Source organism: Gopherus evgoodei, unplaced genomic scaffold (genome assembly GCF_007399415.2).
Source record: "Gopherus evgoodei ecotype Sinaloan lineage unplaced genomic scaffold, rGopEvg1_v1.p scaffold_104_arrow_ctg1, whole genome shotgun sequence".
NCBI lineage: Eukaryota > Metazoa > Chordata > Testudines > Testudinidae > Gopherus > Gopherus evgoodei.
The window spans coordinates 61,878-169,436 of record NW_022059767.1 but is presented as its reverse complement, the minus strand read 5'-3'; the positions used below and the strand labels follow the sequence as shown (position 1 = coordinate 169,436).

General features: G+C 43.4%; 2 protein-coding genes and 2 pseudogenes across 2 annotated transcripts; 2 read left to right on the top strand and 2 right to left on the bottom strand.

Moving 5' to 3' along the window:
- Positions 1-13,845: 13,845 nt before the first annotated feature.
- On the top strand, positions 13,846-14,882 carry LOC115639697 (olfactory receptor 1009-like). Its single transcript, XM_030542646.1, has one exon. It carries the CDS (start codon positions 13,846-13,848, stop codon positions 14,776-14,778), a length of 933 nt encoding a protein of 310 aa, XP_030398506.1. The 3' UTR covers positions 14,779-14,882.
- Positions 14,883-36,301: 21,419 nt separating this feature from the next.
- On the top strand, positions 36,302-37,240 carry LOC115639696 (annotated as a pseudogene).
- Positions 37,241-59,409: 22,169 nt separating this feature from the next.
- On the bottom strand, positions 59,410-60,369 carry LOC115639695 (annotated as a pseudogene).
- A 36,535-nt stretch (positions 60,370-96,904) lies between these two features.
- Positions 96,905-97,861, bottom strand: LOC115639694 (olfactory receptor 6F1-like). The gene has a single exon (XM_030542645.1). The coding sequence runs from the start codon at positions 97,859-97,861 to the stop codon at positions 96,905-96,907; it is 957 nt and encodes a 318-aa protein (XP_030398505.1).
- Positions 97,862-107,559: the final 9,698 nt, after the last annotated feature.

The window sequence follows — 107,559 nt, the reverse complement described above, 5'->3', positions numbered from 1 at the left end:
AGCACCATAGTAGTGACAGACCCTGAAACAATCTTTACAATTACTAAAGAGAAAACCCAGGTGTCACACTTGATAGAATGTTACTGAAAAGTTCTGAGAGTGACCAAAGGATGTTACCATCATGTTTATAGACTTTGTCGCCGGTTTTGACTCACTGTATCAATCAGTGCTGTGGATACAGCTTCACCATTGTGGGATGTATGAGGGTTTAGTGTGCCACATAGAGGAACAGTACTATCAGGACCAGTGCAACCCTTTAGGCCACCTAGGTGGTCACCAAGGGGGATGAAATTTGGGGGGCGGCAACCACAGCAGCCGGATGTTCTGCCGCCGCGGTTGTCGGTGGTATTTCTGGGGTGGGAGCTTTTGCTGCCTCTGTCAGGGGCACCATTTTGGGAGCAGGGACTTTCCACCTCCGAGGGAGCCAAAAAGGCTGCTGGCACACCTGAGTACTATGGTACACTGACTTGTGCGAGGGTCAATGGTTGTATTACAGACTGGTTTTCTGTAGAATCAGGGGTGCATCAAGTATGTTTCTCCAAACCTCGCTATTTAATGTTATAATAGACTATCAGATGACAAGATTGATTGTGGCCCAGATAGAGGTGTACTATTTAAAGATTCATCTTGAGTGGATCTTAAATATGAGGATGATATTGCCTTACTTGGAGAGACTACTGACCATGCGCTGAGAAAAAGTGCTTTATCTACGATGATAAAATGAAAACCATCCATGCCTCCGATAAAACGGAAATGAATGACCTGGTGATGTGCATGTAGATGGCAATGACACTGAATGGGTTAATAGTTTTATCTATCTGAGTAGCTGATTGACATCAGAAGGGACTATGTCTGAAGAGGTCACATGTATGATCAGTCTTGCGTCAGTGGCATTTAAGCATCTTCAGATGCCTCTGTTTGGGCAGCACAATGTCTATGTGACAACTAAGACGAATGTACAATGCGGTAGCAATGGCAACTCTGTTAATATCCATTAGATAGCTGAGGAGATGACACTAGACAGTTTTCAGTGTCAAAGTTACAGAGGATTCTTAACATCTGCTGGTTTGATTTTGTCACAAATGAGGACATGCTTAGATGATCCCAGCTAGTTGCAGTTTTGCATCAGTTGAGATGATGACTGCAATGGTGGGGCCATGTCCAATGTGCCGAAGAAGGTACACTTTTCTGAAGGTTTAGAAAGCTGAGGTTATAAGGGTGACCATGAATAAGACTGGAAGATGCAATTCTGAGACATTTAGGAAATCTAATCCTCCCATACTGACTCTTTTGGAAACAAGCAGTCTCGCACGGAACGCCTCAGGATGGTAATCCATTCTACATGCCACCATGGCTGCATTATCGTGATGTATATCTCCTGCTGCTGATTTATACAATGTGAACAGCTTCATCTGGAGAGCCTGAGAAAGCCCTGCCCTAAACTGCATTATAGCCCAAAGAGAAAGCACTTTCCTTAGAGATGGGAGACCTAGTTTCAAATCTCTGCTCCACAGCAAACAGAAGTGGAAAGTGAATGAGTTTCTCCCACATCCAAATACCCCAACCAATAGACACAAGATATTAATGTGAGTGCTAGGGGTCCATATGCTGGGCTGTCAATTTAGACTTTGTTTCTCCCCTTACATGAAAATAATTGGTGAATAGATGTCAAATTTCCAAATACTATAAGGTCAACCAAAAGCTAGTTTGTTCACACAAAAAAATGTTCTGAAAAATTTTGTCCAGTTCTACACACTATAACTCCTCCTTTCTCTCATCACCTATTTTTTCCTGCCACCTCATGCAATCTATTTACTCCATTCTCATTATGGCTAGCATCTTCAAAGGAGCATATGGAAGATGAAATGGTCTGCTGTTTGGGTATCTAGCTCCTAGGACACTTTGAAAATCTGAGTCTGTGTCATAAACATACAGCTAAGGATAGCATAAAATCTCTCTTTACCCTGTAAGGGGTTAACTCAATTTTTACCTGTAAAGGGTTAAGAAGCTCAGGTAACCTAACTGACACCTGACCAAAAGGACCAATAAGGGGACAAGATACTTTCAAATCTGGAGGGGGAGGGGCTTTGTCTGTCTATTGTGTGTGCTTGCCGGAGACAGATCAAGAAAGCAAGCAATCCAACTCCATTAGTTTTAGTAAGTACCAGCAAAGGAATGCATAAGCTTACTTTTATTTTGGCTTGTGATTTCCTTTGTAGAAGGAGGGAGGTTTATCCCTGGTTTTGTAACGCTGAAGTTTTCCCTAGAAGGGCGATCCCCTGTGAGCTTGAGTCTTTTGTTATTCTGTAAAGTACTTACCATCCCAACGTTATGGAGGAAATTCCTTTACCTTTTCTTTAATTAAAATTCTTCTTTTAAGAACCTGATTGATTTTTCATTGTTTTAAGATCCAAGGGTTTGGGTCTGTGTTCACCTACCCCAACTGGTAAGAGTACATTCTCAAGCCTCCCCAGGAAAGGGGGTGTAGGGCTTGGGAGATTATTCTCAAGCCTGCCCAGAAAAAGGGGTGCAGGGACTTGGGGAGATATTCGGGGAAGGTAGGGCTCCAAGTGACCCTCCCTAAACATTTGTTTAAATCACTTGGTGGTGGCAGCATTACTTAATCCATGGCATGCAAAAGAATTTGTGCCTTAGTTTTTAACCTAAGATGGTAGAAATAAGCTTAGGGGGTCTTCATGAAGGTCCCCACATTTGTACCCTAAAGTTCAGAGCGAGGAGGGGACCTTGACAGCCTGTCACTGAGATTGGATACCTAAATCCATTAGGCTCATTTGGTAATCCATGCATCAATGTTCTCATTTTTATGCATGGAAAATTGCTGCTTAAGGACTGACCCAGCTCAATGTTACAGGTAGTTTGTTACAGAGAGTGAACTGCAGGGATTTTGTCCTGGGGGAATAAGACAGCATTTAAATAGCTCTCAAAAATCAGTTCTTAGTCTTGGAGTCAGATGAGGAAAGGCTCTTTGTTCCACTCCCAGGGACAACCCTACCTACCTTGTCAGATTTAAGTGTTTGTAGTAAAAAAGAGTTAATATCCTGATATGGTGTATTGCAGAGACAGATAGAGAGACTATCTACCTATTTGTTGATTTGTCTGCCTGTACAGACCAGGAAAACAGAAAGACAAAACCACAGGTCAGAATGATCTCATCATATTTATGATCCACATTTAAAAGTCAGCTGAGTTGATTCTTATTGTTCTTCCTTTTTAATCTTATTTTATCCTTTCCATTACAAATGACCAGATTCTGCCCCCCTTATCAAGGGGTGGGTCTCTCAGTAGGGTCCCATTGACTTCTGCCTGGATGCAGCAGTCTGCTCACACAGAGGCAAGGTGGGTGAGGTAATAACTTTTATTGGATCAACTGCTTTTAATGAGAAAGAAGAGTTCTGTGTGGCTCAAAAACAGAAGTTGGTCCAATAAAAGTTATTACCTCATCCACCTTGTCTCTTGAATATCCTGAGACCAAGAAAGGTACAACTCCACTCTATGCTCACACAGAGTAAGTTGCAGCACAGGGGCCACGGATGAGAGCATAGCTACTACTTGAATCATTCATCTCTCTCTCTCTCTCTCTCTCTCTTTCTCAAGGCAGCACTGAGAAAATTGAGTTCATTTGGTGCATGTTAGCTGTAGTTTCTTTTTTTGGAGAGTGAGTGTGTATGTGTGTGTGTGTTTGTTTTAAGGGAATGAGTATGTTAGGGGTAAGGCATTATCTGGAGAAGACTCTTAACTTTATTAAGAACATAAGAATGGCCATACTGGTCCATCTAGCCCAATATCCTGTCTTTCAACAGTGGCAGGTGTCAGATGCTTCAGAAGAAGTGAACAGAACAGACCAATGTATCAAGTGATTCATTCACTTTTATCCAGTCTCAGCTTCTAGCAGTCAGGTGTTCAGGGACATTCAGAGAATGGTGATGAGTCCTTGGACATCTTGGCTAATAGCCAATTACTGTAATTAACTCAATTAATTCTTTTTTTAACCTAATTTTTATTTTGGCCTTCACACAGCCTGTGGCAATGAGTTCCACAGGTTGACTGTGTTGTGTGAAGAAGTGCTTCCTTATGTTTGGTTAAAACCTGCTGCCTATTAATTTCATCGGGGGACCCCTTATTTGTATATTATGTGAAGGGGTAAATAACACTTCCTTATTCACTTCCTCCACACCATTCTTGATTTTGCAGGCCTCTGTCACATTCCCCTTAATCATCTCTTTTCCAGGACAAACTTTCCCAGTCTTTTTAGTGCCTTCTCATATAGAAGCTGTTCCATACCCATGATCATTTTTTGTTGCCCTTCACTGTACTTTGCCAAATTCTAATATATCTTTTTGTGAGATGAGGCAATGAGCACTGCACATAGTGTTCATTGTGTAGGCTGGATAATCTGAATTTTGAAGTAAAATATTTCATTTTTTCATACGGAAAATCTAAACAAAAATTTCATTTCAATTTGACCTCTCAAAATGAAATCAGATTTTCTATCAAAATGTCAAGCTGAAATAAAAAAAAACTGAGTTAACATTTCGATTTAAAATGACAAAATTACTCATCTCAATGTAATTTAGATCAAAATATTGATTGAGAATGAAATTAACACTTCAAAAGACTGCCTTGTTTCAATAAAAAAGGACAAAATGAAATGTTTAGATATTTCTGCATTCCAATATTTTATGATTTTTTCCTTCACAAAAACATTGACATTTCAACTTTCTGTCCTATTTTGGGTTTAAAACAAATGATGAAATGTGGAATTGACTGGGTGATGAAAAATTCTTTTTCTGACCATCTCTAACATTTGTACAGAACGAAGCATGACAAGACCTTAATCTCACCTAATTGTAATAAAAAATAAATAATAATAAAAGAAGAAGCGGTATTTCCAGGTTGTTTATTTGTTATATTTAAGTCCTTTGGGTCATGGACTTTCTTTAATTATATCTGAAACACAAAGACTAGAAGTTGGTTGGTGTTTAACAGATACTTGACAGTAATAATCTTCTGTAATTTGAGGAAAATAAATGGGCAGATGTATTGCAGAGGTTAATATATTAATGCACATAAACTATTTTGAGATCTCTGGGGCAAGGATGCTACTGAAGAACACTGCACTCTTGTAATGCCATTGTCTGTGTCACAGAGCCATAAAAATAGCCATGCTGAGACAGACCTGCCATCTAAATCCACTATCCCATTTCTGACAGTGACCAGGAACAGATGTTCCAAGGAAGATTCAAGAATCTTACAATAGACATGATATTTAATATCCCTTTTGGTAATATTATCATAATTAATCACAATAACTCTGGATGTTTTTTCATACCCTCTCTCTTTTTGAATTTTGCTACATTTATGGTCACAGTGTATCCCTGTGGCAAGGAGTCCCACAATCTAATCGTGTGTCTTCTTCATACCATCTGCACATGCATGGAAAACCATCCCAACATTACTGCACCAAATCACCCCCATCATCTTATGTGGATTCCATAGAAAGAAAGAAAGAAAGAAAGAAAGAAAGAAAGAAAGAAAGAAAGAAAGAAAGAAAGAAAGGATGACCTGACTGAATGGGCTTTTTCCATTCAGCTCTTCTGGTTTTTGAGCATTTCTTCTTCTCTGCAGACATGATACTGCATGCACTGGAGTGTTTAGACTAAACGGACAGATCCCCATAGCCTTTCTGCATGTAGATATCCAGCTGAGGAGAGCAGGACTCTCACTTTTAGACCACTTGCAGGCTTGAGCCCAAACAACACTGTGCATCATCCCAATCCTGCAGACAGATTCACAGTGATGGCAGTGGTCCATACTCACACTTAATTTGTTCTACCTGTTAACTGGAGTAAGCCTTTTGCAAGACTGGGCACTATGTGAATATTTATATGAACATCTGAGGTTTCATGAAGCCTATGGAAGTGAAGAGTGAGATCTACAAGTCGATAATTAGGCCTGCACTTTGGTAGGGCTCTGAATGCTGGGTACTGAGCAAGAGACAGGAGCAGATCTTGAATACATTGTGGGAAGAAAAAACATTAAGATGGGTGCTTGAAGTTACAAGGATTGACCATGTTTGGAATGAACAAAGTAGGGGAAGTGTGAAGGTGGTACCAGTTATAGAAAAGCTGAGGGAGGCCAGGCTTAGAGCGTGAAAAGAAGATCAGATAACAAGGGGCAAAATTTAGAACAGCAGGGTAGGTAGACCCAGAACTAGGTGGATGGATGTCATAGTAAAGGATTTGATTAGCTACAGAGTTTCTGAGGAATAGCATTCAAGACAGACTGGAATGGATTAGAAGGACACAAAGAGCCAATCCCATATAGATGGGAATAAGGCTGGAGGAAGGATTGAGTCCAGTAAGTGCAGTAAAAGGTTGAGATACTATATTTCAAGATTGTCACTGTGACAAATATGAAAGTGTCCTGTAACATCCTGCACAAACTTTAATGAATTAAATTAAACCTTATTGAATTAAGGTAAATATCTTTGAAGTTGGTTGTATTAAAAATGTGAATATTTATGTACTATTACAGTATTTTATGGAGCTCATTTAGGAGGAAGTTCTGATTAGTGCAATCTCTGGGAGACATTAGGAACTTCAAAGGACATTTGGGGACAAGGCATGTGAAGCAGATTTTCAAGGAAATTCTAGGGGAAGCAGGAAGGTTTGACTCCTCTGGAATCCTGCATTTTGAAGCTTCATTTTGAGCAGACACCTATTGTCTGGCTGATTACATTTTCAAGGTCTCATCAAAGAGCTAAAGTGGATAAATGAGTCACTCACAGAGTCCGGAGTTGTTCTTGTTCTGAGCTGAGGGTGTGATGTACTTGAAACAGCAGGAAAAATTATAGGTGGAGACTGAAGGAGAGCTTCTGCCAGAGCCCAGGCTGCAGTTGGGGGTGATCACTGATAATCTTATTAGCACATGTATAGATTCTTTTATTATTTTTAATATGTTTTCTTGGCAGTGCTTTTACCTTATGAATAAAACATGCTTGCTTAGAAAGAGCCATGTGGTAACTTACAAACATAGCAATTTGGATGGGCAATTTCTTTTGACATGGGCTTACTCATGACCTGTTGATGGTGCATATAGATGGCAACCACATAGAAAAATCTATTCATCCATTCTATCTGGGTAGTTGTTTGATGGAATGATTTCTGTATCTGAAGAAGTCACACATCTGATGGGTCTTGTGCCAATGAGGCAGAATGTCTATGTGAAAACTAAGAGACAAGTATTCAGTATGGTAATGATGACAACTCTGTTATATGGAGCAGAAATATATTTATTAACAACAGCTCAGGAAAGGAAATTAAACAATTTTCACTGTCAAAAGTTAAGACGTATCCTTGACATCCACTGATTGATTTTGTCACAAGCAGGAAGATACTTAAATGATCCCAGCAAGTTGCAGTCTTGCATTAGTTGAGAAGAAGACGACTGCAATGGTGGGGGTATGTGCAATGTTCAAGAGACAGTATGGTTTTACAGAAGGTTTAAAGAGTTGAGGTAGAAGGAAGTAGAGCACCAGTGCAACCATGAATGAGATTGAAAGATGCAATTTGTGGGATATAAGAAACCTAAATCATCCCATCCTGACTCTTGTGAAAGGAAGAAGACTTGGAATGGACCATTCAAGATGGAAACACATTCTACATGCCGCCATGGCTGCTTTAGAGCCATGTGTTTCTGCTGCTATGATGTGCTGATGACTTTACAAAGCAAAACAGCTTCAGAGATACTGAGAAAGCCCTGCCCCAAAATACCTTATAGACCAAGTTGTTGGTGCTGTGGAGAGTTGTTAAAGCTGCTCAGTGCTTGGAGCTCCGGTGTCAGCTGCATGAGCAGGGAATGCAGCTTACAGATGCAGCAGACCTCGATGTTATTCCTAAAGAAAGACCACAGGCTCGGTTTGGTGGCTAAGGCTCTCAACCAGGTTTATTGTCAGCAAAGCACGGTACTAGCTCCCTGTCCAATGGGTCATAGGGAGACTAAGACATGTATTTCTGTTACAATATGGGACATCAGTGTCCTGTCCCCTTGATCAATACAAAGATGCCCCTCATTGGACTTCTGCTTTTATACACTGATACAAAAAAGGTACATATTACATTCCACATGCTGTTAGTTACAACCCTTATCCTGGTACCTGCTAGTTAGAACAAAATATCCTCACCCATTATCCTGTGATCCCAATCTTATCTTATGAGGGGTCAGTGTGCTCTTGCACCATCTCTTAAGAATGTATTTACAAAGTTACTTGAAAGATCTGCGTGGTTTTGCACCATCCTTTCTGGTCAGGAATGGGCCTACCTGATGCATTGCTATTCTGTCAAAGCCCGGCCTACCCTGGTTCCCAGCCTTTTGTTAATATAGTTACTTAGGCTTAGGTTTCCAGCAAGGCTTACAGAAAAGAGATTAAAGCACTTTCCTGAGAGATAAGAGACCTCACCTCAAATCTCTGCTCTACATCCGACCGAGAAGGAATTGCATGAGGATCTCCCACGACCCAGGTGAGTTCCCTAACCAGTAGGTTAAAGGTACTGTGGAGGCACTAAGGTGCCCTGTGCTGCATTGTGACTTTACTTAGTTTTCTTGTTTGTTTTTTTGCCCTGGATGAAACATTTTGGCTTTTTTTTCTAATTCACAAATAGTATTGGGTCAACCAAACTGAATTTTTCAGTGAATAAACTACTTGTCTGAAAAATTTTATCCAGATGTATTCAGAAAATCTCCTCCTTTGTCTCATCTCCTGTTCTTTCCTGCCACCTTATACAGTCTATTTGCTCCTTTCTCATTCCTTAGCCTGTGTATCCAGCTATTGGTGATTTTTTAAGGATGGCTGGCCAGTCCCCATTCATTTTCCTCCACTACGCTCTTGTGGTAATTATACATTAAGACTAGGACCTTCAAAGGAGTCTAAGGGAGAGGAAATGTGCTGCTATTTGTGCATCTCACTCCTTCAGCTGCTTTATGAATCTGAGCCTAAATTGACTGTCACTTGGATGCATATGATAACCCAAGCCTCAGTGCTCTCATTCTAAGGTACAATATATCATTGCTCAAGGGCTGACACAGCACAATGTTACTGGGAACTTGTTACAGAGTGTGAACTCCAGGGATTGTCCCAGGGGGAACAAGACAGTATTTAAACAACTCTCGAGAATCAGCTACTAACCTTGGAGTCAGCTAAGGAAAAGTTCTTTGCTTCACTCCCACTGATAACCCAACACACCTTGAGGGGTTTCACTGTTCCAGGTAAAAAATATTGGATCTCCTTGGATGCTGTATTCCAGAGACAGACAGACAAGACAGACAAATCGATAAGGAGGTAGATAGACTAAGAAAAGAGAAAATCACAGATCAGAATGATCTCACCATATTTATGATCTGTGCTTAAAAGCAGGTGAGTTGATTCATATTTTTATTCCTTTTAAATTTTTGTATTCTTTCCATTTCAAAGGACCAGAGTCTGTCCCCCTTATCTAGGGGTGAGTCTCATCAGTTCCATTGACTTCTGCCTGGCTGCAGCAGTCTGCTCACACAAACTCAGTTACAGCACAGGGACCATTCTTGGCAAAACTGATTTACTTGAATCGCCCAGCTCTCTTTTTCTCTCTCTTTCTCAAGGCAGCACTGAAATAGCTGAGAGCAGGTGTGTGTGTCTGTGAGGGGAAGGTCAGGGGAAGCTCACTCTCTGGAAAATGCCCTTGGAATTGAATTTGCCTGTGCACAGAATCTGCCTGTGTTGACATTCAGGTTCTAGTACAAGGTCCATCTCTTTGCTTAGGCATTTATCTCATGAGCTGATAATGGAGGAAAGGATCATTTTCTCTCTAGGGTTGTATGGGGACAAACATACTTTTGACATTGGACAGAACATTGATTTCATTGCCTTTTCCATTAATAACTGATATCAGAATTAGCCATTCACTTCCAGGAAGGCAGGATAACTTCTCTACTGTATGTACAGCCTGATATTCAGACAAGCGGAAAATTGAGTAAAAAATCCCATTAGGTTGGAATTTAAATGACTTAGGAGCAAAATTTCCATTGATTTTCTATAAGGTCCCTCTTTTCAAAATTATGTCACTATATCGAGATAATGTTTGATGGTCACATTCATTTCTTCTTGATAATGTCTCTCATAACCTTCTCACAAACAAACTAGAGAAATACAACCTAGATGGAGCTAGCATAAAGTGTGTAAATAGCTGGCTGAGAAACAGTTCCCAGAGAATAGTTATCAGTGGTTCACAGCCATGGTGGAAGGTGGGGTCCTGCCGGGATCGGTTCTTGGTCCGGTTTGGATAATGCATAGAGAGTACACCTATAAAACTTGAGCATAATTAGGGATAATTCCAAGATGGGAGTGGTTGCAAGTGCATTGGAGGATAGGATTATAATTCAAAATAATTTGGACAAACTGGAGAAATGGTCTGAAGTAAACAAGATGAAATCATTAAGGGACCAAATGCAATGTACTCCCAATTCAGATGAACAGTCAGTGGCAACACTACAAAATGGGAAAGACTGCCTAGGAAGAGAACTGCAGAAAGGGATCTCGAGGTCAAAGTGGACCACAAGATAATAGTGAGTCACGGTATAACATTGTTGCAAAAAAAGCAACATTGTTCTGGGATGTATTAGTCAGGGTTGTTTGTAAGCCAGATAACACATACGTAATTCTTCCACTGTACTCTGTGCTGATTAGGCGTCAACTGACTGCTTGTGTACAATTTCTGGGTGCCGCATTTCAGTAAAGAGGTGAAGAATTGGAAACATGCAGAGAAAGAGCAACAAAAATTATTAAGGTCTAGACAACATGATCTATGAGGGAAGATTGAAAAAATGGCTGTTTAGTCTGGTAAGAAAAGACTAAGCGGGGAGATGAACAGTTTTCAAGTACATAAAAGGTTGTTACTAGGAGGAGGGAGAAAAAATTTTTTTTTTAACCTCTGAGCATAGGACAGTGTTGGAGAAAAACTCAGTTCTCGGTTTTTGTTTGGGTACAGCAAAATCAAATACTTTATTCTAACTCCAGCAATTGCAATAGAGGGAGGGAGTGCCCTAGGACACTAGGTCACCCCAGTCCCAGACAGGTCTCTCAACACGTAAACAATTACAACTAGCATTTATACCTTTGTTACAGACAATAACAAGCAATAATACAGACAATAATGAGCAACAGCTGCATTTTGTTTAATACATAGGCTATCCTGCTATCTTATTTTTCTCACTTCTGGGCGCCAGTCTATGTATTTGATTATCAGTGCAAAGTCGTGATAACTTCTCACTTAGTTCTTTCCTACTCGCCTCACACTATCCTCCCTTCGACAAATCTCATGTCATTAGGATTACAGCTGGCCTAACTCTTGCTAACAGACTAACATGCATTAAGATCCCCTACAAATCCTTATCAATTCTTTCCCTACTCCCACACTCCCCCCTTTTGTACTTCTAGTACAACAGATATTTTCAAATCTCTATTTGCATTAAGCCATGGATTTCTGATTCTACATCAGATGTTTCAACCTTAGGGATTTTCATTGGATGTAATGACAATGCATAATTAGCATGGACACGAAAGGTATGACTATTATTATGTCCTTTACAACAACAATAACATAATCCCAACTAACTAACAACAATGCAAGCAATAGTATCCCCATAGCAATAATATGATGAGGTTGTTGTACAGTTTTGGTTACAAAGCATAATATATCATACTTAGTACACAAAATAGACACTCTATAAGCTGTATGAAAGGCATTCTTTTCAGCTTGATATATATTCTGAAGCATGTGAATTTGCCCGTGCAATTCAGAGATTCCTTGAACCTCTGGTAACAATGAAAGCAAATTTTGAAATCGATCAGGTACTAAACTGGTCCATTTAAACTAAGGGCTACTTGCAAAATTCTATCAGCAGGTCAATAAACAATATGATTGCCTGCAGTGGTGATGAAATTAAAATGTATATCTTGCAATGTGGTGGTTTTAACATACATACAGCTATCGTTTTAACATACATACAGCTATCATTAGCTTGAAAAGTAAGTGTCCTGTCAGGATAGTTCCTTGTCCTCTACCCTCCCAGCAAATGTTATCATAAACAGTGACAACTTCCTCTGGCTTCAGTTTATGGATACACTGAAGCTGCAGGAGTTCTAACAGCCAAATGTCCATTGACTCTCTATTCCTATACAAAATATCAGGTGTTATTCTAGGGGCACTGACTATAAATCAGTTAGGTATACCAGGTGGTCTAATTTCCCAGATGTCTCGGTGAATAATCCAGTCCCATATGCATCCTTCCCATGGACCCGTCAGGATTTGGTATGTGGGAGCCCACACCTCCCCAACCGGTCCAAATGCTTGGAAGGAGCACTGTGAATGTCCACACTTCCACTCAGAAAGTGTCCAGATATGTCTCCATGACCACAGATCAGATGGTACTCCTGATGTGTCTGTAAGGGCAGTGGGCCAAGTCTGGTGCTCAAGATCACTCCGAATGGCCATCAGCTGGTCATTCAGGAAATCCTGAATTTCTGAAAGTGCTAGGTCCCACTGCAATGCCTTCCCAGCCTCAGTGGTATTCAATACCATCTCTGTTAGTAACTTCTGGGTCATAGAACTAAGGGTGGAAATAACATGTAACTCACCAACTCCAGCCTGTACTTGGGTTAGCTGAGCTCCAGAAATAAGGCTAGTGGCCTTTTCTAGTTGGCCTGATTTCTCATATGTTCTTGGCTTTTAAAAATATTCCAAATGGCTGCTGCGCTATTGGCCCCATCCCATAGGGATCCGGTCAAGTCCCTCTTCTTCCAGAACAGGAAACAATGGGCTAAAATTGAGGCAAGGGTGGTTTAAGTTGAACATTAGGAAAAACTTCCTAATTGTCAGAGTGGTTAAGCACTGGAATCAATTGCCTAGGGAGGCTGTGGAATCTCCATCTTTGGAGATTTTTAAGAGCAGGTTGGACAAACACCTGTCAGAGATGGTCTCTATAATACTATAATACTTAGTCCTGCCTTGAGTGGAGGGGACTGGACTAGATGACCTCTCAAAGTCCCATCCAGTTCTGTGATTCTTCTTCTTCTTGAAAAATCCTAATGATTGTAATAGGTAAGAATCCAATTATATACTACAGATATTAATTTGTGTTTTCAACAAAGTAGTCTAGAACAACTGAGAGAGTGTAATTATTTTTATAGATTTGGCCAGATGTCCAGCTATTTTCAATTGGCCATAGTTTCATTGCAACCAGTCTGCCCAATTTCATGCTTGTGTGACACAGCTGTAACACTACTGAAGTCATAAGACCAGATTGCAGAGAAAGAATAAATTCCTCTATAGCCTAGTGGCTTGAATGCTCACCCCACATGCAGAAGACCAAGTATCCAGTAACCCTGCACTGCCTCTTTTATGATGTATCTACAGAGGTACAGCTTCAAGAGGAGAGACTGATGGAGCCCCACATCAGACAAACCCTTAGTCAGAGCTGAGCAGGGTATTTGTGAATACCTGTAGGACCCGATTCTAGGACTTAGGCATGAAAAGTGGTGGTTCAGTGCCCAAGTCCTTTTGTGTATCCAGCCTAATTTGTCTATTATAACACACAAATACCATCTCTCTTTCTCTCTCTCTCTAAATTTAATATAGTTAAAACACACATTTTACAGAATGGAATAGGACTCTCTTTACATTCAGCCTGTGGAACAGATAATCTCCACATACCATTTCAATTTATTTTTATAAGTGTTAATTTCATTTTTTTTCTCGTCTTCCAGGTCACAGATTTCCTGAATAACTGACAATGAAAAATCAAACCACAGTGACCGAATTTATCCTCCTGGCACTTTCCAGTGACCCACAGATGCAGATTTTCCTCTTTCTCTTTTTTTTAGTTATTTACCTAATCACTCTGAGTGCTAATATAGTGATCATGGTGGTGATAAGAGCTGATTCTAACCTTCACACACCTATGTATTTCTTTCTCTTCCATTTATCCTTTGTTGATATGTGCTATTCCTCAGTCACGGTGCCTAAAATGCTGATGAACTTCCTAGCAGAGCACAAAACTATTTCTGTCAATGGCTGCATAGCCCAGATGTTCCTTTTTTACCTCTCGGTTGGTGCTGAAATTTTCATTCTCTCAGCCATGGCTTATGACCGCTATGCTGCCATCTGTGATCCATTACATTACGTGCAGACAATGAGCAAAGGAATCTGCGTTCAGCTGGTAAGTGGTGCATGGACCATGGGCTTCTTCTATGCCCTTCTTAACACAGTTTTTGCCCTCAAGTTGCATTTCTGTGGGCCCAATCAAATCAGTCATTTCAGCTGTGAGCTCCCTCCTCTGTTACAACTGGCCTGCACTGACACCCTCACCAATCAAGTGGTGCTTCTTACTTCTTTTGTGATATTTGGGTCAAGTTCCTTCTTCCTTGTGCTGATCTCCTACATTTACATCATCTCCACCATCCTGAGGATACGCTCTGCAGAGGGCAGACGTAAAGCCTTCTCCACCTGCAGCTCCCACCTGATTGTAGTTGGTTTGTTGTACTTCACAGCTTTTTTCCAGTACACAAAACCCAGCACAGTCTCCTCTGTGGTTCTGGATGAAATGTTCTCCATCCAGTACAGCATCTTGACCCCCATGTTAAACCCCATCATCTACAGCCTGAAAAACAAAGAGATGAAAACAGCTCTAAGGAATATATTGGGGAAATTCAGGTTTCTCAGTTAGTGTTGATTCTCTCATTTTTTGAAAGTCAGAAAGCATAGATTTGTGGGTAACTAGTGTTTGAGACATTCTCAGCTCAGATAATTGAATGACACTTTGGGCGAAATCCTCCACAGATCCAGTGCAGATTCCTTGAAGTCAATTGTCCAGATCCTTAGATCGTGTAAATCAGCATATCTCCATTGGAACCAATGGGTGCTGGAGTTAGACCCACAAAGGGTCCTGAACAGGAGAAATTGAGAGATATCCCATGACACAGTAGCCAAGGCATGCGTCTGGGAGGGGACAGATCTCTATTTCGATCATTTCTCCTCATCAGACAGTTGAAGCTAGGGTCTCCCACATTTGAGATGAGTACCATAGCCACTGGGATAAAAGTTATGCTGGAGCTCCTCTTCCTAATTCTGTCTTGTTTCCACAAAATCAGATGGATATAACTGGCCATGAACAAATTCAGTCTGGAAATTAGAGAAAAGTTTCTCACCCTCAGAAGGGTGAGGTTCTGGAACAAACAATAGGAGCTGTAGGGATGCACAACTTAATTAGTTGTAAGAAAGTGTTGGATAAAATTATGACGGTGTGATGGTGTGGGGGGCAGGGCTCAGCAACTCTGGTGCTTACTTCTGGCTTATGTCTTATGTTCCTAAGGGACATGCTTCAGGGTTTCAGCCAGATACCACGGTTCATGAAGGAATCCTTCCTCCTCCCATCAATGTATTCTGGGAGGGAGGTTTTTTTTTTCTCCTTCCTCTGAAGCATCAGGGATGACCACGGTTGGAGACAGGATCTTGGATGGGATGGGCCAGGGCTCTGAGGTGTTACTAAGTTTTCTCTCTCTCAGATGTTTGCCTACACTGTTGTTGTTCACATAGCCAAGGACTAACTGTTTGAAAATTAGCTAAGGACACAAAAACTAACTGCATTTTTTAAGTACATTGGAAGCAGGAAGCCAGACAAAGAATCAGTGGGGAACTGGACGATCGAGTTGCTAAAGGAGCACTCAGGAAAGACATTGCTCTTGTGGAGAAGCTAAATGAATTCTTTGCATTAATCTTCACTTCAGAGGATGGGAGGGAGATCCTTTCAGCTTAGGTGATAAATTAGAGGAACTGTCCCATACCGAGCTGTCGATAGAGGAGGTTTTGGAAGAAATTGATAGATTAAACAGTAATTAGTCATGAGGACCAGATGGTATTCATCCAAGAGTCCTGAAGAAACTCAGATATGAAACTGCATAACTCCTTCTTTTCTTATTGTCATGAAATCTGTCATTTCATAAGCATTTTCTCCCAAAATTGCCTTCCACCTTCAGATTTGCAACCACTTCCTCCCTGTTGGTTAGAATCAAGTGAAAAATGGCCCTGCAGCCACACTTTTCACCCCCACTCTGACCCCCCCGCCCCACAGCTAAGCCCCTTACTCCCACTCTGGCCCAACCTGCCTAGCTAGGTTTTGCAGTCCTGAGGTCCCAAATGGGGCCATTGCAGAGTAATAGGTCACATCCATAGACTGTTAGTATATACGTGTGTGTGGGGGGGGTTGTTTTGTTTTGTGTTTTCAGAAAACCTAAGAAGCCATTGGCACTGAAAACACTCAGTTCAGCCTACATGAGCAATGAAGATTTACTCTGGTTGTTAGAGATTGTTGGGATTTTAAAGCATTGTAAGAGAGGTGCTCAAATCCTATTAATTCTCCCAGTGACTTTAAAACCCTAAACCAGACCAAGACTCTTGTTTCTATTTATTTGAAGGAAAGACCCCATGGGTCCAGAACCCAGGTCTGCAGAGGTATTAGTCACTTAACCACTCCAAAATGCTACACAGCAGTACAGTAGGTGCAATCAGCCTCCATGCAATGTCCCATGACTGTGGTGGAGACAGACCATGGGAAGTTCCACATCAAGGGTTTGATAAGCAGCAGCCCCATGGCTCCTAACTGGCTCCCTGCCCTATATGAACCCAAGCGGTGCTCTAGGCAATAGTATGGATCTTCTGTAGTTGCTCTGACTATTCTTGCTCTATGTTTTTGAACTCCTGGCTTGACTGTGCCTTGTTTTGGACTTTGCCTCCTGATTCAGACCCTGAAAAATGACTTGGGCTCTGATATTCAGTATTGACCCTGGCCTGGAACTGACTATGAACTCCTTGGCTACCTTTAGACTCAGGTTTGCCCCTTGTCCCTGACTGCCCTTTTTGAGTTCCTGAAATTGACAGTTTTCCAAATATCTCATGGAACTGGGGAGTGGTGTAGCTCATAGGGCTAGCTTGCCTTTAGTATATTCAGTGCCTTACCTTCCTTATATTTAGCTATTTTCATTATATTCAGCTGTAATGCAAGAAACTTACAGGCCTATATCTTGTAAGATATTAACTGAAGCATTAGTTAGCAGAAGTGAGGTTAAGTAGGCTGTAACCCTTGGCACAGAGCAACCATTACCTTTAGGTTTTGGGAACTAAGAAGAGTTTGCTCAATGGCAGGAGTTAGAATGGTCCAGTAAATCTTGCTATGAAGAGATAACTCAGTTGTTTGAGCATTAGCCTTCTGAAGTCTAGAGTTGTGAGTTCAATCATTGAGAGGGCCCCGTAGGGATCTAACCACAAAAATTAGTTCTCGGTCATGCTAGTGAAGGCAGGGGGCTGGACTTGGTTAACTTTTGAGGTCCCTTCCAGTTGTAGGAGATAGGTATATCTCCAGTTATTATTATTAACTGCAAATATGCTTAAGCAAGCGGTGATGGGTTTGATCATGAGTTGAAATGGTTGTTACATGTATTAATATACTAACCCATAGAAGAAAGACACCTCAATATTAGCAGGATGAAGAAATAAAAATAACACTGCTCTACAGCCAAAATGCTTCTGAAATAAATGTAGTCGAACTTTACTAATTCTGGATCACTGAGAATGAAAATGATGCTTAAAATTGTTGATTGGCTCTAGTTTTCAAGATATGCTATTGGGTCAGTATATACGACCCTTGACTTGGGAATGGCGGAGGATAAGTGAGTTATAAAGGGAAGGGATCTCAGTTTAAACCAGAAATGACTACAAGACATCTTTGACTGGATCTATGAATAAATCTATGACTGAGTTTGGACAGTACTTGCTTTTTAGACAAAACAATGAATGATGCAATCTGAAGCTGGTATTGCATCATACATGATATGAATTGCATCATGTTATTCCTAGAAGTCATGGGTGATGCAATCATAACGAAGCTTACATCACTCTGCTGAACAAATTGCCCTATGTTAGCTCTAGAAATCATACAGTATCGTGCTCTCTTATTTGTCAGTGTTTGATTTTGCAAAGGGACACATTTCTGTTTAGCCAAAGTGAGCAGAGATGCCTCGTACTTGTGTGAAGAGTGCAGATAACTTCTGCTATGTTTGTGGTGAAGTGACTTTTGCATCACAAAATCGCAGTATAACCACTATGGTTAAGAAAGCCTATCACCTTTCATTTGGCTGCAAAATTGGAGATCAGGACAAGAAGTGGGCCCCACACATATGCTGCAACACTTATGCAACAAATCTTCACCAGTGGTTGAACAGGAAAAGGAAATCTATGCCTTTTGCAGTGCCAATGATTTGGAGAGAGCCAACAGATCATATCAGCAATTGTTACTTCTGCATGGTGCCTCCAGTTGGGAAAGGTGTGTCAAAGAAGAAAAAGTGAACTGTGCATTATCCAAACATTCCATCAGCTATACGTCCAGTACCCCACGGAGAAGGACTGCCGGTTCCTGATGCACCAGAATCATTCTCGAGTCAGATAAGGAAGAGGAAGAGGTTGAAACTTCTCGTCCTGAATCATCAATGTCACAGGACCCACATTTTCTCCCATCCTCCTCCTCTGAACCACACCTCATAACACAAGGTGAACTGAATGACCTTGTCAGGGATTTGGAACTACCCAAGAGTAAGGCAAAGCTGTTGGGCTCCAGACTACAGTAGTGGAATCTCCTGGCAGGATATCAGGGCAAATGGAGCCCATCAATGCTTGCAGACTATTGCTGGACAGTGACAAGAGATGCTCCATTTAATGAATACAAGAGACAAGCCAAGAAGCGCCGAGTAGACACTGAATAGGACTAAACTATGTACAGAATAGTTTTTTGCCTTTTGTTTCATAATAAATTTTATTTATATAACCCTTTTGCTGATTTTTAAAGTGTTATATGAACTATTTGTAAAGATAGAAGAGTTCCTATAGTGTGACTGTTGCAACTGTGCACATCGGGGTTCCCAACCATACAGTAATTTTAATAATACAGGTTTTGGAATAAAAACCTATCAATCCTCAAAGAGAGAACTTGGAATTCTCAAGTGACCAATATAATTAATATATAACCTGGAAAGGTTGTGTAGAGTGATTTGGGTGTATTCTATAGGTCCCAGTCAGTGTTTGTGTGATGAAGTGGAAATTTTCTGTAATAATGTAATGAATGATATGCAAGACAGTGATTTATGTGACTAGGGATTGCTAGCCAGTGCATGCAAATGTTTAAATTGTCTAGGGGCTGAGCAGGAGACATAGTGTATGTGTGTGTGTGTGACGTCACTGTTTGGTGGGGTAGGAATGGGTCATTAAGGACCATCTGGAACTGACCGAATTCAATGGAGGATCCAGGAAGACAATGGGAGCCTCAGGGATTGAACAACTGACACCTGCCCACTGACAACTCTGGCAGACAGAATATGTGAACTCAGCATGGGCCTGTAGGAGGAGGAGGAGGGGTCAAGAGGTGTCAGGTGGATGGTTTAAGGGCAGCTCAGCAGCCCTCACCTAGGACTAACAGAAGGAGAAACACAAAAATGGATTACGCAGCAGCTTGGCTGGGTGGCAAGCTGGCTGGACCAGGATGGACTGCAGGCTGTGTTTCTCTATACCAACACAAGGACTCACTGTGCAGAGCTCAAGGCATGAAAGGCCACAAGAACTTAAAGAAAAATGGGACCCTGTGGGGGTCTGGCATACTGAAGGGGTTTCTCCAAGGGACTGTTTAAAAGTTGGGACATAGCATAGATCCTACGAGCCATAAAAGGTGAACAATAAATTAGGTAGCAGCCTACTTTAACTTACACCATTTTATACCCTCCTGGTAGGCCAGCCTACCAATCCACTCATCCTCTTGATATCTAACCACCTACCTATATATACACAGGCTGAGATTTTTCAAGGAGCCCAAAGGAGTTAGTTGTCAGTCAATGGGATTTTGAAGCCTAACTCCCTTAATCTCCATTGAAAATGTAAGATCACATCCAACTTGTCTCCCTTAGACTCAGACTTTAAATAATCTCCTTAAGTTCTTTGCTTTGCTCCTTGTAAAGTTTTCTCAAATATAATCATGCCTTCCTCCCTCTGAGCCAGTGGTCTTCCAATTAATTTCATTTCTGTACTGCTTCTTCCAATACTTCAGTCTCCCCAGTTCTTGGTTTTGAAAGTATTCCTCTCTCCAGGCCAGAAGGAAGATTACCATATCACCAGATTTCCAAAGATAGATGCCTACTGGGATTTTCAAAAGCATCCAGGTACATAACTCCCTTTGAAGTCAATGGGAGCTAGGTACTCCTAGGTACTTAGCTGTGTCTTCAGTCACTTAAAGACCTTTAAAAATATGGCCTTCAGACCTTTGGAAGACAATGAATCACTGTTTGAGATCAGCTGTGCTTAGCAATAGATGTTGGTTTCTTCCTTGACTGACAAGTCTGCATGAGCAAGATTCCTATCCAATATACTTTTTTAATACTCAGATATTTAGGTTTGATCTCACCTTTTACTCAGGCCTTACTCCCTGTAAAACTCCCTCTGACTGAGTGAAAATTGCATTTCAATGCATGTTGGGTGCTTTAACTCCCTTAGGCTCCTTTGAAAATCCCAGCCTCCATTGCTTTACACAGATAAATCATAATTTCACTCAAGCAGACCTTAAGGTGAACAACAAAACAAGGAAGAACAAAGTCAAGTTTCCTGAGAGAGCACCATGGGCGTTTCTCCTTTATAACAAACTACAGCACTTTTCCTAATGAAATGGAAACTGCAGGTGGCATTTCTAGAAGTGCCTAAATGATTTAGAGCACAAGTCAATGGGACTTGGTTGACCAAGTTACCTGAAAGAGGAGGTGGTGTCCCTTCTTCCAACCATTAGCCCAGTGTTCCTTACTGGTGTTCTGGAAGACCTGGGTTCAATTCTGCATTCTACTTCCTGTAGAGCAGGGACTGAAACTTTGACTTCCCAGCTGAAGGCCCTAAGCACCAGTATATAGGTACACAGGGGTGGAGTTTTCTCAAGCTTTCCCATTGAAGCTATTCCACTTATATAAAATACTTGGCTAGTCATGAGGCAAAAATTTCACTGTAGCTCAGTGTTAGGGGACTCCTTCGGTAGGTTCAACTCATTGGTCCATTGAGTGTATAAATAACTTTTATTTATACACTGTAGAACAACTTCAATACCCCAGAACACCTTATAGCCCAGATATTAAGGCACTTTACTCAGAGAGGAGAGTTCTCACTTCAAATCTTTGCTCCCACCCCCACATCGAGATGGGAAGAAAACCATGTGATAATCCAAGTCTCATTGCTCTTATTTTCAGGCACTACAGAGCACTGCTTGAGTGTTGATCCAGCCCAGTGTTAGTGGTAGCTTGTTACAGAGAGTGAACTTCAGGGATCTTGTCCCAAGAGGAACAAAGCAGAATTTAAACCATTCTCAAGAAATCAGCTTTTAATCTTGGAGGCAGTTCAGGAAAAGCTTTTTATTCCACTCTTACAGATAACCCTAGACACCTTGAGTGGTTTCATTGCTCTGGGTAAAGGGTCCAAGGATCATATCCATAGATCTATTGGATGTCTTGAGATGCTGTATTAAAGATGCAGATAGACTAGGTAGTCTACCTACTTATTGATTTGGCTAAGAATACAGAGAAAATCACAGGTAAGAATGATCTCACCATATTTATGATCCACATTTAAAAGGCAGGTGAGTTGATTCATAGTCCTATTTATTTTAATTTTCAATTTCAAAGGACCAGATTCTGCTCCACTTATCTAGGGGTGGGTCTCTCTGCAGAGTCCCATTGACTTCTGCCAGGATTCAACACTCTGCTCACACTGTTAGTTACAGCACAGGAGCCGTGGCTGGCAACCTAGATACAATATGAATCACACATCTCGCTCTCTCTATCTCTCCCTCCAGCACTGAGACTTTAGTTCAGTTGGTGCGTGTTAGCAGTAGTGTTTGTGTTTGAGGGTGGTGAGGTTGAGGGCAGGAAATTCTCTGGAGATGGCACTTAGCTTTTGTCATAAACAGATAGCTAAGGGTTAATGTCTCTTTCACCTGTAAAGGGGTAACACCAGTAACCTGAAACACTGACCAGAGGACCAATCAGGAAACAAGACTTTTTCAAATCTGGGTGGAGGGAAGTTTTGGGTGTGAGTTCTTTGTCTTGTGTCTGTGCCCTCTCGGCTATGAGAGTGATTTTTCTATCTCCTGGCTTTCTAATCTTCTGTTTCCAAGTTGTAAGTACAAAGATAGTAAGACAATAGGTTTATATTGGTTTTTTTTGTATTTACATGTGTGTAGTTGCTGGAGTGTTTTAAATTGTATTCTTTTTGGATAAGGCTGGTTCATTTTTTTCTTTTAAGCAAATGACCCTGTTTTTGTCACCTTAATACAGAGAGACCATTTTTATGTCCTTTTTTTCCTCTTTATATAAAGCTTTCTTTTTAAGACCTGTTGGAGTTTTTCTTTAGTGGGGACTTCAGGGAATTGAGTCTGCAGCTCACCAGGGAATTGGTGGGAGGAACAAGTCAGGGGAAAAATCTCTGTGTGTTAGATTTACTAAGTCTGACTTTGCATACCCTCTGGGTGAGGGGGGAAGAGAGATTAGCTCTCTCGGTGCTTGTGTTTCCAGGACTGGAAACAGGGAGGGTGGAGTCCCTCTGTTTAGATTCACGGAGCTTGCTTCTGTATATCTCTCCAGCAACCCAGGGAGGGAACACCTGGAGGGGAGGAGGGGGAAGGGAAATGGTTTATTCCCCTTTGTTGTGAGACTCAAAATATCTGAGTCTTGGGGTCCCCCAGGGAAGGTTTTGGGGAGACCACAGTGAGCTAGGTACTGTATAAATCCCTGGCTGGTGGCAGCTTTACCAGGTCCAAGCTGGTAACTAAGCTTGGTGGTTTTCATGCTAACACCCATATTTTGGACGCTAAGGTCCAGACCTGGGAAAAAATGTTATGACATGGTGGCACAGCGGTGTGGATAGATAGAAGAATCCAGTAGTCAGTAGAAATATTATTTTCTTTTTCTCTGCTAGGGCTTTTAAGCAGAGAGAAACAGTTTGGTTTTAAAAGGAACCAGAGAGAATTTTTTTTTTGATCTCTCTTGCAGTTTTTGGCTTGCATATTAAGCAAGGAACCATTAAGAAACTATTAAGGGTCTTTTGTGAGACAATAGCACTCCCATTAAGAGTCAAGTATCCAGCACAATACACATGCAAATAAAGTGGTTTTTCTGGTTTACTTTACATTTAAAAGATTAGCTAGAGGAAGAAAGGGAAAAGGGCACTGTTGCTAGGCAGACCCCAGGAGACAACAGAGCCAGCAGTTCAGACAAAGAACACCGGAGGGCACCCCAACACAAGAAAACAGGAACCATGCGTTCCAAGACAAAAATGGAGGCCGAGGCACAAATCAAAGACGCTGAGCACAAGCGAGATATGGAAAAAAAATTCAGAAACTAGAAATAAAACAAAAAGAGATGGAGCTAAGGGAAAGAAAAAAAAAGGCTACCCACAGGAGAGAGTTGGAACTCCTGAGGGAAACCCACCGGCAGGCCCTGGAATTAGAAAAGGCTAAGCAACATGCTCCAGCCAATCCTAACAACCCTTCGCCAATTATGGTTCCACATCCCAAGAAATTTCCCACCTACAAGGCAGGTGATGACACCGAGGCCTTCTTGGAAAATTTTGAAAGAGCCTGTCTTGGGTACAGCATCTCTGAAGACCAGTACATGGTAGAATTGAGGCCACAGCTCAGTGGACCTTTAGCAAAGGTGGCAGCTGAAATGCCTAAGGAGAAAATGAACGACTATAAAATTTTTCAAACCAAGGCCAGATACAGAATGGGGATAACCCCAGATCATGCCCGTCGGCGTTTCAGAACCCAAAATTGAAATCCAGATGTGTCATTTCCCAAACACGCCTACTACGTTGGAAAAAATTATGAGGCCTGATTATCAGGAAACAATGTTAAATCCATAGACGAACTGCACCTCCTCATACAAATGGAGCAGTTCTTGGATGATGTTCCTGAGGAAATAACACGGTACATACAAGATGGAAAACCCAAAAATCTCACCGAGGGGGGGAGATTGGAGCCAGATGGATGGAAGTGGCAAAAAGCAAAAAAGTTACTGTCAAGGGGAACGAATACCCCAGAGGGCACACCGACAATAAACCCTACAATCGAGGGCAACCAAAGACCCCACCTACAACCCAAGGAAAGCCACAGATACCCTATTCTTCCACCTCACCAATATCCAGTAACCTACCTCGACCCACTGACCAGCCAGCTGGAAGATGCTTTAAGTGTAATGAACTGGGACATCTCAAGGCCAACTGCCCAAAGAACGCCAACCGAGTGCAGTTCATTACACCACCATCACACCAAAGATCCCCAGGCCCAGATGCCTCTCAAATACCCTTGGAGTGAAGGGAAAATTTGAGAGTGGGCGGAAAGAAGGTTACTGCGTGGAGAGACACGGGGGCACAAGTGTCAGCTATCCACCAATCCTTCGTCGACCCCAAATTCATCAACCCAAAGGCCCAAGTGACAATTTACCCCTTCATGTCACAAGCTGTAGACTTGCCTACAGCTGACGAGCCTGTCCAGTACAAAGGCTGGTCAGAAATGTGGACTTTTGCAATCTATGACAATTATTCCATCCTCATGCTACTGGGGGAAGACTTGGCCAACAGGTGAAGCGGGCCAAGAGGGTAGGAATGGTTACATATAGCCAAACCAGGCAAGCTTCCAGACCCATTCGTGTTCCTGAGCTGTCCACAGGCACCCCGTCTGTGTTACCAGAGACACAGACAGAGGTAGTGGACCTGAATTCCATGCCAACCACTGAAACTGCCACAGCACCTCCAGTCCCAGGACCGGAACTGGAACAGCAACCAGCACCAGCAATTGCAACCCCATCTTCAAACTCAACACCAGAGGGCACCAGCGAGCCAGAACTGGCAGAAGCAACAGACAGCCATACCCAAAAGGCTCAGCCAGAGCCTGAAATACCCTCTGGTGCACCAGCGGAGAGCGGTACACCAGCAACGGAAACAACCCCATCACCTACATCGCTTCCAGAGGGACCAAGCCCAAGTCCACGGTCTGAGGAAGAACTGGTGACCCCAGCCTCAAGGCAACAGTTCCAGACTGAGCAGGAAGCAGATGACAGCCTTCATCAAGCTTGGGCGGCGGCACGGAGCACCCCACCACCTCTCAGCTCTTCTAATCGATCCCGGTTTGTTATAGACCAAGGACTTTTATACAAGGAGATTCTTTCTGGTGGACACCGGGAAGAATGGCAGCCGCAAAAACAGTTGGTGGTTCCAACTAAGTACGGGGGGAAGCTCTTAAGCTTAGCCCATGATCATCCCAGTGGCCATGCTGGGGGGAACAGGACCAAGGACCGGTTGGGGAAGTCCTTCCACTGGGAGGGGATGGGCAAGGACGTTGCCAAGTATGTCCGGTCTTGTGAGGTATGCCAAAGAGTGGGAAAGCCCCAAGACCAGGTCAAGGCCCCTCTCCAGCCACTTCCCATAATTGAGGTCCCATTTCAGCGAGTAGCTGTGGATATTCTGGGTCCTTTCCCAAAAAAGACGCCCAGAGGAAAGCAGTACATACTGACTTTCGTGGACTTTGCTACCCGATGGCAGGAAGCAGTAGCTCTAGGAAACACCAGGGCTAACGCTGTGTGTCAGGCCCTAACAGACATTTTTGCCAGGGTAGGTTGGCCCTCCAACATCCTTACAGATTCAGGATCTAATTTCCTGGCAGGGACCATGCATACACTGTGGGAAACCCATGGGGTGAACCACTTGGTTGCCACCCCGTACCACCATCAAACCAATGGCCTGGTGGAAAGGTTTAATGGAACTTTGGGGGCCATGATACGTAAATTTGTCAACGAACACTCCAATAATTGGGACCTAGTGTTGCAGCTGTTGCTGTTTGCCTACAGGGCTGTACCACATCCCAGTTTAGGGTTTTCACCATTTGAACTTGTGTATGGCCACGAGGTTAAGGGGCCATTACAGTTGGTGAAGCAGCAATGGGAGGGGTTTACGCCTTCTCCAGGAACTAACATTCTGGACTTTGTAAGCAACCTACAAAGTACCCTCTGACACTCCTTAGCCCTTGCTAAAGAAAACCTAAAGGATGCTCAGGAAGAGCAAAAGGCATGGTATGGCAAACATACCAGAGAGCGTTCCTTCAAGGTAGGAGACCAGGTTATGGTCTTGAAGGCGCAACAGGCCCATAAGATGGAAGCATCATGGGAAGGGCCATTCACGGTCCAAGAGCGCCTGGGAACTGTGAATTACCTCATAGCATTTCCCAATTCCTCACTAAAGCCCAGAGTGTACCATGTTAATTCTCTCAAGCCTTTCTATTCCAGAGACTTACAGGTTTGTCAGTTTACAGTCCAGGGAGATGATGCTGACTAGCCTGAAGGTGTCTACTACGATGGAGAAAAAGACGGTGGTGTGGAAGAGGTGAACCTCTCAACCACCCTGGAACGTCTGCAGCGGCAACAAATCAAGGAACTGTGCACCAGCTTCGCCCCATTGTTCTCAGCCATCCCAGGAGGGACTGAACGGGCATACCACTCCATTGACACAGGTATTGCTCACCCAATTGGAACCCCACCCTACCAGGTGTCTCCTCATGCCCAAGCTGCTATAGAATGGGAGATCCAGAACATGCTACAGACAGGTATAATCCGCTCATCTACCAGTGCATGGGCATCTCCAGTGGTTCTGGTACCCAAACCAGATGGGGAAATACGCTTTTGCGTGGACTACCGTAAGCTAAATGCGGTAACTCGTCCAGACAACTATCCAATGCCACGCACAGATGAGCTATTGGAGAAGTTGGGATGTGCCCAGTTCATCTCTACAATAGACTTAACCAAGGGGTACTGGCAAGTACCGCTAGATGAACCTGCCAAGGAGAGGTCAGCATTCGTCACCCATGCGGGGGTGTATGAATTCAATGTCCTTCCTTTCGGCCTTCGAAATGCACCCGCCACCTTCCAGAGGCTGGTAGATGGTCTACTAGCTGGAATGGGAGAATTTGCAGTTGCCTACCTCAATGATGTGGCCATTTTTTCAGACTCCTGGCCTGAACACCTACTACACCTGAAAAAGGTCTTAGTGCAGCCTGCCTGATGCGCTCAAACTGTTAAGGCCAAAAAGTGTCAAATAGGCCAAAACAGAGTGACTTACCTGGGGCACCAGGTGGGTCGAGGAACCATAAACCCCCTACAGGCCAAGGTGGATGCTATCCAAAAGTGGCCTGTCCCACGGTCCAAGAAGCAGGTCCAATCCTTCTTAGGCTTGGCCGGATACTACAGGCGATTTGTACCACACTACAGCCAAATCACTGCCCCATTGACCGACCTGACCAAAAAGACCCAGCCAAATGCCATTAAGTGGACTGATGAGTGTCAAAAGGCCTTTACCCAGCTTAAGGCAATGCTCATGTCGGACCCTGTGCTCAGGGCCCCGGACTTTGACAAGCCATTCCTAGTAACCACAGATGCATCTGAGCGTGGTATAGGAGCAGTGCTCATGCAGGAAGCAACAGATCACAACTTCCATCCTGTCGTGTTTCTCAGCAAGAAACTGTCTGAGAGGGAAAGTCACTGGTCAGTCAGTGAAAAGGAATGCTATACCATTGTGTACGCCCTGGAAAAGCTACGCCCATATGTTTGGGGACGGCGGTTCCAACTACAAACTGACCATGCTGCACTAAAGTGGCTTCATACTGCCAAGGGGAACAACAAAAAACTTCTTCGTTGGAGTTTAGCTCTCCAAAATTTTGATTTTGAAATTCAACACATCACAGGAGCTTCTAACAAAGTTGCTGATGCTCTCTCCCGTGAGAGTTTCCCAGAATTCAGTAGTTAAAAAGTGTTCTTAAAATGTAGAAGTCTGTTAGTTGTATACTTAGTAGTATTTGTAAAGGTGCATGTGTTGTAGTAATCTGTTTATTTTAAAGTTCTAGGAGGAAATCGCCGCCAGTGAGCTTCCCCACTGTCTGCAATTTGGGGGGCGTGTCATAAACAGATAGCTAAGGGTTAATGTCTCTTTCACCTGAAGCACCTGACCAGAGGACCAATCAGGAAACCGGATTTTTTCAACTTTGGGTGGAGGGAATTTTGTGTCTAAGGTCTTTGTTTTCTGTCTGCCTGCTTTCTCTGAGCTTTGGAGAAGTAGTTCTGTTTTCTAATCTTCTGTTTCTAAGTGTAAGGACAAAGAGATCAGATAGTAAGTTATATGGTTTCTTTTCTTTGGTATTTGCATGAATATAAGTGCTGGAGTGCTTTGATTTGTATTCTTTTTGAATAAGGCTGTTTATTCAATATTCTTTTAAGCAATTGACCCTGTATTTTGTCACCTTAATACAGAGAGACCATTTGTATGTATTTTTTCTTGCTTTTTTATATAAAGCTTTCTTTTCAGACCTGTTGGAGTTTTCTTTTCTGGGAAATTTCAGGGAAATTGAGTCTGTACTCACCAGGGAATTGGTGGGAGGAAGAAATCAGGGGGAGATCTGTGTGTGTTGGATTTGCTAGCCTGATTTTGCATTCCCTCTGGGTGAAGAGGAAAGTGCTTTTGTTTCCAGGACTGGGAACGGAGAGGGGGAGTCACTCTGTTTGGATTCATAGAGCTTGTGTCTGTGTATCTCTCCAGGAGCACCTGGAGGGGGGAAGGGAAAAAGGATTATTTCCCTTTGTTGTGAGACTCAAGGGATTTGGGTCTTGGGGTCCCCAGGGAAGGTTTTTCAGGGGGACCAGAGTGCCCCAAAACACTCTAATTTTTTGGGTGGTGGCAGCAAGTACCAGGTCCAAGCTGGTAACTAAGCTTGGAGGTTTTCATGCTAACCCCCATATTTTGGACGCTAAGGTCCAAATCTGGGACTAAGGTTATGATACTATGATGAGTGGCTGATACTGCAGTCTGCCCCAGGGTGTGGGGGGCTAGACAATGACTGGGCAGTAGCCAATACTGAGGGATAGTGGGGTGGGTTTCCCCTGGGAGGGGGGAGACCCGGTTAAAGGGGCACTGAGGTCCAGAGAGGGGCCTGGGGCCAGCAGAGAACAGGTGGATCACTGGCCTGCAGAGGGTGCTCCGTAGCTGGAATCGAGCTAATTCCCTGAAGCAACCAGCAGGAGGCACCGTGGGGGTGAGTCCACCCATTTACAGTGCTGTAATTGTCTCACTAGATCAGAGGTGGCAGTGATAGGCGGTCAGTCATGGATAACCTGTCTCCTTCCTGATGTTCTGTTCATAATTCAGGGGTTCTGAATCCCTGCACATATCTGCAGTTCTCTGGGGTGAAGGGAGGGTTCAGGACAATTCCCTTCCCCTCTCCAATAATCTGTGCCCATGGGAGAGAAGGGTCAATTCCCCAAGGGCCCTCCTCCACTGGGAGGAGTCAATGGCTCTTCTCAGGGCCATCTCCTTGGTCTCACAGGAGTTAGAGGTTCTTGATCTGCAAGGCAGCCTGGTGCCCTGTGGTTGGTGCTTAACAGAACATGAGGGGCCTGGGTTGAAGCCTCACTGGTGGCCATGATCCAGATTAACATGGCTACCCCTCTGATAGTGGCCAGGCCTTGTGTGTGTTACAGGGATCCATCACTACATGGCACAAAGGGAATCCCTTGGGTGGGTGAGTCAATGCAGGATTGTCTCAAGAGATCTGACTTTTATCTCCCTGACTGATCCTTGAGTGTCTGAGAGGGGAGCCACTGGATCAGTGAGCTGGGAAGCACTCACTCAGCTATTGTCTGATCAGGTTCCAGATGGATTCCTGGTTCCCTTTGGGAGCACAGAGTGGGTGTGAGGGTTTCCCAGCACCATCGTGAGTCAGGAAGCAGAACAGCCTTGCCTTGGGCATTGGGTCAGAGACATGGTGAGCTCCTGCCCTGGGCTTCATCACTGCACCCTATGAAAGGCTGGGGGCAACATCAGTGGGGTGGGGAGTGGTACCTGAGTCCTTCCCTGGGGCCACTAGGGTTATACCATCCCACCCCCAGGATTTGGAGCTTGGCTCTGTGCAATCTTTCAAAGGTTTGTGTCTTGTTGCTTTTTAGGTCTTTGGAGAGAGAGTCTCTGAGGAGCAGAGAAGATCCTTCCTGCAGGTGGTGCTGCTGGCCATCTACGGCCCTCTGCTGTACCTCAGCCCAGGTGGGCTGGTCCTAGCCTTATCCATCCTGGGGGAAGCTGCCCAACTGATGGGGACAAGGTGAAGAGGCTGGATTAGGCTCAGGTGATTGGAGGTGGAACCCAGGGCCTGTGACCTCTAGGCCCTGGAAAGTCATTCCCATCCCATTCCATCGCCATTTGATGTGTGGGAAGCAGCAAGGTGAATGAGTCAGAGCAGGTGGCGGGTCTAGAAGTGAATTCAATTTCATGAGCAGGTTGGACTAAGGGTCTGAATTGCAGAGATGCCACGGTCACCAAAACTCTAGTTCCAGTCAGTGCAGTTTGCACACCCTCAGCACCTCTGCAAACCAGGCCTTCAGTGAAGAGCCAGGACCTCAGCCAACTAAGAAAAAGAAAGGAGAACACCCATATCCATGTACATCACCATCACACTCCTCAGGGCCAGGAGCAGGAGTGGCCCCTGGCCCAGCTCCCTTGGCTTGATGGAGCTGCTAAGATTGGGGTGGGATGAGAAGAGATAAGAATGAGCTGGGGACATAGTAAATAGCAGTGAGGGCCCCTTCCCTCCAGCAGAGAGTCCATGGACCCTCTCGGGGGGAGCCCTTCCTTTCCTCCACACTGTGTGCTTTGGTGCCTGGACGCTGCAGGGAACTGTTTAAGGGGAAGGACTGAAGAGTCAGCTGTCATCCTGCCATGAGGTCTAGCACTCCTTTGGTCTTAGGGGAAGCCTGTGATTAACTTTCCCTAGTCATGTTAACTGAAGGGTGAATTCAGAGGCATCAGTTACAACGAGGTCTGTGAATCATCCACTCAATAGTACCTCTGTTTAATACTTATAAGGCAGGAAACTTTTTTGGGGGTGCTATAACCAGGAGTGCAAGTAGGGTGGTACTCACCAGTACGCAGTACTGGCAAGAGAATTTTAGCGGGTATGGGATACGGGAAAGACTTGGGGCTAGCCCCTGACTCTGGGGGGCTGGGAGGGACTACACTCTGCTCCTTAAAGGAGCAGAATGCGGCTAGGCAGCACATTCATTATTTAAACGGCTTTAGCAGCACAATACATATGCTAACAAACAAAGGCTTTGTTTAAGTTTGTTATCATATGTTTTGTGCTATTACATTGGTCAGGAGTCCTCAGCTGGGAAGGGTGAGGGGTATGGAAAGTGTTTAAATAGTGTTTTTTATTCTGTTTCTCCCCCTGGGTCTGAATTATCCATGCCATACATACTGCATTACATCAAGTCCAAATCATCTGAGGAATGTCTCTGCTTGCACTGACCAGAGGATGTTTGGATTTTGTTGTCAGCCCAGTTCTGCCACCTGATGGGAATCAGGTGTTGTCCCCAAAATACTTAGAATTCTTCTTAGCAGCCAAACTAGTCTAACATGCATTTTGTGAACTGGAGCAGCAAAACAAAGGCCTCAATTTCCAGCTTTGTTGGTGAGAGAACTATAAGTGAAGATTATAATGCTGGATACTGATGGCCTTAAGCCAGCTGGCTCAGGAATCTGCCAAGAAACTTTCTGAAAATACGTTCCTCATCTTAGCAACAGAGCTAAGACTTATCACACATCTGCCCACCTTTATTCAAATGAAGCTCCTTCTGATCTGACAGCTCAGGCATTGTCAGTTTCATCCAGAACAATTTACAAATCTGGAACCTAATCCTATAATGCCTTAATCATTTTATCAATCCCATTGAAGACAGTCGAACTATTTGCATGATTGTGGACCACTTTTGTGGACTGGTAAGTGTTTCAAGAGTCTGTTCTGTTCCTATAAAGGAAGTTGAATCCCCCATTGAAATGCAATTTTTGAGTACAATATTATAAAGCAGTTTAGGATAGAGTTCTACTTAAAATGTGTCTTTTATTAAGTCCCTGAAATTGCTCCTCACCCTACTCCCATATTCCATATAAACAGACTGAATACTACATATGTGGGGGGAATGTGAGTAGTTAAGCATGTTGATGTTTGTATATACAAAGGGGGGTTTCAAAGGGGATGGGAAAAGTGTCAGGGCCCTGGGCTGGGGGGGGAGGAGTCACATGAGGAGGTCACATGCCCCCCCTTTGTCCCTCCCATGAGTGCAGTACTGGCAAGAAATGATTTCTACTTGCACCACTGGCTATAACTCAGGAAACACCAGGGAAGGCGATTCCATTTAGGCTATCTATGCGGTCGCCTAGGGCACCAGGATTTGGGAGGGTGGCATTTTGCCACTCTTGGTGGCAATTCGGCAGCAGGGGGTCCGTCCTTCCACACTCCGGGTCTTCGGCGGCAATTCTGCGGTGGGTCCTTCACTCGCTCCGGGACCCGCCGCTGAAGTGCCCCAAAGACCGGGAGCACGGAAGGAACCCCCCCGCCGCAGATTTGCCACTGACCAGGAGCATAGAAGGACCGCCGGCTAGGGTGCCAAAAACCCTGGCGCCGATCCTGGGATACACCTTGGTCAAATTACTCCAGATTTGGATCACTAACACTACCCTGCGACCCTGTGAGTCACACCAAACTTCAAAGCTATCTGAGTGACTGTTTGGATTTTAAAGCACTTAAAAAGTTTAAGGTTCAAAGCATATAAAATGGTTGGAATAAAAACCCTCTGGCTGCTTTTCTGTATTGGTGCGTGCACACTGTAAAAAGTGAACATTTTCTTTATCTTCAGGGGACCCAAACTGAATTTGAGTGAATAAAGTTGACAAACTGAGACCTTTTTGACCCTCATCACATAAATAGTTTGAGCTCTAGCATTGCACAAAAAAACTCACCTAGAAAAACCCTTTTTATCTCTGCAACCCCTAGCTCAAATGACTTTTTGAAAAAAAAATCTATTTTTTCATGGTTTCTCTCTCTCCATAACCCCTTGATCAAATGACCGATAATTCAATTTACTAACTTTACCCTGCACCCTCCAGAAGCACACCAATTTTCAAAGGAATCTGACTAAGCATATCAATATTAGAGGCCTTAGAAAAATGACTTTTAAATGGTAGTCACAACACAACTGTAGCTATACTAGCACTGCTGCGTCACTATAATATATAATGGCTGAGTACCCATCTTTCAGATGTCTGTCTATAAACCATGATCTTGGAATATTCCATGAGCATTAAAACGGGATTGTGCTGTTAAATAGAGGAAAAAGCATCAAACTAGGCCCAAAGTATAGACATTCATCTCATGTAAACTGGCACAGCTCCACAGCACTATGCCAATTTACACCAGCTGACATCAATCTCCCTGACATACCTACAACCAAAGTGAATTAAACATTTTTAAATGTCATGCAGCTTTGCACCTGCAGCCTAATGAGCCTTTTATTATAGTGTTGAATGCAGTAAGAAAAAAAATGTAATTGCTAAGAAAGAAAAAAGAAAGACAGTTGGGTGATTCATCCCAATAGGAGTGAAAGCTCAGATACAGAAATTCTTAGCAACAGTGAATTCTGCCAAAGTTCTGTCCCTAGTGGGAATGAATCGCACCTTAATATTAAAAGTTGCACACTTGCAATTAAACCCATGGAACAAAGAACTAAGAAAGTGCAGATGGGTTCATAATTTTTTCTTGTCTTTGGTTTAAAAGCTCACAGGCAAAGAATATGAATTTGAAACTGTGTAACAGGCTAGATCCCCAGCTGGTGTAAATCAGCTATTGCTCCATTGAAATCAAAGGGCCAGATCTCCAGTTGGCAAAAATAGCCCTAACTACACCAGTGGTTCTTAGTTTGTAGTGTTTGCTTTGGGTACCTCTTAATGACCTAATTTAATCAACCCAGTAAACCTGAGCTGTGGGTTCCCCTGGTGGCTGTACTCCAAGAGCTGCTGATGCAATGCAGGAGAAAAGGGAATGGGGAAAATCTCCGCTCACCCAGAGGTAATTATGTGGAGTTAATGAAGGAACAGGCTATTTTAGGCCAGCTGAGCTTCTGGTGCCACTAGGCTCTCAGCAATTGTAGGTCACATGTCTGTACTATAAATATATATATTATTCTGCAACCCCTTTGGAACAGCCTTTGAACCTCAGCTCGCCCTTATTTTTAGCCAATGGGTCTTTTCGGGGATGCTGCCATTGTGTGAGATCCAGGGAGGGTGCTGATTACCTGAGGTTAGGTTCATCTAGGGCAGGTTGTCAGGGTGGTTTGCTCCAGAGGTGAGATCAGAGCTGGGCTCACAGCCCTGGAGACCAGATTCAGCTATTTAGCCCCAGAACATCCTACATTGTGACCATATCTGGTGCCTGCACAAACCAGGATCAGCTACAGAGCTGAGTGGGGCTTTCAGTCTCTGATCCCATTTAGTCCATCACCTCTTAGCCAAACCTGTCCAAGGAGGGAAGCAGGCAGCATGCATCTGTGGAGTCTGCTGTCTGCCAGGAACTGCAAAGAGACTGGCAACTCAGGAAACAGCTTCTGGATAATATGGTGATAGGGGCATGATAGACATAGGATTATTTGAACATTATCTCTCTAACAGAGGAGGATCAAATGCATCACAAGTTGAGGAAAAGTCCACAACAACCAGCACAGTAAGATTCCTATTTCAATTAAATATGTTAGGGCATTGATATACAGGGCACATGTGAGAACATAAATGTGCATGACAATTGGCACTCATGAAGAGTTTTACTATTTATTTAATCAAATACCTAGAACCAGTCAGAGATTTTTATTTGTTTATTTTTCAGCAGCAAAAATGGACTGTTCATAAAAATTGTGAGAACTCAAACCTTTGTTTCATTGTGGCAACTGAGAAGAAAACAATTTTAACTATAAGTTGTTGAAAACTGAAAAAAATTAGCCTCTGCTGTCCTTGGAAAAACAAAATATATATCGAAGATAGCAGAGACTTTGCATGAAAATCTGTTCAGTTGAAAACCCAATTTGCCTTTGCAATAATTAAAGTAGAAAATGTCTGTCTACCTGGAAAGGGAACAGCTTTGCACCAAGGGGGAAAACATTTAGATTTTCTATTAATATCACAATTTCAAATCCATTCCCTCTATTGCAGCTGTTCCAAAGGGATAACTCCAGGATGGTTAAACTTAATAAAGCAAAGTTGACAGCCCACAGAATATATTTTAAGCAGCAGGAGAGTTGAAGCCCCCAGAAAAAAACCTTTCTATCTTGACCCTGCCCAAGGACAGACAGAAGGTCAATGAGATTAGAACCCAAATCTTCTGCTCTAGCACCATATCTGCTGTCCTATATTGCTGCCACCTAAATGGCAGTGCTGTTGAGAGATGCACAGAACATACACATAGTAAGACACGGTCCACCACCCTAAAAGCTTCCAGTCCTAATGGACAAGGCAGAGAAAAAGAGGCAGGGAAAACAGAGGCACAGGGAGGGGAAGTGACTGGCCCAAGGTCACTGGCAGAAACAAGAACAGAATCCAAGTCTCCTGACTGCCATTGACCTGCCCAGCACAGACACAAAGTCACAAAGGGAAACAATACAACCTAGCAGAAACTGAGCGACACTCCTAGCCCATGCTCACACAGAGATGGAAGTGCAGCTAGAACTGGTGCCATGGATCAATCTGTTAATAGGTAGCAGGCCGTCTATGTGGAGGAATCATCACAGATGAGCTGCCACGTAGGAAGCTGGGTGAATCGATGTCATATTTCTCTAGGAAGTGGGAATCAGGCTGTGTTGTCATTTTAGTATGTTAGTTTCATGCCCAAGTTGTGGGCTTGCTGTTTGTCACAATAGGGAACCACCTTGTCTACAATTCTTAGATTTGGATTGCACTTTGTCCCATCCTTCACACTGCATTTTATCTAAGGACAGACCCTCAGATGGTGTAAACTGACCCAGCTCCATTGACTAAGTGAAATAATCCAGTTTTCTCTAATGTGATAATGCACCTGATTAGTGCTCTTACTGATGAGTGAGGAGCACTCATGACTCCTCGTCAACAGAAGTGACGAGTGCTGTGCACCTTTGAAATTCACATTATAAGATATTACACAAAGAGAATCAGGATCAATTCCTCTGTCACTCTAATCCTGACCATTGCCCTTCTCCTTCCCTCCACAGCCATCACATGATGTACCGAGGAAGAAAATGTCCAGCCAAACCACCATGACTGAGTTCCTTCTCCTGGGATTCTCCAATGTTCAGGAGCTGCAGATTTTACACTTCATCGTGTTTCTAATGATTTACCTGGCAGCCCTGATGAGGAATCTTCTCATCATCACAGTTATTGTCCTCAACTACCATCTTCACACCCCCATGTACTTCTTCCTGATGAATTTGTCCATCCTAGACATCAGCTCCATCTCTGTCACTGTCCCCAAATCCATGGCCAATTCCCTCATGAACATCAGGTCAATTGCTTAGTCTGGATGTGTTGCCCAAGTCTTTCTCTTTGTCTTTTTTGTTTCAGCTGATCTTGTTTTATTGACTGTTATGGTGTATGACCGATACATCGCCATCTGCCAACCATTGCACTATGAGACAATGATGAACAGGAGAGCTTGTGTTCAAATGGCAGCTGGTGTCTCGATCAATGTTTTTCTCTACTCCGTACTGCACACTGGGATCACAATATCCTTCTGTGGAGGCAACGTGGTAGATCAGTTCTTCTGTGAAATCCCCCAGCTCCTCAAGCTCGCCTGCTCTGACTTGTACCTCAGTGAAACTGTGGCTATTGCCTTTAGTGTGTGCTTAGGCTTAAGCTGCTTTGTTTTGATAATTGTGTCTTATGTTCAGAACTTCAAAACAGTGCTGAGAATCCCCACTGAGCGGGGCCAGCATAAAGCCTTCTTCACCTGCCTCCCTCATCTCACCGTGGTGTCCTTGTTCTTTTGCACTGCCACCTTTGCCTATAGTAATCCCACCTCCAGCTCAACATCAGGTCTGGATCTCGTGGTGGCTGTTCTCTATTCTGTGCTGCCAGCAGTAATGAATCCGATCATCTACAGCATGAGGAACAAGGAGATCAAAGCTGCATTGAGGTTATTCACCAGAAATAAACTGTCCATTTTTTCCCTTTGGTTGTGATTTCATTCCATGTTTCTTTATAAATGTAATCCTCCAATGACATTATTGCCTCCATGAGAACATGCTTTGCAATCCGCTTATGCAGAAAGGTGTGTTTAGACTGATAAAAATGCAAACAAACACGACTCCAGTCAATGGAGTTGCTGTAGATTTACAGCAGTGTAAATAAGTTCAGACTCCACCTGTCATGGTTTTTGTACTGCCACTCAACACCACACTCTCTGAGCACCTTCCACCTCAAATGAGTAGCCATAATCATGTCCTTAGTGAACTTCATGAACTCTGTGTCTTCTCCTTTTGGGAGGCATAAACTCTGCTTGGGGTGCCATGGTTTTTGGTTAATTGTTTGCGTGTGTGACAGAGTGGGGTAGGTTGGTGTCAAACTGTGAACTCTTTTGTAGTATGTATAGAAATATTGGCACGTTGACAGCACAAGTCTGGCCTGGCTCAATGGCAGCCTGTTGTGCTGCGATCCAGATAGCTGCCCTGCCTGGGAAAGGTGCTTGACACCATCATGGAGATGTATCAAGACTAAAGTCTGGGGCCGTCGATTTTTGTTGTCTCTCTGCTACTTCCCTCCCCGGCAGGGAAAATGATTTTTCTATACAGGGGACCCATAGGCATGAATGTCAGAGATGGAACTTCACAGTTTGAACCCCTGGCTTAGAGACGGGGGCCTATTTAATAGTGCAGTTCCGCTCTGTGCAGAGAGGGGCCGACCATGCCCACACCTGGGAAGGACTTGCAGGAGCAAGAGGGCAGGAGGGATTCTTCTCAGCCTGCAACCTCGGACTTACAGAATGGATGAGATCAGATTAGGGTAGGGGGTGTCTCAGGACTGTCTTGTTTTTGAAGATCTGTATCTCTCGGGGGCTCAATGCATAAAGTTTCTGTGGTTAAGAAGTCCCTTTGCTAAACCCATGTTCCTTGCCTTCCTCTCAAAATGTTCTTGCAGGGGTTCAATTAGAATCCTAGCTTAGGTGAAGCTCTGGCAGAGTGTGTGTAGGTGTCTGGGAGCTTGGTGAAACTCAGGCCTGGTGTACACTAAGCGTTTAAATCGATTTTAGCAGCATTAAACTGATTTAATGCTGTACCCGTCCACACTACGAGACCCTTTATATCGATATAAAGGGCTCTTTAAATCGGTTTCTGTACTCCTCCCTGACGAGAGGAGTAGTGCTAAAATCGGTATTGCCATATTGGATTAGGGTTAGTGTGGCTGCAAATTGACAGTATGGGCCTCTGGGCGGTATCCCACAGTGCACCACTGTGACCGCTTTGGACAGCAATCTGAACTCAGATGCAGTGGCCAGGTAAACAGGAAAAGCCCCTTGAAATTTTGATTTTCATTTCCTGTTTGCCCAGCGTGGAGCTCTGATCAGCATGGGTGGCAATGCAATCCCAAATCCAAAAAGAGCTCCAGCATGGACTGTACGGGAGATACTGGATCTGATCTCTGTATGGGGAAACAAATCTGATCTATCAAAGCTCCATTACAGAAGACGAAATGCCAAAGAATTTGAAAAAAAAATATACAGGCTACTTAGTGCTGTGTGACAAGCGTAACGGGAAGCCAGAGATTCAAATGGACACTCATGGAGGGAGGGAGGGGGTACTGAGGACTCCAGCTATCCCACAGTCCGCAGCAGTCTCCGAAAAGTATTTGCATTCTTAGCTGAGCTCCCAGTGCCTGTAGGTTCAAACACATTGTCTGGCGTGGTTCAGGGAATAGCTTGTCAATTTACTCCACCCCACCACGTGAAAGAAAAGGGAAAGAAATCGTTTCTTGATTTCTTTCAATGTTACCCTATGTGTACTGAATGCTGCTGGTAGACGCGATGCTGCAGCAGTGAAGAGCAGTATCCACTCCTCTCCCCTGCCTGGTGGCAGATGGTGCAGTAGGACTGGTAGCCGTCCTTGTTATCAACCCGTGAGTGCTCCTGGCTGGCTTCAGGTGAGGCTGGCTGGGGGCACCTGGATGAAAATAGGAATGATTCTTGGTCATTCCCAGTAGATGGTACAGAATGGCTGGTAACCATCCTCACCATAGCAACTGGAGGCTGAGCTCCCCTCCCTTTCCTGTGTAAAGAAAATATTCTGGACTGTCATAGCAGCGGCATGCTGGGCTTCTCTTCCCTCACACGGCATAATGTCCTGCCTGGACTGTCATAGCACCGGGAGGCTGCCTCTCCCTCATTTTATCTCACTAACAAGTCACTGTTTGTTATTCCTGCATTCTTTATAACTTCATGACACAAATGTGGGGGGACACTGCCACGTTAGCCCAGGAAGGTTGGGGGAGGAGGGAAGCAACGGGTGGGGTTGTTGCAGAGGCACCCCCCTTGAATGGCATGTAGCTCATCATTTCTGCGGGATCTGACATGGGGCAGCTGTGCTTTCTGATTCACTGGTTCTCTAGTACACTTGCCCCATATTCTAGACAGGACTGACTCTATTTTTAGAAACCATAAAGGAGGGATTGACTCGGAGAGTCATTCCCAGTTTTGCCTTTGCGCCCCCAGCCGACCTCGGAGAGGGGTGCCCATGATAGCAGCAGAAAATACAGAAGGACAGATAACCGTCATCTCATTGCCAATTTACACCAGCAGCAGACAGTACAGAAAGACTGATAACCATCTCTGCTATCAAGTAAAAGTAAATGAATGCTGCTGTTTAGCGCTGGAGTATCACCTCTGTCCGCGGCATCCAGTACACGTACGGTGACTGTAAAAAAAAAAAAGCTGAACGAGCTCCATGGTTGCTGTGCTATGGTGTCTGTCAGGGCAATCCAGGGAAAAAGGGCGCAAAATGATTGTCTGCTGTTGCTTTCCCGGAGGAAGGAATGACTGACGACATTTACCCAGAACCATCCGCGACAATGATTTTTGCCCATCAGCCACTGGGCTCTCAACCCAGAATTCTAAAGGGCGGAGGAGACTGCGGGAACTATGGGATAGCTATGGAATAGCTACCCAAAGTGCAATGCTCAGGAAATCGACGCTAGCCTCAGACCATGGAAGCACACGGCTGAATTAATGTGCTTAGTGTGGCCGCATGCACTCGACTTTATACAATCTGTTTTATAAAACCGGTTTATGTAAAATCGAAATAATCCCATAGTGTAGATGTACCCTCAGACACTGGTTTTGAGCTCTAAGGAGCTGGACGGTGGCCTCCAATGGCCAAAGGAAGAGCATCAGACCAGAGGTCTGAAACTGGCAGTGTTTCCAAGAGCCCCAGAACTAGTGACGATGAGACTCTATCCAGGCGCAATTAGCTTGGAAGTACATGGCACACAGTAACTGGGTCTGCTTTCACGAGATGGGTGCATGTATAACTGGGTACCGGGCCAGACTGTAAAAGCTAGCTGGTCTGGCTTTTGTTTGGTTTTATCAGGTGGTCAATTTGGTTTTAGGGTGTTTTTTCCCCTTTTTGGGAGGAAGGGAAATGATTGGTTACATGGGCGTTTCAGTAATTTGTCATGTATTCGGGAGGTCAATGTGTTATCTCTTTGACTGGGTTTTCTGAGAGATCGGAAGGTTTGCTTTCCACAGTGATGAAGGGGTGGAAATGAGTTCTGTAGCTCTCTGGAGGACTGAATTCCTGCTAAAATGATTCTTTTAATGCAACTAAGATTGTATTGTATTAGTAATGATGTGTTAGGGCACCTTGGGCCTTGGATACGTGTCTTTTAATTATTTAAACCTAAAATAAAACTATAGCCACACTGGAGGTGACCAAACACCTGTCTCCCACCTCAGCCCCAGAGCAATTCACCAACCGGGGAAAGATAGGGGTTTGTCTGCCTAACTCATGTGTGGGATCTGATTCGGTAGGTGTGCTCACAGACCACCCATTGGATCTATTCCATTCAAAATCTGGGTTTGTGTCCTAACCACGGAATGTCTAACCCCTGAGCTGTGGCGTATTCTGGTGTGGAGTTTCCCCAATCTCTCCCATGGAACCTGTTACTCTTTAAATAAATACATAAGGAGTCATTGGGTGAGAGAGCGAGCCAGAGAGGAAAGAATAACTCTGCAGCCTAGTAGTTAGTATACGGTATATAGATAACTAGATGTGAATGGGAACTGATTGGTAGCTTCAGGATGTATCAAAACTCACATTCCTCTGCTTGTGATGGCACCTACCAGTTTTGTCTCCTTTATCTGACACTAGCACTGGTCCCAAACTGTCGTGTGTGTGTGTGTGTGTGTGTGTGTGTGTGTGTGTGTGTGTGTGTGTAATTTCCTCATGAAAAATTTAGACTTTTCATAGAAAACTTCATAAGAGTTTTGTTTGCTTGCTTGTTTGAAATACCAAACCCAATTTTTTTGGGTCAAATTTGCCAAAAACTTTAGAAAATCTCATTGTTTTTGCTCAAAATTTTTGATTATCGGCTTTCAGTTTTCCAGTGAAAACTCAATTCTCTTAAGAAAATTAGACACTTTCTAAAAAAAAAAAAATCATTTAGTTAAAAGTCCAATTTGCCGCCATAAATCTTTTGATGGAAAATGTTTAACCAGACGTAGGTACTACTGTTTTTCAAGTTCTGGCAGTTCTCTTTACTGAGCACGAAGTGTGAATGGTGTACAGAGTACAGTGCTATGATGTTGTGAAGATGTATCTCTTTTTATACACTAACCAACAGAGTCTGACACCATTATTCATGTTGAGAATTTCCTTTTCCCATGGGCAGTCCCATTAAAATCCAACATGATGAAAGGTGGTCAAATCTGTGGCAAAATCTGTCTCAAAGTGTATATCCAGTGTCATTCATACCTATTGAATTGTATTTCCCTTAGTCCTGTGGAGACGACACCACCTTGGAAAATCAGCTGCAGTTCTGCCAAGTATGATCTAGAGCCAGTTGTAAATTGCATCTTCAATTACACTTGAGCAATGGGGGTAGTTTGTATTGTGCTGTTTCCATTAAAGCATGACTTGCCAGGACCTCTTCCTCACACAGGGCACAACATTATAGACTCATAGACTCATAGGTCAGAAGGGACCAATATGATCATCTAGTCTGACCTCCTGCACAAGGCAGGCCACAGAACCCCACTCATCCAATTTTATAACAACCCCTAACCCAGGACTGAGTTATTGAAATCCTCAAAATTGGTTTGAAGACCTCAAGCTGCAGAGAATCCACCAGCAAGCGACCCGTGCCCCACGCTACAGGGGAAGGCGAAAAACCTCCAGGGCCCCTGCCAATCCGCCCTGGAGGAAAATTCCTTCCCGACCCCAAATATGGCGATCAGCTAAACCCTGAGCATGTGGGCAAGACTCACCAGCCAGCACCCAAGAAGGAATTCTCTGCAGTAACTCAGTTCCCATCCCATCCAACATCTCCCCGCAGACCATAGAGAAGACCTATCTGGTGGTAATCCAAGATCAATTGCCCAAATTAACGATCCTATCATAACATCCCCTCCATATACTTATCAAGCTTTGTCTTAAAGCCAGAAAAGTCTTTTGCCCCTACTACTTCCCTCGGAAGGCTGTTCCAGAACTTCACTCCCCTAATGGTTAGAAACCTTCGTCTAATTTCAAGTCTAAACTTGCTAATATCCAGTTTATACCCATTCGTCCTCATGCCTACATTAGTACTAACCTTAAATAATTCCTCTCCCTCCCTAACATTAACCCCCCTGATATATTTATATAGAGCAAGCATATCCCCCCGCAGCCTTCTTTTGGCCAGGCTAAACAAGCCAAGCTCTTTGAGTCTCCTTTCATAAGGCAGTTTTTCCATTCCTCGGATCATCCTAGTAGCCGGTCTCTGAACCTGTTCCAGTTTGAATTCATCCTTCTTGAACATGGGACACCAGAACTGCACACAGTATTCCAGATGAGGTCTCACCAACGCCTTATATAACGGTACTAACACCTCCTTATCCTTGCTGGAAATACCCCACCTGATGCATCCCAAAATCGCATTTGCTTTTTTAACAACCGTATCACATTGGCGACTCATAGTCATCCTGCTATCAATCAATACCCCAAGGTCCTTCTCCTCCTCTGCCACTTCCAACTGATGCGCCCCCAACGTACACCTAAAATTCTTATTATTAATTCCTAAGTGCATGACCTTGCACTTTTCACTATTGTATTTCATCCTATTTCTATTACTCCAGTTTACAAGGTGGTTCAGATCTTCCTGAATAGTATCCCTGTCCTTCTCCGTGTTAGCAATACTCCCCAGCTTTGTGTCATCCGCAAACTTTATTAGCACATTCCCGCTCTTTGTGCCAAGGTCAGTAATAAAAAGGTTAAATAAGATCGGTCCCAAAACCGATCCTTGAGTGACTCCACTAGTGATCTCCTTCCAGCCTGACAGTTCACCTTTCAATACGACCCGCTGGAGTCTCCCCTTTAACCAGTTCCTTATCCGCCTTACAACTTTCATATTCATCCCCATCTTTTCCAATTTAACTAACAGTTCCCCATGCGGAACCGTGTCAAATGCCTTACTGAAATCTAGGTAAATTATATCTACCACATTTCCTTTATCTAAGTAATCCGTCACCTTCTAAAAGAAGGAGATCAGATTGGTTTGACACGATCTACCTTTAGTAAATCCGTGTTGCAATTCGTCCCAATTACCATTGACCTCTATGTCCTTAACTACTTTCTCCCTTAAAATTTTTTCCAAGACCTTACATACTACAGACGTCAAGCTAACAGGCCTATAATTACCCAGATCACTTTTATTCCTTTTCTTAAAAATAGGAACTACATTAGCAATCCTCCAGTCATACGGCACAACCCCCGAGTTTATCGATTGCTTAAAAATTCTCGCTAACGGGCTCGCAATTTCACGTGCCAGTTCCTTTAATATCCTCGGATGGAGATTGTCCGGGCCCTCCGACTTCGTCCCATTGAGCTGTTCAAGTACGGCCTCTACCTCAGTTGCGGTAATATCCACTTCCATATCCACATTCCCGTTTATCATCCCTCCATCATCGCTAGACTCCTCACTAGTCTTATTAAAAACTGAGGCAAAGTACTTGTTTAGATGTTGGGCCATGCCTAGGTTATCCTTAACCTCCATTCCATCCTCAGTGTATAGCGGCCCCACTTCTTCTTTCTTTGTTTTCTTCTTATTTATGTGGCTGTAGAACCTTTTACTATTGGTTTTGATTCCCTTTGCAAGGTCCAATTCAATGCGGCTTTTAGCCTTCCTCACTTTATCCCTACATGTTCTGACCTCATCAAGGTAGCTTCCCTTACTGATCCTGCCTTTCTTCCACTCCCTGTAAGCTTTCTGCTTTTGTCTAATCCCCTCTCTGAGTTGCTTGCTCATCCAGTTTGGCCTACAACTCCTGCCCGTGGTTTTTTTCCCCTTTCTTGGGATGCAAGCTTCCGACAGTCTCCACAGCTGCGACTTAAAGTAATTCCAGGCCTCCTCCGCATTTAAATCCACTAGTTCCTCCGTCCAATCCACTTCCCTAATTAATTTCCTTAACTCTTTAAGATTAGCCCTCGAGAAGTCGAAAACCCTAATCCCAGATCTACATTTGTTTATCTTTCCATCTAGTTGAACTGAATCAGCTCATGATCACTCGAACCAAGGTTGTCCCCTACCACCATTTCTTCTACGAGGTCCTCACTGCTCACCAACACCAAATCTAAAATGGCATCCCCTCTCGTAGATACTTCAACTAATTGATGAAGAAATCCATCCGCTATCACATCCAGAAAAATCTGACTCCTATTATTCTTGCAAGCACTCGTCCTCCAGTCTATATCCGGGAAGTTGAAGTCCCCCATAATCACACATTTCCCCTTTGTGTTTACTTCATTAAAGACATTAAAGAGGTCTCTATCCATATCCAAATCAGATCCCAGTGGTCTATAGCACACCCCAAGCACTATCTCAGAGAAAGCTCTAGTTGCTTTTTTACCCAGTGTGATTTTTGCCCAGACAGACTCTGTCTTATCCATTCCATCGCTTCTTATTTCTCTACAGTTAATTTCATCATTGATATACAAGGCTACTCCACCACCTTTGCCTTTCTTCCTGTCTTTTCTAAACAGCATATAGCCTTCAATACCCGTGCTCCAGTCACGAGTACTATTCCACCAGGTTTCGGTTATCCCTATAATATCCGGTTTCACTTCCTGCACCAGTAGCTCCAGTTCCTCCATCTTGTTACCTAGGCTCCTCGCATTATTGTACAGACATTTTAATTTTTGGCGTTTGACGTCAGTGACATTCTTTCCCCCGTCATGCACAGACCTTCTACCACCAGCATCACCCGTTACTCTGGTTTCTACTCCACTATTCCTCCTTGGATTAATTCTTTGGACCGCAAGGGTATCCCCTCTCACTTTTTTTTCTTCCCTCTCCAGGTTATATTCCGGTGTGGAGATCTCCTGAACATCTCCCAACCATCTCCCCCAACTTCCTAGTTTAAAGCTCTCTTGATGAGGTCGGCGAGCCTACATGCTAGAATTCTATTTCCCTCCTTGCTTAGATGAAGTCCATCCTGAGCGAACAGTCGTCTATCCGTAAACGCTTCCCAGTGACCGTACATCCCAAAGCCCTCCTTATAACACCACTGCCTGAGCCATCTGTTGATAGCCATAATCTTGTCACTCCTTCGTCGCCCCGTTCTAGGAACGGGCAGAATCCCACTGAAGATCACCTGAGCCTCGATTTCTTTGAGCGTCTTCCCCAGTCTGGCATAGTCCTCCTTGATACAGTCCAGCGAGTAACTAGCCGTATCATTCGTTCCCACATGAAGGATAATCAACGGATTCTTTCCTGCTCCCGCTAAGATCGTATTCAGCCTCAGGCCCACATCCTGTATCTTAGCCCCTGGCAGACAGCACACCCTTCTGTTCTCCCGATCAGGTCTAGTTACAGGCCTGTCTACTCTTCTCAGTAAAGAGTCTCCAATCACGTAGACTTGCCTTTTCCTGGCGACAGTGCGATTCTGCAGTCTATCCCCCACAGCAGCTGGCCGTAATTCCTCTCGATTTGTATTCGCCCTTACAATCCTCCTTGGGCTCGTACTTGGTGTCGCCTCCATTGACTCCTCCCCTCCTTCTGCAGGACTAGCTGCTCGCCTCTTCTTCCTCGCCCTTTCTCCTTCAGCAGCCTGCTGTGCTCCATCTTCATTTTCCAACTCAGCAAACCTGTTCCTGAGTTCTATTTCTCCATCGCTTGCCCGTCTTTTCCTCTGCCTGGTTCTCCTAGTCACATGCTTCCACCGTCCACTTTCGTCACCCAGCAGCCCCTCCTCAGAGTCCTTTGGTCCTGCTTCTATCCGCTCGTCTGAGCTTGTCCCCTGTGCCTCATCATGTCTGTGTTCCATCATCTGCTCAAATCCCCTTCTAAACTCAGCCAGAGTTTCCACTTACATCTCCAGTCCCCTTACCTTTTCCTCGAGCAGCTCTATCAGGCAGCACTTCATGCAGATGAAACTCCTTTCAGGTGCCCCCTCTAGGACCATGTACATGCCGCAGCTACCGCATCCGGTCATCCTCAGTGTGTCTGCACCTGCTACCTCCGCCTCCATCATATCGTTCCAACTCTGTGCCTGGCAATCCACGCCTCACACCGCACCGCAGGCCACCAACAAGCGCTGGGCTGCTGGCAGACCCCTGCCTCTTCCCTAGTCTGCCTTCCTGGTTTCTTTGCCTCGGTCTCCCCTGCAACCTCCCCCTGGAAACTCCCACTGAAACTCCCCTGTTAGCCGCTCTGTTCGCCGCCTCCTGTGCCGCTGCATGGGGGGCTGTGTAGGCAACCACAAATTGGGCATATTCCAACTTTAACCATATATATATACAAGGTTATATATATATACCATATAACAGTGGTTTGGATACAATTTAAATATATTGTGAAAGCAATCAGTGGAAGATTACGGGCCAATTAGGAGCCCCTGGAAAAATCCCCTCCCTGCTGTGGCCCTGAGGAACTCTTGCTCCCCGTTGTGGCACTGGCACAGAGCTTCTCCAATCTTATGGCTGCAGCGGGGTGGGGGGGTGCTCCTGGAAAGGAGCGAGTAGGAGTCGGAGCCATGGGGAAAGAGGCGGAACAGGGTGGGGCCATGGGTGGAACGGATGGAAAGGGGCCATGGTTCCGGTGCTGGGGCCCCTCCACTTGCTCCGGCCCAGGGCCCCAGGTGACCCTAAGTCATCTCTGAAAGCAATGATCCAATGTTCACAGCTTCATAGGGTTTAAGTCCAGAATGGACCATTAGATAACCCACTTTGACCGCCTGTATGTTGTAGCCCACTAATCTTCACCCACATACCCCTGCATTGAGTCAAATGACTTAGTTAAACTCACTATTTCAGTCTTTGGGAGACTAAACCACAGGCAGAGAACAGGAGCGACCAAGGTGCCACCAATACCCCAGATTTCTGCAATAGCAGAGAATTGCCACACTACAGAGGAAGGTGAAAAACACCCAACATCCCTGCCAGTCCTACCTGAGAGAAAATTTCTTCCCAAACCCAAATCCAGCGAACAGTTAGACCCTGAGCATATGAGCAAACACACATGAGAACATAAGAAAGGCTATACTGGGGCAGACCAACAGTCCATCTACTGCAGTGTTCTGTCTTCCAACAGTGACCACTGTCGGATGCATCAGAGTGAATTAACACAACAGGGCATTTTCAAGTGATCTACCCCCTGTGGTCCAATCCCAGCTACTGGCAGTTGGAGGTTTATGGAGACCCAGAGCATGGGGTCACTTCTTTGACCATCATGGCTATACCCATTGATGGACGTATCCTCCAGGAACTTATCTAGTTCTTTTTTTAACCCATTTGTACTTTTGGCCTCCACAACATCCCCTGGCAATGAGTTCCACATGTTGACTGTGTGTTGTGTGAAGAAGTACTTCGTTTTGCTTGTTATAAATCTGCAGTATATTAATTTAATTGGGTGACCCCTGGTTTTTGTGTTATGTGCAGGGGTAAATAATACTTCTCTATTCAGTTTCTCCATACCGGCAATAATTTTATAGACATCTCTTACATCATATCCCCCTTTAATCACCTCTTTTCTAAGCTGAACAGTCCCAGTCTTTTTAATCCCTCCTCATATGGAAGCTGTTGCATATCCCTAATCATTTCTGTTGCTCTTCTTTGTACCTTTTCCAATTCTAATATATCTTTTTTGAGGAGGGTGAACAGAATTGCACACAGCATTGGAGGTGTGGGCATACCATGGATTCATACAGTGACATTCTGGTATTTGCTGTTTTTTTTATCTCTCTCTGTCAAAACGGTTCCTAAAATTCTGCTAGCTGTTTTGACTGCCGCTACACATTGAGCCAGGAGACTGAAAGCCCTGTGAGCTCTGTCTCTAACCGGGGCTCAGCTCCCGGCTCTGCAGCAGGGAGCCTGGGATCCCTGAGAGCCCTGGCTCGAGGCAGGGGTGTCAGGGTTTCCAAGCTCCCTACCTTGAAGCTGGGAGCCTGGGATTCATGGGATGAGCTCCCAGAGCCCATGGCTCTAGGGCAATTTCAGCTTGTGGCCTGCAGCTGGGATTCTGGGACCTGGTGTGTCAGATACTTTAGAACTCACAACTGATGAATGGGGCAGAGGGAAGGATCAGCATTGATAACATTGACTGAGAAAGGATGTAGTGCCAGCATCCATGTCATCAGGCAGCTCAGCACCTAAGTCCAGGCTGCAGGGACACCCTTATCTGTGTTGGAGACCCACAGCTGGGAGCCCCTCTCCTGGACTCAGCTGGCTTGGGCACCATAAGCCATTTCCTGCCAGAAGTAATCAGGCCAGGGGAAACCTCTCTTTTCGCCTACAGTCAGTGGTTAGGGCACTCTCTGGGATGTGGGAAACACTTAGTTGGGGGGATTAACCACGAGACAAGGGACTACTCTGACTAGGGTGACCAGATGTCCCAATTTTATAGGGACAGTCCCAATTTTCAGGTCTTTTTCTTATATAGGCTCCTATTACCCACACCCTGTCCCGATTTTTCACACTTGTTGACTGGTCACCCTAACTCTGACACACTGGTCTCTGCAGCTGAGCTGTGTGCAGCAGACTTTGCATTTCACTTCCAGGAAGAAGAAGATGTGACCACATCCATTTTCAAGGGGCTTCCAGGACTCACCCCAGGAGCCCTGCCCAGCTCAGATCCAGGCTTCCCTACCTGTGCCTTTCTGCAGTGTTGGCAAACTAAAGGAAGAGAAAAGATGAAGAAGCAGCAAGGCCGAGTCAGCTGATTTCAGTGGTTGGACGCAGGATCCCTCGGTGCTAACCTCAGGAATGCAGAGAAGACACACATTTTCCCTACATATTGAGCGAGGGCACCCTTCATTTTCTGTAGATCTCCCCTGTGCATGTGGCCTGTACTCCACATTCACGATCTCTGGTGTATCTACCATACAGCAAGCACCAGTCCCACAGCTGCTTCACTCATACGTGTGCAACATAACAGAGGGCGAAAGGCAGGGAACGGACGTGTCTGAGGAGACAGGGGCTTAAACCTGATCCTGGCTTGGACCATGCTCTAGAGACTTCTATCTCACTCGTGCTGCTGTGCAGGAGTAGCTATGGGGCTGAAGCCTCCTGTTACTATAGGATCAGGGCTCCTCGTTTTCCCTATGCTGCTCATCTCCTCTTGCCTAGTGCTGATTCACGTGACCGCTCACATCCGCCCACCACAGGGACTGGAACATCTGCAGCAGATCAGTTGCATCTACTGCACTGTAGCCTGTTCTTTATATGGCCCCACTGGCTCTCCTCACTCCCAAACAAACGGCCACGTGGCCATTGAATGGCACAAGCATACACTGCCCAGCTGCCTGGCTGGGCAGAGGCAGAGAACCAGGGAGCTCAGCCTCCAGCAGCCCACCTGGAAGGTTCTTGCTAATTTCACTTTTTGGCTACAGGGTAAACGTGAACATCAGCAAGCACCTTCCAGGCAGGCAGGGAGGGAACTGTCATTGCAATTTTCCTGATGGAAAATCAATTGTATTTTCCATTTTGAACTTTTTTGAGGGTATTGGGGACTGGGCCTCTAAGGGCTGAGCTTCCCACATGGAGAATTTGGGAAGAAGGGGCACATTGAGAAGCTCTTGTTGTTATGCTCAGACAGCTGGAACTGGACACAGAATGAAGCAGAGCTCTTGCAGGCTACTTCAGCACAGAGGAACACCTCAATATTCTCATGGAAAAGTTTGATTTTGTGAAGGGAATTTTAAATTAGAAAATCGTTCCAGTGGAGAATTCCCAACCAGCTGTACCCAGAACTCACGGAGAGCCGATGGACTCCAGTGGGAAGAAGATTAGGGTATAGCTGGCATATAGCATCTAGGTTTACTCGGGCTGAGAGACGAAACATTCCCCTTAGCAGGAATGTGTTCATATGACAGAAAAGCACAGATGGGCCCCAACCAAGACTCTAATCCATGCTGAGATCCCAAATTCCTCAACATTCTAGAGAGGAGTTCTGGATCTGGGGTCCTGGATCTGCTCCATCAGTACAAAACCCACCACTAGCTGGATGGGCAGATAATGTCCCCATTGCTGGTTGGCACAATCTCTGTGGAGATGCAAGTCATGAATGTGTTTGCTTCTTGTGGAGATGGATTACCAGGAGCGCTCCAGCTGCAGAGCCCAGGCGCTCTATGTGCCTTGCCAGTGTGGACACATAGTGAGTTAGAGTGCCCAGGGTTGCTTTAATGCACTGTAACTTGCAAGTGTAGTCAAGCCCTAAGAGTTCTAGTTCCCCAACAGGTCGTATTCTCCTAACCCAAGATACACAGTCTAATGAAAAACTCTGGCTCATCTCAACCCTGTTCAAAAGATAAAACAAAATAAAATATGTCCATTGCTGAGTCCTCCTTCCAGTCCTTTGCAACAGAGGTGCGGATTCTCATAATCTGGTTCCCAGCAGAAATCAATTAGTCAGGTCTGCCTCCTGGTTTGAGATCCTCCAGTGAAATGTGTAAATGAGCCAGCAGGTCTGTTGTAAACATACACAAAAATATTTTTTGACTGAAAATTAAAAATCCCAGATATCAATTTATTATTTTTGTTTTCAGTAAAAAAGTTTGGTTTTTATCCAAAACTATTTGGTTTTCAGATTAATATCTTTGGTTTGTGCATGTTTAAAACTGAAAGAAAACAAAAAGTCCTACCTGACACCTGCAGGCAACCAGCTCAAGTCGTTTGATTAGATGTGTGTAGGTTGTTTGTTGCTTTGAAATCTATTTTTAAATGTTTGTTCCAATTGCTAAAAAAATACATTTTGTTTTAAGGTGGGTGTTGGTCAATGTCCTGGTCACTGGTGCCTGAAGTCCAGCTGGAGCTGCAGGGTGATAAGTGGTTGGTATGTGAGATATATGCGGGTTAGAGTAACTAGATCCTGGTCTGAGAGTGGAAGGAGTGTGAGATTCTTCTCTGAGTCAGATGAGGGCACGAGGCTCAGCAGCTTGCAGATCCAGGAATTAAACATAGAACTCACAATCCACATGGTCTAGCCAGCATGTCTTCTAATAAATCAGAGGAGCCCAAGTGATTGCAATGGACATAGGGACTTTCGCTAGGGCATTTGGGACTCCACCATCTGAGCCAAGCAAGTGTACCTCTGGGAAGGAGCTGAATCCTTAATAATATGAACACAGGTTAAAGGGGACCTACCAGAAACTTTCAACCCTATCATCTGCAGTCTGAGGAACAAAAAGGTGAAGGGGACCTTCAGAAAAATTGTGCTGCAGAATTTAGGCATGATCTAAACTGTCATTTTCACAACCTATGGATGTTTGGCACCCAACTCCTATTGGCAGATCAGTGCCTAATTTCTTTAGGCCACTTTGAATATCTTAGACCAGATCTCAACAGAATTATGAAGATTGCCTACAATCTTAACTGGATTTATTAACAATCTCTTTGCCTGGGCCTTTCCACTTTCCCAGCATCACTCAGGATTTCACAACACTGGACCTGAAAAAATTCTTGTGAAGCTGGAGGTAGGAAGTTTGAGAAGGGACTTTTATCATTGGGGCCCTTATGGTCCAACTGTGTTTGAAGATTTTTGGCATGTTTTCAAAATGAAATGCTCCTCTCTCATAGTTCCCCCGTCTTTATCTGCAGAGAGCCCCTCCCAAAATGCAGACCACTCAGAAAATACTTTGTGCACAACCAAGTATTCAAGGTTGGAGGCAGGGTAAAGCAGCTGTGAAGACATTGTTTGAACTGAGACTCTCTTCTCAGTCTGAAATATCATTACACTGCATAGCTGAGGCTCTAATGTTGGAACTAATCCTTGACCAAATATGCAGTCTGGCTGAGATTTTCAAAGAGATTAAGGGAGTTAGGCACCCTCATCCAACTGTGATTTGGGTGCTTATTTCCCTTCGCTTCCTTCCCTAGCCTTCCTTGTTGCCAGATGACAACACTATTGTGGCTTTGGAAGTATTGGCCATCACTTGAGGTGAAGAAAACTTGTTCTACAAAGTGTGAAAAGGAGCAAATTTCAGAACCTCTGAAATCAGGCAGAAGAGAAGAGAGGTTTGTGCACAAGGATACACATGCACATTTGTGTGTATACACACATCAATTAACATAAACATCCTGGCATAGTCTATATAACGATTGCAATTATGCATCACTATATTGTCCACATCTGGTTCCACAGGGAAGCATTTACGTCAGTAAGTTTTCTGAGGAAAGCTGTCCCACATTGACCTGAATTATATGGTGTTTTCAGGAAAGAATAAGTCGAATCACAACTTTTTTATTGTGGGAGATTGTTATTCCCTGCCCAGTTCAAAGATTTTCATAAATATAAATGAGTCCCAAACTTTTAAACCCAACCCATTATTATTATGGACAATTTTGTGTCTCCAGAGCTCTGCTCTTAGCAATGCCCAGTGTGACTTGAGTTGTTTTTACCCAAATGTAATTGCATTTAGTGAAACAGCCTCATGAGTCTCTGGGGGGAAATGAATCCCATCGTGATGAAGCATAGTTTACCTTTCTGAGGGATAATGGTTGGTTATAATGCACAGCCCTTGCCAATAGTCACCCTTTTCTTAAAGAACTAGCTGTCCGACTCCGTCTTGACACAATCTAGTGGTTGCTTCAAATCTCTCACATTAGGTATCATCTGCTGATATCTACTGGCCAATATGCTCAGCCCGGGTGGTCACTTTCCAATATAACCGCTCATTTAGCAACCTTTCCTTTTGCCCCCCAATCAAATATTATGGGCTAAGTTCGCCATTGGTGTAAAATAGGGTTGCTCCATTGAAGATAACAGACCGGATTACCATCTGGTTTAAATTGACCTAGCTCCAGTGGAGTCAGTGGGCCACATTCTCCTCTGGTGTAAATTGATGTAGCTCCATTGGATCAGTGGGGCAGACCCAGCTGCTGGGAATCAGCCATAGCTCCACTTGAGTCAATGGCCCAGATCCCCAGCTGCAGGAAACGGGTGTAGTAGCCCCACTGAAATTAACGGAGCTACATCAGCTTACTAGAACTGAGAATCTACCCCTGCAGCTGCTCCTTTTGTATCCCTTGTTTTCTGCAGCAATCTAGAGGTCTTTATACAGTATGGCTGCCCCTTTGCAGCCCCAGAAGTTCTGCTGACTTCTTTCCCCTTTATACAATGTAGCTGCTTCTTTCTCACTGCATATTAATCATCCAGTACAATATACATGCTAAGTTCTCCTCAGGGACCCAGTTCAGCCATGCACCTGCCTTTAGATAGTATAGCTGCTCTGTTCTCCTTCCTTCCCAGCCTGAGGCAGCAAGCTCTGGTGGATCAGGCACTGGAGATGTAGATTTGTGACTTCACTCTGCCATGTATCTACTGTGTGGCCTAGGGAAATTACCTCACTTCTCTGTGCCTTGGTTTCTCTTCTCATTTTTTGTTTCCTTTCTGTCTTTAGACTGTAAAGCCATTGAGTCAGGATCATCTCATCCTGTGTGTACAAGCCTGGCGAGCACAATATGGCTGTGATCTTGAATAGGGCATGAAATCACAGCCGTGATATACATAAATACTACTATTAATTGTCCCTTCAGGCCCTCCGGAACTTTTCATCCGGCCCCTCCACCAGGGACCCACCCAGCCATTCCACCACTTTACCATGAGCCGGCTGCACAAATTGCAGCCGGCTCATTTCCAGATCATGCCAAGGAAACATCTGTACACGCTCATGCTCCACATCTTTAACACCCTTATCCTCACCTCCAGCCCCATCAGGAAGTGCTGGGACCTTCTACCACCTCTAGAGGTTGAGGAACCATGGTGGGCCAGCCTATACTCCACTCTAGTCCCGAAGTCCACTGGGGATATCTCTTATTGGCTCCTTCATGGAGCCCTGAGCACAGGCATGTTCTTGGCGCAGTTCACTCGCATCTCGGACACCTGCCCCTTCTGAGGCGTGAAGGAGACCCTGGCGCACGTGCATCTGGATTGCACCAGGTTGCAGCCCCTATTCTGGCTCCTTCAGGACCTCCTGCTGAGGTTCTGGCTGCATTTCTCCCCACACTTGTTTATATTTGCACACCCTATCCATGGCCCGACTAAGTCCTGAGACCTCCTTGTCAGCCTCCTTCTGGCCCTAGCCAAAGTAGCCATCTACAACACCAGGAGGAAGATGCTGGACAAGGGGGTGCTCTGCGACTGTGGGGCCTATTTCCACTCCTCCCTGGCCTCATGCATCTGGGCAGAGTTCCTCTGGGCAGTGTCCACTGGCTCCCGTGATGACTTTGAGGAGCACAGGCGCTGTCTGGGGTTCTCTCCTGGGTGTCCTTGTCAGATTCCCTTTGTTTAGCCCTGTGACCTCACTCCTGTGCCTGTTATATCTTCTGTTGTTCCCCATAATTAATTGAGATCCAAGACCTTGTGGATCCTCCCCTTAGGCTGGGGAAGGTCTTTTAGAGCCCGCCCACTTCCAGGATCCGAATACCTTCCTTCCTGCACTCTTCTGTAGCCATCTGGTCTGACCCTGTCACAATATTAAAATGCAAAAACAGGTCTGTAAAACCCTTAGAGATGTTTTAGAAAGCCCCAAAGATCACAAGGGCTACCAGCTCTCATTTTTCATATCATTGCGTCTGATCTTTTTATACTTAATTCACTCTAATAATTCTTTTGAAATCAAATGAACACAGTGCATGATTAAAGGGTACTTGCATGAGAAACAGGCTGAATGCTAACATCAACAGAAGTAACAAATAGATTTGGTTGAATAATGGATTTTTCAGTTATTGGCAATTTTGAAAAATAATATAAAAATCATTTCAGGTGGAACGAGAAACAACATTTTAAAAAAAATTGGTGAATAGGAAAAAAAAAGAATTGAAACAAAATAAAACATTTTGTTTTATTTTCACCCTCCCGTTCCCCCCACCCCCACAAATGTTTTGAATTTCAGGAATTTTGACAAGAGCAAGGAGAAGGAGGGCTAAATTCACAAAATGGCTAAAGAAGGCACCACATCCCTTGAAAGTTTAGCTCTGTGCTTAGGACGCTCACCTGGACTGTGGGAGACACACATAAAATTCCCCCCTCTGCCTGATGAAGAAACAACGTTTGCACAGTGGTCTCCCACATTGTAGAAATGTGCCCTGAGAGCCAAGCTAAATCTTATAAGGGAGGCAACTCCACTATGAACAGCTGCTCCTCCTCCACCTTTTTATGAATCCTTTGGCATTTGTCAAAATGCCTGAAAGTTTAAACAAATTTTCTTGGGACAAAACAAAATTCTTCATTTTGACACTACTATATGTTTTTCAAAATTCCACGAGCTACCTAAATATCTTTAAAACTTTAGCTCTGGACACCTAAATAGATTTTAAAAACTGGTCCTAAATGATTTAAGAGTCCCACCAACTTTCAATAGGACCTAGGCTCCTACATCACCTACACACTTTTGAAACTTTTCACGTTAAATCCCACGGAATTCACTAAGGTCCCTACTCTAGTGACCTCCTTCCATGACTGGCAGATAACTGTAAAATGCAACTGCAGCCCTAAGGAACAGCTTCTCATGTCCCCCCATGTTGGTGTTAGGTGCGAAATTCTAAATGAAAGAGTCATTGATTTTACATATATACAAACACAGATCTGAAAGCACTTTTCAAAGCAGGTTAATATTAAAACTTTTTGAAAACTTTTCAGTGAAACTGTGTACAGCTGGAAAGTGCAAGTTCAATGAAATAAACCCTTTTCCTGGGAACATATTGATTTTTTTAAGGGAAATTAGCAAAACAATTTGTTTCAATTTGGTCAAAATGTTTCATTTTAAATTTATCATTTGTCTTGTATGTTATATTATAATGTATGTATATTGCATATATTATACTATAATGTATAACATAATGTAATATAGTGATCAAGGGAACAGGAGACATTTGAATCTTATAAAAATGTTTTGTTTCAAAAAGGTAATTCTGATGATTCTGAAATGAAATATTTTAGAAAAAAATCAGTTAATTTTAGTGTTTGGTTATGATTAGGGATAAAAGTCCATTTCTGGAGTTTGCATGGATTGGAAATTCCATTTCCCAACAAATTTCAGCTAGTGTCATTGTCTCCATTTCAAGATGGAGAAAGTGAGGCATGGGAAGGGGAAGGCTTGTTCAAGGTCCGACAATTAACAAGTGTATTGATGGCACTAGAACCTAGTAGAAATGTCACTTGAAACTGAACTGTTTTCATCTTGAATTGACATTTTGAAATGAAATATTTCATTTTCAAACATTGGAACTAGAACGGATTGAAAATTTTCTAATAGAACAGTTCCATAGGAACATGTTGATTCTGTTAAAACTTTTAAAGGAAACAAGGCAGGCTGGCTGGCTGTCTTTTCTATTTTTTCTATGAAATTTCAGAATTTTTCTCTGGAAGATGTTCTGAAATCTTTATTTATTTTTTGTTCTGATTCAGAGTAATAATAATAATGAGGAAACTTAGGAAATTACTATGCAACAGAAATTCTTGGTTCTGACTAACATTGGTTTTGATAAGAATTAAATGTTTTGCCATTTCTGAGTTCTCCAGCAGCTCACTTGGAAGGCTCTCGTTAATTTCACATTCTGGCTACAGGGTAAAAGTGAACATCAACAGGGGCCTTCCAGGCAGGGAGGCTGGCAGGGAGCAGTTATTGCAATGTTTCTGATGGAAAATCAATTGCATTTTCCCATTTTGAAATTTTTGAAGGTATTGCAGACTGCGCCCGTAAGGGCTGAGCCTCCCACATGGAGAATATGGGGAGAAGAGGAGCATTGAGAAGCTCTTGTTGTTATGCTCAACCAGCTGGAACTGTACACAGAATGAAGCAGAGCTCTTGCAGAGGGATCACTAAACACCTCAATATTCTCATGGAAAATTTTGATTTTGTGAAGGGAATTTTACATTAGAAAATTGTTCCAGTGGACAATTCCCAACCAGCTGTACCCAGAACTCATGGAGAGCCAATGGACTCCAGTGGGAAGAAGATTGGGGTGTAGCTGGGGTCTAGCATCTGTCTCTCTGTGCTGCTGTCACAAGTAAAACTGTTTGAATTGTTTTTTGTCAAATCTGTTTTTTGATAGAAAATTCAGTTTTCAACCACGCGGATCTGTTTGTAACAAATGCCTGCTATCTCTGGAAAACCAACACCCCAACCCGCCACACTATTTGTCTGAAAATTTGAAACTTTCAGGTGAAAAGTGAATCTGTCTACTTGGAAAGGCCATCTCAGTGTCCCATGGGAGATGTAGTTTGCTTATCTTGTGGTCATATTCTTCTTTATGGGCTGGAATCTCTAACCAGACTACCTCCCCCCATGATACATTGCAGCTGTGGGACTCCCAAGATGCACCACAGTGGCTTAGGAAGAAGGAATCCTGTGGTGCAGATATTATCCAGCCATGGAACCTGTCCCATAGATAACGGGAGTTTGAGGCACACGAACTGCAACTCCCATGAGACACGGCAGTGCTATCTCCAAATAGAAACTTACATATTCAGTTGAAATTTGTGGGGAGGGGTTGTTTGTCATGAAGTCAAAATTTTCCAAAGAAATAAAAGAAATTTTCTGCCCAGCCCTAGTCAAAAGAGTCTCAATGCTCAATGGATAGACTGGGGCGATCTGTAGACAAGCAACTACCTCCCATGTGAGGGGTGAGGAGAGGCTGGAGCTGCAGGCCTCAGCCACTTTGTCCCCACTGGCCCCTTTTCCCTCCTCAGACCTTTCTCCTGAGGTGTGGAGAGGTCAGCAGCCCGTTCCTTGTAATGTCATAGTGAAAATGTTGTTAGTGTAAAGCCTGGGGTTTACAGCTCATTGTAAAACAGAAATTTATGTGAGAAATTCTGGTATTTTGATGTTTGTTTTCATGTTAGATGGGGTGAAAATAGAAACATCAAAAATTTTCACTGAATGAAAAGTTCTTAAAAATCTGATTGGGAAATGTCAAAACCAAAAATTCTAATTTATTTCCTTTTTGTCAGCTGAAAATGAAAATTATCATTATAAATTAGACCAACTTCTGTTGGTGGAAGAGACAAGCTTTCGAGCTGCACAGTTCTTCTTCACATAGCCCGGAAACTTGTCTCTTCCACCAATATAAGTTGATCTAATAAAAGATATTACCCTCACCCGCCTTGTCTCTTTAATATCCTGGGACAACATGGCTACAAAACAGCAATGAAAATAATCATTATGAATTGTCTATGTGACTTAACATTAAAATGACATTTTAAGTTAAAATGACCATGCAAAATATTTCATTTTTTTAAAATATTGGAATTAGCACTATGAAATGAAAAAAAACACTTTTTTTTTAAATTGGAAATGACATTTTGAAATAAAAAAGTTCATTTTAAGTGGATATTTCAAACTAGAAAATGGAAAAATTGCAATTAGCTCTTCCTGGGATTTTCAAAGGGACCAAAAGATAATTAGATTCCCACATTCTATTGAAAACTCATTGGGATTTGAGCAACTAAGAGTAAAATTTTCAGAAGTGCCTGAGTCTTGTTTCAAAATAAGACTTTGGCTTCTGAGGATGTTTTAGACCATATTTTTTTTAGATTTTAAAAAATGTCAGCCAAAATCAGAAAATCAAAAATGTCAGGTTCTGATCCTAACATGAACATAGGCTGGTCCTCAGACAAAGTCTGTCAGAGATATTATATAAGGTGCAACATGGGAATACTTAATTCCAGGTGGACACTAAAACTTCAGTGTGAGGAGTTCATTTCTCTTGAGAAAAAATATCCTACCTATCATTTTCCATAGAGACCCTTTTATCTCTTTGTTTCTTAGACTGTAAATGATTGGATTCATTAGTGGTGGCACCACACAATACAACACAGCAGCCATCAGGTCTAGAGATGTTGAGGACATTGACCTGGGCCTCATGTAAGTAAATGATGCTGTACTGATAAATAAACAAAAAACAACCAGGTGAGGGATGCAAGTGGAGAAGGCTTTATACCTGCCCTGCTCAGAGGAGATTCTCATCACCGTGGAGAAGATGTGAATGTAGGACACAATTATGAATACAAAGCAGACCATACCTAGAACTGATCCAAGGGCAATCATGACTATTACATTAGCGTGTGTATCAGAGCAAGAGATCTTTAGCAACTGTGGCATATCACAGAAAAATTGAGCGATAACATTGGACCCACTGAAATGTAACCTAAAGGTATTAGCTGTGTGTAGTACAGAGCAGATCACGCTGCTGATCCATGAACTCACTGCCAACTGGGCACATGCACCTCTGTTCATAGTCACCTTGTAATGCAGAGGGTGGCAGATTGCAATGTAGCGATCATACGCCATCACCGTGAGAAAGGCCAGTTCTACTCCTGCAAAAGTTATAACTAAAAAGACTTGGGTGACACATCCAGAGAAAGAGATGAGTCTGTTGTTGGTTAGAGAGTCAGCCATGGACTTGGGGACCGTGACTGAGATGTAGCAGAGGTCTAGGAAGGATAAGTTGCCCAGGAAAAAGTACATGGGGGTGTGAAGGTGCTGATTGAGGGCTATGACGGTGATGATGAGAAGATTTCCCACCAGGGCTGCCAAGTATATCACTAGAAACACCAGGAAGTGTAAAATCTGCTCTTCTCACATGTCAGAGAATCCCAGGAGAAGGAACTCAGTCACGATGGTTTGGTTGGACATTTGTTCTGTAGATGTACACTGCAGAGGGAAGACCAATGGGTTATGGTTATGGAAGGAGAAACAGAAGATAGATGGAAACTGGTTTTATTTATTACTCTGCAGGACACATAAGGCAGCTCAGGAAAATAACAAGATCCTTCCCTTTCTTTGCCATCACCATGTAATTACAATGTTTACAATGCAGGTTCATGGGGTTCTACTTTACTGGCAGCTTCTTATTCAACGGACCTATTGCTTGTGTTTATTTTAAGGCCCGTCTGGTTATTTTACTGACTAAAAAGCTGGGAGTGGATGACAGGGGATGGATCATCTGATGATGCCTGTTCTGTTCACTCCCTTTGAAGCACCTAGCACAGGCCACAGTCAGAAGACAGGAGACTGAGCTAGATGGACCATTGGTCTGACCCAATATGGCCAGTCTTATGTTATTAAGGCCTTGGCTCAGAAAAGGTCTTAGGCCCCTAAATGCCATTTTAGGCAGTTCAGTCCAGTATCTGTGCCCTACTGGAAATCACAAAACCCCCACTCAGCTGCTCCCTTACCCCACAGATGGCTAAAGTCTTTCGGGGCCAGGGGCCAGATTGTTAAGTATATTTAGGCACTGGATGGGATTTTCAAAAATTTCTAGGTGTGTAAAATTCATTGCAAGTGTATTTGAAAATTCCATTAGGCACCTACATACTTTTAAACATCTGGGCCTAGGTACCTAACTTTCCACTGGCAATGTTCTCTGGGCATCTAAAAACCCAGTGGTGAGCAGGCCGAGGAGTTGCCTCAGTCTAGGCATCCAGGTTTACATCTCAGACCCAGTAGGACCTCAAACTAGGTGTTTCTCTGCTTATCTCACCTGCAGGGCCCAATCCAGTAGGTGGTGTCAGGGCATGCCTGAACTCACCCAGCATAAAGGTAGACAGTGTTCCCCACGTGGTGTTTAGCCCAGTAGTTAAATATCTCACTCAGAGTGTAGGAAGCCTGCACTCGATACTCCCTTCTCCACGCTATAGAAAAGGAAGTTGAGTCTCTGGCAGGGCCGGCGCTTCCATTTAAGCTACTAAGGTGGTCGCCTAGGGCATCAGGATTTGGGAGGGTGGCATTTTGCTGCTCTAGGCGGCAATTCAGCGGCGAGAGTTCCTTCTGCACTCTGTGTCTTCGGCAGCAATTCTGTGGCTGGTCCTTCACTCGCTCCGGGACTCGCCGCTGAAGTGCCCCGAAGACCGGGAGCACGGAAGGACCCCCACCTAGTGCGCCAAAAACCCTGGTGCTGCTCCTGGTCTCTGGTCAAGTGGAAGAGGGCCTAGTCACTGGGCTATGGGGTATTCCAGGCAGGGTGTCTTCAATCTGTTCTGCTGAAGCTGTTCCATGGTGTTAAAAGTGAATTGGGCCAGACATATAGAGGGCAAGGATCAACTGGCCTAAGCAATTAATATGTGCTTGAATACAGCTAAAAGTAAATGAATACATCTAGGAACAAAGAGCATAGGCCATACTTATAGGATGGGAAAATCTGTCCTAGGAAGCAGTGACTCTAAAAAAGATTTCAGGGTTATGATGAATAAATCAGTTGAATATGAGCTCCCAGTGTGATGCTGTGGCCAAGAGAGCTAATGCGATCGTGGGATGAATAAAGAGGGGAATCTTGAGTAGGAGCAGAGAGATTATTTTACCTGTGTATTTGAACATAAGAATGGCTATACTGTGTCAGAGCAATGGTCCATCTAGGCCAGTATCCTGTCATCCGACAGTGGCTGGTGCCAGATAGGAGTAAACAGAACAGGGCAGAGTCAGAGGCCTAGGGACACCCAGAGTATGGGGTTGCATCCCTGACCATCTTGACTAATAGTCATTGATGGACCTATCCTCCCTGAATTTAGCTAGTTCTTTTTAAAATTTGTTTATACTTCTGGCCTTCACAACATCCATGGCAACAAGTTCCATAGGGTGAGTGTTGTGTGAAGAAGCACTTCCTTTTGTTTTAAACCTGCTGCCTATTAATTTCATTGGGTGACCCCTGCTTCTTGTGTTCTCTAAAGGGGAACATAATATTTCCCTATTCACTTCTCCACACCATTCATGATTTTATAGATCTCTATAATACCCACCCTCCCCCATTCATCTCTTTTCAAAGCTCAACAGTTCTAGTCTTTTGAATCTCTCCTCATATGGAAACTGTTCCACACTCCTAATAACTTTTGTTGCCCTTTTCTGTACTTTTCCCCATTTCAATATATCTTTTTTGAGATAGGGTGACAAGAACTGCACAAAGTACTCAAGGTGTGGGTGTGTCATGGATTTATATAATGGCATTAAGATATTTTCTATTTTATTGTCTATCCTTTTCCTAATAGTTCCTAACATCGTGTCAGCATTTTTGTCTGCTGCTGCACACTGAGTGGATGTTTTCAGAATGACTTTAAGATTATTTTTTTTAATAGTAACAGCTAATTTAGACCCCATCATTTTGTATGAATAGTTGGGATTATGTTTTCCAGTGTGCATTACTTTGCATTTCTTAACATTGAATTTAATCTGCCATTTTCGTGCCAAAGTCATAGAATCATAGGACTGAAGGGGACCTTGTGAGGTCATCTAGTCCCATTCCCTGCATTCATAAGAACATAAGAATGGTCATACTGAGTCAGACCAAAGGTCTATCCAGCCCAGTACCCTGTCTACCGACAGTGGCCAATGCCAGGTTCCCCAGAGGGAGTGAACCTAACAGGTAATGATCAAGTGATCTCTCTCCTGCCATCCATCTCCACCCTCTGACAAACAGAGGCTAGGGACACCATTCCTTACCCATCCTGGCTAATAGCCATTTATGGACTTCACCACCATGAATTTATTCGGTTTTCTTTTAAACCCTGTTATAGTCCTAGCCTTCACAACCTCCTCAGGCAAGGAGTTCCACAGGTTGACTGTGTGCAGTGTGAAGAAGAACTTCCTTTTGTTTGTTTTAAACCTGATGCCCATTAATTTCATTTGGTGGATCCTAGTTCTTATATTATGGGAACAAGGAAATAACTTTTCCTTATTCACTTTCTCCACATCACTCATGATTTTATATACCTCTATCATATCGCCCCCTTAGTCTCCTCTTTTCCAAGCTGAAAAGGCCTAGCATCTTTAATTTCTCCTCATATGGGACCCATTCCAACCCCTAATAATTTTAATTGCCCTTCTCTGAACCTTTCCTTACCTCACGATAACTTAATTTACGTAAGAGCTATTGGTGAGGGACCTTGTCAAAGGCTTTCTGGAAATCTAAGTACACTATGTCCACTGGATCCCCCTTGTCCACATGTTTGTTGACCCCTTTAAAGAACTTTAATAGGTTAGTAAGACACGATTTCCCTTTACAGAAACCATGTTGACTTTTGCACAACAATTTATGTTCTTCTATGTGTCTGACAATTTTATTTTTTACCATTGTTTCAGCTAAGTTGCCAGTTACTGACATTAGACTTACCAGTATGTAATTGCCAGGATCACCTCTAGAGCCCTTTTTAAATATTGGCGTTACATTAGCTATCTTCCAGTCATTGAGTACAGAAGACAATTTAAAGGATAGGTTACAAACCATAGTTAGTAGCTCAGCAATTTCACGTTTGAGTTCTTTCAGAACTCTTGGGTGAATGCCATCTGATCCCAGTGACTTGTTACTGTTAAGTTTCTCAATTAATTCCAAAACCACCTGTAGTGACAATTCAATCTGTGACAATTCCTCAGATTTGTCACCTACAAAAGCCGGCTCAGGTTTGGGAATCTCCCTAACATCCTTAGCCGTGAAGACCGAAGCAAAGAATTCATTTAGTTTCTCTGCAATGACTTTATCGTCTTTAAGTGCTCCTTTTGTATCTCAATCATCCAGTGGCCCCACTGGTTGTTTAGCAGGCTTTCCGCTTCTGATGTACTTAAAATACATTTTGTTATTACCTTCTGAGTTTTTGGCTAGCTGTTCTTCAAACTCCTTTTTGGCTTGTCTTATTACATTTTTACACTTAATTTGACAGTGTTTATGCTCCTTTCTATTTACCTCACTAGGATTTGACTTCCACTTTTTAAAAGATGCCTTTTTATCTCCCACTGCTTCTTCTACATGGTTGTTAAGCCACGGTGGCTCTTTTTTAGTTCCTTTTCTGTTTTTTTTCAATTTGGGGTATACATTTAAGTTGAACCTCTATTATAGTGTCTTTGAAAAGTATCCATGCAGCTTGCAGGGATTTCACTCTAGTCACTGTACCTTTTAATTTCTGTTTAACTAACCTCCTCACTTTTGCATAATTCCCCTTTCTGAAGTGAAATGCCACAGTATTGGGCTGTTGAGGTGTTCTTCCCACCATAGGAATGTTAAAAGTTATTATATTATGGTCACTATTTCCAAGTGGTCCTGTTCCAGTTACCTCTGGACCAGATCCTGTGCTCCACTCAGGACTAAATTGAGAATTGCCTCTCCCCTTGTGGGTTCCTGTACCAGCGGCTCCAAGAAGCAGCCATTTAAATTATTGAGAAATTTTTTCTCTGCATTTCATCCTGAGGTAACATGCTCCCAGCCAATATGGGGTTAATTGAAATCCCCCACTATTGTTGAGTTCTTTATAATGATAGCATCTCTAATCTCCCTTAGCATTTCATCATCACTATCACTGTCCTGGTCAGGTAGTTGATAATAGAGCCTTTCTGTTATATTCTTTATTAGAGCATGAGATTACTATCCATAGAGATTCTATGGAACATGTGGATACACTTTATATTTTTACTTCATTTGAGTCTATATTGTTTTCAAATATAATGCCACTCTCCCCCTCCCGCACCCACCACCGCACGACCTGTTCTGTCCTTCCAATATATTTTGTACCTCGGAATGATTGTGTCCCATTGATTGTCCTCACCCCACTAGGTTTCTGTGATGCCTTTTATACCAATATCCTCCTTTAACACAAGGCACTCTAGTTCACCCATCTTACTATTTAGACTTCCATCATTTGTGTACAAGCACTTTAAAAACTTGTCACTGTTTATTTGTCTGCCCTTTTTTGATGTGTCAGATTCTTTTTTATGAGAATGTTTCTTTTGTGATCTGGCCCATACTTTATCCTCTTCCATCCTCTTCTCCTGACTAAAACCTAGAGAATCTCTATCAATAGACTCTCCTCTAAGAGAAGTCTCTGTCCGATCCATGTGCTCTTCTGCAGCAGTCTGCTTTCCCCCGTCTCTTAGTTTAAAAACTGCTCTGCAACATTTTTAATGTTAAGTGCCAGCAGTCTGGTTCCACTTTGGTTTAGGTGGAGCCAGGCCCCAGCGCATCAAGCGCGTGCTTGGGGTGCCATGCCGCAGAGGGCGTTCTGCCGGTTGCCAGGAGGGCAGCAGGCAGCTCCGGTGAACCTCCCGCAGGCGTCCCTGCGGAGGGTACGACGGTCCCAAGGCTCCGGTGGAGCATCTGCAGGCATGCCTGCGGGAGGTCCACCGGAGCCACGGGACCAGCGGACCCTCCGCAGGGACATCTGCGGGAGATCCCCTAAAGCCGCGGGATCAGCGAGCGGCAGAGCGCCCCCCGCGGCGTGCCGTCGTGCTTGGGGCAGCGAAATGGCTAGAGCCGGCCCTAGGTGGAGCCCATCCCTTCTGTATACACTCCCCCATCCCAAAAGTTTCCCCAGTTAATAATAAATCTAAACATCTCCTCTCTACACCATTGTCTCATCCACGCATTGAGACGTTGATGCTCTGCCTGCCTACCTGGCCCTGTGCATAGAACTGGAAGCATTTCCGAGAATGCCACCATAGAAGTCCTGGATTATCTAGACCATCTAGACTAAGTGTTATCTAGACTATCCCTTAGAGGTGTTTGTCTAATCTGCTTTTTAAAAATCTCCAATGATGGAGATTCCACTACCTCTCTAGGCAATTTATTCCAGTGTTTAACTACCCTGACAGTTAGGGAGTTTTTCCTAATGTCCAACCTAAACTGCCCTTGCTGCAATGTAAGCCCATTGTGTCTTGTCCTATCCTGAGAAGTTAAGAACAACAATTTTTCTCCCTCCGCCTTGTAACAGAGAGGAAGAATTACTTCTCATGTTTTCCTTATAACACTCCTGCTAACAAATCCCAGAATGATGTTTGCTTTTTTGCAACAATGTTACACTGTTGACTCATATTTAGCTTGTGATCCACTATGACCCCCAGTTCCTTTTCCACAGGACTCCTTCCCAGGCAGTTTTTTACCATTTTGTATGTGTGCAACTGATCGTTCTTTCACAAGAGGAATACTTTGCATTTGTCCTTATTAAATTTCATCCTATTTACTTCAGACCATTTTTCAAGTTTGTCCTGATCATTTTAAATTTTCATCCTATCCTCCAAAGCAATTGCAACCCCTCCCAGCATGGTATCGTCCGTAAACTTTATAAGTGTCCTCTCTATGCCGTAATCTAAATCATTGATGAAGATATTGAACAGAACCAGACCCACAACTGATCCCCGTGGGACCCCACTTAATATCCCCTTCCAGCATGACTGTGAACCACTGATTATTACTTTCTGGGAATGGTTTTCCAACAAGTTATGAACCTATCTTATAGTAGATCCATCTAGGTTGAATTTCCATAGTTTGTTTATGAGAAAATCATGTGAGACAGTATCAAAAGCCTTACTAAAGTCAAGATATACCACATCCCCCCATATAGATATACCACGTCCCCCTTATCCACAAGACTTGTTACCCTGTCAAAGAAAGCTATCAGGTTGGTTCGACACTATTTGTTCTTGACAAATTAATGCTGACTGTTACTTATTACCTTATTATCTTCTAGATGTTTGCAAATTGATTGCTTAATTATTTGCTTCATTATCTTTCTGGACACTGAAGTTAAACTGGCTGGTCACCAGATTTTGTGAGTTCCCTTTGTAACTCTTCACAGTCTGCTTTGGATTTAACTATCTTGAGTAATTTTGTATCATCTGCAAACTTTGCCACATAACTGCTTACCCCTTTTTCTGGATCATTTATGAATAAGTTGAACAGCACTGGTCCCAGTACAAATCACTGGGGGACCCCTCTGTTGACCCCACTTTACTGTGAAAAGTGACCTTGTATTCCTGCCTTTTATTTCCTGTATTTTAACCAGTTACTGCTCCATGAGAGGACCCTCTTTCTTATACCACATCTGCCTACGTTGCTTAATTGGCTTTGGTGAGGGACCTTGTCACAGGCTTTCTGAAAGTCCAAGTACAATATATTGACTGGATCACCCTTGTCTACATATTTGTTGACACACTAAAAGAATTATAATAAATTGATCAGACATGATTGCCTTTTACAAAAGCCATGTTGACTCTTCCCTAGTGCAATATGTTCATCTATATGTCTGATAATTCTGTTCTTTACTACAATTTCAACCAAATTGCCTAGTACTGAAGTAAGGCTCACTCGTCTTTAATTGCCAGGATCACCTCTGGAGTCTTTTTTTTTTTAAATGGCATTACATTAACCATCTGCCAGTTGTCTGGTACAGAGGCTGATTTATGCAATAGGATATATACCACAGTTAGTAGTTCTGCAATTTCATATTTATGTTCCTTTAGAACTCTTAAGTGAATCTTGGCACTGGTGTGACTAGTGTTGGCATACTGTCAGGTTTTGGTGCCGCAATTCAAGAAGGATGTTGATAAATAGAAGAAGATTCAGAGAAGACCCACAAGAATGATTAGAGGATTAGAAAACATGCCTTACAGAGATAGATCCAAAGAGCTCAATCTATTTATCTTAACAAAGAGAAGCTTAAGGGTTGACTTGATTACAGTCTCTAAGTATCTACATGGGGAAAATATTTAATAATGGGCTTTGCAATCTAGCAGAGAAAGGTATAATACAATTCAATGGTTGGAAGCTGAAGACAGAAAAATTCAGTCTGGAAATAAGCTGTACATTTTTAAGAGTGAAAGTAATTAACTATTGAAACAATTTACCAAGGGTCGTGGTGGATTCTCCATCACTGACAATTTTTTAATCAAGATTGGATGTTTTTAAAAGATCTGCTCTAGGAATTATTTTAGGGAAGTTCTATGGCCTGTGTTATACAAGTGGTCACACTAGATAATTACAATGTTCCCTTCTGGCCTTGGATCTATGACTCTGTGAATATTTTTCAGAGTTGTAGCTGTGTTAGTTTGCATCAGCAAAAAAAAAACACCAACAAAAAAAACCGAGCTTACTTGTGGCACCTTAGAGAGTAGGGACGTTAGAGACAAGAGCTGAGGATGCATTCTTTTCAGTCAGCCATAAAAATATTGGCATACTTTGGTGCCATGCGGGCACATTTTTATGGCTGACTTAGAACAACGTTTCCTCAGCTCTCATCCCCTAAAGCCCCTACTCTACTTGCAATACATTGATGACATCTTCATCAGCTGGACCCATGGAAAAGAAGCCCTTGAGGCTGATTTAATTCACAGTAAAATCTGACATTTCCATTCACATTTAAATGGTTAAATTCAACCCCTTAAAAAGCTCAGGGACTGAATGACAGCAGTGAACTTACTGTGCTGAGAAGTGTGGCTGTCACCCAGTTGATGTTGTGTTTGCTTTCCAACTTCAGAATACTGCTGGTCACAAAAGGAATTATCATTGAAGCTTCTGTCTAATCTATCTGTCACCAGCTAATGCTCCAATCACTGTAGTATCTGGATGTCAAATGTTCAGCTACTGAAGAGCCCTTTCATTGTTCTCACTGAGACTGAATGTCAATAAATGCAGACCTCTTGCTCGCTGCCTATGAGCTGCGTGGCTGACTCTGGGTATCTCTGGCAGCAAAGGGCTGGTGCTGTGGGCAGAAGATTATCCATGTCTGTTCTCTAAGGACAGTTGGTGAGTCACTCCCTGGAGCCCTGTTCAGGCTCAGAAGTGGAGGCTCAAAGGCAAAAGTTAACTTTTCTGGGAGTTTCTGCTGTTTTATGAAACTCAAGTGAGACAAAGACTGAGAGGCAGGGGGACTTCATGGGCTGAAATCAGGGCTGGGAGCCAGGATCACCATGTGCAGAGGATCTGTGTTTTTCCTAGACACTGAAAGTGTCTCTATGTCTATTACATTATGCTGTGTCTGTGTGTTCATTGCGAGTCCAATAATCTGTCAGTTCCTGGCTTCCCTGGTCATTATCATGCTGATGTGAGATACTTAGTTCTGTGCTTCTATCTCAGGCCTCAGCCCTGCTGCTAGGATGGAGATGCTTGGGGAGCCATAAAGCAGCCTGTTATTAAAGCAGGATCAAAATCCTCAGCACTTCCCATCCTGCTCAGCTCTGTTTAACTTGTGCTGAACCGTGCAAGAGTCTGCATCTATCCTGTACAGTGTAGAGCCCTCTCTGAACCAAAGTCACCTGCCTGGCCCAGATCAGGAGGTGAGGTTAGCCTTGAATACATGTAATAGCCAAACTCAGTTTAGTGACTTGCAGGTTTGCATGGCAGAGGGGCAATGAGAATAGAGGCTGTCATAAACAGATGGTTAAGGGTTAATGTCTCTTTTACCTGTAAAGGGTTAAGAAGCTCAGTAAACCTGGCTGACACCTGACCAGAGAACCAATAGGGGGACAAGATACTTTCAAATCTTGGTGGAGGGAAGTCTTTGTATGTGCTTTTTGTTTTGTTCGTTGTTCGCTCTCGGGACTGAGAGGGACGAGACATCATTCCAGGCTCTCCAAATCTTTCTGAATCAGTCTCTCATGTTTCAAAATTGTAAGTAATAGTCAGGCAAGGTGGATTAGTCTAATGTTTGTTTTCTCAATTTGTAAATGTTTCTTTTTGCTGGAAGGATTTTAACCTCTGCTGTAACTTTGAATCTAAGGCTTGGGGGGAGTCCCTCTGGTCTATATGAATCTGAATACCCTGAAAAGCATTTTCCATCCTGATTTTACAGAGATAATTTTTACCTTTTCTTTCTTTAATTAAAAGCTTTCTTTTTAAGAACCTGATTGATTTTTCCTTGTTTTAAAATCCAAGGGGTTGGGTCTGAACTCACCAGGGACTGGTGGGGGGAAAGTACGGAGGATTTTTAATTCCTCCTTGTTTTAAGATCCAAGGAATTTGGATCGGTGTGAAGCCTCTCAAGGCAACCCAGGGAGAGAAAAGTCTGGAGAGGGAAAAGAGGGGGGATGGTTAATTTCTCATTGTTTTAAGGTCCAAGGGGTTTGGATCTGTGTTCCCCAGGGAAGGTTTTGGGGGAACAGAAAGTGTGCCAGACACTAAATTCTGGCTGGTGGCAGTATACCAGATCTAAGCTAGTAATTAAGCTTAGAACTGTTCATGCAGGTCCCCACTTTTTATACTCTAAAGTTCAAAGTGGGGAAAAAAACCATTGACAGAGGTCTCTACTGAAATAGTTACCAAACGGTTGAAACTTTATTAAATCTTTAGGCTTGGGATTTTTAAAGCTGCCTTGGAGAGTTCAGCACCCAAATCCTGTTGATTGTAATAAGAACTGAGTATCCAAATCCCTCCAGCAGTTTTGAAGTTCTCACCAATAATTTCTAAAATGATGGCTCTTGGTCTAAAGCATCCAGCGGTCTCACCGTGTAGTTTAAGGCATCGGTTCTGAATAAAGCTGGCCAAAATTTTGCAGACAAAACTTCCCTTTTCCAAAAAATGCATGTTGAGGTTGTTAAAAAACATTCCTAATTTGTGTCAAATTCACTGAATTGTTTAAGCTGGGAAAAAATGCCATTTTCTAAACAAAACATTTTGATTTGTTTATTTGAAATGAATTTTGGTTTTGAAGTTTGTTTAGATTTTATTTTCTTTGTTAAATTGCATTTTGGGTGAATCAAAACCTTCTGTTTGACCTAAGACTTAAAAAAAATATACTTCCGTTCAGCCATCAAACTAAAATGTTTCTTATTCGCACTGCTGTAAGTATGACCTATAAAGCTGACATGGCTTGAGCCTGGCCTACATGAGTGACTGCCTCTGACCCAGGGGCGGCTCCAGGCCCCAGCACGCCAAGTGCGTGCTTGGGGCGGCAAGCCAAGGGAGGTGCTCTGCCGGTCACTGGGACGGCGGCAGGCAGGCAGCCTTCGGCAGCATGCCTGCGAAGGGTCCGCTGGTTCCGCGGCTTTGGTGGAGCAGTGGGACCAGCGGACCGTCCGTAGGCATGCCTGCGGGAGGTCCACTGAAGCTGCGGGACCGGCGAGCGGCAGAGCGCTCCCCGCGGCATGCCACCGTGCTTGGAACAGCGAAATGTATAGAGCCACCCCTGCTCTGACCCATGCCTTACTGACACATTGATGTGGTCAGCCTGGGCTCCCAAGATTCATCCACCTCTTTATAAAGAGAAGGGGTGTCAAACTCAGGTATAACCACACAGCTCCTTCTCCGCACTCATATCAATTAGATGTATTATTTAGAGTTGGAGAGAAGATCCTTTATTTAGAGTTGGAGAGAAGATCCTTCCCTTCTCAGAAACTGTCTCCACCCTCTCCTGAGTATCCTTATTTGAAGGCCACCATCTTAGTTGACATACCAAGGACTGAAACAGGAAACCTCCAGATGTAAACACATGAGCTGCTTCAGCTTATGCTAAAGGGACAATGTCCTTTAGTACTCCCTGTACCAGGTTCATATCCTCCGGATGGAGCACAAAGGGGGAAGCTCTACACACACTGGCAAGTGGGTTTCACTTGCAATGAAGGTTTTGTCTGTCTGTGGCTCCTTTCAGTCATTGCAGTGATGGGAACTGCAGAGCCACAGAATTGTCAATGGAGACGAGCTAAGAAATTGGGCTTCTTTTGCATGGGGACAGGTTATGGACCTAGAACCCAGGACTCCATTAGCCCTCTCTTGAACTGTGAGGAATATGGGATTTGAGCCACAATTGAATCTTGTCTCCAACATCCCAGTTTGGGCCCCACTCCTGTGAGCCCCATGATGTAGACCCACATGGGGTCCAGCTCAATAGCCTCAGTGTATCAGACCCTGCTGGCTGCTTTGTTCTGTTCTGTGGTTCCGCAGCTATTAGAGCCTAAGGACCAAGGACATAAATGGTTCCCTGGGGTAAAGGGTAGGGAGGATATTTTTCAGGGAAAAAAAACCCTTGTGCTCCACTATGAGTGTTGTGGGGTAGATCTTTCTTATTATTAACCCCGAGTTACCTGGGACAAAGGCATCTGTGAGGGGAAGGGCAAACACAGGTGGTTGCATCAATTAAAAGTTCCGGTTCCCTGACAGGTCATATTCTGCTAACCCAAGCTACACAGTCTAATGAAAAGTCTGGCTCATCTAAACCCTGTTCAAAAGATTAAAAAAAAACCATGTCAATTGCTGAATCCTGCTTCAAGTGATTTGCAACAGAGGTGCGAATTCTTATAATCAGGTTCCTAGCAGAAAACAATTAGTCAGGTATGCCTCTGGGCTTAAGACCTTCCAGAGAAATGTGTAAATCAGCCAGCAGGTCTGTTGTACACACATACAAAGATATTTTTTGACTGAAAATAGAAAACCCAGATATCAATTTATTGTTTTTGTTTACAATAAAAAAGTTTGGTTTTCAGCAGTTTTTATGCAAAAATATTTAGTTTTGTGATGAATATTTTTGGCTTTTGCTTCTCCAAAACTGGAAGGAAGAAAAAAGGGAAAAAAAAGTTTGTTTTTAGTTTCAAGACAAAAAGTTGAAGTTTTCCACAGAAAATCCCCCATATTCCTGCTGTCATGAATGTCGGTGTGTGTGTGTGTATAATAGTTATTAATTGCTATTCCAAAATGTGATTTATGTGTTAAATTTGTTCCAGACAGTTCCAGCATCCTCACCCACAAGCTACAGAGAGTCACAAAACCAGTGATTGCAAGGCATTAAAGATGAAAGGGTCCAACAGCCAAACAAGGGGGCATTCAAGCTGGGGGGTATACATGGCCTGGCCAAATGCACTGGCCAACTGGGAAAAAATATACTGAGACAGAAGGAAGATTTCACAGGGCTGGTCAACCACTAGGCGAACTAGGTGTCCGCCTAGGGCGCCTAGTATTTGGGATCGCCTAAAAGCGCACTCAGACGAGGAGGTGGAGTGGAGGTGAGCTGGAGTGGGGGTGGGGTGCTGGGAGGGCCACCTGCAGTAACCGGGGGGGGGTGTGCACAGGGGAACCACTCCACGTCCCAGATCACCTCCACTCTGCCTCCTCTGCTGAGCACACAGCCCCCCCTCTAAGTCTCCTCCAATCGGCTCCGCAAGCTGGGGGGGGGAGGAGAATTAGAGCGGTACCGGCGTGCTCAGCAGAGGAGGCAGAGAGGAGGTGAATGGTGGCAGGCTCTCCAGGTGGGATTAGCTGCCACAGTGAGCTGTGTTAACCGCTCGGGGGGAGGGGGAACTCCATTGGTGTAAAATAAGGTTGCTCCATCGAAGATAACGGACCGGATTGCCATCTGGTTTAAACTGAGGTAGCTCCAGTGGAGTCAGTGGGCCACATTCTGCTCTAGTGTAAATTGATGTACCTCCATTGGATCAGTGGGGCAGACCCAGCTGCTGGGAATCAGGCATAGCTCCACTGGAGTCAATGACCCAGATCCCCAGCTGCGGGAAATGAGAGTAGCCCCATTGAAAGTAACAGAGTTACATTAGCTTACTAGAACTGAGAATCTACCCCTGTCGCTGCCAGAACAACATGTTCTGATGTTTTCTGCGTGAACCTAGAGGTCCTTATAGTGTATGGCTGCCCCTTTGCAGCCCCAGAAATTCTGCTGACTTCTTTCCCCCTTTATACAATATTGTTGCTTCTTTCTCACTGTGTATCAATAATCCAGTACAACACACATGCTAAGTTCTCCTCAGTGACCCAATTCAGCCATGCAGTTGCATTTAGATAGTATAGATGCTCTGTTCTCCTTCCTTCCCAGCCTGAGGCAGCAAGGTCTAGTGGATCGAGCACTGGAGATGTAGATTTGTGACCTCACTCTGCCATGTATCTACTATGTGGCCCGGGGAAATTACCTCACTTCTCTGTGCCTTGGTTTCTCTTCCCACTTTTTGTTTCCTTTGTGTCTTTAGAGTGTAATGCCATTGAGTCAGGATCTTCTCATCCTGTGTGTGCAAGCCCTGACAAGCACAATATGGCTGTGATCTTGAACAGGGCATGAAATCACAGCCGTGATATACATAAATACTACTATTAATTGTCCCTTCAGGCCCTCTGGAACTTTTCATCAGGCTCCTGCCCCAGTGACTCACCTGACCATTTCAGCCCTTCACCGTGAGCCAGCTGCACAAATTGCAGCCGGCTTGTTTCCAGACCATGCCAAGGAAACGTCTGTACATGCTTGTGCTCCACATCCTTCACATCTTCACCCTCATGTCCTGCCCTGTCACGAAGTGGCGGGACTTCCTACTACCTCTGGAGGGTGAGGAACCCTGATGGGCCAGCCTATACTCCACCCTGGTCCTGAAGCCCACTGGGGATATCTGTTGGTGTCTCCTTCATGGAGCCCTGAGCACAGGCATGTTCTTGGCGCAGTTCACCCGCATCCTGGACACCTGCCCCTTTTGTGGCATGAAGGAGACCCTGGTGCACATGTATCTGGAGTGTCCCAGGTTGCAGCCCCTATTCTGGCTCCTTCAGAACCTCCTGCTGAGGTTCTGGCTGCATTTCTCCCCACACTTGTTTATATTTGCACACACTATCCATGGCCCCACTAAGTCATGAGATCTCCTTGTCAACTTCCTCCTGGACCTAGCCAAAGTAGCGATCTACAACACCAGCCGGAAGATGCTGGACGAGGGGTGCTCTGTGACTGTGGGGCTTATTTCCACTCCCGTGTATCTGGTCTCACGCATCTGGGCAGAGTTCCTCTGGGCAGCATCCGCTGGGTCCCTTGACACCTTTGAGGAGCAGTGGGTTTGTGACCTGCTGCTCACAAACCAGGAAGAATTAGTAGGGGAAGCAAAAAAGTGGATGGGAAACTGGGAGGCAGTGACCATGAGACAGTTGAGTTCAGGATCCTGACGCAAGGAAGAAAGGAGAGAAGCAGAATACAGACCCTGAACTTCAGAAAAGCAAACTTTGATTCCCTCGGGAAATTGATGGGCAAGGTCCCCTGAAAGAATAACATGAGGGGGAAAGGAGTCCAGAAGAGATAGCTGTATTTTAAAGAATCCTTACTGAGGTTGCAGGAAAAAAACATCCTGATGTGCAGAAAGAATAAAATATGGCACGCAACCAGCTTGGCTTAACAGTGAAATCCTTGCTGCTGTTAAACACAAAAAAGAAGCTTACAAGAAGTGGAAGGTTGGACAAATGACCAGGGAGGAGTTTAAAATTATTGTTCAGGCATGCAGGAGTGAAATCAGGAAGGCCAAATCATAATTGGAATTGCAGCTAGCAAGGGCTGTTAAGAGTAACAAGAAGGTTTCTTCACGTATGTTAGCAACAAGAAGGTGGTTAAGGAAAGTGTGGGCCCCTTACTGAATGAGGGAGCCAACCTAGTGACAGAGGATGTGGAAAAAGCTAATGTACTCAATGATTTTTTTTGCCTCATGAACAAGGTCAGCTCCCAGACTGCTGCATTTGGCAGCACAGTATGGGGAGAAGGTTACCAGCCCTCTGTGGAGAAATAAGTAGTTCAGGACTATTTAGAAAAGATGGAGGAGCACAAGTCCATGGGGCCAGATGCGCTGCATCCAAGGGTGCTAAAGGAGTTGGCGACTGTGATTGCAGAGACATTGGCCATTATCTTTCAAAACTCATGGCGATCGGGGAAGGTTCCAGATGACTGGAAAAAGGCTAATGTAGTGCCCATCTTTAAAAAAGGGAAGAACGAGGATCCAGGGAACTGCAGGCCAGTCAGCCTCACCTCAGTCCCTGGAAAAATCATGGAGCAGGTCCTCAAGGAATCAATTCTGAAGCACTTAGAGGAGAGGAAAGCGATCAGGAACAGTCAGCACCGATTCAACAATGGCAAGTCATGCCTGACTAACCTAATTGCCTTCTATGACGAGATAACTGCCTCTGTGGATGAGGGGAAAGCAATGGACGTGTTACCCCTTGACTTTAGAAAAGCTTTTGATACTGTCTCCCGCAGTATTTTTGCCAGCAAGTTAAAGAAGTATGGGCTGGATGAATGGACTATAAGGTGGATAGAAAGCTGGCTAGATCGTCGGGCTCAGCGGGTAGTGATCAATGGCTCCATGTCTAGCTGGCATCCAGTATCAAGCAGAGTGCCCCAAGAGTTGGTCCTGGGGCTGGTTTTGTTCAATATCTTCCTTAATGATCTGGAGGATGGTGTGGACTGCACTCTCAGCAAGTTTGCAGATGACACTAAACTGGAAGGAGTGGTAGATACGTTGGAAGGTTGGGACAGGATATAGACGGACCTAGACAAATTAGAGGATTGGGCCAAAAGAAATCTAATGAGTTCAATAAGGACAAGTGCAGAGTTCTGCACTTAGGATGGAAGAATCCCATGCACTGTTACAGACCAGGGACCAAATGGCTTGGTATATTTTCTGCAGAAAAGAACCTAGGGGTTACAGTGGACGAGAAGCTGGATATGAGTCAACAGTGTGCCCTTGTTGCCAAGAAGGCTAATGAAATTTTGGGCTGTTTAAGTTGGGGTATTGCCAGAAGATCGAGGGACGTGATCATTCCCCTCTATTTGAAATTGGTGAGGCCTCATCTGGAGAACTGTTTCCAATTTTGGGCCTAACACTAAAAGAAGGATGTGGAAAAATTGGAAAGAGTCCAGCAGAGGGCAACAGAAATTATTAGGGGGCTGGAAAACATGACTTATGAGGAAAGGCTGAGGGAACTGGGATTGTTTAGTCTGCAGAAGAGAAGAATGGGGGGGATTTGATACCTGCTTTCAACTACCTGAAAAGGGGTTCCAAAAAGGATGGATCTAGACTGTTCTCAGTGGTAGCAGATGACAGAACAAGGAGTAATTGTTAGGCTATAGATATTCAGGCCTGTCTGCAAAAGGCCTGTACTTTTAGAATTTAGGTGTATTCTTATCACTTAGCTAGTTATAGAGGCATAAAAGAAAGAGTCAAAATCACTGTGTCTGTGTAATGACCTTCTCTTACTGTGACAGGCTAAGGCCTTCAACTAAGATGTAGTTAGGCATCCATAAGCTGGAAAGCGTATGGCACATCCTCACATTCCAAACTAGTCACATTGAAATAAGATGCTATTGGGCTATTAGGAATACAGTCCTGTCCTGATATTCCTATCACCTCCAGAGAAAGAGAAGAGCCTAGAAGATGTAAAAGGAAACTTAGTTTGATAGCACTCTGTTTGGCAAGAACTCACTTATCAATAGACACAGCTGGAAAACCCTTATGTCTGTATAGATGTAGTTGTGAAATCCTCACTTCTGTATTGTTTTGTATGTTTGTTTGCATGGTCTCTGTCTGGTTCTGTGATTCTTTCTGTCTGCTGTATAATTAATTTTGTTGGGTGTAAACCAATGAAGGTGGTGGAATATAATTGGTTAAATAACCATGTTACAATATATTAGGACTGGTTACTTAAATTTCAGTAAAATGATTGGTTAAGGAATAGCTAAGCAAAACTCAGGTTTTACTATATAGTCTGCACTCAATCAGGAAGTAAGGGGGGGGAATGGGAATGGACTGGGAATGGAGGAATTGGGATCGTGTTTTGCTAAAGGAGGAAATGGGAGCAGGGGATGGGAACAGGAACAGGAACACAGGCAAGTTTCTGTGGTGTTAGAGCTGGGAAGAGAAACACTAAGGAAGGAAACTGGAATCATGCTTGCTGGAAGTTCACCCCAATAAACGTTGAATTGTTTGCACCTTTGGAGTTTGGGTATTGTTGCTCTCTGTTCATGTGAGAAGGAGCAGCAAAGTGGGAGGGTGAAGGAATAAGCCCCCTAACAGTAATGGTCTCAAGTTGCAGTGGGGGAGGTTTAGGTTGGATGTTAGGAAAAACTTTTTCACTAGGAGGGTGGTGATGCACTGGAATGTGTTACCTAGGGAGGTGGTGGAATCTCCTTCCTTAGAGGTTTTTAAGGTCAGGCTTGACAAAGCCCTGGCTGGGATGATTTAGTTGGAGATTGGCCCTGTTTTGAGTAGGGGGTTGGACTAGTTGACCTCCTGAGGTCCCTTCCAACCCTGATATTCTATGCTCGGTCTCTGTCAGGTTCCCTTTGTTTAGCGCTGTGACCTCACTCTTGTCCCTGTTATATCTTTAGTTGTCCCCTGTAATTAATTGAGATCCCAGACCTTGTGGATCCTCCACTAAGGCTGGGGGAGGTCATTTAGCAGTGGGCAGACTCTGCCCACCCACTTCCAGGATCCCAACAGGTTGAGACTAATATACCTTCCTTCATGCCCTCTCCTGTAGCTGTCTAGTCTGACCCTGTCACAATATTAAAATGCAAAAAAATGTCTGTAAAACCCTTAGAGATGTTTTAGAATGCTTCAAAAATCACAACGGCTACCAGATCTCATTTTTCATATCATCATGTCTGATCTTGCTAAACCTAATTCACTATGTAATCCTTCTGCCCCTCTGAATTGGCAGCAACAAGGGCCAGGTTCAGTATCCAGGGATTCCATTTCAATAACGCAATGCAAAACTGGCTTGAGCCCCCACCTATTGACCTGGGACAATTACATGCCACCCCACCCACCTGGTGCCTCTAGGAGGCAATACTTCCCCTCATGCAAGCACTGAGTCTGAAAGTAGCAAAATCTTTTTAATAAAGGAGGGAAACAATGAGGCATCATGTTGGGGAAACACCACAAACAGGATTCATAACACAAACCATGAGCAAAAGACCCACCACCAAGTAAGTTTTGGCAGTGTCCTTTTCCCCTCAGGGTCTTAAGTCCAATCAGCCCAAAGTCCAACAACCCCAAAGTCTCTGTCCCTGGTCAGTGCCGCCCCAGAGTTCAAAAGTCTATCTGCAGAGTTTTAACCCCGCACACACCTGGGTGGAAATGGGGGGCCATACAGGGTGTTAAGGGGCACCTTACATGGTCTGAGGCCGACTGCCCCATTACTCTGTGGAGTTCTGCTGCAGCCTTCACCACGAACAGCTTCATCCCTCCAGCTATCCCCGCAAGCTGCTCCACTCCACTTGTTGTTCCATGGGCAGCTTCAACCATCTCACAAACTTCTCTGCTCTGCCAGCCACTTAGCAAGATATTTTTAGGCTTCCTCACTGGTTAACACAGCACTCAGTGATCTCAGCCCAGTAATTTTAGCTCTTTTAGTGGTTTCAGCTCTTAGTGATTTGACCTTTTAGCAGGGGAAGCCTCAGTACTGGTACACCATTGGCTCAAAGTGAAGTCAGTTCAACATCCTCTAGCTAAGCACCTAAGGGAAACAAAATTAGCTCTACTATTCAACAGTGGAGAAAAAGATCTAGTTGGTACCCCCAGGCCCTCAACAGGAACCCCTCCTACAAAGTGCACATACCTATCCCCAGCATCTCTCAATTCACTGGGTTTTGGGACCCATGTCCCTTGTCTAGCGAGTGCTACTTAGTTGATTGTGAGACTCTCTATCATAAAACAGTTTCATAGTCCTTCATTCACATAATCAAGGTAACAACACTTTATTCTTTCTGCCCCAATAACAGAGAAATTGGGGATCCCACAGCTGACAAAGTGATCATTTGGGGCTGCCATGGGCTCATGTTAGGCGGGGTGGATGTGCCTATGCAAACAAGATCAGCCCCTGAAATTCTTTTCCACACTCACCATAATTCACCACCAGATGTCAGAGTAGAGCTCATCCTGATTCTGCTTACAACTATAATAGTTCTTTTGAAATCAAATGAACACCATGCATGATTAAAGGCTACTTGTGTGAGAAACAAGTTGAATGCTTAACATTAACTGAAGTAACAAATAGATCTGGTTGAATAATAGATTTTTCAGTTCATTGGCAATTTTGAAAAATAATATAAAGAATCGTTTCAGGTCAAATGAGAAATGACATTTTAAAAAAATAGTGAATAGGAAAAAAAAGAATTAAAAGAAAATAAAACATTTTGTTTAATTTTCCCCCTCCCTTTCCTCTCCTCCCCCCTAAACGTTTTGAATTTCAGGAATTTTGACAAAAGCACTAAATTCACAAAATGACTAAAGGAGGCATGACATCCCTTGAAAGTTTAGCTCAGTGGTTAGGATGCTCACCTGGGCTGTGGGAGGCACAGATAAAATTCTTCCCTCTGCCTGATGAGGAAAAAAGATTTGTACTGTGGTCTCCCATATTGTAGAAATGTGCCCTAACAACTTGGCTAAAGCTTACACGGGAGTCAACCCCACTATGAACACCTACTCCCCCTCCACCTTTTTGTGAATGCTTTGGCCTTCAAAATGCCTAAAAGTTTAAACAAATTTTTTGTGAGTAAATAAAATACTTCATTTTGACACTACTAAAATGTTTGGACTTCTTTGCTTCAGTCAAAGCTATTTGGGGAAGTGGACACATATTAATGTATTGTTTCCATCCACCCAAATCTGCAGTTTTTGGTGAATAAAGTATTTGTTCGGAAAATTTTGCAAGGCTCTAATAACAAATAAATTTCCTCCATGGTATTACACTGTGCTGGAAGGAGTATTTATGGTAGCTCCATTAAAACCTTTTCTTTTTAAATGGTTTTTTGATTAAACAAAAATTTTAAAGGAAAGTGTTTTCTTTCCTTGAATTATTTTGATTTTGATTTTGATTTTGCTTGTTCTCAGCTGAATAATTTTTGGTTTTCATCAGTTTTCAGTCAAAAGAAAAATCATTTTCAGTTTCAAAAAAGTTTGGTTTTTAATTTTTAATTCACATTTTTCCCAAGGAATTAAAAATAAACAAAAATGTTCTGGACAGCTCCAGTTTGGGACTGTATCTGCATGAATCTACATTAGATTGTTCTTCTTAACATTCCCCAGCATTCATTCAGCTCCAGCCGTGTCAGCCATGCTGAAAGCCCTTGTTCAGACCAGTTGCCAGTGTTTTAACAACCCTGATCACAACAACTCCATGTAGCATGAGTGATTAAAATGCTGCTGGCACCTTTTCTACTTTAAAGCTCCCATTGTTGCTGCCACTGATGGTGAATTTTGTGAACAAAGCTCTACTGTAGACAAGTTTACAGAGGCTCAGTTCTGAAGTGCATGGCAATGAACTCCATTGCAGATGGGGTATTATAGTGGATAGTCCACTGATGATCAGGTACAAAAAAGGAACATTTAGCTTTCTCATACCCTACAGACTCACCTCAGTTCAATAATATTGTTTTTTCCATTAACAACATACAAAACAAGCAAAGACACTTCTTTCCTGCTGGCATATATGGTATTGTAAGGGTGTGGGACCAGAGTTCTGACACTGGTATAAAAGCCTAGGCACTATAGATAGATGGACTGATCTTTTCTAGCATGGAGATTCTTATGTAGGTAGGAGCAAAAAATTGTATTTACCTTCTGCTGGTGTTTTCAGTTTCTGACCATTCTTCTTGGTAAATTGCAGCATAACGCTAGAAGGAGGAAGAAACCTAAAGGAAATGAATTAAATTATTGGTGATCTGTATCTTTATAAAACACAAAAAAGGGAAGAAATTGGCTGAATTATTGATTTGTCTATTATGCAAGAAGGCTAATAACATTAAAAGAATGCCAATAATACAACAAAACAGTTTGCCCTGTCTTATCACCTGCTAGAAACTGTCACAGTGAATCCCTGTAGCTGTAAATTCATGTTTGCTCTCAGAACAATCCACTCCTGGTTGCTAAACAAACTAAGCAGCTGCCTCCTTTCCCCCAACTCATATACAGCTCTGAGCAAAAGCTGTTTTTCATGTCGCAACCTCATCTCTGAACATCCTTCTAAGAGTTCTCCCTGGAGCAGTGAGAATACTGATAGCTAATTTCAGTGATCTTTAGTTAGAGCAAGCTCCAGAAACTGCTATCCCTAATCCATTGCTTGGGCCTTATACATCACCTGTACTATAAGAAGAGAATGTATATATATTTCTAAAGTTATTCATAGATTCTAGGACTGGAAGGGACCTCAAAAGATCATTGAGTCCAGTCCCCTGCCCTCAGGGCAGGGGCAAATACTATCCTGAACATCCGTGATAGACATTTATCTAAGGGTACGTCTACACTACGGGATTATTCTGATTTTACATAAACTGGTTTTGTAAAACAGATTGTATAAAGTCGAGTGCATGCGGCCACACTAAGCACATTAATTCGGCGGTGTGCGCCCATGGTCCGAGGCTAGCGTAGATTTCTGGAGCATTGCGCTGAGGGTAGCTATTCCGTAGCTATCCCATAGTTCCCGCAGTCTCCTCTGCCCCTTAGAATTTTGGGTTGAGAGCCCAGTGGCTGATGGGGCAAAAATCATTGTCGCGGGTGGTTCTGGGTAAATGTCGTCACTCATTCCTTCCTCTGGAAAAGCAACGGCAGACAATCGTTTCACGCCCTTTTTCCCTGGATTGGTCTGGCAGATGCCATAGCACGGCAACCATGGATCCCCTTCAGCTTTTTTTTACTGTCACCGTATGTGTACTGGATGCCGCTGACAGAGGCAATACTGCAGTGCTACACAGCAGCATTCATTTGCCTTTGTATGACAGCACAGATGGTTATCAGTTGTTCTGTACTATCTGCTACACCATTCTAAATTGGTGCTGAAATGACAGTTATCTGTCATTCTGTACTGTTTGCTGCTGTTATGGCTGTCCCTGGCTGAGGTTGGCTGGGGATGCAAAGACAAAAATGGGAATGACACCCTGAGTCATTTCCTCTTTTATAGTATCTAAAAATAGAGTCAGTTCTGCCTAGAGTATGGGGCAAGTGTACTAGAGAGCTAGTGTATCAGAGAAGCAGAGAGCACAGCCACTCTGTGTCAGATCCTGCAGAAATGATGAGCTGCATGCTATTCTAGGGGGTGTCCATGCAACAACCCCACCTGTTGCTTCCCTTCTCCCCTAACCCTCCTGGGCTACCATGGTAGTGTTCCCCCCATTTGTGTGATGAAGTAATAAAGAAGGCAGGAATAAGAAACAATGACTTGTTACTGAGATAAAATGACGGGGAGGCACCGTCCAGCTGCAATTAGTCCAGGCTGGACATTAAGCCCAGCATCCTGCTGCTATGATAGTCCAGGCAGTACAGAATCTTTTCTTTACACATGAAAGGAAGGGGGTTGATACAGCTCAGCCTCCAGTTGCTATGATGAAGACAGTTACCAGCCATTCTGTACCATCTACTGGGAAAGACCAGAAATCATTCCTATTTTTAACCAGGCACCCCCCATCAGCCTCACATGAGGCCAGCCAAGAGCATTTAGAGGCTGATGATGACAGCAAATAGCAAGCATATTGTACCACCTACCACCAAGCAGAGAAGAGAAGCAGATAATGCTCTTCACTGCTGCAGCATCCCGTCTACCAGCAGCATTCAGTAGACACAGGGTGACATTGAAAAAAGTCAAGAAACAATTTTTTCCCCTTTTCTTTCATGGGGGTGGAAGGAGGTACATTGACGAGCTATACCCTGAACCACCCCGGACAATGTGTTTGACCCTACAGGCAACGGGAGCTCAGCCAAGAATGCAAATGCTTTTCGAAGACTGCTGTGGACTATGGGATAGCTGGAGTCCTCTGTACACTCTCTCTCCCTCCATGAGTGTCCATTTCATTCTTTGGCTTTCCGTTATGCTTGTCACGCAGCACTGTGCTGTGGACTCTGTATCATAGCCTGAAGATTTTTTCAAATGCTTTGGCAATTCGTCTTCTGTAACGGAACTCTGATAGAACAGATTTGTCTCCCTATACAGTGATCAGATCCAGTATCTCCCGTACTGTCCATGCTGGAGCTCTTTTTGGATTTGTGACTGCATCGCCACCTGTGCTGATCAGAGCTCCATGCTGGGCAAACAGGAAATGAAAATCAAAAGTTCACAGGGCTTTTCCTGTCTACCTGGCCACTGCATCCGAGTTCGGATTGCTGTCCAGAGCGGTCACAATGGTGCACTATGGGATACCGCCCGGAGGCCAATACCATTGATTTGCGGCCACACTAACCCTAATCCGATATGGTAATACCGATTTTAGCGCTAGTCCTCTTATTGGGGAGGAGTACAGAAACCGATTTAAAGAGCCTTTTATATTGATATAAAGGGCCTCGTTGTGTGGACGGGTACATCGTTAAATCAGTTTAATGCTGCTAAAATTGGTTTAAACGCGTAATGTAGACCAGGCCTAATCTACTCTTAAATATCTCCAGAGATGGAGATTCCACAACCTCCCTAGGCAATTTATTCCAGTGTTTAACCACCCTAACAGTTAGGAACTTTTACCTAATGTCCAACCTAAACCTTCCTTGCTGCATTTTAAGCCCATTGCTTCTTGTTCTATCCTTAGAGGCTAAGGTGAACAAATCTTCTCCCTCCTTTTGATGACACCCCTTTAGATACCTTTAAACTGCTGTCATGTCCCCTCTCAGTCTTCTCTTTTCCAAACTAAACAAACCCAGTTCTTTCAGCCTTCTTTCATAGGTCATGTTCTCAAGACCTTTAATAATTCTTGTTGCTCTTCTCTGGACCCTCTCCAATTTCTCCACATCTTTCTTGAAATGCAACGCCCTGAACTGGACACAATACTCTAGTTGAGGCCTAACCAGCGCAGAGTAGAGCAGAAGAATGACTTCTCATGTTATATTCAAAGGAGTTCACCTACAGGGCACAAAATCCCCTGCAGGATGAGAAGTTTGGCTAGCATTTTCAAAGATGTTTAATGCAGTTAAGGCCAGATTTGCAAAGGTATTTAGGCACCTAAACATGCAGTTAGGTGCCTGGTGGGATTTCCAATCCTGACTAAGCAAGTTAGGTGACTAACTCTTATTGACATCTATTGGAGGTAGGCGGCTAACCTGCTTAGGTGCTTTTGAAATTTCCAGTGGGAGTTAGGCACCTAAATACATTTAAAAATCTGGCCCTAGATGCTTATGTCTTTGGTGTCTTTAGGCACTTAAATAGCTTTGGAAAACTACCCCTTAGGTGTCTGGGCAACATTTTCAAAAGTGTCAACTCCCCAGATTTTTAAAAGTACTGAGACGTGGTGGAATTTTCAAAAGCACCTTGGTGCCTAACATTTATTGCAGTAAATGAGTTTTAGGAGACTAAATGTTTTTCAAAATCCCATGAGGTGCCTAAATATCTTTAAAACTTTGGCCTTGGACACCTAAATAGATTAAAAAATCTGACCCTAAGTGATTTAAGAGTCCTACCAACTTTCAGTAGGACCTAGGCTCCTACATCACTAACATACTCTTGAAACTTTTCACCCTAAATCTCAAGGAATTCACTTAGGACCTTACTCTAGTGACCTTCTATGATGGGCAGATAACTGCAAAAAGCAAATGCAGCCCGAAGGAACAACTCCTTGTGTCCCCCCATTTTGGTGTCAGGTGCAAAAATCTAAATGAAAGGGTCATAGATTTTACATACACGCACATTGATCTGAAAGCACTTTTCAAAGAAGTATTACAGCTTTTTGAGACTGTTTTCCATAGTCTTGTCTGTCAAATGTATCTTTTCTTCTTTAATATACTCAAAAATATCTCTATTTGTCTCAGCAGATTGTGGGAGTGAGGCTGAGCATTGATGTGCTTTGCTGTTCTCTTGGTGTCTCTTTCTGTTGAGTAAATGGAGAATTTGTGACTGTGTGTGTGTTTAGTTTCATGAATGTTGTGGGTTTAATTTTAGGATTTCTTTTGTTTTAGCAGGCTTTGGTCTGTCCTCTGGGCCAGCCCAGGGGGCCAGAGACCTCAGTTAGTTGTGGGTTCTGAGGATTTAACCTGGATCATGGGTTGCAGATTTTGACTCCAGAATCTGCCTCTGTGGAGGTGTATTTTCTAGCTATGAGGAAGGTGGTCATGTTTAAAAATATGCAGTAGGCCTCCCTTGTTGCCACACTTAGCCTTGTTGAGAAGATGGCTGTGAAGGGGATTGTTGTGTGGTGTGTTTCAGTCTCTGTAGTGCCCCTTTCAACATCTGCTGTTAAAGTCACTATCTCTAATGTCCCTCCTTTATTAGGAAATGAGCAACTGGCCAGAGACCTGCTGAGTAAGATCACTGCCCTATTAGGAGACTTCCTTTGGACTGAAAAGCCCCAGAGGTTCAGCGTGTCTTGTCTTTTCTTGGGCAGGTTTATATGATATTAAACAATGCTTCCAAAGAGTCAAAATTTTCCCTCAGCGATAAGATTGTGGAGTATAACTACACTGTGTTTGTTGCCACTGAGGGCATGGCCTGTTGTGGTTGTGGGAGTCTGACTCATGTGATAAATTGGAAAATGTAGGTGAAAGAAACAAGAAAATGCAGGTGGCCCTGGGAATGGTGACCTTTTAAAAGATGTTCACTTTCAGGACTCTTTCAATTATTTTGGGGGAGACTGGGATGCCTCAAAGGATGTTTTCCCCTCTCTAAGGTAGTCGTGGGAGGTGGGCAAAATTAATATTAAATATTTTTATCAGCAATACTTGCAGCAGACAATCCTGGTCCTCGTGGGAGTATGAAGGAGTTAGAGTTGGGGATTGTGGAACTTGAAAAACTCTTCCATGGCAGTAATGATCCTGGTTGCATGAGAGATTGAACGATAAAAAAACTGCTCTTGCAAGATCTATTGGGTAGCAACGTTCAAGGTGGACTGGTCAGGGCCCAATTTCAGGGCCTTTCTCAAATGGATGTGCCTACTCAGCTTTTCTCCAACTTGGAAAAGAAATATGCCAACCAGAAAATAAGTGGCCTTCTCAAGACATTTTTCAGGCCAAATGCTTTCAGCTCTTGTGGGGAGTAGAAACTTTGCAGTGATTTTTTTTCTCAGATCTGTATGCTGCAGAGCCTGTGTCTCCATCTGAGTGTTGGTGGCTTCTTGAAGATCTTCCTAGGATCTCAATATTGTATGTAGACAGACTTGAACAGGACCTGACACTCTCAGAATTGACTTGTGGCCTTAATGGTATTGATGGTTTGCTTGATGAGTTTTATAAGGCCTTTTGGACCCATCTTGGGCCTAACTTGCTCCAGGTTTTTCAGGAGCACATCGGAGAGGAGATACTGCCTCTCAGTTGTTGTCAAGCAGTTCCAACCCTGTTGCCTGAGAAGGAAGGCTTTGGGGAGGTGAAGAATTGGAGATCTATTTCCCTTCTTTGTTTTGACGATAAACTTTTTCAAAAGCCTTAGCAAGATCAAAAACTGATTTGTTTTGTAGTTCACCCTGATCAGACATATTGCATCCCCAACAGGTCCATTTTTGATCACTTTGTTCACTTGTGGGATGTTTTCAACCTCAAAAACGTTTGATTTGCACATTGGGTTGATTGCCCTTTGATTTTGTAGATTATGGATATGTGTTTTGTACCTTTTATACTTTTGGTTTTGGGCCCAGGTTTGTCTCCTGCTTTCAGTTACGGTATGTTGAGATATATAGTCTTAGATGAATGGTGTTTTGAGCATCCCAGGTCCAGCCTGTAGGGCAATTATAGAGGGTGCAACCTGTCTGGGTTATTGTATGACCATTTTATCAAGCTCCTGTTATGTATGTTGCAAAACCACCTTTCTTGCCCTTTGTCATAGGTTTTACGCCCATTCTGGACTTTAGAGTATAGATGTGGGGACCTGCATGAGAAGCCCTAAGCTTAATTACCAGCTTAGATGTGGTTTTGCTGCCACCACTCCCAAGTACTAACTCCATTCCCTGGGTAGTCTTGAGAGACTTCTTCACCAATTCCCTGGTGAACACTGGTCCAAACCCCTTGGATCTTAAAACAAGGAAGAATTACTCATTCCCCCTCCGTTTCCCCCCACCAATCTCTGGTGAGTCCAGATCCAATCCCCTTGGATCTAAAAAACAGAGGAAAAATCAATCAGGTTCTTAAAAAGAAGACTTTTAATTAAAGAAAAGAAAGGTAAAAGAAAAAAAACCTCTGGGAGTGGAACCGCGGGGTTGCGGGGCTCTGGCCAGGATGGCGGGGTTGCGGGGCTCCAGACGGGAGACAGGGCTGCGGGATTGCGGGTCTCTGGCTGGGAGAGTGGGGCTGCGGGATTGCGGGGCTCAGGCTGGGGTAACAGGACCGCGGGGATGCGGGGCTCCAGCCAGGGTAATAGGACCGCGGGGTTGCGGGACTCTGGCTAGGGGACCAGGGCTTCAGGGGAGCAGGACTTCAGCCGGGGTAGCGGGGCCTTGAGGCTTCAGCCAGGAGAGCAGGACCTCGAGGCTGCGGGTCTCTGGCTGGGAGAGCGGGGCGGCGGGGATGTGGGGCTCTAGCCACTGTAGTGGAGCCATGGGACTTGCCATGGTGGGCCAGGTGAGCGCTACCATGGGGTTGCAGGGCTCTGCCTGAGATGCCGGGGTCGCGGGGCTCAGGCCGGGAAAGCAGGGCTGCTGGGTTGCGGGGCTCCGGCCAGGAGAGCAGGTTGCGGGGATGCGGGGCTCTGGCCGGGGTAGTGGGGCCATGGGGCTCCACCGGAAGAGCAGGGCTGCGGGGTTGCAGAGCTATGGCCGGAATGGCGGGGTGGAGAGGCTCTGGCAGGGAGATTGGGGCCATGGGACTTGCCAGGCTCTGGACGGGGGAGAGGGACCGCTGGGTTGTGTGGCTCCAGCCGGGAGAGAAGGGCTGGGGGTGTGTGGGGCTTCGGCTGGGGTAGAAGGGCCTTGGGGCTCTGGTTGGGAGACGGGGGCTGCGTAGTTGCTGAGCTCCGGCAGGCAGAGCGGGGCTGCGGGGTTGCGGAGCTCCGGCTGGGGGAGCGTGACCGAGGGGTTGCGGGGCTGGCCCGGGGAGTAGGGTCAAAAGGCAAAAGCTAGCATTAACATTGTTTCAGTCTATGCGTTACTTGACATAGTGTATTCAGTGTCACCATAGAAGGGAAGGGCTCTGCATAGATGGAAATTTGCCTGGGCATCAGTAGAAAATGTTAAGTAAAATTTGCTTTAAAAATTAAACCTGGCGCTTTGTCATCTTGTGTCATCATTTTTATTTCTTAGCTTTCAGCTATTTAAGTCAACTCTAAAACTTTCCTACTGACTGTTTACTATCTGACATTGTATCTCTCTAATCTCCTTCATAACCATCATTGACTTTTTTCCATTTTAATACTATCCCTTAGTATCAGAGACAGTGAGAAAAATAGCAAATACAGGTACATGACTGTCTTTCTATCTCTATAGAGAATGATAGATATACATGTATCTGTCTCATATAGAGAGATGTGACGTATTCCCTGCAGACAGGGCCAGCTTTAGGAAGTGCAGGGCCCAGTTCGAACTGTTTTGACGGCCCCCTCGCAGGGATGACTAAAAAAAAAAAAAAAAAAAAAACACGTAAAAAAACATGTGGGGCTTGTACTCACTGGACAGAGCTCCGAGTCTTCGGCGGCACTTCGGCAATGGGTCCTTTGCTCGCTCCAGGTCTTCGGAGGCACTGAAGGACCCACCGCCGAATACCCAGAGCGAGCGAAGAACCCGCCACCGAAGTGCCAGCGAAGACCCGGAGCATCGCCAGGTGAGTAAAAATTCAAAAGGCGCCTCTAGCCAGGGAATGGATTCTCACTGAGTGCAGGGCCCTCTTAGGCACAGGGCCCAATTCTGGGGAATTGGTGAAATAGTCCTAAAGCCGGCCCTGGATAGCATACAAGCTGATCTCACAGACAACAGATTTAAAACACAGGATGTTCCCCTGGACAAAAACCTTAGTACACACACGAATACCCAATTTGATTATTCCCCTAATGCCAAGACAGGTTACAAAAAGAAAATAAACATAAACCTATTTATTCCTTTCTAAAACTTACTACTCTGATAAGAGGCTGGTTCCTTGACCTTTTTCACTCCGGCTGAAACTGAAAACTGACTCTAAACAAAGGAAACTTCCCTCCTTCCTTTTGAAACATCTTGTTCCTCTGGTCAGGTGTCAGCTAGGCTAGGTGAACTTCTTAACCCTTTACAGGTAAAAGAGGCATTAACCATTAACTATCTGGTTATGACACCCCTTCTCTTCCTGTACCAGCTTGTGCTCCCTTGAAAGTTTCTGCATATGCGGACAAAGTGACTGTGTTTATTACTCATGATTGCAATCTCCAGGATTTGACTGAATGTCATTACTCTTTCTAGCAGGCTTCCTCAGCTGGCATAAATTCGTGGACGAGTGAGACACTCCTGCTGGGGGTTTGAGTGATCTACCCTCTAACTTTGCCAGGGAGTGCTACTGTGGAGGTGATCTGGCTTTAAGGCACAGGAAATATGCTGGGACCAGATGATATTTTGGGTCGGATTTGGAAGAGAGTTATGGAAAAGTTGGAGAGGAGGTTGCAAAAGTGGAAGTGGTGTTTGCTTCGACTCCCATTCCAAGGGTGTGTGTCACTGATTAATAATTAAATTGCCTCCGTGTTGTGGCATAAGCGTGTTGTTTTGGATTCCCCTCCATTCCTTTTAGAAAAAGTTCACAAGGTTCTTTTGGATTTTTCTGGGATGGCCATCGTTGGCTGAGGCAGAGTAGTTTGTATCTGCCGATGTGGAAAGGGGTCAAGGTCTCATTGATCTTTTGAGCAGAATCTCTACTTTTTGGATACAGTTGCTGCAGAAGCTGTTGCTTGGGAATGAGTCTGTTTCTTGGAAGCAACTGGCCTTTGCTTTTCTTTGGCATGTGGTGAATTTGGCTTTTGATCAGGAACTTTTTTGGTCAACCCTGGTTGCCTCCGCTTTGAGGTGTTAAGTTTTCTATTCAAGGCTTTTTTAGTGCTTGGATATTTTTTAAGTTGAGGCTTCTGAATAGGCTGGAGTTCCCAGGACTGCTTGCTCAGCCACTTTCTTAAAACCTTCTTGTGAGGATTCCTAATCTGTTTCTAGGAGTCTTGTCTATTCCTTTATTGCGATAGATACAACAAAACTGGTTCATTTGATTGATTTTACTAATTTTGCATGCGTCTCAGCAGATATCTTGGCTGTCAAACTTAGTTTTCATTTGATTCACTGAATTTCTTGGTTTTTATCACTGGTGGAATCCGTCCTTCCTGGGGCAATATTGTCAGTCTGGACACTTGCCTCCTTGACTATACTAATTCCTGATTATGCTAATGTTTCTGTTTTCTTGCCTGTTGCTTCCGTTGTGGATGAGGATGTTGTGAAGCCTGGCAGTTTGCTTGCCTTCAATGGTGTCATAAACAGATAGTTAAGGGTTAATAGAACAGGAGTACTTCATGTCTCTTTTGCCTGTAAAGGGTTAACAAGTTCAGGGAGCCTGGCTGTCACCTATCAGGGGACAGGATATTTTCAAATCTTGAGGGAGGAAAGTTTTGTGTGTGCTGTTAGTTTTTGGTTGTTGTTCTCTCTGCGTTCTGAGAGTGACCACAGGTGCAACCAGGTTTCTCTCCAATCTCCCTGATACAGGTTCTTATAGATTCAAAATAGTAAGTACTAGGTGATAAGGTGAGTTAGGCTTATGTTTATTTTCTTTATTTGCAAATGTGTATTTGGCTGGAAGGAGTTCAAATTTGTATTTTGCTGAAAGGATTTTAATTTGTACTTGTAGACTTAGGCTGGGAGGGTATTCCTAGTGTCTATAGCTGAAAGACCCTGTAACATATTCCATCTTAAATTTACAAAGATAATTTTTACTGTTTTTCTTTCTTTAATTAAAAGCTTTTCTTGTTTAAGAACCTGATTGTTTTTTATTCTGGTGAGACCCCAGGGGACTGGGTCTGGATTCACCAGGGAATTGGTGGGGAGAAAGGAGGGAAGGGGGAGAGAAAGGTTATTTTCTCTCTGTGTTAGGATTACTTTCTCTCTCAGGGAGAGTCTGGGAGGGGGAGAGAGAAGGAGGGGGGAAGGTGAATTTCCCTCTCTGTTTTCAGATTCAAGGAGTTTGAATCACAGTAATCTTCCAGGGTAACTCAGGGAGGGGAAGCCTGGGAGAGGCAACAGTGAGGGAAATGGTTTACTTTCCTTGTGTTAAGATCCAGAGGGTCTGGGTCTTGGGGGTCCCCAGGCAAGGTTTTGGGGGGACCAGAGTGTACCAGGCACTGGAATTCCTGGTTGGTGGCAGTGCTACAAGTACTAAGCTGGTAATTGAGCTTAGAGGAATTCATGCTGGTACCCCATCTTTTGAGAGCTAAGATTCAGAGTGGGGAATTATACCATGACAAATGGATCTTCTAAACTTACTGCTCATACTTGAGCCATAAGTCATTGTATATGTTTGCAGTAAAGATTCTTCATTTTTGAATGCTTGTTGATTATCCCAACACAGTAGGGGAGACAGCTTCTGGTGGTGTACTCCATTCATCCAGCCTGATGAACTGTATACAAGCCTCCAATTGTAGAAAGGAATGATGATCTCCAATGGAAAATTCTTCATGAGGCTATTGCCATGAAAATGTTTATGCATCATGTAACTCTGCAGGTGTCCATGTCAGGTCCGACATGAAAGAGACATTTTTTTCATGTTTCCTACTTGTTCCAGGTGACAGACATTATTTATTTTACTTTGGAGTATTTTTAAGTTATTTTCCCTTGATTTTTCTCCTACTGTATTTATTTTACTTTTAAGGATAGGTTTACAGAGAGATCTGTTGTATGCCTGGAAATCTTTATTTTGGGTCAAGCAAAGATGTCCATTATAAAAGTAGATGATAGTAATTTATTGGTACTGGGGTTGCAAAAGTATTATTATTATTATTATTTTAGGGGGTTTCATGTCTTCATTTGGAGTTTAGATATTGTACTCATAAGCAATTTGAAACAATTTATGCAGCACTGGGCTATTATAAATGAACTGTTGAGGTGGCCAATTGCTGTGGAATTTATGTTTTTTTTCTGCGTTTCTGTACTGATATTTATTAAAAGTATTTTAAAAGCCAAAATTCTCTCTCACTCTCTCTGATCAAAAAACGTATCTGATTGGATACTGAAAAAAAATGGTACATGAAAACTTTCAGATACAATTTCCATGTATACATTTGTCCGAAATACACCATTGATATATATCTATATCTATATTTATATCTTCTTAGACATATATGTCTGAAAGATAAATATCTATGTAAGGTAGTTTCATGGGTCACTGTGCCCCTAAGGGGCATCTAATCATCAAGAGGAACCCTTACCTGATGTCCCTCTGATTTGGCCACAATGAATTTCAAATGGCCTGGGTTCTTAGCCCCTAATGGGTGGTTATGGTATTCAGGAACCCTAACTTACCTCCCTATGTGGTTTTGACTATCCCCAACCTGGAGTTTATCCTTATGACTGGCCTGATACCTCAAATACATACTCTGCCACCTCCTTAAGTTATAAACCATCAACCAAGGTGCACTTTATTTCTGTGGGGAAAGAGAGAGGAAGCATATAATGGGAAGGAGAAGATTGATGTGGACGGGGTACATCAGTAACACGATACAACCTGCAAGTAACACTACCCTCAGGGCGGATTTTTCTGGATTCATGAGTCTGAGTTACTCAAACACTAATTGGCTCCATTATGTAAAGGAACCCACGTACTCTCATGAGCCATTGTAGGCCTGAAAATGCTTGACTGTAGTGAGATGATGAGTCAGCCTTCCACCCCTAAGTGTTCACCCATTCACAAGGCTCAATACCTTCCTCCCTTGTACTGGAGAGAGGAGCACAGTCCTGTCTTCCCCATCTATCATCTACTGATCAACAAGCTTTTTCATCAGACCGCTTAAGCCAGCTTACATAAATAACATAATATGTTATAAATATATGTTTTATATATGTTAATATATATGGCAATATTGTCTGAAAAATTTAATATACACCTCTACATCCCAATATAATGTAACCTGATATAACACAAATTTGAATATAGCACCTTAAAGCAGTGCTCGGAGGTGGGGGGGCAGTACTGCGCACTCCAGTGGATCAAAGCAAGTTCGATATAATGCGGTTTCACCTATAACGCGGTAAGATTTTTCGGCTCCCGAGGACAGTGTTATATAGGGGTAGAGGTGTACTGAATATTTTTTCAATATCCATGCTGAGATACCTTTGATCACTTTTTCAAACAATACATTAAAAATGCATGATTTCTTGTCATGAAAAAGATTGACAATTTCAACTAAAAAAGGTCAAATATTTTCAAAGGAATTTCTCCTTCTTGGAAAAATGCCAGGCAGATCTAAGTGAATAAATGCAATGGCCAGAATCTCCCATCATTCAAGGTGTGACCAGCTCATGACCAGCATGGGGTGTATTTTTGATACTTGCAATATTACATTGTGCATACTTACAACTTTATGGAAACCCTTATGTCAAAACTATAAAGGGAAAGATAACAGCCCTCCTGTGTACAATACTATAAAATCCCTTCTGGCCAGAGACACCAAAATCCTTTTACCTGTAAAGGGTTAAGAAGCTCAGGTAACCTGGCTGACACCTGACCCAAAGGACCAATAAGGGGACAAGATACTTTCAAATCTTGGTAGGGAGGAAGGCTTTTGTTTGTGTGCTCTTTGTTTTGGGAGTTGTTCGCCCTTGGGACTGAGAGGGACCAGATGTCAATCCATGTTCTCCAAATCTTTCTGGACAAGTCTCTCATATTTCAAACTTGTAAGTAACAGCCAGACAAGGCGTGTTAGGTTTATCTTTGTTTTCTCAACTTGTAAATGTTCCTTTTGCTAAAAGGTTTACCTCTGTTTGCTGTAACTTTGAACCTAAGGCTAAAGGGGGTTCCTCTTGGCTCTATGAATCTGATTACCCTGTAAAGTTATTTTCAATCCTGATTTTACAGAGATATTTTTTACCTTTTTTTCTTAAATTAAAAGCCTTATTTTTAAGAACCTGATTGAATTATTCTTGTTTTAATATCCAAGAGGATTGGTTCTGGACTCACTAGGAATTGGGGGGGGGAGAAGGAGGAATGGTTAATTTCTCTTTGTTTTAAGATCCAAAGATTTGGTTCGATGTTCACCAGGAACTTGGTGGAGAAGTCTCTCAAGGCTACCAAGGGAAGGGTTATAGTACTTGGCAGGGAGGGAGATATTCTGGCGGGGAGGTAGACAGAGTTTCCCAAATGACTCATAAATAATTTGGGTGGTGGCAGCCAAACCAGATCTAAGCTGGTAGTTAAGCTTAGAGGTTCTCATGTAGGTCCCCACATCGGCACCCTAGAGTTCAGAGTGGGGAAGGAACCTTGACATGGTGGCAGAGCAGTGGGATTATTTTAAACCAAAAGCCAGTAAGATTTTTTCTCTCCTTTTTAGCTGTTTAGGAAGCAGAGCTGAAGGCAGAGGTGTTAAGTTTTTTTAACAAGGGTCTTTGTTAAGAGAAGGTTTCAAGCTGTGAGGAAGCAGCTAGCAAAAGGAATTTACAAGCTGAATTTTTGTTTGTTTGTTTTTTCTTTCTATCTCTTAGGTATAGTTAGCTTAGAAAGTCTCTGTTCACTAAGCAGCCCTGAGCTGAGTGCATCCCAGTTTCAGTGAACTGCAAAGGGGGTGTAACCCAGCACAACAAAGCAGGAAAATGACTACCAGTGAAGCAGCAACTAAACTAGGGGTGTATTTTTGATACTTGCAATATTGCATTATGCATAGTTACAACTTTATGGAAACCCTTAGAAAGAAAGATGGAAGAAAAAGTATGTGGAAATCACCCCAAGAGGAAAGAGCTGGGCCATGTTTCATACCTGGTTGTCCCATAGCATAATTCCAGTGACTCAGCTAGGGACAAGTTTGATACACTTTTGTACTCCTTTTTTCCATTCTTCTAACATACATCTGGGACAATATCTGATCAAGTCAAATCTCAGCCCCCTATTCCTATTTGGTAATGCAGGATACCAATTTTAGGGTTCCAGTTGTCCATAGATGATGTTCCAATTCACCATAATTACCTTTTCAACAGTAATACAATCATCTGCACCAGTCCCTTTCCCAATAGGTTTGAAGTTCCATGCAGTTAGCTCTTGTTGCAAAAAGCCACTAAGATGCTACTGTCTGTTCCTTTCTGGTTTACCTGTTTCACCCCAAATGCATTGCTAACTATCACAAGATACATATTGCTGCATTTTAAAACCTTAGGTCAAGCTAGTATGATTCATAACCTTCAGTCAAGCACTCATAACACTCACGCTATCTTATGCAACTCCAGCTTCTGCTAGGCCTCACTCTAACCCCTTAACAATTAATGATTAAAACCCAGAGACAGCCTACTTTTAATACACATATTTTGTATTAAATATTTGTATTTCCTGTGCTTCACATTACAGCTCCAGAACTTCCATTGTTATTTCTATGAGCAGGCTTAACAGCTAGATTACATTTTACCCAAACTATAAACTCTCCAAGATCAGATCAGTGGACAACAGTCAATAACTTGATCTCATCCAAGAAAAAAGTAGCAGTTTATTCCTGCAAATGAGGAAAGCCAAAAAGCAAAGACATGATCACCTGCACAAAGAAAGTAGATTAGGATTTGAGGTAGGTTACATGTCTGACTCCCATGTTAAGAAAAACCCTTTTTCCTAATTTTCTACTATGTTCATGACCTTCAGGAATGTTTTGGTCCTTCTGACTAAATTTCTACTAAATCCAGTTTGAACACCTACTGAACGCCTTTGCCAAGGCTTCCTTCACCTCTTTGTTTCTTAAGGTGTAAATGAAAGGGTTTAATATCGGAGTTACAACAGTGCTAAAGGTGCTGATTGTTTTATTCAAATCCAATGAGTTCTGTGCAGAAGGCTCGACATACAGAAAAGTGGTGGAGCCATACCAGATAGTCACCACAGAGAGATGGGCAGAGCAAGTGGAAAAGGCCCTTTGCCGGCCTTGGGCTGATGGGATTCTCAAGATGGTGGAGATGATGTAAAAGTAGGAGCCCAGTGTTATCGCACATGAAACCACGACAACAATGATTGAGATAATGAATGCTGACAGTTCAATGAGGCTTGTGTCAGTGCAGGAAAGCGCTATCCAGGAATCTATGTCACAAACAAAATGATTGATGTTGTTAGGGCCACAGAAAGACAACCTGGCTATTAGAGACGCCAGCACAGAGATAGCCAGGAAACCACACAGCCAAGAGATAAGGGCCAGCCGAACAGTGATGGTGCTGTTCATGAGGGAGCTGTAGCGCAATGGGTGGCATATGGCCAAATAACGGTCATAGGCCATGACAGCCAGGAGGAAACATTCTGTCGAACCCATGGAGAGGGAGAAAAAGAATTGCAGGAGGCAGACAGTGAAAGAGATAGTTTGGCTTGTCCCTAGCATGACACCAATAGCCTTGGGGACACATGCTGTGGTGAACCAAATCTTCAGGAAGGAGAGATTGCAAAGGAAGAAGTACATGGGGGTGTGGAACTGTGGGTGGATCCACACTAAAGCTATGATGGACACATTCCCTAGGATTGTTAGCATGTACATCACAGAAAACAGCACAACAAGGGACATCCGGAAATACCAAGTGCCAGGAAAGCCTAGTAAGATGAACTCTTGCACACTCGTTTGGTTTTCTGTTTCTCTACTGGTCATGAGGTCCATTTGCCAAGAAATAAGAGAACATTGGAGGCAAGCAGTTAAAGTGCTGAACTCAGTTACATACTACACAACTTGAATGTTCAAGTGCTGGACTGTAACACCTTACCCTGTTGTAATGTCTGTCAACGGCCTTGTCTAGATGAAGTGTCAATGTGTGGCAAGCCGGTGTGTGAATCTACAGTGCACTGTGTGTCAGTGTTGGCGCTGTTACCACTCACTAAAAAGTTCCTATCAAACTACTCCTGTTTTAAATTACAGTAAATCAAAGCACACTAAGCAACTGTTAGTGGGAAGCAGCAAGATTCAGGAGGAAACTTAAAGCACGTCTGCGCTGCACAGTTCTTTTGACAGGGTGTATGGCAAACAGTGTATATACAGCTGGCCCCCTCTAGCATGGGTAATAATACCTGTGCAGATGGTGAGACAGTGCTTTGGCAAGTAGAGTAAACACATGACACTTCTTTTGCAGGCATATAGATACATACACAGCTCGCCGCTCTAGCATGAGTATAAATAGCTGTGTATATGATGAGGCACTGCTTAGGCAAGTAGAGGAAAAACATGCCTGAACCCTGTGGACATTTACAGAAGTAGGTACCTTACACTGCTCTCTACTCCCCAAAGCTGTGTCTCACCCATCCACAGTGCCATCTTTAGCAGCGTGGTGTCTCACTGCCTCCCCACTGCTGGAGCCTTTCCCTGGCACAGTGAAGTACTCTGAAATCTCTCTTCTGACAAAGTCTTTCACTCCCACATGTAGCTACACACAGCAGTGTGGACCCAGCTTCTTATTCACTGTGGTGCTTAGCTACATCACCCCTATGCTGCTGAAAGTGATGTACAATACAGAAGTACCCCTGATGTGTGCTGTAGACTGACAGGCCAACTTGCTGCACACTAACAACAAACCCAAACACTCATATGAACCTTACGGCAAAATGACACAAGTTTGTGTCAACACTAGTATAATTGTTAACCTTCCAACAATGTTCAGATGATTGCTAAATATGGTGAGAAGCATCAGCATTCCTGTAAGATATATTTTTTAAGGCTGTTGACACATTTATCATTCACGTAACTTGCTTAAAAATTCCACTAGCTGCCAATCCACCTAGCACTTAGGTGCTATTGAAAATCTTACAGTTTTTCTTTTTCAGATATTAGATGTCATCCTCTTCAGCTTACTGAATCTCTCCTCTATTTATATTTCAGTAACTTCTAGAGACTTCAGCTGAGATCAGGGGGCCATTAGAGTACTGTAGAAACATAGAGTAAAAGAAAGACCTTTACTTAATGAGATTACATTTTAAATAGACCAAGGGTGGATGGAGAAACAGATGCACACATATGTCAAGTAATTCACCCAAAGCCAAACACAGCAAGTTGGAGGTAGAGGTGAGAAAACAATTCCTATGTCCTGACTCCCAGTTTACTCCCCTATGCACTAGATCATACTCTCAGTGAAAGCAATTGGATGATCAATTATTTCTGGATGCCAAATAGTTTTGGCTGAAAATTTCCCATCAAAACTTGTTTTCAACAGAAAATATTGGCTTTTAAACTAAACAAAAATTTTCATGGAAATTGTGTCCTCTCCAACCCCCCAAATTGTTTAATTTTCACCAGTTTTCAGGCAATGATTTCCTGTTTTTTTTGCTGCTTATCACACATGAGATATGGAGAACACTGAATGAGATGATGAAAGTGGTCAGCTTAAAGAGTCTTGTGTCAGTGCAGGAGAGTGTTATCCAGGAATCAATGTCAATAAAGAAGGGAATGATAATGTTAGGGCCACAGAAGGAGAACCCGGATATTAGAAATGCCAGCACAGAGATAGATAGGAATCCACCACCCAAGACATTAGGTTGGACATTAGGAAAATGTTCCTAACTGTCAGGGTAGTTAAACACTGGAATAGATTGCCTAGGGAAGTTGTGGAATCTCCATCGCTGGAGATATTTAAGAGTAGGTTAGATAAATGTCTATCAGGGATGGTCTAGATGGTATTTGGTCCTGCCATGAGGGCAGGGGACTGGACTCGATGACCTCTCGAGGTCCCTTCCAGTCCTAGAGTCTATGAGTCTATGAGTCTATGAGTAAGAGCCGAGGGTAAGTTAAGCAGAGAAGGTACTGTTCATGAGACAGTTGTAGCACAATGTATGGCATATGGCCAAATAATGATCATATGCCATGACAGCCAGGATGGGAAATTCTGTAGAGCCCAGAGAGAATACAAAATATAGCTGCAGGATGCAGGAGGTGAAAGAGATGGTTTGGCTTCTCCCAAACATTACACCAACGGCTTTGGGGACACAGGCCATCAATTACCATTTCTCCATGAAAGAGAGACTACAGAGGAAGAAGTACATGGGGGTGTGGAGCAATGGGTGGGTCTACATTACGGCCATGACAGACACATTCCCTACAAATTGTTAGAAAGGACATAACTGAAAACACCACTACAGTGAAAATCCAAAAAATATCAAGTGCCGAAAAAGCTCAGGAGGATGAATTTCTGCATGCTGGTTTGGTTTTCTATTTCTGCCCCAACCATGAGGTTCATTTGTCAAGACATGAGGGATGTTGTTAAGACATGAGGGATGTTGAATACTCTTTTTGATGTGCAAATATGCAGCACCTAATATCCTACCCTTTGAGAATATCAGTAAACTATCTGCAGATCCACAGCCCTGAACCTCTGCCCACATCTCCTAAAACACTTTGAAGATATTTTTCTGAGCTGTGGCACTGTGGGATTTGACACTGCACCTGGCAGACCTGGCTCTTGCTTGAACTCGCTTCACTGGTGAGATACAAGGGACAAGATGCCAGGCTGAAGTTCGAAGGGATTTTGGCACTTTAGGGCTCTGTTTAAAATCACAGCTGTAATACTTAGAACCCAGGTTAAAGATAAGAAAGAGGAAGGGAAGTATGTGCTGCTCAACACTATGCTGTCCTTATGCAACTTGCAGGCTTCTCAGCAGAGAGAAGAGCTCCACTCCTCATTCCTCTAAGGCCCATGAGCAGCCAGTGGGGGGGCTGACTCAAAGGCATCGTTCTGCTGCTGCCGGTCTAACCCATCAACCCCACTTCACCCACCTGTGAGAAAGCCTCAGGATTTGGCTCACCTTGAAAATAACCTTGCTTGCTGCTCAGAAAAACAGCCTGGGACTTTTAAAAATACCTAAGTGACCTAGAGGCACAAGTCCCACTGAAAGTCAATGGGACTTCTCTTCCTAAGCCCTTTTGAAAAATACCATTTTATTTAAACTAAAATCTTTCACAGAAACATATCAGTTTCATTAAAAATTTAATCTGGATGCATTGTTAGGTCCAGGATGGAATTTCGGAATGACATGAGAACAAACAGAAAAGGCCAACTGTATAATCTAGTAGTACAGGCAGTTACCTAGGCTATACAAGGCCCAGGTCTGAGACCCTCCTCTGAATCAATCTCAGCTGGGATGTCCATATGAATCTCCCATGACCCAGGTGACTGCCCGAACCACCTGGCTGTTGTGTGGTAGGTTTCTTAATCTTCTTTTTTCAATGCCATCAATTTTGAAACGTCTCATTTTCTCTCTATATCAGATGAAAACAAAATTTGAAACCTTCTGATTTTTTTTTTGCAAAATGGAATTCTTCCTTTCCAAGAGAGTTCTAAATAGGCCCTTTAGAAAACCCCAACCCAGATTCTCAGGAACAAGGAACTGACATTGGAAATTAAAAAGTATGTTGATTGTTTATTGTATGTCTTCAGGTAGAACCTTAAGGTCCCAGCTAGGGGTGGGGCCACATTGTGCTAGGAGCTGCACAGACATAGCTTAGAAGACCGTCTCTACTCAAAAAGCTTACAGTCTAAAAGACAAGCTAGACAAACAGGTGGAGACAAACAACAGAGAAACAGCTTCCCAGAAATAACAGTAGATTTGCCTCCCAGTTTCCCTTTCATAGAACAACCCTCCTCTTCCACCCATCTCCCCTGGGCTCAGCTTTCAGTCAAACCCTCACAGCCTGGGTTAGACCAGAACAATAGCCTAACTAGTTCGGAATCATGTTCAAACACGACCCAATGCCAAATGCTTAAGAAACAACTGATAACTCACTCTACTACTCTAGGTACTTCTGCTGCATTGTATGGAGGACATTGCTCCCTGAACTGAGGGAGACATCAGTTTATAGAAAAAAGAATGACTGATAGTTATTGTAGCCTGATATTTTCAAACAGGTTAGAGGGATTCAGTGCAATAGAAGCTGGGTGACTAACTCCCTTATGCTTCTTTGAAAATCCCAGCTGTAATGCCTACGCTTTCTATTGTAATTTGAACTTATTCATGTGCAGATAACAATACTTAGCACTTGTACAGCTCTTTACATGTGCATAGCAATGTGCAAAGAATGACTATTAATCCACACAACTAGACTACAGACTAGAGGCCTGATTTAAGACACTTTGGAGTGAATGGTTGACAAGGTCAGTATAATTGTTCCCATTTTACAGATGGGGAACCTAAAGCAGGGATGTGAAGTGATCTGTTCAAATCACAGAGACAGCTGAGGATAGACCACAAGAACTGATATTAACACTTCTGTGCAATGTGCAGTGTTCAGAAATAGATCTAGCTAGCCAGCTATCTAGCTATCTCCTTCTTTTCTTATTTGCCACTGTTAAGTTACTATACCAGAAAATTCCACAGGTTAATGTATCAGAGTTGCTTGAAAGTTTTCCACCAACACATTTTATCAGTGGAAACTGTCTTTATGAAGAAACTGAGATTGTTGCAAAATATATAAGGAAAGAAAGAAGAAAGAAGATAACTTGGGGATTTTCATGAAAACAATAACAACAAGAAGTTGTTTCTGGTGCAAAAAGGACAACATATTTTGGTTTAAACCTGAACACTTTTGGCAAACTTAAAACTCATTTGTCTGTTGTTTTTTGACCAAAAAACCCCCAAAAAATTAAAAGAAAAATTGGACAAAAATGAAAATATTTTTCATTTTTGTCAAACATTTTGATGTAAAACAATAATTTCCCAAATGTCTCTATTAGTTTTACAATTTACAAAACAAAAAATCCTTTTGTTCATTCTGACTTTATACTAAATTAAAAAAGAGAACATAAGAACGGCCATACCGGGTCAGACCAAAGGTCCATCTAGCCCAGTATCTGTCTACCTACAGTGGCCAGTGCCAGGTGACCCAGAGGGAGTGAAGCTAACAGGCAATAATCAAGTGATCTCTCTCCTACCATCCATCTCCATCCTCTAACAAATAAGAGGAATAAGATATACTCATTCTTTCAGTACAGATGTGTTGACTCCTCAATGAGGCAAACTTTTTGAACTGCAATTTTCAGGTAGCTCACATTACAAAGAAAGGCAAACTTATTTCTCAGTACGGTTACTTTAAACTGTAAGTCCAGGATAGGCTTTAGCTGTCTGGTGGATCTAACTTACCATGTCTTCTGATAGAGCTTGTCAATACAAACTCCTTTCATTCACAATCTTTTTCTCATTGGATGATACACAGTAGCACAGGTGCTGAAAAATAGTGATTCATAAAATGGTATATATTCCTTTTCCCGCAACTAAACATATAGCAAATACAGGAATATTTCACACAAGGTTCACATTTACATCACAGTCATTTTACACCATTGTAGCCATGTAAAGGGGCCTTACAATGTGTGTAATAAGTATAATTCACTCCAACATTAGCCCCTATTCTATTGCCAGAGTGGTATGAAGTGTTGTTAGCATAAATGAGAATCTGCCTCTTCAGAACTAAAAGACTCAGGCAAATTTTGTAGATTTTGACATTGATAGGAATCTGTTTCCATTATCATCCAACTAGCTTTACCCCCACCTACCTTGTAAATGAACTGCTGCTGAAATTGGCTGCATGAGGGGGTTTGTTTTGTACTCCACCCTTACCTCTCCATTACCCTGGGATATTAGATCTCAACAGAATTTCACAGACTTCTCTATGTTATGTCTCAGACTCTGCTAAATGAGGCTGGTCTCCTGGTAAAAGTGTGGTACTGGCAGCCTGGAGACCAACATTCTAGCCCTGCATTTGCCAAACTGTTTCTATACAGCAGAAGCTTTGGTGTATTAGTTAAGCCCCCACCCAGCCTCATTTCCCAAGCTTTAAAATAATGGCAAATGCCAAAATTGGACCCCTTCGACTTGCTGAACACAAACAGACAAAAAGCTGGACAGAGGAAGCTCCAACAGTGAATTTTATTGGTTCTACAAAACTAAGGAAATATGCTTCATATATATGACCCCATCTTCTGGCACCTAATCAATTCCTTATTTACATATCTAAAGATATAGAGAATTTCTGTAAGAAAGGGGAGTAAGCTGCATCTAAAGGAGGAATCATGCCTTGGAGCGGTGTCTCTGAAACAGACAGTAAAATGTTTAAGAGTTTCCAAATTTGTTAGTCTCTAAGGAGCCACAAGTACTCCTCATTCTTTCTTCTTATAGTTATAAAGTTCTTCCAAATATCTAAGCTCAGGCTCCCTTGCTGCAGCTTAAACATATTGCTTCTTCTCCTATCTTCAGTGGACATAGAGAACAGTTGATCATAGTCATCTTTCAGATCCCCTCTTGATCTTCTTTTCTCAAGAGTAAAGATGCCCAGTGTTTTTAACCTTTCTTCATAGATCAGGTTTTCTAAACCTTTCATCATTTTTGTGTTGCTCTCCTCTGCTCGCTGTTCAATTTTTCCACATCTTTCCTAAAGTGCGGCACCCAGAAGTGGAAATAGTAATCCATCTGAGGCCTCATCAACGCTGAGCAGAGGAGGACAATTATCCCCCATGTCTTACATACAACATTCCTGACAATACACATCAGAATGTTATGAGCCTATTTTACAGCTGCATCACATTGTTGGCTCATATTCAGTGTGTGATCCCCTATAATCCCCAGATTCTTTTCAGCAGTACTAACACCTAGCCAGTTAGTCCGCACTTTGTAGTTGAACTTTTGTTTTCTCCTTCCTAAGTGACGTACTTTGCACTTATCTTTACTGAATTTCATCTTGTTTTTTTCAGACTAATTTTCCAATTTGTCAAGGTCCTTTTGAATTCTAATCATGCCCTCCCAAGTGCTTGCAACCCTTACCAGCTCGCTGTCATCTGCAAAATTTATAAGCATACTCTCCACTTCATTATCCAAATTATTAATGAAAATAGTGAATAGTACCAGACCCAAGACTGACCTCTGTGGGACCCCACTAGATACACCATTCAAATTTGACAGCAAACCATTGATAATTACTCTTCGAGTACGTTCTTTTAACCAGTTGTTCACCTACCTTATAGTAATTTCCTCTAGACCACATTTTTTAGGTTTTTTATAAGAATGTCATGGAAACTGTGTCAAAAGCCTTACTAAAATTAAGGTATATTCCATCTACTGCTTTCTCCCATACACCAGGTCAAGAATCCTGTCAAATAAATTAAAATTTTTATTTTTAATTCAATAAACCTCTGCCTTTTACTGGCTAGGTGAGCATAGTGCAGCATTTCTCAAATCTCATCTACACATCAAAAAGCTTGCCTCTCTTTTTCATCAGATCTCTTAAGCAGGGTTACATATATAATATAATATGTTATAAACATGTATGTTAGACACACACACATATATCAATAGTGTGTGGAAAATGTCATGAATTTTTTTCAATATCCTTTCTGAAATGTTTTGATCATTTTTTCAATCAATTAAAATATATATAGAAAAAATGCATAATTTCTTGTGATGAAAAATTTTGACAATGTTGACAATTTCAACTAAAAAGGGCCAAGTATTTTCAATGGAACTACTCTTTCTTGGAAAAATGCCGGGAAAATCTAAATAAATAAAAGCAGCTGCCAGAATCTCTCACCATTCAAGGTGTGAACTGCTCGTGACCAGAGTGGGGTGTGTATTGGTGGATTTAAGACATTGGTTTAACTCCTCAATCCTCGGCTCTCTATTTGGGGGGCTGGACCCAAAAGTAAAGTAAAGCCACCCAAATCCTTCTTTCATGTGTGTCAGATGCCAATGGCCTTCATGGGCTATTCCAACAGCTGGGAATTGGCCAGACATATGTATATCTTTGCCATGTTCTTTTTCCTGAGCAGCAAGAGATGGGTTGGGTAGGAGTCATGACAGCTGTCCCACACAAGTGGATCAGAAGGAATATTCCAGGGGACAGATCTAGTTTTAGGGGTGTTGGTCACTATCTATGGGCCAGATCTTGAACTGGTATAAATATGATCTATTCTGAGGGTGTAGAGGTGGGAATCAAGTGGCTTTTTGCAGGCTCATTGTACAGGTGTGAATTTTTCTCTCTGGCATTAAACTGCCATTTCGCATGTATCCCTAGAGTGAAATCCTGGTCCTATTCAAGCCAGTGGGAGTGAAATCCTGGTCCTATTCAGCTAGCTCATCCAGCTTGGTCTACAACTCCTGCCTATGTTTTTTTCCCCTTTCTTGGGATGCAGGCTTCCGATAGTTTCTGCAGCTGTGACTTAAAGTAATTCCAGGCCTCTTCCGCATTTAGATCCACAAGTTCTTCAGTCCAATCCACTTCCCTAACTAATTTCCTTAATTCTTTAAAGTTAGCCCTTTTGAAATCAAAAACCCTAGTCCCAGATCTATTTTTGTTTATCCTTCCATCTAGTCTGAACTGAATTAGCTCATGATCACTCAAACCAAGGTTGTCCCCTACAACCATTTCTTCTATGAAGTCCTCACTGCTCACCAAAACCAAATCTAAAATGGCATCCCCTCTTGTCGGTTCTTCAACTACTTGGTGAAGGAATCCATCAGCTATCACATTCAGAAAAATCTGATCCCTACTATTCTTGCTAGCACTTGTACTCCAGTCTATATCTGGGAAGTTAAAGTCTCCCATGATCACACATTTCCCATTAGTGTTTACTTCCTTAAAAACATTAAAGAGGTATCTATCCATATCCAAATCAGATCCCGGTGGTCTCTAGCCCACCCCAAGCACTATCTCAGGGGAGGCTCTAGTAGCTTTCTTTCCCAGTGTGATTTTTGCCCAGACAGACTCTGTCTTGTCCATTCCATCACTTTTTTTTCTTTACAGACAGTTAACCTCCTCATTGATGTACAATGCTACTCCACCACCTTTGCCTTTATTTCTATCTTTCCTAAACAGCACATAGCCTTCAATACCTGTACTCCAGTCATGACTACTATTCCATCACGTTTCTGTTATCCCCATAATATCTGGTTTCACTTCCTGCACCAGTAGCTCTAGTTCCTCCATTTTGTTCCCTAGGCTCCTCGCACTAGTATACAGACCTTAGTGATACGGTCTCAACTGGAGTATTGTGTTCAGTTCTGGGTGCCATATTTCAGGAAAGAGATGGACAAATTGGAGAAAGTCCAGAAAAGAGCAACAAAAATGATTCAAGTTCTAGAAAACATGACCTATGAGGGAAGATTGAAAAAAATGGGTCTGTTTAGTCTGGAGAAGAGAAGGCTGAGAGGGGACATGCTAACAGGTTTCAAGTACATAAAAGGTTGTTACAAGGAAGAGGGAGAAAAAATTACTCTTAACCTCTGAGGATAGGAAAGTGGTGTGGGGTACGGCAAGGGGTTCAGGGCAGGGGCTGGGTGTAGGAGAGGTGAGGCTTGCAGCAGGGGCTCAGGGCAGGAAGTTGGGGTGCAGGG

Coding starts and splice junctions, on each gene's coding strand:
- LOC115639697 (XM_030542646.1), top strand. CDS start 13,846: ATGAAAAATCAAACCACAGTGACCGAATTTATCCTCCTGGCACTTTCC.
- LOC115639694 (XM_030542645.1), bottom strand. CDS start 97,861: ATGGACCTCATGACCAGTAGAGAAACAGAAAACCAAACGAGTGTGCAA.